This window comes from Rhinolophus sinicus, chromosome 14 (assembly GCF_057876585.1).
Source record: "Rhinolophus sinicus isolate RSI-liver-muscle chromosome 14, RSI-T2T, whole genome shotgun sequence".
Taxonomy (NCBI): Eukaryota; Metazoa; Chordata; class Mammalia; order Chiroptera; family Rhinolophidae; genus Rhinolophus; species Rhinolophus sinicus.
In genome coordinates this window covers 54,986,282-55,112,869 of record NC_142514.1, presented here as the reverse complement: position 1 = coordinate 55,112,869, position 126,588 = coordinate 54,986,282, and the positions used below count along the sequence as shown (strand labels likewise).

Here is a 126,588-nt window from a genome sequence, read left to right as displayed (position 1 = left end):
AGTTATCTAGTAGCTTGTGACTTCCATTCCAGAAATAATTGGATTTGAACAGGCAAACTATGTTTTCTTGCATGTGCATACTTTTGGATGCATTGGAGTCAAGAGTGTCATTATTCTTGTGAACTTTACATGGGCTGGGTGAAAAATAAGTAGCAAAAAATAAAATGGCAAAAGAGAGAAAGAAAACTACAAGATTTTATTCAGTTTAAGGTATAGAAAGCAAACCCTAGGGCAGTATATGTCTGAATTTGATCCTAACATTCTCTCCTTTTATTTGTCCTTGGCTTTCACACAGATTATAATTGAGGTATTTGCTGCTAAGAGAAACCAAACTGTGCAGGAAATTAAACTTTTCATCCTACAAAATTTGCAGACGTTTGGATCCGTATCACAGGAACACTATCAAAATATTAGCAATCTATGCAATGGATTATAACTTCCATAGGTTTTCTTGTGCACTTTGGCAAAACTTCATTATTTCCATGGCTGTTGAACTGAGACTGTTGCCAGTCACTAAAAAAGGCAGGTCTAATATTATGTAAATTGCCGATGAGTAGCTCTATTCCTCAGCAAGTTTACCAGAGCTGCTATTTGATGTTTTGTACACAGTGGAATTAATGTTATTCCAGGAGGTAATGATAATGAACTAAAATTCACATCCACAAGGGAGACTGGACAGCAGGGCCGTCTTGCACTTTGGTCTTTATCTGTAATCAGATGTTTTATCACCACAAATCCTGTCTGTCAACTTCCCTCAAATAAGCTGGATTTATTCGTACAAGTTGTTACTCCTTGTTCCGGTAATGAACTCCACTTCTGTTGGTTGCTCAAAGAACCACAGAAAGCAGAGCAGAGGACCTGTCATTAGAGAGCAGACTACATAGGCGGTGGGAATTGGATATGGCTTTTAACTCCACACCATTGATGGTAATTTTTGGTTGCTTGCCTGATTTGCCTGGAGCAACTAAAAACATCACCTTAGGCCAATTCAGGCTAATTGGCAGCCTATGCAATGGTGCCAAATTTGAGAAATGATCGACAACTGGATATATATACTCAGAAGTGTGACCTTCCGGTTCATAGTCATTAGCACTCAGTCACTCAGGGCTGGCCTGCCCCAAAGACATTAGTGGAGGCTAGCCATCTGATAAGACCAAAGAGCGCTGGGTAGGAGCAGCAGCTCGTTCTCACCCAGGTGTGCACGATTCTTGTCGATGCATCACTGACAGCATGGGCAAAGCTGGATGGCTTAGGGCCCATTTATGACCTTGTCTGACACCCATTTGTGGGCAGGGGCGGTTCAGGCGAGACGCCATCTGGCCTAACTTGGCCAGCCCTTTCATCATGTGCTGCCTCTCCATGATGATGGATTTCTCTGAATAGCTGAGTTTGTCGAGCATTAGCTAAGTAAGTGAAAAACGATGTATAAGCCCTGATGTTGCTCATCACATTTCTTCTCAATCTAGAAAATCGTGAAGACTGTCTATAATTTTAGGGAACACACATGATTATAAAATCGCTTATTATAATATCTGTGTATTATACCCATCATCTTTACAATCTGACCATATCTCAAACTCTGTTCTTTCTACAGTTATTCTTCTAAAACATTTTTGTGTGTGTGCTTCTAGTGCTCTGTTGTTTAATCAAACTTATATCAAAGCTAAAATCCCTATGACCGTGCAGTTGGAGCTTCCATAGCAGGCTGATGTCAGCTGTGCTATGAACTAAAAGGTTGTACCTTAGTTGGTGAAAAACAATATTGTACAGGAAATAAGACTTTTCCCCGTCTGGGAAAAATATCCAAGGAATTAAAGGATTCACGAGAGTCTCCTGATGATCACCCCCAGTTTCTATCTTTGCTGAACTTCCTAAAATCTCTGCTACTACTTCCAAAGGATGTCCTTCTCTTCAGACTTGATGTCATGCCGGTGGCCTGCGGGGTCTCTGCTCCCGCTCCCCATACAAGAACGCAGGATATGGTGAGGCCAAAAAGGAACACCCATGGAGCCATAGGTAGGGGAGTCATACCACTACGGTCTCACTGGAGGCTGGGTTCACTGGACATGCGACCTGCTGTCCGTTTTCTCTGCAACCCACCGACAACTCTCCTCCACTGTCCTCGGCTCTCTTCCGTAGCCGCACCAGTTATACCAGCGACCAATCAGCACAACCGACCACAGCCGACGGCCAATCAGCCACAGCCGACGGCCATCCACTACCTGAGCCAGCACCCTTCCACGTGAGGCCGAGAGCCTGTAAACTACTCTCTGGGGCTCTGTCCCCACACTTAACCTGGAGAAGTTTCATTTACCCTTTGGGGAAAATCTATTCTCTACCTACAGGGGCTGGAATTGCCAGAGTATCCAGTGGCCTTCCCAAGTTTGTTATTCAGATGCAACAGGAACACCCAGGAGCTCCAGTAGGACGTTGTAGGGCGGCCTCCAGCCTTTCAGATCCTACAGAGCAATCTCATGTGGAGGGAGTCACGCTAATGAAGCCTTGTTTGGATCTTCCCACCAGTGTAGTTGTCCATACTTTTCTTGATCTTCAGTTGCCCAGTAGATATCTGCTGGCCCACATGGACACACACGCATGCATGAACTTCTCACCCACTTTTCTTGGAAGGACAAGCCTTCCTTTGCAGAAACAGGAGAGTTCTAATCTGCAGTCATAAACTAGAAACCGGCAGGCAAAATTCTAACCACAGATAATTTTTGTGTGCCCTGCATACTCTTCTAAAAATTAGGAAATTTCACCTAACACACTTGTTTTTCTTAGCATCTTTGGAAAAATAAGATGTGACAATTCTAGAAGGCAGCAAACAGCTGAGCCCAGGAGCTCAGCTCTGTAGGCAGGCCATGTGATCTCGTCTGCCACAGGCATGTCACTCACTCCGTAGTGTCTCATTTTTTTCTTCCTCTGGGATTTTAACTCCTGGTTTAAGACCATAAGAAGGCAGAAAAAAAAAAAAATCCAGATCAGACATCTCTGTCACAGTGGAGTTGGCAGAACTCATTCTTATTTACAGCATTGTTAAGTTCTTTATTTTCACCCTTTTCAAATTGTGATTCTTGGTCTGTCAGGAATAAAAAAATAAAACATGTTCTTTCCTAAACCATATATTCTCTAGTGGCTGACTTGACAGAAATTTTCAAATTGCCACATATAAGGATTGGGTCAAGCACCTAATGTATAGCTTCAACCTTCTTCCAGCAGGGAGGTGACGGGATATCCTTACTCCAGGGCTGGTCTAGGTTCAGAGGGGATTTGTTACAGTCTCTATACTTATGACACCCTATAATCACAGTGTTCAAGTTTCCTAGAAGAAGCCTTATAATCCTTTTAGTTCAATATAACTCAGTATGAGGATCTCCTCTAGAACACTGGACATTTCTTCAGATAAAGAACTCCAGCATCAAACATTGCCCATTGTGGGGACAGAGCCAGGAGTGCAGTTTCCAGGCTCTCGGCCTCATGTGGAAAGGTGCTGGCTCGGGTAGTAGATGGCCATCAACTGTGATTGGATGGCCATCAGCTGTAACCAGTTAGCCATTAGCCACTAATATAACTGCCATGGCTACGTTAGCAGCCGATGGTGGCTGAGTAGCAAGCGCGGATTGCAGTTAGCAGATCAGATTGCAGCTAACAAATGGGGTTGGTTGGTTGGCAGCGAAGCAGATGGCAGGTTGCAGATCGTGTGGATCCTATTTCCTGTGTCTCCAACCCAGCCGCCAGTGAGACTATAGTGGTATGACTCCCCTATCTATTGCTCTGTGAGTGTTCCTTTTTGGCCTTACCATGTCCTGCGTTCTTATGCGGGGAGTGGGAGCTGAGACCCCGCGTGACATGCTGCATGACATCTATTCCGTTTTTGGACATGTCCTCTATAACATGGATGTAAAGTGTGCCCTTTCTCATCGAGTTGTTGCAATAGGATTTCTAATTGAGAAATTAGAAATTTCTCAATTAGAAATTTGGTTCTGGAAAGTTCTTTTACTGAGCCCCAAATCATTTTATAACTTCTTCTCCTAATGATCTCCCATGAAACTTCTCAGTCTCCTCTCTTCTGCATAAAATCCTTTCAAATATTTGATGACACTGATGCTTTCTATAGTCTTATCAAAGTTAGTTTAGACATCACCAGTTATTTCAATGGTTTCTTCTATGAAATGATTTCCAGAGTGTTCACCATTTTAATAGACTTACACCTAATATTGCATCATTGCAAAGAGGAAGATGCTGGTGGTGAGGATTTCATTGGAGAGAGCTGAAAATGTATTCCTTTCTCTCTGTTTCCACATCTGCCTGTCACGGATGAGAGGAAACACTTTCCCCCTTACCTTAAACTAAATGAAGAGGCCTTCAGAACTCAACTCTGAGAACTTGGGTCTTGCCTCTGAATTTGGAGAATGCAGTGACTGATACGTACCTGAGCTATAACTTTATCATGTGGTCACATTGCTCCAGATGTGATCGAATCAATGCACTTAATCTGATCACAGAAGAACTTGTACATCTAAGAATGTAAACGAGTATCACACTGATGTTTTTAGTTGCCGTGTCACAAACTGGCCTTATATTGAGTTTCTAAGCAAACTTCCAGGTCTTTTTCATGTGATTCAGTCAGTTATCTTGATATTTTATACAGGCAAATGATTTCTTTTTGAGGCTAAATCAGAATCAACTTGCTACAGAGGCAGCATCCCTAAATATGGGTTTAGAATGCTTTGATTTGTGTCTCACTTTGTCACCTTAGTTGGACAACCTAGTAATCTCTCTGAGCCTCAATTTTCTCATCTGTACCGTGAGAATAACACCTCTCCCCACCCCAAAATGCAAGAATTTATTGAGATAATGTGTGTGGGTGGTTAGCACATTGGAAGCACTAGTTCCATAAATACTCTGCCTTCTTGATGATACCCTCAATTTGTGGTTTTGCTCGACCCCAGCTACCCTGCAGGGGACAGTATAACACAGGAGCTGAGAGCCATTGTTGAGGTGGTATCACCACCTACAAGCATGTGACTTTGGACAAATCTCAATTCCCTGCTTCTTAGCACCTTTCTCTATAAAAAGGGGGAAATACTAATATTTAAGTATAAGATGAGACATGACATTTAAAACATTTAGCACAGAGCCTGACATACTACATGTATCCAGTAATTTATTTTTATTTGTATTGTCATCATTGCTGCTCTGACTATAGTAGAGTTTCATCTTTGCTTTGATGACAAGGCCTATAACTTTTCTCCAGAAATCTGGACAAAAGGTCTCTTTGAAACACCCTTAACCTCTGCTTATTTTGGGGACGACTAAAACACCTTTGCTTTGGTCAGTCTGAATTTCCAGCAACGGGAGGTAGAGGGTGGAATAGGCAAAGAATGTCATTTTGACTCTTTCATTCATTTTGACCCACATTTCCTACAAAATCCTCTTGCCAATTCCTGTGAGATATAGCCTCCCCAAAATTCTAGGTGTCCTGTTCATGTCCCCCAGTGTGACAAGTCTACTTTGATTCTATCACTTTCATTTCTTCTATCAGCTCCTCCTTTTATCGAATTGACTAAAGAGCAGTTGCTTCCCTCATGGGTTCCTGTGAATTCATTCCCTCCCTGCTGGTCCCCCTACTGAGACATTTTTTGCCATCCTCCCTGGTGTCATCTATGTTGTGCTGCTTCCCAATACCTCTCTGGACTCTAGGGGACAACCTGGGTTATTAGTGTAGGGACTAAGTTGCAAAGAGATGAGAAAAAGAAAATTTAGGCTTGTCGGCCAAAATTTGAGATTTGGGATATAATAATGTTTAACAACATTTTTGTAACCCGAAGTTCCTTATACACTTAAAAAAATCATCATAAATATAATGTTTTTAAAAAACACTGTGTTTTTATTCAGGAATGATAAATAATGTCTTCCTATGAGACAGCCAAATGTACCACAATGCAACAACCCATTATAAAGTAAAAAAGAAAACTTATTTTATTTATTGTGAGCCATCTTGCCCTCTGCAAACATACTATTTCTCCTAGAGTTGTGGAAATCCTGAGAATGCTTTGCAAACCTCTATTATTACCTTAATAACCCTTAAGGAATTGGCAACCCCAGATTAGGAGTTGCTGGGTATAGTTGAAGATGATGACTTAAAACTCTAAATAATTTATTCTGTTTTTATTTGTCCTTTTAATGTTATGATGTTTATCTTAATTACTCATATGTTGTAACTAAGTTCTCACTTGTTCAGAGATGAATTCGCTGCTTTTCGAGGAGGAGGCGTGGTAGAAAAAGCAAGAACTCTAAAATCAGAAAGATGTGGTTCTTCTACTCATAAGCTGCTTGACCTTCATTAAGCTAGTAAACCTCTTTGAGGTTTGATTTCATCATCTATAGAAAGGTCAATAGCACCTCCCTTCTGAGGTTGGTGAGAGGATGGGAGATGACGTATGTAAAGGGGAGACCGTGACTGGCACAATGTAGGTAGTTAATAAAGTGTAGATGAGCAAGTTACCATTTTCTGAATGCTTACTATATACCAGGCCATCTTCATCTTCTGATGAGAAAACTTGAGGGTTGGAGACTGTTGGTAGCTTTCCCAAGTCGCATAGCTACTATCTGGCTGTATTAGTCATTACAGGCCAGCTTTGCTGTGATAACCAGTAACCCCCGTATCTCAGTGGCTTTAAACAGCAAAGGTTTGCTTCTTGTTTGTGTTCACGTCCATCACGGGTTTGTGGGGGGCTCTGGTCCATGCTGTCCTCACTTGGGAGGACAGATTGAGGAGAGCGTCACCATCTGGAATGTTGCCGATTGCTGGGGCCAGGGAAAAAAAGATGGAGAATCCTGCATTAGCTTTTAAAAGATTCTACCCAGACTTGACTTGCATCATTTTCCACTTGTATTTCATTGGCCAGAACAAGTCCCATGGCCTAACTTCAAGGCAATGGAAGCATACAAGCCTCTCCTATAACCCAAAGTATAGATGAACCCGATACTGGTGAATAGTAACACCTCCCACAGTAATAGAATTCCCTTTCAAACCCAGGTCTCTGGTTTACATATGGGCAAAAGAGGGGAACCAGAACGTCTCACCCCTTATTAGACCAGTGCTTTATAACATAGCCTCATTGGTATACCTGAAGAAAATTCTCACAATTTAAGTATCACATATGTGTAACTATTCAAATCAAAGTGCAAAGTCATGATGCCAAGCAAAATGAAGGGGATTTGTGGGTTTCCTACTTTTTATGGATAATTGAAACTAAGTCCCTTCCATTTAAGATTTTTGCCTCTTTCTTCCTCACTAATTTGCCTTTTAAGTCAATAAAGCTGTATTTTTCCCCTTGACTTCTTTCCGCCGATTACTAAACACTTCTCCATACCATGGCACACTCCAGGGTGAACAGCTTTCCTTTTTTCCCCTTTGGCTTACAGCTAAGGAAATAGCCTTAGTTGCTGTGTGTGACTATGAACACACTAGAAGGACGAGGCCAGGAAATGTTGTGCTTCTATTTCTAATGCTGTGGAATGTTGGCTCATCTCCTGCGTCCCCACCTGACTGACCCTTTACCTCGTGGATAAAAGTTCACTAGGGTGACAGCCCCACACTGGTGCAGACAAGAAACGCTGTAGTCATGATTCCTCCTCAACCGAAATGTGGAATCTGATGTGACCTTTATAAGATGGTTTAAAACTGTCCATATCTCAAGGAAACACCGCATTTTCTTTTCCAAATACACTTGTAGAGGGCAGGAACTCCTGGTTTTGCTGTTTTAATCTGCCTAGTACCTACTGATTTATTTTCACTGCTCTGGGTTTTCCTATAGTTGATCAGCAGATAATCTCTCCAACTCCCACTCCACCCAAAATGGTATTTTCCTTTTGGTATGTTCTTTGCTGCTTGGTCCACTCCCATTTCTTTTATTGTAATAGGAAAGTCTCATTAATTCTGAATCTCTGATGACTCCAACAATGACAAAACTTTTCTTTTTAACCTTTGTGCTCTTAGGGAGAAAGTGTTGGCAGAGAAATTATTAGTGAAAGCATACTCATGTTCTTTTAGGGGTGCTTATTTACATGAAACTAATAGGTTAATTATAAAAATCTTTAACCAACATCCATTTATCAAGGACCTTATCCGATACCACTTCTTTAATCTAGTTGGAGTGACCACATGAATTTGTGAATAATAAAGCTATATTTTTATTTAAAAATAGATACTACAGTTCAGATGGTTTGTTTTATGAATTTGACTCTCACTACCTCCTATATAAACAATCCTAGTCTTCTGCTCAGCCGTGTATCTACTGCAACCTGACATTAAAAAATGCAGTGCTTTTTGTCTGTACGATCGAATCCAAGGGCTCACAGTTTCCCCTTGTCCTTCCAGCTGTAGTGAGGGAGCACAGTAATCCAATCAGCAGTTCAGATGCCAGAACTCTTGAAGATCAGGGCTGTTCTGCTTCCATGGAAGAGCCAGTGCCAATGTCATTTAAACCAAATGAAGCTGTAAAACTTTTTAGAGGTGGTTGCTCTTCAGGGCTAAAGGGTGTGGAATATTCTATTTACTCTGTCAGAAAACAGATGTGTGGCAATCAGTGAAATTTCTGCTCTTTGGTTTCTTTTCACCAGCCACATTATTGAGTCACTGCACATGGGGAAATTTGGGAGGAGAACAGTTGGTACAACCGAGAACAACTTTCCCTGAGATCCGTGACCTTACAGTTATTATGCTCTCCATGTGTGGTCATGCTTCCTTAGCTCTCGGAGGTGGGGAGGAAGAGAGTGAAATATTTAAAAGTATGGGTTCTGAAATCGCGGAGAATGGGACTTGAATCTCAGCTGTGCCATTTAGCAGCTGGTGTTTAACTTAGCTGAGCCTCAGCTGCTTCATCGATGGTATTTACTGACAGAGGTCACTAGAACACCCACCTTACAGTTGTGAGGATTCAGTGAGTGAAGCACTTTGCATGGTGCCTGGTACATAGTAAAGTCAATGAATAGTGTTTGACATCAGGCCAAATGGAGCCTATGTGGGGTTTTGAATACTCCAATATTTCTCATGGTGTACAGTAGGGTCAGCCACTTGTAGCTACTTAGGAAACATTGCATCAAGTAAACAAACCTAGTCTCCCATTATCTCAGGTCATTGTGATGGCTCTGCTCGGTTCCTCTCCCAAATTCAATACCTGTGGTTTAGAAAGCATTTTTGCCTAATGGTGGACAATCATAGACAGGGTGAGCTTGTTAAAATTTAACAAATTTACTCATATGTGGGGGGGGGGCCAGAGCCAGAGAAATAATTGTTTATGGTTCTTATGTCACCTTCTTCACATTCTCTCCTCCCACCAGAGTGTTCAGGTAAATGTGGATTACATTCCTTGTATCATTTATTCAATAAACACTTATTAAATACTTCCTAAATTCATGATGATTGGATTGGCACTGAAGGAGAAAGCAGAAACTTAGCCTGTGGTTGGAGGAGCTAAGACTGGCATGCAAACATCACAGTAGACGAATATGCAGCATATATACAGACAATGCACATTAGAAGAGGAGGTGACCTCACAGCAGTGGTGCGGCACACCTGAGTTCTGTTTAGATTCCATTTCCTCATGAAGCTATCATCTTCCACCTCTTCTCCTTGTTCTCTTTCCTTTTTCTGTTCCAAACCACAGTCTTCATTAATGTTTGGGCTATAGAAACCAGGGTCTATAGACACCAGCTGAGTCTACTGTCAGCTTGAGAGGCTTAAATGCGGGTGGCTTGGCTGGAGGAAGACATGCTTCTCCCCACCAAGCCCTACTTAACTGGCCAACATCTACACATCTTTTAAGGCTCATCTTAAGCACTGTCTCTTCTGTGAGTCCTTGCCTGACTTCCCTGGATGAACTTTTTAGGATAGGGATGGGGAGTGTAATATAATTATTTGAAAACATAAAAACGCGAATATCCTTTACTGTCTTTGCAGAATTCTTAGTGGTTATGCCTCCCTGACAGCCTCTATGCTTCTCTCTTCTCATTCTCTTCTCCTCCATCGTGGCCAGTCTTTTCCCTCTCCTGGTGTAGAACCTCTGGAAGAGGATGGTGAGGGATAATCAGGGTATCCAGGCTAGAGGAAATAATAATGTCATTAGTGAGAAGTGACGTTCAGCATCACAAAAGATGGCTGGAAATGGTGGGGATGGGAGTAGGATAGGAACGTTGGTCAGAAGGCACCTCTCTGTTGTGCCTTATGCGTACTTCCATCACAGCACTTAGCACTTGGCATTCTCTGTCTGCATGTCTATATAGACTTCGAGCTGGAGGGCAGGTAGGAGTTCTGTTCATTTTTGAGACCTCAAGTGTAGTAAATACCATTGATTTCCCATGGCCACTAACTAAGTTCATTGACTACTGCATTCCAACTTCTCTGTCTGCAGATTCTATCCAACTCAGAAATAGGGATAGAAGGATCTGGAGACACCTTGCCTGTCCTGATTATTCAGAACTCTAAATTAGGGATGTAGCCTTGGAGTTTGTCCTTCTACCCACTGTACATGCCCTCTCAGTCTGTCTTACACTTTTCTCACTGGAGGTAAGCTAAATAGGGAGGCTTATTGGGGAAGTCTGCAAAACAGTCCAAGTTTGAAGTTAAATCCTTGTACATTTGCTCTTCTCACTTCAGCTTCTCAATGCTACATTTCTGAGCAACCCAAACTAATGGTGGAGGATGTAAGGTATTAGGAAGCTCTCTTGTGAACTTAACCATCTGCACAATGGGTGTTCTTTTGAAATGTTTACATTACCTACTTCCTACTGGGGTTTGATGTGGTATTGATAAAAGAAGGTAGCTTTGTGGTGCATCAAATCATCATGCATCTCTGTTATATCTGAGAAGAAACTCTTAATGACTTGAACTTTATCTGTAGAAGAAAGATAAACCCTGGGAAAATTTGTTCCTCTTATCTATTTAGTCATTCCTTCACTTGTTTATTGAGCATTTACTCTGGGAAAGGCACTGTGATAGGTGCTAGGGATAAAAAGGTGAAAGATGTGGTATCTGTTCTCAGGGTAAATTATCTCTCTGATTGCGTCACCATCTAGGCCAGGGGTCAGCAAACTTCTTCTATAAAGGGCCAAACAGCAAATATTTTAGATTTTGTGGGCCATAAGGTCACTGTTGCCTCTACTCAATTCCTTCTTTGTGGCACCAAAGCAGCCATAGATAATTCATAAACAAATTGGTGTGGCTGTGTTCTAATAAAACTTTATTTATGGATATTGAAATATGAATTTCATGTACTTTTCATGTATCATATACTATTATTATTCTTTTGATTTTTTTTCTTAACCATTGACAAATGTAGCAACCATTCTTAGCATGTGTACTGTATAAAAATAGGCAGGGACTGGGTTTGGCCCTTGAGCCGTAGATTTCCCATCCCTGACCTAGGAGATGGTCACTGGTAGGTTAGATATGTGATTCCTAAGTCTAGCTCCTATTCAATCAAAGTGGAGAGCCAGTCAGCATCGTAGGAATAATCCTTGTCTTTTCTTCACTCCTACTTCTATCAATCTCCTGGCCCCCAAACAGCAACTCCGTAGGTCTTTTTACAAAACAGAAATCTTTTATAAATTTATGATACTACTGAGGACATCTGGGGACTTGTTTTCCTGGGAGAAAATGAAAATGACTCCAGCAACTATGTGGTCTCTGAAACAGTTTAATATAGAATTTTTTTTTTCCCTTTCCCTATCTTCATACTAGAAATTAACATAAAAATTCCTTCTGGCTAAATTCCCAATACGTTTTCACAGTGAGCATTTTCTGAAGTGAAAATTAGTAGTTTCCTTGCAGTTTTCATCAGGGATGTGAAATTGTGCAGCTCACAGGGGTGGAGCACTCAAACCCCATTTATGAATTAATGCATGCTGTTGAGGGTACCTCACTGTCTGTTGAGTGCCAGGGATTCATTTCTACAGAATCCTGAGCATCTAAATTGTGTGTTTTAATTTCCATTCTCATTCTACCTGTGAGAGAATACTGTTTTCTATTTGCACAAATGAATTAATATATAACAACTAGTACCTATATACGATTACATTATTTACACCATCCTTAGGGGTTGGCATCACTTGAGCAAATTATGTCTCTCCCTTGTTACTCCTCCCTCCTTCCCAATTTTTATGCAGGTGGTATCTAGTTACAATGAGCATTCAGGACACCCTCAAATGGGAACCAGAGTCGATGAAGGTAAGAATATATGGTGAAGAGCTGACTCACCATATGGCTGCACAATGATTAAGTATCTATAGGACTTCCTTGCTTAAGCATAAGATGCCACTTTCATATCTCACATCTTCCTTCTTTGACAATCTCTGCCTCTATCTCTAGCCATCTGGTCTGCAAAGCAGTCTTAAGTCCTCAGTCTCAGAAACTAAGCTATTGAGCTATAACTCATTATGTACCCCAACACCCCACCACACACACACACACACACACACACACACACACACACACACACGGAGATGGCTCTGGTCTTTTAGGTCAGAAATTTCTGATAGTACAGAAAATCTGACTTCTGCACCAATTCACAAGAGTTATGGGAAAAGGAATTTGTAATTGTTAAAAACATTAATGGACTTTAGAATCAGACACACTTGGATGCTTGGATGTGAATCCTGGTTTTTCCACGTAGGAGCTATTGCAGACTTCAGGCAAAGTAATTAACTCCTCTGTGTCTTTGTTTGGATAGCTATGACATGGAGGAAAAGCTACTTCACAGAGTAGAGATGAAGATTAAATGAGATAATGAACAGTGAAGGTGAGTAAGGACTCAATAAAAATGCTACCATTTTGAAGACATTAAAATAAAATGGTTTTTCTTTCACCTTTTCCCCAAACATTTATTGAACTGCTGCTTGGTTCTGAGAATACAAAAAAATTAAACAGAGAAGCTCATGTTCTAGTAGAAAAGGCAGCTGTAGACCAATGAGTGAAGTACAGGAGGGGTACTTCGTGTAAAACCGAGGTATATCAAGGCACCCAGGTCCCAGAAGTGGGAGTCATCAATACACCTGGGGATGTCAAACAAGGTAGTGTTTACACAAGTGTTGAAGGATGAATAGAAGTGTGTGAGGTAGTCAGGGGTTGGGGGGGTCAGTGTATTCCCCTTAGAGGGAGAGTGCAAGATTTGGTTCTGCTAGAGTGTAGGGTAGCAGAAATAGAGAAAGTGGTCACAGGTGAGGATGATGAAAGATGCTGGGAACAGATAATGAAGGGTTTGAATGTCATGCAAAGGAGATGACGCTAACATGCTCAGTGGGCCTTTGTGATGTGTGGGAAAGCAGAATGCTATTATGAGGTGACACCCTTCCCCCTTGTAAGTGTGGCCAAGCTAGAATAGAGACACATGTGTCCAACTTGTCACTTATACATGAGGAACCTGAGGCCAGAGATCAAGTCACCCAGCAAAAAACCTGACAAAGCAAGAACAGGACTAAGAGTAGGTCATCTGAATCCAGTGCTTTAAACTTCCTCCACACTGAGGCCCTCATTTATTTGTAAATCCAGGCTTCTTCATCGAAGCCTTGCATTCTATGTGCTGGATTCAAATGCAAGTACGATTCCAGCAGCTTTTCTGAGTCACTGCGTCTTTCCTACCTTCTGAACATCAGAGCTGTCAGACCCGCCTGCTGGGAGTGGGGCCATCAGCTTAGGAAGGAGCAAGAATGGGGATTTTCCAAGGAGGAAATGAATGGATTGCAATGACTTGCTGATGCAGAAACAAAATAAAAACCCAAAGCAGACTGAGAAAGACTCCTTTCTTTCCCTTGAACTTGCAATCTAGGGTCTGATTTATAATTGGAAACGAACGCATCACACTGCAGCTGCTCCCTGCTCTTATTCCCTTACCGTTAACCATCACCCAGTCCTTCCTTTCCCAGGGCCTAATAGAAAGCACACCAGCCTAAACGTGTGTGTGTGTGTGTGTGTGTGTGTGTGTGTGTGTGTGTGTGTGTGTCTTCAGATTACAAGTTTTGGGGAACCTGCACCCCGGAGCAACAGAGCAGCAGCCTGGGTTTCCTCCCACATCGGGGCCCAGAAGGGCTGAAAGCTGAGCTTCGCTTCGAGCTTCCCCAGGCTCGGTTCCAGTAGCGCCTAGGCTTTCCGGGAACCTCCACATTTGCCTTCTCTCCTCCCTTAGCAACCGGGAGGCTTTGGATACCGCCAGCAGGTGGGGGCCGGGAGGGTGCGGGTGGCCTGGGCGCAGGGGCGACCGCAGCCCAACCCAGGTACCCCGCGCACCTGCAACCGCAGTGCGGAGCCTCTCGCGAGCGAGACTTTGGCGGCGTCAGTGCGCCCGGGGCCCCACGCACCCACGCACCGCACCTGCCGCGGGGTCCAAAAAGGATCCTGCAAAAATGAGCCATTCTCACCCTGCTGGGTAAGTGACAACTGGAGCTTTTCCACGACGCGGCAGGTGGCGGCTTTAGCCCGCGGCCCTTCCACCTCCCTCTTACAGCGGAGGGAAGGGGAGAGAGGGGGCTCAAGAGGGGGATGGGGCGAGGAGTAAAATAATACAGAATCTGGGTTGCAGCGAGGATGACAGAAATCCTAGGCTTCGTATGTCCTCTTTCTCCTTCCTCGCTTCTTTCACTGAGGTTCACCCCTTTTGAAATGTTCACTCTGTGAGGATTAAAAAAATGGATGTGAGAAACGCATACATTAAGTAGGGGCGTTAGCTGTGGTGTGGAACATACCTGTTTAAATGCATAAGTAGAGGTCATCAAAATAGGCATTCTTTTGGCGATTCCGGGCTGAGATAAATTCTCACCGTGGCGTCTTGCATACAAACGCGGTGTGAGTTGACTTAAAGTTGAGAGAGTTATTTCTGGATTTTTATCTGCCCAATTTCAAAAGGAACATAAGGGGCCTTTAGTAGTATTTTGACCAGGGGAAGTGGTATGACACAGGAAAGGAGGGAGAGACAGAAGTTGTGTGCCTCTATGTTTACAGATGCTCTTTGGGCAGGGTGACGCCTCAGAAGACATTAATTTGGCAATTATTCAATCTATTCTAGAAAGTTAATATAGTCATTATTGGCTGTTGTGAAAAAAATAAGTAAATAAATGGTCTTGGTCCTTTTATTGGAAGGGTGAATATCCAGTTTCCTTCTGAATTAAACAATGTAATGCATACTAGATAGTTTTTTTATTATGATACATCTAGTAAGTACATAACATTCTAGTTGATCTTACAATTAATTAGAAAATATTTTCCTTTGTAATTGAATTTATTGCACATTTTCAAGAGCAGCAAATTAACAGAGGACAACATAGTTAAGATCATTTAGAAATTGTGATGTCTGAAATGCCCCATTAGTCGTTGTGTTTAGAATTGATAGTCAAACTTAAAGATTTTATTTTAATGAATTCTCTGAGTGTCATGACATAAACATTGTTTGAAAAAACTAAAGGCATATAAGGTGCCATGTTGGAAGTCAGTTTCAGAACTTTTTGGAAAGTGATGTAGCTGTGACTAAACAAGCTTCCTATTTTATCTCAATTTGAATTTAGTTTAGGTACTTGAATGCTTTGCTGCTGAACTCCTGTGCAGTTTTAATTATCCATGGGTCATGTGGGCTGTAAATGGCACCATTTTTCGGCAGCTGCTATTAGCAGTATGTCCACATTCAGGAAAATGAATGTGTCAGTCATGGTTGTCTTCCTGTGTTTTTCAAGTTTTGGACTAAGTTAAAATCTGATTAGACCATTTAATCATCTATTTTAAAATGTGGAAAAACCTGTAGCTGCTTGCTAAATTGTGCATGATTAAGATTTCAGAAACGGAAGTGAAATTTTTCTGAAATTCCATTAGTTCCAAGCACATGAAAAAAAATGGATAATTTGTCATCTAGTGAAAGAGTGTGTTTCATGGTCCTCTTCAAGAAAGACATTAAGATGGCAACCATAATTTTGCACTGAAATTGGAAGCTCCTGGTGAGGAAGTACCATGTCTCATTAATCTTTGTGCCCCTTTTACCTAGGACAAGTGTCCTGCATAAAGTAAATCTCAACAAATATTTGTTAACTGAATGGTGTCACCTGAAGGTGTATCTGGTCTACAGCGCATGTGTTCACATATGGAAACCATATTAGAGCTAAACACTTACCAAGTGCTTACCCTGTGCCAGGCTCTAGTTTAATGTTTCACATGAATATCTCATTTAATCTTCTCACCCACTCCATGAGGCAGGTTCTAGCAACCCTGATTTTCACAGATGAGGAAACTGAAGACTGAGAAGTTTCTAAAGATCTCACAGGAACGAGCAATCAGGGCTGGGATGCAAAGCCAGGCAGTCCAGCTTCAGAGCCTATCGGCTTGACCGTTATTACCCTACACTACCTCTCATGGTCACCAGCTGAGATTTATGGGAGCCCGAAATATATAGAAATTCTCATCTAGATCCGGCCAATCTCTGACAGGTGATAGCTGCACATAACTATCTAGTATTTTAATATATGATTAGAAATGTTGTAATAGTGTGTATATGTATATATATATATATTTGTTTTTAGTTCATCAAAAATAAATGAAAATAATAAACATAACTGTAAATGCCTTGAAATTCACCCAAGAACAAAATTATTCAAATTGCTAAAGTTTTCCCCCAATATAAGTAATGATTATTTTTCTTGCCTATGCTACCATTTGGAAATAAAAGTTTCAGTAGCAAATAAAAGGTTTCATTAAAGCTGAGAAAGCTTTTCCATCATTACTGAAGCAGTTTGTACTTATTACTTTTGAAGGATAAAGTGGTGATAAAGTGCAGCTGTACAATAAAACAGAAATTTTAAATCCCTAAAATTCCAACAATCCATAAGTGATACCCTCTTGCTTTCTCTTGAGGCTCCCTTTTGAATTCACTGCTTGCTTAATTACAGCATGAAACACTTGACATAAAAATTGCAAAGGGCCTGTGCTGACTTTGTTCAGATAGAGTTTGGAGTAAATAAAAATAGTCTTAAAAACTTCTGGCACAGATTAAAATAGAGACTTTGAATCTGAGCTGCATTGTAATTTGGGGGAAGTCAAGTATAAAATGCCATTTCTTGCATTGCCATCTCTAATGAAATTGTTTTAGAGTGGAGAATTTCAATTGGTAGTCCCTCTACTTTGCTAAATCTCATCCTGTGTTGCTATTTGTTTTTGCGTGTGTATGTTTGTGGGTTGCGCACTAGTCTTAGAGATGGAATAGGGATTTTATACCCCTCAGCTATTCATGACAATAAAATGAAACGGCTCTCATGGCTCCTTCAAAGAAGCATCTCTGAATTCTTGGCGCTAAGTAGCGATAGTCACACTCGTCTGTAAATTTGCTTTGAGGAACTGGAAACATCATATGAGTGTGTTTGGGAAGATTGTTCCAAGGTTTAGGAGCAATTTTTTGTGGTTGTTTAGACTTATTAATTTACACTTTTTAAATGCAAAGAGGTGTTTCTGTAGTGACAGACTATACTGAGGTGTGGTATCGAAAGAATTAACACATTCTTAGTATACCCTGATAACTCAGTCCTTCTTCATCAAAGGCAGAATAAAAACTGCTGTAAATAAAATTGTCAGTTTTCAGGTAGTGGATGTGTATATTTAAAAGTGACAAAAATTACAAATCCACCATGTTATTTCCAATGGGAGTGTTCACTGCTCTTCGTCTCTGCCTTCTTCACTAGTGAACAGTGTAGTGTTTTGAGTGGCTGTAGTGGCATTCTTGTCTGGTGCTCACCACTCACTCCCACCATCAAAATGTGTCACACAGAATTTCAGACCTGAAGTTATTAAATATTTGAATTCAAGTTGGGTAGTGCTCATTCAACTTCCTGTTAAGTATTAACAACAACTATCTCAAGGAGTAAATAGTTTCTGGTTAAACAAAGTGAATTGAATGAGCTCATTTGTCTTGACTTTCTCTCTGACCGTTTTGTTAGAGAGTCTGCTCTCTTTTTTTTTCAAATGCTATGTCTTCTCTTATCCCTTCGCTTAACAAACCTGTTCACCTAAGTAGATGGAAATGGAAAGGGATTTGTTATACAGTGTCACTCAATTCTTTGAATTCTTTCAGTGTTATATGACAAAAATCACATAGTGATCGATCACCAAAAAATATTTTCAATGATCTTTCAGATGACAACTCAGTTAGGTCCTCCTTCGGTTGCATTGGATGCAAAGGATTGTTAACAAAGGATATAGAAAGCAAAGGACTGCAATCATACTTGTTGCCCGTCACAAAAGCCATTTGTTGTGTCAACATCTATACAATACTTCAAATTGTCCCTTTGTTTCTCAGGTGTTTTCCAAAGTTCAATGCACCCAAATAAGACACCAAATGGTGAGATGTGTGCCTTTCTATTGTAAAAATAGAAAGACGATTATAAAAGGGAACGGGGGAGGGATCAGCATGACTGGAAGTGCGTTTTCAGGTAGATCAGTTTTAGTAGAGTACAGAGGATCTAAAAATTGATTCCCTTAAAACAATTCTTGCCTGGGTTCCCCTAGGAAATTCTCTGTGTATCCCCAGGGGTGTATCCCAGTTTGTAAACTTCTGATTTAGAGAACAGGGTGCTGTCAGATGCAGTCTACTATAGCATTCTACTTCCTTACTCCCAGTCTTTTCTGAAGAAAGAATCTCTAACTGGGAGGAGAAGTGGAAACTTCCTGAATAACCACATAAAGTTTTTTTCAGGGAGATGGAACAATAAAACTTCTTTGTCTCAATTTTCAAGTCTAAAATCAGCCTCAAATAATCTGGGGTATTTATGTATTTTTGAGACTTTAAGTTTCCAGAGATAATATTTTCAATGAAAACTTCAGATTATGAAAGATAATATTGAAATACTCTTTTAAACTTTAGTTACTAATTTTGGTACAGACCAAGAGAAGTTGAATGCAGATTGGATTGTTGGATCTTTCCCTCCAATGGCTTACTCACTTCCCCATGCAAATGTTATAGTTGGAAATAGTGTATACTTTGGAATGAGTCCATACCGTGTTTCCCCAAAAATAAGACCTAGCCAGACAATCAGCTCTAATGCATCTTTTGGAGCAAAAATTAATATAAGACCCAGTATTATATATTATATTATATTATATTATATTATATTATATTATATTATAGGCCCAGTCTTATATTATAGTAAAGTAAGACCGGGTCTTATATTAATTTTTGCTCCAAAAGATGCATTAGAGCTGATTGTCCAGCTAGACCTGATTTTCAAGGAAACATGGTAATGTCCATCAATTTAATTTAAACTGTCAAATTAAGTCAGGGTAAAACTTGTAAAACGGAAAGGAAAAATCTAGGATTCAACATTTATGTTTGTTTGCAACTATCTTTGTCACCTTTCCCTACACTTGAAATCCCAAATGATATAGTATGAGTATGATTTATATTTGAAAAAGGAAAAAAGATAAGGGAAGATGACAGTAACTGAATCATATTCGGAGTAAAACTCTTGGCACTACAAATAAAAATAATGAATGGACATACATTTATGCCTTCAATGAAACTATTTAAGGTAAATGTGTTTATATAGTTACCTCATTAACTTATTTTTTTGTTTGTTTGCTTAAATGATCAACTACGGGTCTTGATTGCAATGAATAAGACTTGTGCTGACTAAAAATGTCAACCCAAATGTCAGCTAGGATGCCGTTATGCCGCTGGTTTCCAGCTGAGCAGAAGCCACTTGGTTCTTTCACTGGCCAGAAGCTCTAAATCGTTCTTATTGCAAGAGTCCCAGTTAGGAAACACGTCCTTCACTGACAACAACATTGCTGCATATTGTCCTATCAGAAAATATATTTGGGTTAAAGTAATTCACCTGATAGTTGCCTTCCTGGATTAATGTTTTTCTGGAGAAAAGGCAAACAGATGTGACAAGTTCAGTAGAGGCAGTTTGAAAAATCATGCTTTACTGAGATTTTCATTGGATTAGGATTAAAAGTTTTTTGAGAATTGTTTGTCAAATCTTTGCTTTTGTAGTGAAACATAAGAACATACAAGAAACATGCGAGAAAGATACTTTAAAAGGGAAGAACATTTCGAAGTGTAGATGTATGAATCTGGATTCTTTAACAATTTCTTGTTTTTTTTACAGGTCTCCTCTCACTCTTACTCTTCTTGTTTTCCTGTCTCTTTTGTATGGTTAACTCTTTGGTGGTCTGTGGGCAGATGATTGCGGGGTGCAATTTTTCCTTTTTCCCTGTGCTCTGGGGACTCTTGTGGGAGAGCTTCATTATCCTCTACTCATCCATCCTCACTGCCTACATGAATGTGTTGGGATCCTGAAGGTATCTGTTCCCCTTTTGGATGGGTGGCCAATGGTCCTTTTCTGTTTGCCAGATCAGATAATTTAGAATCAAAGCGTGGCTGCTTGGGTTTCTTTGTACCCAGGAAACGTGCTCTTCGTTTCTTCTGTCTAAATACATGATCACCTTTCTGGTTATACCTGTGCTATGGGCTGAATTGTGTACCTCCCCCCTGGCTGCCCCAAATTTATATGTTGAAGCCCTAACTCCCAGTGCCTCAGAAGTGACTGTATTTGGAGGTTTTTAAAGAGTTAATTAAGATTAAACTATGTCAATAGGGTGGGCCCTAATCTAATATGACTGGTGTCCTTAAAAGAAGAGGTTATTAGGACACAGACACGTACACACAGGAAGAGACCATTATGAAGATACAGGAAGAAGATGGCCATCTGTAAGCCAAAGAGAGATGCAACAGTTCTTCCCCTTATGGCCCTCAGAAGAAACCAGTCCTGCTGACACCTTGATTTTGAACTTCTAGCCTCCAGAACTGTGAGACAATACATTTCTGTTGATTAAGTGACCTGGTCTATAATACTTTGTTAGGGCAGCCCTAGCACACTAATACAACCTGTTTGCAACTGCTGATGCTCTTTATTACTTGGTCCTGCAAAAGGGGAGGATGGTCTTTATGAGAAATGCAGAGTCATTGAAAATAAATGATTTAAGAATATGAGGGTCATGGGGAGTGGAGATTCGAAGTCAAAAGTTCAAAAGGGAGATAAAAATCAAAGCAAACAGAAAATATGATTGAAGGACTAATGAGGAGAAGTAATTAAGGTAATGAGTCAGTGATCTCTTCTGGTAAGTATTGAACTTCTCTTTTGTTAAGTCCAATTAGTAATCAAAAGACTCCTCACCTCTCAGTGCCCTGATACTAGTTGGGAGAGAAAATTGAACACTTTAAGTTGGTGATCCATTTTTCTGTGACTGTTATTATTTTCTTATAATAGTGATAAACACTTATAAATTAAAATTCTTAGGGCAAAATATTGAAGCAAGGGAAGAAACAGCAGGGAACTAAACAGACAATATAAATTGCACATAGTAGTTTGAAACAACATTAAAAAGTAAGGATTTTAAATTGAATTGAATCATATTGTTTTATAGTAGCAGTTAATTTGGCATTCTTTATATGCCATGAATTGTAATACTTTATATTTGTGAATATTATGTGGCTCTCCTATTAAGAAGTTGTTTGTCTTCATAGCTTGCTCCAAGATATTTACAATAATATTGTTTCTATTGTTTAGATTCAAATAAAAATAATCTGCTACAAATAAGAATAATAGACTTAGAAGGGATCTCAAATCTCTGGGTACTAGAGATACAAGTAGTTTTTGATTTTCCTCCTTGTACTTATCTGTACTTTGAAAATTTCCTACTGTCAGCTGAAAAGTACAGGGAGGAAAATAAAATTGCTTGAAATCCTACCATCCATAAATAATTGTAGTTAGTATTTTTGTCATTTTCTTTCTTCTCCGTTTTCCTTTGGATCATTCCTATTTTTCAAGCTATACTGATGAGGCAATACTGTTTGAAAAGCTGTTTCTAAGACTGCACTGTTTTCAAAGTTACATCACAAGGTACAACGTAGGCACTTCCTGCTGGCATTCCAATCGTCTTCATATTTCCCTTATAAACTGCAGACGCTTTGAGGGTGGAGACCACACTGCTCTACTTATTTTGCTCCTCCATGTATCATCTCCAGGACAATGACCCGAACTTAGCTCAATAATTGCTGACGTATGTCTTCTATCTTGGTGATCATTTATGATTAAGTCCCAAGAGTCTGTTCACTCATTCATTCAATTAATATTTATTGAGAGCCTACAATGTGCTAGTCATTAAGCTACCATATTAAACATTTACTCAGTTTCAGAAATTCAGTTGAGTTCTTGAAAAAAACCTGAATAGTGAATTTTTAGAAAAGATTTCCAGAGTCACTGGACTTCATTGAGTTTTGCTGTCTTTGAGCAGCAGGGTGATCGTGTACATTAGGAATCCATTCAGTTGCAAGTGGCAGAAAACCAAACAAATAGTGGCTTAAATCATAATGGTATTATTTACTTCGCAAGTGGGTGATTCTATTTTTCTGTCATAATTATGTCATTTTTCATCATAATTCATAGGGATTTACATAAGATTATCACTGTTAAATCCCTCCTTTCCTACAGATTCTTTTTTCCTCTCAAACTTGAGACTTAGAGCTTTGACCCAGCTGGAATCTTCCAGAACAGGAAGTGGGCTTACGGAGTGAGTGAGGCTGACCTCCGTCTGCGGTCTGTGAAGAGGGATATTGAGGTTCTAGTCTTTGGGGAGGAGATTGGAACGGAAGAAAACAAGGCAAGTTTGAAGTTTCAGAGCTAAATGCAAGAGCATAAGGCAGGAATCAGATCCCAAAGTCCTGTGACAGGACAAGGGAACTTAAGCAAGAAAACTGGGAGACAGGGCCCAAGGAAATTTAGACAGGGTAGTGGAACGTGTGCATAGAAAGAACATTTCAAAGGGATCACAACAAGGCTTTGAAGTGTCTGAAGGATTGGAACTGTCTGAGAATTCGAGAATTCTCTCTCTCTTTTTTGTTCTTCTAAATGAAAAGGAATGAAATTCCAAAAGGAAAATCAATGTTCCATAAAAAAATGATGAGAGAAACATGGTGGAGTGGAAAGACGAATATTTTTGGAGTTAGAAAGACATAATCTCAGGTGTGCCTATGTGAACTTAGGAAAGTTGATTTCACTGTGCCTCACGTTTCCCTTTCAAAAAATGGGGCCAATAAATACCTTCCTTGCAGGAATATTGGCATATATTAGAAATTCGTTGAATGGCAGCTGTTGTGTATTTATTTTGATATTTGTGCAAAGGATATATTACTTAAGTCTTGTTTTTAGTTTCCTAGTTTTACTTTTCCAGCTTTATTGAGATATGATGGACAAATAACACTGTGTAAGTTTAAAGTGTACAATGTGACAATTTTTTATATGTATATATTATGAAATGGTTACTATGGTAAGATTAGTTAACATATTCTTAAGTCTTTAAAATTTAATTCTTAAAGTACATTAGCCCAAAATAAGCAGAGATATCCCAAACTAATAGGAAGGCAAGATGAGGAAATGTGTTTCCAGACCATAAATCACTTTCTTGTTCAATTAAACTAATTTATTTTAAATGGTAACCTGTTCTTAAATTCATGTATTTTTATAAAGACAATTAGCACTGACCCACCTATGCACAATCCAAAAATGAGGTTGTCCCTTTTAAGAAACCATGATCTGGTTAACTGAGAATTCTAATAAAAATGAAATTATAATATAACCCAGAGCCTTGGTACTTCTCCAACATACTTATTCTTATCTGATCTGAGAATTCAGGACAAGCTCAGGAAGCTGCATCATTATTTTGACACTGACAAATGGTAGAAGTATTGGTGAAAATATTATGGGTACTTTTTTTTTTTTTTATTGATCATTTAAAATTTAGTAAACCTCTTTAACCTTTGACCAGAGGTGCTTACTATTTTAAATCTCACTAGTGCACATAAGAATTACTTTTTAGGGGAACGAGAAGATTTTTAAAGAGGTTGATTTGTTACCCTTCCTCACCCAACATACATAGTAATTTTATTGGTGTGGATTTTTTGGTGGCTAGGTTTTTAAAATTTATTTATTTATTTTTAAAGTTTAAGTGGGCTTTGTATCTGTAAGAGACTGTATTCTGAGATCAAGTATAAATAGAGTGATCAGATTTCTAAGCCAAGACAACCCACTAAAGCCTATTTGACATACAATGTGTAACTGACTGAATTGACAACTTAATGATATTATCAAACCAAACTCCCTTTTGTTGTACTAATTCTATGGTAAATAATGAACAAGTTTCAACTCGAGTACCAGGAATTTGTGACCTCTCTCTCTCTCTCAGACATTTCGTATATGACGTTCCCACTTCTTAGCACGGTCTGGACAGTCCCTCTGCCCCTGTTACCACCCATTCACATTTTACTTCCTCCTTCAACACTTGACTTGTCATTCATGACCCAGTTCAGATTTCATTTCTTCTGGAATACCCATCCTGTGTGGGCATAGACCACTTATTTGTGAAATGGGATAAAAACCTGACACATTGGATGTTTTGAAGGTTAAATGAGATCATGCATGCCAGGTCCAATAAACAGTAGCTGTTATGATTGTAGCACATCAGACTCTCTTGCCATTATTTCCTCAGTTGGATTGTAGGTAGTTTGAGGGCAGGGGCTGTATTTATATAGCTCTGTAACCTTACAACAGCAGAGGGCCTGTGTCATGCGGGGTGTCAGGTGGGGTCTCAGCTCCCGCTCCCCACATAAGAACGCAGGATATGGTGAGGCCAAAAAGGAACACCCGCGGAGCCATAGATAGGGGAGTCATACCCCTATATTCTCGCTGGCGGTATCTGCTTCTCTGCAATCCGCTCTTGCTAGCTCAGCCACCATCTTCTTGCTAGCCCCCATTTGCTGCTAGCATAGCCACGGCAGTTATATTAGTGGCCAATGGCTCACCGGTTACAGCTGATGACCAACTAGCCACAGCTGATGGCCATCCAATCACAGTTGATGACCATTTACTATCTGAGCCAGCACCTTTCCATGTGAGGCCGAGAGCCTGGAAACTGCACTCCTGGCTCTGTCCCCACAGCCTGTTACCTAGTAAGCACTCCATATTTGTTGCATAAAACAATTGCATTAATCTCCTTCATGTCTGGCAGCAGGGCATACATGGATTACCCTCCTCTCAGTGTTATCCTTTGGCCTTTGAAACACAGTGGGTTTCCTCTATGCGCCCCATGGGGGCTCTGGAAGTGTGTGTGTGTGTGTGTGTGTGTGTGTGTGTGTAGTGAGGGTGGAAACAGGAGCTTCCTGTGGCAGGAAGACAATCTGGCAGGAGGATCAGGTAATGACAGGGACCATGCGCTCTCCTATTCCTGGACCTGTGCATAAGATAGTCCCTCTTCCTAGAACAATCCTGATGTAAGTTCCCTCATCTTCCCTCACATGATCTGGCACTTATTAGGTTTCCTTCTACTGGGGCAGACTTCATTTCTGATTGTTTGAATTCCCCCCCCCCCCCCCAAGTCTCCTTGATATACTTCCTCTTTATTCCCAAAGCATGATGTGTTTACCCCTTTCAGAGCACAGGCAAATACATACATGGTTCATTTAAGAAAAAAAACATTGCTAAACACTATAGCAACCAATGGTCCCACATACTACGAACGTTACTTGCATTACCTTATTTAATCCTTGACAGAAGCTCAATGGGTAAGGCATTGTTACTCCCTTCCCACCCCACACCTTATAGATGAGGAAACTAGGGATAATACTGATTAAACAACTTGTTGAAACTCATGAAGTGGCAATAGAAGACTTAAACTAAATCTTTCTGATTCCAGAGGGTGGAGGAAGGTGGACAACCTACTGGTAACATGGTCTCAAAAATGGTTGTAAACAGCATGACTTTTATAAAAGAATCCACTTTCGTGAAACTAACTTAAACTTTGGTGGACATAAGTGACAGACATTTGACTGAAATTCTTTAATATACCTTTATTTTTCTCCCTCATACGATACATTTATTCAATGATACATTTTGAAAATGTGTCCTACACAGCACCATTTTTTGCCAGGTGCACAATTGCTGGTAGGACCTACCCATTAGATGTTTGTTGATTGTTCATTTATAGGTCAGCTCCATTGCCTAGAGTTGTCTACCGCAGTTCTCACTAACCCAGGGGAAGGGTTGAATATTAAGTGTGAAGATAAAACTAGCTTTGTAATGATCCTTCCTTTGTTAGCATCTTTCACTTATCTGACCCCCTGCATGTCTTCCGTTCTCCAGGTTGAGCTCTATGTGAGCACTGACTGTACCTGATAGGATATAGTTCATTTAGTGGTTAAAGCAGAATAGTACCTCGTTTGAATCCTGGATCTCTCTTTAACTAGTTGTGAGCTGAGCCTCAGTTTACTTTTCTATGAAGAGAGAGGATAATAGTACTTTGCAGTGTTGTTTGAGAATTAAAATATATAGTGCATGTTATATAGAGTGTTTACTGTGTGCCCTACAAAAAATTTAATAAATACTAGTGATGAAAATTATTGACTTCTAGAACTTTCCCTCCTGTCATCTATCCTCCCAACAGCCTCACTTCCCTCCTTAATTTGTATGCTATTTTTCTATTAATGCATATTCTTAAGTAGCCATAATTTTTTTTTTCTGTTCAAAGATGTAAGATTCTTAATTCTCCAGAGGTTCTTGGAGGTTCAAACCACGTATTATAGGAAACTGGGCCTACTGACTCCCCATATACTGCTTTCCTATTGACTCATCTGTGAACATTGTGACACTATCTTGCCAGCACTGTTGGAGACTAGTTTTGTTTTTACCAGTCATTTCAGACTATCATATTAAGGCTATAAATAAAATAATATTATGGTTCTAATCTGGCTGCATCGTTAGAATGAGCTGAGAGAAATTGTAAATCAATATTTAGCATAATTGCTGAGATCTGTCAGGTTTGGATGCAAATAAAAAAGAATGAAGAATGTAATATAAAATCAGTAATATGGTATCAGTTCAATCACTTTCTATAAAATGTCAGGCAGCAGAGCCTCATGGTCTAATTTTAGTTGACAAAGAATTTTCTGATAGAGGTTTGGTAAATAATTGACCCTTAAGTTAGTTACTCTTCTGTATTGGTTTCCTCAAGAGTTTTTTTGTTTTTGTTTTTCTGCGTCCATGGGAACTTTTTCTTTTAATGTAACTTTGTAGCACACTGCAAAGGCATTTATGTGACAAAAACAAAACAATAAAACTAACATTGTGAGCGTGATTATCCACACTGAGTATTTTGCATTAAAAAAAAGCCAAAATATTTAAAGCATTGTTTTGAACCTCTTTTGTTATAGACTGTTTTCAGTTATTATACCAAAGCAGAAGAAAGGTTATGATCCTTACACATGGATTTTTGTTAAAAGAATATGTGCCAAGGAATTGAACCAATATGCTTTGTTTCCATTAACTGATTTATTCATTCATTCAACAAAGTTTGACTGAGTATTGTCTGTGGGCATGGCTCCATACTATACCTTGTGGGAAGGAAACAGGGAGGAATCTTACATGAATCTAAAGCAGGGGTGTCCAAGCTTTTTTCAACGTTTTTTACCAAGGGTCATTTGCGGTAAAATACACATACAGCCGGGCCACTCATTCGAGGTGAAGTACGTATTGCCTCACCTGGTTTATTTAAGTAAACTAAATATATTTTTGGAATTTGCTGCGGGCCAATTAACAATGGATTGCGGACCGCAGTTGGCCCGCAGGCTGCAGTTGTGACACCCCTGATCTAAAGGGAATGATTAAACATGGATGAAAGAAATTCTAGTGGAAGGTAGTGAGACAAGGATCCCAAGAAATGAATAGGTACAATTCTATGGGAATTCCTGTGACATTGTTTTCGAGGCCTTTGACCTGAGATTACTGATAAACCATGCCTACTTTGAGAACCTCAGTTTGCTGAATATAAAATGAGGGAGTTGGCTAGACCTTATGTGGTCATTTCTACATATGAATTTCTGCAATCCAGTGATGTAGCAGCTCCAATTAAATACATTTCCAGACCAGTAAACGTAGATCATCCACCTCAGGAAGGAGTCACAGTATTTTATGTTGTGGTGATAATTGTAAAGGGAAGAAGGTTTAGTTCCTCAGGGACATGCATCTTGTCAGGGGTAGAATTAGAATTTGACCTCAAGCCTTCTGGCTTCAAATCCTATCCTTTTTTATTATTGTCTTTAATTTCATCAACTTTTCTTTGGGCAGGATGTGTTTGATATAGGTTTATTTGTCTTTAATTACAGGGAAATCATTGCACCTCTTAAGAGTTAAGGTGTCTGGTCACATATTTCTTGAATTTTCTTTCTCATCAATAATAGACAAGCAGTTTTAGTGATGGCAAGCTAAATAGTTTAATTTTTCTTTATTTTTCTGTTATTGGAGCTGCTTTCAGATATTTTATTTGGGGGAAGTTGTTTCAATTTAGATTTAATTAACTTCTTTGCTAAGAATCTTGCTGAGATTCAAAATTTTAGTCTTCGTTGGGTGGCTTGAATGGGATGTGTTTATTCATAGAGTTGGAATTCAGTGGATTCTTGCAAATCTTTTCTGATGGGCAGTGAGAGTGGCAATTAGGTCAGGAGATGAACTCCATTCATTATGAACTGTACCATAAAGGCAGTCAAGCCACAATATTATGTGATTTGTTTAACTCGCCTTCCCAGTACAAGTACTTGATAGGTGAGTGGCAGGAACATTTTACCTGGCTGTGTCGTTGCTGGAAGCTGCCTTCGCAGTGGAGGCTTGATGCAAGTCCTCGGTGAACACTATCCAACCCTCTGCCAATTGCAGATTTAGGGACCTCTGAAATGCAAAGCACCTTTTGATTCGGCTTTTCATCTTTAGTAATAAAACTGTGCTCATTCATATAAGTCTCACTAGATTCTGTTAAGCATAAAAGGGTGTGATCGGTTTTTCCAGATTGGTAGGTGAGCTGAACCTTTCCATTTGTGGCAATGTAAAGTGATATCTTGCATAAAATTTCTTGATTGAAATGCCACTGAAAAATGTCAATGTATTTGCCAGAGTCCTTATGTTATTTTTGGTAAGGATAGGAAGTTGTTGAACACGTATATGAGCCCCTCTGATCAAATATTGTATAATTCCTGGATTAAAAGTATTTAAAGCATACTTCTGTATGTTGACTATTATAACGAATCGTCTTATTTATCCTCTGTGACATATCTTGACACTTATTTTTAAATTAATCAGTGGTGTGCTCGTAAACTAGCTTTTCAGAAAGAAAGGACAGCCCTGATTTGTAGTGTTTGCCAATTTCCAAAGTGTAAATACTGCCATGATGGCCAATTTCAAGCTAACAAGAGTTTATAAAATGCCTGAAAATTTTAACAATTATCTCATGAGAGCCAGTATGAACCAGCTCCCACATACCACTGTTAGTGCTTTTTAGAGTGCACTTTTGTATGCTTTCTAATTGTTTTATGCATAAAATCCTTCTCTCTAACCTCATTTTGAGGATCTTACAGGTAGTGACCCTGCCATATTCTTGAACATGGCTTCATTTTTTTCTTCCCCAGACACATCTGTATACATGCAGTAGTAACCATGCATGGTAACCTATTTCATCAATACTAAGATAATTTTTTTTTTTTTACATTTTCACATTACTAAAATCATTTGCAGCTTGCAATCAATGCCATGGCATAGTGTAATTGGCATAATTTTCTTCTTAGTGTTTCCTATAATCCTTATTCAAATTTAATGAAATATGTTCAGTGCTGAATCAATGATGTTTGACATGAATACAGTGACATCCTATGGGCTAATCTGTCTTTTCACAGATTAGATTCACCTAAAGTAAGTTACCTCTATACTGTTACCCTTAGGAGAAAAAAAATGTAAATTGTTTGAAACACTCCCAGTGTAACCACTTGTTCATTTGTCTTAGGGTTCACATTTGGCACATCAAAATTAGATCTGCGAGGTAGGCTCCAGCTTGTTTTGTATTTTCTGGTGTGGTATCAAGAACTGTCTTCCTCCATCTGGAAAGTGTCCTTGCGGAAAGTGGCGGTGACTGGCATGATTGATTGGTGGACAATATATATTACAGCCCAATAATCCTTACATTCAGCATCCAGTGTTTCTGTTCCTTGTCATCTGGCCTATAAGAAAAACCTTGTGGTAGGCAGAATAATGACCCCTCAGAAAAGGGCCAGGTCTTAAACCTCAGAACATGTGAATATGTTACTTTATGTACAAGGGGTGAGGGTTAAGAAGGCAGACGAGCATTAATGTTGCCAATCAGCTGACTTTAAAATAAGATTGTCCTGGATTAACCCGGGTGAGCCCAATGTACGTAAGTAATCACGATGGTCCCAAAATAAGGAAAAGGAAGGCAAAAGAGACAAAAACAGAGAGATGGCATCATGGGAAATACTTGATTGGTCATTGCCGGTTTTGACAATGGAAGGGGGGCAGGAGCCACAGAATATAGGTAGCCCTTAGAATGTGGAAAAGGAAAGAAAAAGGTTCTTCCTGAGAACCTCTGGAAGTAATGCAGCCTGTTGACACCTTCATTTTAGTTCAGCGAGACCCATTTAGAATTCTGTCCTCCAGAACTATAAGATAATAAATTTGTGTTGTTTTCAACTACTAGTGTGTGATACTTTGGTATAGCAGAAATAGGAAACTAATACAACCATCATTAATTCAGGTGGGCTAAGTCAGTCTGAACTAAATAAAGTGATTGTATCAAAGTTATCCTTTATATTCTCTCTGAACAAGTTTGCTAAGGAGATTTGTAGTGTAGGGCAGATTGCAGAAATATATATATTTCAGAGAGTAAGAAGATTTAAAGATTTCAGCACATTATTTTTATGCCAATGACACAGCTAACTATAAATGGGAGTTATGTATTTGTTAATTTTTGTCCACAAAAATCTTCATTTAACATTTTAGTATCTCTATACTAGGTGGAATCACATTTCTCTGTGCATAGTTCATCATTCATATTTTTCTATCATTATACTTAGCATCCCATTCCTTATCTTAGCAAGTTCTGTGAGTGGTGGTGGATTTTGGTTTGGTATATGTTATCAGGAACAAGTTTTAGGTCATAGGATATTTGGCAAGTGACTTAATAAACTAAGGCTTGTTTTCCTCATCTAAAAAAATGGGGACAACTGTGTCTTCTGTTATAGCCTGCGTGTTTGTGTCCCCTGATATTCATATGTTGAAACCACAATCCCCAATGTGATAGTGTTTGGAGATGGGGCTTTGGGGAAGCAGGTTATGAGGGTGGAGCCTTCACGATGGGATTAGTGCCCTTATACAAAGAGACACAAGAGAGCTTGCCTCTCTGCTGTCGGCCTTGTGAGCACACAACAAGAAGATGGCTCTCTGTAATCCAGGAGGAGGGCCCTCACCACCAACCTGGCCATGCTGGCACCCTGCTCTTGCACTTCCGGCATGCAGAATTGTGAGATATAAATGTTTGTTGTTTAAACCACCCAGTCCATATTGTTACAGTGCCTGGTTAGACTACGACAGAGATTGTTATCAAGAAGTGGGATGTTGCTATAGCAAACACCTTCAAATGTGGAAGTAGCTTTGGAACTGGTAATGGATAGAGGCTGGAAAAGTTTTGAGGTGTAACCACTTTGTTTATTGAGATATAATTGACATATAACATTCTGTAACTTTAAGGTATACAATGTGATGATTTGATTCACATATATAATTGTGAAATTATTACCACAATAATTTTAGGTAACACATCCATCACTTTACATAGTTACCATTTTGGGGGGCTGTGGTGAGATTGAGATTTATTCTCTTAGCAACTTTCAGGTATATAACACTATATTGTTAACTATAGTCACCATGCTGTACTAGAACTTCATCTTGTAACTGGAAATTTGTACCCTTTGACCACTGTGTCTTCATTTCCTCCACTCCCAACCCCTCACCCTTCTATTCTACTTCTATGAGTTCAGCTTTTTAAGATTCCACATATGTCAGATCATGCAGTATTTTCTTTCTCTACCTGACTTATTTCACTTAGCATAATGTCCTCCAGGTTCATTCATTTTGTCATAAATGGCAGGATTTCCTTCTTTTTTATGTCTGAATAATAGTCCACTATACACATATACCATATTTTCTTTATTCATTGATCCATTGATGGACACTTAGGTTGTTTTCATGTCTTGGCTATTGTGATAATGCTGCAATGAACACAGGGTGTTGAAATTGTGATTTTATTTCCTTTGGATATATATTCAGAAGTGGGATTGCTGGATCATATGGGAGTTCTATTATTATTATAATTTTATTTATTTATTTATTTATTGGAAAAACCTCCATAGTGTTTTCCATAGTGGTTGTACCAATTTATATTTCCACCAACAGTATACAAAGGTTCCCTTTTCTCCACATCCATGCAGTATATATCTCATCTTCTTTTATAATAGCCATTCTAACAGGTGTGAGGTGATATCTCTTTGTGGGTTTGATTTGCATTTCTCTAGTAAGCCGTGATATTGAGTACCTTTTCATGTACCTGATGTCCATTTGTATCTCTTCTTTGAGAAAATGTCTATTCAGGACCTCTGTGCATTTTTTAAATTGGATTAATTTTTTGCTATTGAGTTGTGTGAGTTTCTTATGTATTTTGTATATGAACTCCTTATCAAGTATATGGTTTTCTTTTTTTTTAATTAAAGTTTATTGGGGTGACAATTGTTAGTAAAGTTACATAGATTTCAGGTGTACAATTCTGTATTACATCATCTATAAATCACATTGTGTGTTCACCACCCAGAGTCAGTTCTCCTTCCATCACCATATATTTGATCCCCCTTACCCTCATCTCCCACCCCCCACCCCCCTTACCCTCTTCCTTCCATAGCGGCTGCACCAGTCTGCATTCCCACTAACAGTGTATGAGGGTTCCTTTTTCTCCACAGCCTCTCCAACACTTGTTACTATTTGTCTTGTTGATGATAGCCTTTCTAACTGGGCTGAGGTGATATCTCATTGTGGTTTTTATTTGCATTTCTCTGATGACTAGTGATGTTAAGCATTTTTTCATGTCTATTTGCCGTTTGTATGTCCTCTTTGGAGAAATGTCTCTTCAGTTCCTCTGCCCACTTTTCAATTTGGTTGTTTATTTTTGTTGTTGAGTTGCATGAGTTCCTTGTATATTTTGGATATTAGCCCCTTATTGGAGGCACTGTTTGCAAAAATCTTCTCCCATTCAGTTGGTTGCCTCTTTATTTTGTCAATGGTTTCTTTTGCTGTAAAGATGCTTTTAAGTTTGATATAGTCCCATTCATTTGTTTTAGCTTTTACTTCCCTTGCCTTTGGAGTCAAATTCATAAAACGCTCTTTGAACTCAAGGTCCGTGTTTAGTACCTATGTTTTCTTCTATGCAGTTTATTGTTTCAGGTCTTATGCTTAAGTCTTTGATCCATTTTGAATTAATTTTGGTACATGGTGACGGATAGCAGTCCTGTTTCATTCTTTTGCACGTGGCTTTCCAATTCTCCCAGCATCATTTATTGAAGAGGCTGTCTTTTCTCCATTGTATGTTTTTTGCTTCTTTGTCAAAAATTATCTGTGCATATTTATGTGGTTTTATATCTGGGTTCTCAAGTCTATTCCACTGGTATATGTGTCTGTTTTTCTGCCAATACCATGCTGTTTTGATTATTGTTGCCCTGTAGTAGAAGCTAAAGGCAGGGAGTGTGATATCTCCAGCATTGTTCTTTTTTCTTAAGATTGCTTTGGCTATTCAGGGTCTTTTGTGGTTCCAAACAAATCTGATGATTTTTTGTTCTATTTCTTTAAAATATGCCATTGGGATTTTGATGGGGATTGCATTAAATCTGTATATTGCTTTGGGTAATATGGCCATTTTCACTATGTTGATTCTTCTAATCCATGAGCATGGAATGTCTTTCCATTTCGTTGTGTCTTCTTCAATTTCTTTTAAAAATGTCTTGTAGTTTTCAGCATATAGGTCTTTCACATCCTTGGTTAAGTTTATTCCTGGGTATTTTATTCTTTTTGCTGCAATTGGAAAAGGAACTGTTTTTTTTGTTTTTCTGAGATTTCATTGTTAGTATATAGGAATGCAATGGACTTTTGTACGTTGATTTTGTAGCCAGCAACTTTACTGTATTCGTTGATTGATTCTAATAGCTTTTTGGTGGAGTCTTTAGTGTTTTCTATATATAGCATCATGTCATCTGCAAAGAGTGATAATTTAACTTCTTCATTCCCAATTTGGATGCCTTTTATTTCTTTCTCTTGCCTGATTGCTCTGGCGAGGACTTCCAACATTATGCTGAAAAGCAGAGGTGATAGGGAACAGCCCTGTAATATTCCTGAATGTAGAGCAAAGGGCTTCAGTTTTTCACTTAATTATGAGATTAGTTGAGGGTTTATCATATATGGCCTTTATTATGTTAAGGTATTTTCCTTCTATACCTATTTTATTAAATATTTTAATCATAAATGGATGTTATATTTTGTCAAATGCTTTTTCTGCATCAATTGATATAATCATATGATTTTTGTCCTTTATTTTATTTATGTGATGTATCACATTGATGGATTTGCGTATGTTGAACCATCCTTGTGCCCCTGGGATGAACCCCACTTGGTCGTGATGAATAATCTTTTTAATGCATTGTTGCATTCGATTTCCTAGAATTTTGTTTAGGATTTTTTCATCTGTATTCATCAGAGATATTGGTTTATAGTTCTCTTTTTTTGTGTTGTCCTTACCAGGTTTTAATATCAGGGTAATGTTGGCCTCATAAAATGAGTTAGAGAGTACTGTCTCTTCTTCAATTTTTTGGAAGAGTTTGAGCAGGATTGGTATTAGATCTTCTTTGAAGATTTGGTAGAATTCACTAGTGAAGCCATCTGGTCCTGGACTTTTACTTCTCGGAAGGTTTTGGATGACTGATTCAATTTTGTTACTGGTGATCGGTCTGTTTAGATTTTCCAGTTCTTCATGGTTCAGCCTTGGAAGGCTATATGTTTCTAAGAACTTGTCCATTTCTTCTAGGTGATTGAATTTGGTGGCATATAGTCCTTATAGTATTCTTGGATGATCCTTTGTATTTCTGTGGCATCCGTGATAACTTCCCCTTTTTCATTTCTGATTTTGTTTATTAGTGTCTTCTGTCTTTTTATCTTAGTGAGTCTAGCCAAGGGTTTGTCAGTTTTGTTAAATCTTTTCAAAGAACCAGCTCTTTGTCACATTAATTTTTTCTATTGTCTTTTTGTTCTCTATTTCATTAGTTCTGCTCTGATTTTTATTATTTCCTTTCTTCTGTTGACCTTGGGTTTCATTTGTTCTTCTTTTTCTAGTTCTTTAAGGTGTAAAGTGAGGTTATTTATTTGGGATTTTTCTTGTTTCTTGAGATTGGCCTGTAATGATATAAATTTCCCCTTAAAACTGCTTTCGCTGCATCCCCAAAATTTTGGTAGGATGTATTTTTATTGTCATTTGTTTCTACGTATCTTTTGATCTCTCTAATTTCTTCTTTGACCCAGTTGTTCTTTAAAAGTATGTTGTTTAATCTCCATGTATTTGTTTTTTCCTGCTTTATTTTTGCAGTTGATCTCCAATTTCAAAGCCTTGTGATCAGAGAATATGCTTGGTATGATTTCAATCTTCTTAAATTTGCTGAGGTTAGTTTTATGTCCCAATGTATGGTCTATCCTTGAGAATGTTCCATGTACACTAGCAAAAAATATATAGTCTGATGTTTTAGGGTGAAGTGCTCTATAAATGTCAATTATGTCCATTTCAGCTAATGTGTCATTTAGGGCTGCTATTTCATTATTTATTTTCTGTGTGGATGATCTATCCATAGCTGTAAATGATATATTTATGTCCCCTAGAATAATTGTGTTTTGGTCAATTTCTCCCTTTAATTCTGTTAGTAGTTGCTTGGTATATTTCGGTGCTCCCTGATTGGGGGCATAAATATTGATGACTATTATTTCTTCTTGTTGTATAGTCCACTTTACCATTATGAAATGTCCATCTTTGTCTCTTGTTATCTTTTTCACCCTGAAGTCTGTTTCATCTGATATCAGTATAGCTACACCTGAATTTCTGTGGATACCATTAGCTTGGAGTGTCAATTTCCACCCTTTCACTTTGAGTCTATGCTTGTCCTTGTAGCTGAGATGCGTCTCTTGGAGACAGCATATGGTTGGGTTTAGTTTTTTTGATCCAATCTGTTACTCTGTGCCTTTTTATTGTTGAGTTCAGTGCATTTACATTTAGGGTGATTATTGATATGTGAGTATTTCCTATCATTCTATCTTAATTTTCTGGTAAGACTGTGTCTCCATTGCTTCTTTGCCTTTTTGTTGTCTACTATTTCTGTGTGGTGGTATTCTATGATGTTTCCCTCTGTTTCCTCTTTTATTATTGTATATATTTCAGTTCTGGGTTTTTTTTTTTTGAATGGTTACCCTTAAGTTTATATAAAAGGAAGTTTGATATTTAGAGTATTCCATTTTCTTCAGCATGCCTACTTTCTCCATTCCCATATTCTGTTTCAGGCCTTACTCTCCCCCTTTTTATGTTTTGGTTGCCACAAATTGTCCCTGTGAATGGTTGAATAGCCTCCTTTAGTATTTCCTGTAGTGCAGGTTGTGTATACTAGAAAATTCCCTCAGCTTCTGTATGTCTGGAAAGGTCTTTATTCCTCCTTCATATCTAAAGGATATCTTTGCTGGGTATATTATTCTTGGCTCATACTTTCTCTCTTTCAATAGTTTGAATATTTGGTTCCTCTCCCTCCTGGCTTGTAGAGTTTCTGCTGAGAAATCTGATGATAATCTAATGGGATTTCCTTTATAGGTTACCATCTTCTTTTCCCTGGCTGCCTTGAGGATTTTTTCTTTGTCATTGATTTTTGACAGCTTCAATACAATGTGCTTTGCAGAAGGCCTGTTGGGGTTGAGGTAATTAGGTGTTCTAGTTGCTTCTTGGATTCGAGGATCCAGTTCTTTCCACAAATTTGGGAAGTTCTCATCAACTATTTGTTTGAATATACTCTCTGTTCCATTCTCTCTTTCTTCTCCTTCTGGTATGCCCATTATTCTTATATTGCTCTTTCTGATGGAGTCAGAAAGTTCTTGTAGAGTTCTTTCATTTCTTTTAAGTCTCAAGTCTCTTTCTTCTTCTATCTGTATCATTTCCAGGTTTCTATCTTTGATGTCACTGATTCTTTCCTCCATCTGGTCAACTCTACTACCTAAGCTGACTATTTCATTCTTAATTTCTCCTACTGAGTTCTTAATCTCCAGAAATTCTATTTGGTTCTTTTTTACAATTTCAATCTCTTTGGTAAAATGTTCATGTTGTTCTTTGATTGTGTTTCTGAGTTCATTAAACTGCCTTTCTGTGTTTTCTTTCATCTGAACTGCAATCTTGAATTCTTGTCATTTAAGTCACATATTTCCATATCTTTAAGTTCATTTTCTGGAGACTTTTTACTTTCTTTCTGAGCTGTCTTGTGCCTTGGTTATTCATGGCCATTAGTGATTTATTATTTCTCTGCCTAGACATCTACAGGAGTGGGTTCTGCAACAGGTTGATAGGAAGAGGTCTTTCTTTTGTTTTCCAGTACGTGTTTGTAGAATGTTTTATTTTCTCTCCGACTGCAGCGTTTTTTTTTTATCTCTCACACTGTAGTGTTATGTTTTCTCTGCACTATTCCAGCTTCTCACACAATGGGGGGATTCCCTGGAAGGCGGGCTTCTCCTCTGTTAACAGTTCACCTGGGTCATAGGGCACCAAGTCCCTGTGGGGATGCAGAGAGCTTTTGAAGTTCCAGAGCTCTTCCTGCACCAGATTCAGAGCCCGTGTGTTTCAGTATTTCTGTTTACTCCTACAAGGATCCGCCCAGATAGGTGGGGACAGGTCCGGGGTGAGTTGTGAATGGTGGCCCAGAGTTTTGGCAGCAACCATCACCACAGCCAGTCCTGCTTCCACAGCTCCCTTCCCTTTGCCAGAACTACTTGGGCTGCAAATCTGTGTCTGCGGACCACAGTCTCAGAATTGCAAATATTCTGTTCTTTTGATCTGACACTGTTACTTTTCCGCTTTAGCATTGGGCAGGTGGCAGTGGGGCGAGCTCTGGGAGGGCAGGTAGGGGGCGGCTAGTCTCAGTGCCTAAGGCTTCCATTTTCTGCAGCAGTGAAGCCTTAAACCACCATTTTCAGCCTATTTCCCTCAGTCTTTGCTCCAAGGTCTCTGCTGTGAGCGTTGGATTCAGCCGTGTTGTATGCTGTCCTCTCAGCCCTGTGGGCCATAAGCGGAGCCCTAGCAGTCAGAACTCTTCCCTCTCCCGCAGCTGAGGTTGATCCAGGATGCAGCATGCTCGGAGTACTGAGCTAGGTCAACGTCTTGCGTCCGCATGGCCCCGTGTCCACGCTTCTCCCTTTCCTCCTCCCCTGCTCATGCAATTTGCCCACCTTCAGGTGAATTCAGTAGTGAGACTCTTTGTCTTGCCTGTCTGCTGTGCAGGGAGTCCTTTGTGGAGTTACAGTTTTTCAATTTGTTGTAAATTCCAGGGGAGATTTCCAGAGGCTCACCTCATGCCACCATTTTGATGATATTTCCCTAAATATATGGTTTTCAAAGGGACTTTTAAAGGTGATTCTAGTGATGGCTCAGGAAGAAAATGAAGCTGGAGAGAAAGCTTCCTTCTTCTTCTTAGAGAATACATAAATAAGTATGTGCAGAATGTTGGTAGAAATATGGATGGTAAAAGTCATTCTGATGAGGTCTCAAATGGAAATGGGGAACATGTAATTGAAAAATGGAGGATGGGAAATCCTTGTTGTAACTTGGGAAAGAATGTAGTGTTCTGTGGAAGATAGAACAGTTGAGACAGAGGGAGGTTAAGTCACTCGTTTCCAGTTACAGATCCAGGAATAGTGGAACCAGGACTTAACTGGAGCTGGAGTCTTCACCACAATATTCCTCGCCTTCTGCAGGGATAGATAGCGTGGGGATAGGCAGTGCTGAGAGGAAGTTGGGGTTCAAGACTGTTGCAGGCTAGAAGGATTCCTCTATTAGTGTGATCCATGATACCTCACCGTAGTCAGGTTTTGCTAGGACTGACTTACATTAATAAATAATTTTGTTTTGGAGCTTTTCCATTTTAGGAAGATAGAAGATTCGTAATATCGTGCTTCCCCGAAAATAAGACCTAGGCAGACCATCAGCTCTAATGTGTGTCTTGGAGCAAAAACTAATATAAGACCCGGTATTATATTATATTGTGTTATATTAATTATATTATATTATATTATATTATATTATATTATATTATATTATATTATATTATATTATATTATATTATTCCCGATCAGTAATATAAGACCAGGTCTTATATTAATTTTTGCTCCAGAAGATGCATTAGAGCTGATGGTCCGGCCAGGTCTTATTTTCGGGGAAACACGGTACTTAGATATTGCTCACATTCCAGGGACCTAAAGAAAATGAATGAGACTATGTATGTGGAAGTGCTTTGTAATGTGCAGCATGGGCTAGGGATAGCATACTCCTTTCCCAGCTTAGGGCACAGTGTCTGACATTGGGACACTCAGACACACAATAAGTATTTGTGAATGTATTGGCCTATGTCACGGGAAGAAATCAAGTACATGCCCAGTCACTCTCGGTATGTACATGTGTACCTCCCCACTAGGGGTAGTTCTCTAGTTCAGTGTCTGTGCCATCTCTGTGGTGTCCCAGTGCCCTACAGAATGCCCTAAAAACAGTCAGTAGTCAACACATGTTTGCAATTAGTAGTACTATAAACATTTAGTTGGGGTTTTTATGGGCTAGACTCGCTCTCTATGGGCAGATGAGGGATTGAGAGGAATCACTGACTTTATTACTTCAGAGTCCCATTTTTATATTTGGCATTTTGGGAGGCAGGGGTGTGAGGGTTAATGTTGAGATGCTGGGAAGGCAGCACTACCAGTGACTCAGCAGCCACTCTAATCCTCAGGCACCACTGAAATAAAGGGTGTGTATTGGGTGGGGGTAACAGGAATCATCCTAGAGGCAGGCTTGCTTTGTTTCCTGGGGGACTGTTTTCCCCGGTGCATTAAGCCATTAAGGTGGGTCATTCTCCACCCAGCGAAAAGAGGGTGAGTAAATAGTCTTGCCCATCACATGAAAAAGATGAGTTAGAATGGTCTGGCCAGTTAATTGTGGGACTTGATATAAATAGCATCGCCTCTGAGTGATATGGTCACAATGGCTTATGGGCGCTGTGACCAATGAATTTGTTGCTCCTATGGACGGGAGCAGGAGAAGATCACAGGAATGAGGCAGCATGACCAGGAAGTCCAGCTTTGACAACAGATGCAGAGTGACTTACAAAAGGAATGGAGTGCCCAAGGTGCATCACAATCACCAAGCCCTGGGCGAGGTGACCTCCTCTGGCCCAGGGTTATGCCGAGTGCAAGAAAGAAAAGAAAAGAGTAGAGGGTGGGAGGAAGTAAAAACAGTGGCAGTGAATGGCGAGGACAAAGGCAGAAACATCAGAAAAGCTCTACAAGTCTAAGTTTGTAGCTGGGTCAGGAAAGCTCTTGTAACTGAGTGTAACTGAGTGAATGCAAAGGGTGGCTACAAGCCCCGTGATGAGGAGCAAAGTGGACAGGATCTGACAGATCATGGTTGTGGCTGAGACACAGAAGTACAACCATCTCCTGTGAAGGAGGCTCGATGGTCAGAACAAGCATGACATTTGTATGGATATGGTGGCAGTGTTTGCACTGACTGTTAGTCTGTTTGGGCTGTTACAACAGAATACTATACACTAGGTGGCATAAACGTCAGAAATTTATTTCTTGCAGTTCTGGTAAGTTCAAGATTGAGGTGTCTTGCACACAGATTTAGTGTCTGGTAAGGGTCTACTTCCTGGTTGATAGGCGACCATTTTCTTGTGTCTTCACATGGTGGAAGGAACAAGGGAGCTCTCTGGGGTCTCTTTTATGAGGGCACTAATATTCACGAGAGCACCACTCCCATGACCTAATCATCTCCCAAAGTTTGCATCTCCTAATACCATCACATTGGGGGTTAGGACTTCAACAGGAATTTGGGGCGGGGGGAGGCAAATATTCAGTGTGTAGCAACTGTTTCACTAAATCTGTATATAATTTTCTCTAGTACAATTTCTTGTTATCAAACAATTCATTAATCTAAAATTTCAGTTAAAAATAATTTAGACATTGTCTTATAAAGAAATAATGGCACCTGGGTAGATCCAGCTGGTTATTTTTTCTCAAGTTGTGTGATGATAGTTGTGAAAGGAGTTGTGTTACAAATGGCATCCCAACTAGAGATCCTAGTTGTTCCAAAATAGGGAAAGGTGAGAAAACTGACGTGTGCAAAAGTTTCAACTAACTGGTGCATTAAGTTAATTCGACCTTTAAGTAAGAGTGAAGGGATGTCATGCCCACATTCATTTAGTAGGAGCTTGAGAGAACAGGATTAAAATGAAGTGGGTGCCAAAGCTGGCAAAGCACTTTTACTGGGACCTAAATATTTAAAAAGTTACAAAGTCTGGCTTGAAAGAAGGGCAACTTTTATCAGTCAATAGGGAAATTGTGGTCCATGTTATACCAACTTTTTGACTTCAGTTAATCAAGGTTTTAACATTCACAGCTATTCCAAAACCATTGACTGAGAAGAAAAAAAAAAAGAAACAGAAAAAAAGAACAACAACCCTTGAGCCTGAAAAACAGACAAAAGACTATATAAGACTATATATGATGTCAGACTAATGATATATCTTAAGAATCTGTGAACTGTGGAATCATGATTGTTAGAACCGAGAGACACCTGCTCACCTTTCTGAAATGAGTTGCTGAAAAGATATTCTGAGATTCAGAAAGGGTAAGGGATACAGTGTTGACCTTTTGGAGACAGGAAACCTTTGATGAACTATAGGACACCTAGACAGTTCATTTAAAAGATGGTTTCAAAGCATTATCGGGGCTGGTTTTGTATGTGCATTACTGAAGCCCTTGGGTTGTCTTTTTACATAAACCCAGTGAAATAATGGTTTCCGCACTTGTTCATATGTCTGCAACCCTCATGTGGCACCTTAGCTTCTGGGCTTTGTAACTGCTTTTCAGTCTCTTTTGTGGACAAAATTAAAATTCCTTACCTTTTGACAGCATGGAACTTTCCTGAGATGGGCATTAAAGAGGAACAGAAATAGGAAAAGGTCACAACACCATCACTGGTAATTAAAGCAGTACAAACAACTAAATAAAATTGTTTCTAATGACATCTACTTGATTCTCTATGAGTCCCTGTTCTAGTCTTGAAATAAGGATCAACTGCCTATCAAATGTACAGATTGTAAATCTTTGTTGCACATTAATAGGGTATGCATATTTTTCATTAATCCTTTATTACAAGTCATGCACTTTTAGAAGTATGTGGGGACTTAGGTGAAAGGTATCTATTTTTTTTAAAGACAGCTTATGTTAGGGCTGTGTTTAGGCTTGTATGCTCTCTTTCTCTGCCTTTCTTTCTGTGTGTGTGTGTGTGTGTGTGTGTGTGTGTGTGTACATATATACACACACTCATGTTTATATATATATGAATGAACATACATGCATAATGTATACATACATGTGTATGTATGTATATGGTTGTATGTGTTTTGTAAGGTAATAATATTTAATAAAGTATAGGTTATAATTGAAAAAACTAGCTTCAAACTTTAATGTAGTCTTAGATTGACCATCTACCAAGGTATAGCATGTAATCAAGGAACTAGTTTGTCCTCTTTTAACTCTTAAAATGAAAGAACCTGAAAATCAAAAGTAATCAATGATTTTTCTTTTTGTTCTGGATGTGGAATTAACAAAATTGTCTGGGTTTATATGAGGAAGTTAAGATGTCTAAACTGCTGGGCTTAAACTTAGAAATTTATATTGGTAAGAATGAGTCCCAAACAAAATGATGCCTTCATTTACAGAACACATTATTATTTACGTACACAATAAAAACGTTCAATAGGGATACCAAAGATAATGCGCCATCCTGGCTCTCAAAGTTGGCAGAGGAGACTAAGAAATAAACAATAACATGTGTGCTGTGTACTATAACTCAAGGTTATAAGGCAGTGGAGTGGGAGGTAACACAGCACACCCAGTGTGTATCAGGGAATGTTTCCTGGGAGAAGAGATGCTTGTGCATCACAGGTGTTAGCCACTTGCTAACAGGTAAAGGAAAGGCCTTTGCAGTGGAGGGACTGTGCATGTGTCCAGAAGACATGAGAGAATATGTTGAGGAAGTGCAGGTAAATTTGTGTTACTAGAATTTAGGGTGTAACAGGAGGCCAAAGAATCCTCTGAAGGAGCCCCAACTTTTCCATCAGGCTTCCTCCGTGAAGACATTACTGAGAACTGGAGTTGGTACTCCTTCTCTGTGTCTCCATGACTTTTTGCATATTTCTATTGTTGGATTTTTTGCACCCAATTTAATTGTTCATCTCTGATGTTCATACTTGTCTTCAGGATAAACAACATCAAGACTCTCTCCCAGTTCTTGTAAAACCTACAAGTAATGTGTTCTTCTAGGTGTTCAAAAGTATCTGATTATTAAACACATACATGAAAGATTGGCGGGCTTGATGAGTGAAATCATGAACATTTTGGGGATGAGAAAGTCAAGAATTGCCTTGGTTATCAAGCAACTCTTCATAAAGCCTAATGGTTTCATTTTTCTCTTTTAGATTACTTGCAGCATATAACAGTCTTACCGATAAACACCTGGCTGGATATTTTAACAATACAAGGATAAGGCGGCATCTCTTAAGATCAGGGCTGGTAAGATTTGGTTTACTTTCTACCTGCCTTCTTGTTAATTTTATTAAGTCCAAATAATTCCCTCCCTTTTCTGCTTTTCTCTTTGAGCTAATCAATGACATTCCCCACACCCCACCCCCCATTTTAGAAAAAATTACTTCCTTTCCAAAGCTTTGATGTATATTTTTTGAGGCTGTGTTTCAAAAGACAGGAAGAGAGGTCACAATGACTGCTGAGACAACTTATAAATTATTGAGGAAAAACCCTGAGTTTCCAACAGCATGTTTCACTTGTTTGTCTATTCATTCATTCAGCACATTTATTGAACACGTTGTATGAGCCAAGAACTGTGAAGGATTAAGGATAGAGTAGATTTTACTGTCTTTAGGAAAAAAAAAAAATTGTTTTTAATCATCACAGAATATGGTGTGGAAGACATAAACAGTGCAAAATTTCTCTGAATTTTGTAAAAAAGGTTTCATTTCCTGAGATGGCTTATTGATACACTAGTGTCGTTCGCTAGCTCCAAAACTTCATTTCCACAAAATTTCCATTCTTCTAAATGCATTCAATGTGAAAACCTTTTAAAAATACTATAGCTTTCCATTGAAAGAAATGGGTGTGATTATCGAAAGTATGACTAATGGTTTAAGCTGTTTACCTTCTTAAAATACAGTGGTCTTCCTTAACTATTGTTGCCATGGTGCTGAAAGGATATTCAGTGTGTTTCTAATTGTTGTTTATGTGCTTGGCACTCTGGCTGGATAGATCTCAGAGAACTTGCTTTTTGTCTCCTGGGGCTTTGTTATTAGACAGACCTGGCTGAAACTTGGCTCTGCCATTTACAAGACGTAGACTCTTGAGCAAATCGCTTACTTAACTCTCTCAGCTCCAACTTGGTCAATAGTAAAATGAAGATAATGATACCCTGCCCTCAGGATTTTTGTGGCAATTAGAGATGTCTAAAAAATGGTTGTTGTAATTATTATGGTTACTATTAACATTACTTCTTTGGATAACAATCTGTGAGGTTCATGTATAAATGGGAAGGACTTTGTATTTACTTATCAACATCATTAAGCAGCACTTAATGGAACATTGGTTATGTGCATGGTGCTCAAATAAGGAAGTTACAGCTTTTTCTCTATAGCAGTCATTCAAATATAGTTCCTGAATCAACAATGTTTTCATCGTTACCTGGGAACATGTAAGAAAATGCAAATTTTAGAGCCCCACCCCAGACCTATTGAGTCAGAAGTTGTGGGGTGAGGCCAATCAATCTGTTTTTCAACTTGACTTCCAGGTGATTCTGAGGCAAGCTCAAATTTAAGAACTTTTGCCCTGTAGGAGCTTCCAGTCTAGGTAGGGAGGTCAGACAACTCCGAGGAGAGATAACAATGACGCATGTGAACTGCAGAGCGAGAGTCAGTGCAGGATGGTCTCAACACTTTTTTACCTCCATTTGGACACACATGACATGATGTCTCATGGACAACACATTTCAAAGACTGAACTGAGTAGTAATTCCAAGCACATTTTCTATAACCACACCCCTTTCTTCCATTGGAAAATGTATCCATAAAAAAAGATTCTCAATAGCCAGTCACTTGTGGCACAACTTAGTTGACCTCAATGGTCCAATATAGTGTAATAACAATGTTAAAACACTACAGTTATCAAAATTAAGAAATATGTGGGCTCAGATTAGACCTGAAAAGAAGGGCAGTGTTAATTAAGTAGAAAGGAAGAGGAGGAACAATCCAGGAAGGATAATACCCTCTGTACAGAAGATAGAGAACAATATAAAAAATATGCCCATAGGAAGGATTAAAAGAAAAGAAAAACAAATGGAGTTGACCCTTGAACAATACACGTTTGGATTGTGAGGGCCCATTTATACCTGGATTTTTGTTGGTAAATACCTATACTGTTTTCGATCCACAGTTGGGAGTTTTGGACACTGTGCCATATTATGTAGGGGACTTGAGCATCCATGGATTTTGGTATCAGCGGGGGTCCTGGAACCAATTCCCTGCAGATACCAAGAGACAACTAAGTTTTTAGGGAGTAAAGAGTTATCTGCAGATTTTAGAGTGCACAGGGGTGGGTACGCCTAACCCCCATGTTGCTCAAGGGTCAACTGTAAATGAAAACCAGAAACTACCACTTCTGGGACTTGCAATGATGCCAGTTGAAACCAATGTGGAATACTTTATATCTGCAGTACTGTGTAATCTGAAAAAATCTGAATCACAACCAATTATATTACATTCTGGGCTGGAGAATGGAAGAAGAAAAAGCAGAATGAAAATCACATAATGAAGCCCATTATTTTAAAAACAAACTGATGAGAGCCTCTATAGCTTACATGTTTTGCCCTTCAAAGTATTTCCTGTGAGATCATCAGTCCTGTGATCACTGCTTCTATTCATTGTTTCAAGGTAGCACCCCACCCCTTCTTATCGAATATGTGCAAAAAAGAAATGAAAAGAACATCTGGGTTCCACCAACAGAAAATTGCTACTCTATTAAAAACCTTGTTTTAAACATCAAGTGTACTACCTGTGTGTGTTTTCACAGTGATGGGTATATAAGACTGACTTCCTCTTTTTTTGCCTTAAAAAATATTTATTAAAAGTGAAAGTTTATCAAACACAGTAGCATACTTCTTTAGGCTTAGGAGATACTGACATTCTCTCTGTCTGTTTGCCTGTCTCTGTCTCTACCTCTCCCTTTTTGGTAACTAACCATACCTTTTCTGTTTTGTATTTCTATGTATGTTTTGTTTCCTCATGACAGATCACAAGAAGTGGAAGAGTACTTTCTGAAAAAGAATACAAACTAAATATCATGAAGAGGGATCACCAAAAATATATCCGGGAGTGCTTAGCCCAGGCTATTTTCCATAAGGTTCTTGATATGGAGGTACAAGTATTTACTATTTTCTTAGAACTGATATTTTCTAATATGATAATTAATGATACCTCCATACTTAGAAGCAAGGGGATTCTTCCTGTATCTCATTAAAAATGAATGGAACAAAGTGACCTAAGAAGCGCTCTGTATTTCTCTAGGTAATAAGGAGCCAACAGACTATAAAATAAGCTTTTCTCCATTTCAGTTAGAGAAAAATATGGACATCATTATATATTTTGTGATATTTAATTTAACAAATGTAGATTTTTAATCCATAACGGCTACTTTAAAGCATACCAGCCCTCACCATCTGTACCTCAATTTACAATTTGCTAAAAAAAAAAAAAAAAGTGACATCTGTTTAAATATCAGTAATTCCACTGCCATGAATTATTTCAGATTTGTTATTCTTTTAAGGCTCTGAAGCTCAGCCATATGCTAAATTTCAAGGAATAGGCATTGAAACATCTGCTGTCCCTCCTACTTTAGGCCACATTGGTCAGCATAGATTTACAATCCAAGCATCAGCAACTTTTTTTTTTTTTAAATCTGACATGGCATTTTTAGTAGGATATCTAGCAAACTTGATAAATTATTTTAGCCTTGCTCCATGAAATTTGTAGTTTCAAGCATCAACACCATTTTAATCTCTGTGAAAAAGCATGTCACTTCTTGGCGTGAACATACAGCAATAAATCAGAAAACTTGGCTCATAAAACCATTGACCTGTGGGTGCAGTAAACATTTATGGACAACTGTAGAATCATCAACTGTAAACCAATACTAAGTTTAGTGCCACTGAAAGTATTTATTATGCTACCATCATATCGAACAAGTGTTGTGTTCACTTAAGATATATATGATATGTTAACTTAGGAAATTATTTTGTGCTTATGTTGTGTGCATGAATTACATAGAATCATTGTTTTTGGCCTCTAAATTCATTTACTTATAAAAATATTAGTTGTAATTCTACAATTAATGTGAAAAAATAGTACAGTGTAAAATTAATCTTTACCTAGCTCAAAAGTACTCAGTCAGCACAAGTTCTATAATATATAAGCCTTGATCCTTAATGTTGGGTTTTGCAAATCTTCACATAACTGACACATTATAACTGTTAAATTATATTACTACTTAAGCATCTTCCTGTATTTATTAAAGTTTGGAATAAACATTTTAGATAAATGGCAATATGTAATATATGTAATTATAATATGTAAATTAATTAATTAACAAATTGACTATTTCTCTCTAAACTGTCACATTGGTCTCACATTTAGGTTCTGCTGATGCTGTTTACTAATGCTGTTGTATTAATATTCATGAATTAATTCCTGCAACAAACATTAATTGCAGGCTTACTATGTACAACTATGAGGCTGTGTGATGTAGCTGTGAGATATAATTTAAAAAAATACTGTCAAAAGTGATCAAATGCTAGAGGAGAGGAACAAACAGCTCAGAAAAGAAGGGCTTGATGACTTGCCTTTGTGAGAGTCAGAGGAAGCTGCACGGAAATCCTGCTATGGGACCTGGACCTTGAAGACCGAATGAGACATCATATGAGTAGGGCATTCCAGAGAGTGAAGTTACAGTGGTGTTAAAGGACCTTGTGGGTGGAAAGGAAAGCTCACTGAGGCCAGACTGCACAGTGGGTTGGTTGAAAGAGTGGCAGGAAGTGACAGTCTTAATACGTTGAGACCCAGTTTCTGGAGGGCTTTCAATTCCAAACTAGGTTTGGAGTATAGGTGATGAGGCAATGAAACATTTCTTTCAGCAGAGAAGTGAAACAAATGAGCAGAACTGTTTTAGAAAGATGATGTTGCTAAAAATGTGGAAGATGGATTAATGAGCTGGAAAACATTGGAGGTAGGAGGTCAATTAGGAAGCTGGTGCCAGAGGGTGTCCGGTAACAGCAGTGGTAGAAATGCTGGGGAGATGCAGCTGTCCTCAGAGATATGCAAGAGGGAGAAAGAGTGAAACTGACGGAGTGAGGAGGGATGAAGGAAAAATTGCCCAGAGCGACACCGAGGTTTCTAGCTTGGTGGGTGGTGTGTGCGTTGCAGGAGACCAAGAACATCAATATGGGCTGGAAAAGAACCTTCAAGTGGTGGAAACTGTCTGATAGAGTGGTTCTCACAAGCTTCCAAGGATTAAATGAGTGCAGGGATAGATAGAAATCAGTCTTGACCCAGAGGACAAAGACATTGGTGGTCTTGGTGAAAGTAGATTGAGCCATGGCGATGAGGGTTGGTGGGAGTCGGTGACTGCAGTGGGTTGGAAGTAAAGGGAAGATGGAAAACGGTTGATAGTAAAACTAATAAAGTTTAGTGATCAGTGGGTGAGAGAACAGGAAAGGAGGAGAGAAGAAAGGGAAAAGTGAAAAAGAGGATCGGTGATACTTACGTAGGGAATGACAGTCTGCGGGATCTCAGGGCAGCAGGAGGGGAACAAGAACAGTTTAAAAACACTTTTTAAAATACTCTCAAATATGACTGAAGGACTTCAACTCGAGTTATAAACACCTTATGTTTCCATGAGGTTTAGTTTTCAATGATATGACTAATATATTGCAGAAAATTTGGAAAACACAGCAAAGTAGAAAAAGGGGAATAATCACATATAATGCCTCTTCTCAGAGATAACTATTTACATACTCACATTTCTTTTTACTCTCTATTTTGATACATTAATTAAAGCCTGCTATGTTTTGAGAGGAACATGGTTTTATGAAAAAATAAGCAAACAAAAATATGTGGAAGTTAGTGTAAGAAAGACCAAAGCTCAACCACTGACTAACTGTGCGGCAAGTTCACGATCCTCTGCCTCAGCTTCTTCATTTGTAAATGAGACTGCGTAGCCATTACTATTGTTGAAGACGAGATGATGCACGTGAAGTACTTTCCCAGCATGGGAACAGCCACACAATATGAACTTGATCAATTAAGTTGTATTTCTGTGCAATTCTGTATCCTCCTTTTTCCTGCATTACATGCATTTTCCATTTGTCTTAAAAAAACAAAATCTTTATGGACCTTATTTTAATGGTTATATTCTATTCCATTACATGGATGTGCCAAAAACGTAACTCTTCTCTTTAAGATTTATATTGCTTCTGAATGTTTGTTTTTATGAGGACAACAACAAAAGAACTTTCAGCCAGGATCTTTGTGCATAACACATTTTTTTTTTTAATTCAGATTTCCTCTTAGGTTTAGAAGGGAAATTTATTGGTTGAAGGGTAGGGACACTTTTAACTGTCTAATATATGTTAGCAATTGGATTTTCAAAGAGTAGTACCAATTTATATTCCCACTTGCACCTTTAAGCAGGTGATTCTTCTCCATTTCAATGACAAGAGGGGTAATTGAGAATACAGTTAGTTGGTGGCATTATTTTCTTCTTAAAAACTTGTTGCCATAATTGATATGGTTCTCTTCTCCATTCTTTCCTGTTATCGTAGCGTTACCATCAGCTTGAAATAAGAAAGAAACTGGAGACCTTAGCTAGGAAAGAGCGAATTCAGAGACTTAAGGTAAGGAGCTACCTAACTCTCTTTTACTTCATAATATTATTTTATGATTTTGAATGCCAATGGTGCTATTATTGAAGTTGCTTGGGGTACTTTACTTTGGGATACTCATATCTGAAGTCAGATGTTGGTTTCACCAAGCCTAAATCTTGTTCACTGTTATTTTAGAAGATCATGACAAAATAGGAGCTGCCTATGCAAAATAAGTTTTATAAGCACAAATCTTTTTTTTAATTTTTTTTTATTGTTCACAAAAAGTATTTCATTATTGAAAAACAAAGGAAACCATGAAGTCATATTTGAGGAGGCTTGCAAAGTGCTCCTAACCTAGCCTGCGGTTTGATTCACCTCATAGCTCGCACAAATCTTTAAAGAAAAACCTTGAAAACATTATTTTTAAGCTTGAAATTTTGCTTTTGTGTTTTCTTTATTGATATGTGATAAAGGCTGAAGGATTTTTGCTTTTTGCCTTAAGGAGGTAAAAAAAAAGTGATGGTGATATTCCCAATGTGATGGAAAACAGGGCAAAATAAAAATTATCCAATGACACATTTTCATGCACATGTGACCCTTGAAAATACTATATGGGAGGAAAGATGGACCTTAGGAAACATAAGCATACGATTTAGATACTTTGTACAAGGCATTTAAAAATTCCCTGTTTGTTTTTTATTTTTGCATTTAATACCCTTCTTTGAAGTGCACTTATAAAATACATAAATTTGAATCAAGGGATGAGAGATTCAATTACACGTGTTTGAAAGGTTTCAGTTTAGGTTGGCAGTTTTACTCTATTTCTTGAGACATTTAAACTCATACATTCTTCATTTTCAGTGTCTTATTACAAATGTGGGGCCTAAGACCCATTTCACAAACTGATGAATATTTGTAAAGCTTCTGTAGAATGGCTTGCCGTATATGACAGTCATTTTTCTCTCTTACTTGATAGACTCAAATCTGTCTGTTTTGTCATGGTCAAAATATAATCTTGTTACAAAAGTGTTGTTAAATAACAGAAGATAGGTCAGTTTTTCAAGATCAGAAGAGTTTAGTGTATAGAGATTTGTGGTTAATTCAACTCTGCCAATATTGTGCTATATCAAGGACTGAGTTACAGATTCTATAATTTACTGTTGAAATGTTGATGGAGAAAAATGGTCACTGGAAATAACGAGTGACTAGCACGGCCTGAAGCAGTGCGCTATCCACTGTCGCTCAGATTGCCAGACCCACTAACAGATATATGGGCATGTTACAGCATTGGAAGATTTGGGATAGATACTGCAGTTTCTCCTTGTATGATTTTGTTTGTAACAATTTTCACTTGAGAGCTGTACTTGGTGAAAGAGCAATGTTTTGGCCTTTTTAATGCAAGCCTTTTGCCTAGGGCATTATTTAATTAATTTTTAAGGGAAAAAGTAATACTGTCTGGTAGTCTCTTGATCAGAGTAGTGGGGAGTGTTGTGCCTCTTGTAGTGATTTCCTGAAAGCATATTAACAAATATTGTTGCTAAAACGGAGGATACACTGCATCTGTAGCTACTTCTTTGAGTCCAACTCTTTCTTTGAATAAAGCAGACTCAGTTTCCTGCCTTTCACGACCACACCTGATACCCTCGTACATCAATGGAAACCTTTTCTGATTATCGAGATAGGCCTCGGAAGGAACACTCTCTTTTGCAAGTAATGAGAAAGAAATTCTACAGTCATGAAGTATCTCTTACCTAGTACTAACCTAACCTAGATTACTAATTATGCATCAATTTGTGAAATCACGTTCTTATTCTAGGGAGAGCCCACAAGATGGTCTATGGAAAATAACATGCCAGTCCTGTCTCCCCACCCCCCGGCGGGCCCAAAGACTAACCGCGGCCATAGCGTTCTGGTTGATGAAGGACCTACCCGTCCAATAACACGGGTGAGTCAAATTAGACACTGTGATGCACGTCCTAACTAATTAATCTATAATTTCTTGTTACTTTCAGAAAGAATGCTATGGGTACATGTCTGTATAATCCTGGGAATCCTACTGAATGAAAACACAGTCTTGTACCTATTCAACTGTCTCTACTGAATGCCCCACCTGTATTCAATACAACCCCTGTCAGATCCATTTGCTTGTTACTACTGAATTGGTTTTGTTGAAGTACAGAGTGCTTGTTATTACATGCCCAAATACCTTCTCTTGCTATATGTCACCTATAGAAAAGCTCAGACTCTTTTACCTGACGTTTAAGACCCTAAGCCATATTATCTCAGTTTAGCTATCCCCACAATTATCCTTTAGCAGCCTAGCAAAATTGAACTACTGCTTGTTCCACACATGTTACATATTTTCTGACCTCTGGATTTTGTTCTTCCTGTTCCCTCTACTCTTACCTTATTTGTCAAGCTTATTTATGCTTTACAGTACCAAGTTGAATGGTACTGTATAGCATGTTGGGCCAGATACTTATATTTGTACTTCTTTTATCAAAAATATGTACACATCATGTAAGATAAAAATAAGTAAATGTACAGAAATTACATATTTAAAAAAATTGCACACCGACCTTTCATTCCAGTGTGACTCATTTATAACCTAAAGGTGGTATTTGCTTGAAGGAAGATACAGTAGCTTGAAACAATGTAGATACAAGAGAAGACCCGCAAAATATTTGCTGGAGGTTGATGGTTTAAGATTTAAATGAATTGCTTAATTACATCTTTATTCTTGCTTTGTGTAGCCTAACATATTTCCTTGTTAGCATGAACATTTTTTTGGATTGCACAATATTTATAGAGAAATTACAGTGCTTTCACAGATTGTTAAAGTAGGTTCATCACATATACTGTTAATATTTGACATTTTTCAAAAGGTAAATATGTTTTGACATTTCCTGGTGAACAGCTCCAGATATGAAAAGCAACCGTCTTCCCTTTGTCGCGAACGTATTTCCAGGCTTCATTTAAATGTATATGTACACAAATAGTTCTTTTATTAGGTGGCAAATTCACTAGACTCTCAAAAGCTTAACCTGGGTGAAACAAAAGAAACAATCAATTGCTATTTTCTATCTTCCCACCTGTTTCAGAGAGGAAAAAACCCTTGAAAGGCTTTCTTTTCAATTTTCCAGTTGAACACCCTCAATAAGTAGTTTATGATACATCCAGGAAATCTTAATGTGGCAGGAATGAGAAAGTAATTTAAAAATTACAGGATACACTGACACCAGCACGTTAGAAGCCTTTCTGTCTGGGAAGCCACAATTCTTTCCTTGGTCACCCCCTGTGGTGCTTCTGCACAGTAAAGGATACCTATTGTCATCTTGGAATTGTAGCTTCCATTCTACACAAATTCAAGTCCTCCTTTTTGTTTTCCCAACCTGGATACATATCCTTTAAATTTGACTTTCGACCTCCAAGTGCCACTGAAATTTAGATAATCTTTTGGAATACTGCCATCTGTTTTTCCCTCTCCACCTTCTTCCGTGAATAAGGAAAGCATCCAGGGAATAGCTATTGCATTTGGTCACTAATTGGACCTAAACTTTCAAAATAACATATAGGCTTTTAGCTGCATTGTTTCCGTTAAAACTCTGCACAGGCTTGGAGAAGTCACCCCAGAGATCTTCTACTAAGAATTAGAAATGCTCAGCTAAGCTGAATAATCACCAAGTAGTGAATTTTAATTCACATTCTGGTACAATTTTGAAAATGTTAAGCTACAGTGCCATATTTATTCCAAGAAAATATATTATGAACAATTTAACATATAGCAAATTTAAGGTGGCTTCTGATGTGAACTACAACAGTTTGTAGCTCACAGCTGTTAGTTGAATGGTGCAGATTTGTTTTTAGAGATAAATGTAATCAGTTAAACATTTGACTGCCACATTCATCTAACTGAATGATATCTGTATGCAAATGTGGGGAAGTAAAATTTAAAGCACCACCGCCAATAGATCTTGTTCTAGTTTATAGTAATCTGCTTTTTTTGAATTCCTGCATTAGATTTTCAGTGTTTTTGTGTTCAGTTGGATTATTTGACAGCAAAGAGTCTTAAGGCATATTTGTTTTACAGAGTTCAAAGGAATTCTTTTGGGCGGTCTGATTCCCTTGTTCAGAAACCTCTAGTTTGATTTCTCTTTGTGGGTTAAGACCTTTCACTTTTGGGTCCCTATAGGTTTATGTCCTTTTTCTTTAAATTCTGTTCCAGTCTATCCACTTGGTTTCCTAAATTGGCGGCCATGCTATAGATTTGTGTGCAGAGACCCCAAATAACAATGACTTAAACATAAGGATGCCCTTTCCACACCAACACACATACATGAGTCTCAGCTCCTGTGCCATCTCTACTCCATAAAGTCATCCAAAGCTCAGACTCCTTTTGTGTCATTGATTTGCCAAACTTTATGTGCTTCCTTCATCCACATAAGCCAAGATAGTGTGTCACCATGTGGATATTTCAGTCGGAGGGACGGGGGTGAAGGGAAAGTGAGGGCACACTTCTCTCTAAGGGTGTGATCAGCAAGTTTCATGTATCACTTCTGCTCACATCTTACTGGCCAAAACTGAGGTATACATCTATACAGAGTTGCTGGGAAATATAGTCTTTATTTGTGATAGCTGTGTTCCCTGATAAAAATTCTATTACTGGTGAAGAAAGGAAAACAGATATTGGGGAATCTTATCTTTGCCTCCCTTCCCATGTCTGGCTCACAACTGGCTCTCTGCTTATTTGGATGTTCAGATTTCCCATTCCTCTTCTCTGCTCCTCCAGTTCCTTTTCTTGCTTGTCCATTTGGGCAAAATAGAACCGCTTCTGTGAAACTTTAATTTTTACTAGTTTCATTGGCTTCTTCAAAATAACGTTTAATTCTAAGTTCTGTTAGTTCTCAGGTATTTTGTTGTTATTATATTTTGGTATTTTGTTGTTAATACTGGTAGCATTTGTGTGGTTCATTTGGCACTATTTGTCTTGTCACCATTAGAAGTTGAAAATTACATTTTAATCTCTTCATAGTGCCCATAGTTGGAATACAATAAATATGGACAATAAAATCAGAGATTTAGCAATATATGACGTTGTCGGGATGGCATGAAGACCAATTTTTGGTGCTAGAAGCTGCTGTATTATTTTTCATGTATGTACAGAGCACTTTTCCAGAGTTGAATATATTGTTCACAATTCTTTACAGACAATATATTAAGCCTTATTCATGAGTCATTTATATACTATCCTTCTCACACCCTGTTATCCAGATATGCATGTGTTTTCTACTGTTTTATTGTAATAAAACAGTTGGGCCAAAAGCCTTGTTTTTTCCCACTTTTCAAACATTGCTGATCTTTATACTAAACTCATAATGTTCTGTCAGTTCCCCAAAAGGCACTTTTAATTCTCCATACTGGCACTTTTGGTATTCTCTGCAGTATATTCTTGATTAGAAAGTGCATCAGTCAGGGTCTCAGCAATAAACAGATGGCTCAAACAAATAGGGTAATTAGGAAGGATTTAATAAGAAACTATTTACAAAGATGCAGGCAGAGTGAAGGAAAACCAACTAGGGATGTTTAACATGCTGGGATTAGCCCAATGGGTAGAAACACCACCTCGGCCTAAGGGGGAGAGGGAGGGATTGCATACGAGAACCAATGGGCAGTACTTGGAAGCTAGGAGAGGACGTCCTGACAGGAGCTGTGGGCTTTGGCAGAGGGGCACAGCTGGCGCGTCACAATCTTTGTGAGAAGCGTCCAGGAGAAATAAGCCTCAAATCTCATTCCTTCCTGTCTTTTGATCTCGGGCCAGTGCCTTTCATTGGCCAAATCTAACTGGAATCCTCAAGTTAGTTGGTGTGGTCCATAAGGAAATGACCCCCAGAGGCCAGAGTGGGGCAAAGAAGGCAGAGAAGAGGGGCAAATGGGAAATAGCCAGCCTGCAAAACATCTCCATTTTTACACGGAGTTTTCCAAAGTTGCCAGTTACTATTTTCCAGTTTTGTTTTCCTAATATTTCAAGGAAGAGGTTGACTAAATAGTAATTCATTCCAGTTAAGCATCCACATTTCCTTTTTTTTTTTTTGAATCATATTGCTTGTACTTCAGCACTAATCTTAAGACTTAAAGGACTCACAGTAGAATTTATGTTGAAAACATTCAAACAGAAATGAGTCCATTCCAATAATATCCATTTAGATCTCTAAAATAGGAACATTATTCAACTTAACATTTAATTGAGCAAAGCCATTCCATGCGCAGCATAAATTAGGTATTGTCAGTGAGTTTACAGTGTAAATGAAACTCAGGAACCTTACAGAGAACAACTCTTTTGTCTAGGATACTCTATAATTGTGGCATTTTGTTATGTAGAGGACTTCCACACCATATGTTTTAAAAAATACTTTGGGTCATAAGGGTATGTATAATGGAAAGACATAATTAAAGTTTAATCTGTTCGGTAAAAAGGCACCATTAATTACTCTAGTCAATTTGTTGGGTTATTAATTGGTTCTGGAAACGTGTCAAGATACTAATTTAAATGGAATTTTTTTCCCTTAATTGTCTAGACAGCCCCTCGACCATACACTGCCCCAGGAAATATGCAGCCTCCAATTCGGTTACAGCCTCTTCCCAGTAATCCTGCAGTAGGAACTGTTCCAAAGATAACTCCGGGGTCCAGATCAAAAACCTCATTGCTGGAAAATGAAGCTCCATTTCCCATTGGGGTAAATGTTATTTCTCCAAGAAATACCTTTTTATTGTTGATTCGAATATGAGATGATCACAGTTATTCAGATGTTACATTTAACTAATCTGCTTAGTGAAATTTATGGCGTGTACTTATTAAGCACTTACAGTGCACTTCTGTTTATCTTACTCTAGTGAGAAGGCCTATCATTTCTGGGTTAGTGAGCATAGGGAGTAAGGAATAGATGTGTATTAATATAAAGTGATCGTTCATTAATTTGAAGGGTTGTATGAAAAACAAAGAGGAACTTTTTATAGCCAGATGTGACTTCTATCAGAGAAGACATAGTGTTGACTGCTTCCAAATTTTAAATGCATGAAACCTAGAAAATGAAACTTTCCAAGAATAGGTTTGCATTTGCATGCTGGCTTACTTTACCATCAGTGTATGAAATTGCTTCAAGTTTGACTCTGGAGAATGTTGGATATAGAATGAAAAGAATGTCCATCTTTAAAAAATGATGAATTAATCACACACAGGAGCTTGCCTCTGCTTCCTTTTCAAGGTTATGACTCAGGTAATTTTCGCTTATTGTAATAGAGGACAGGAAGAAGGTATAGTAAAACATAGGAGTTACTTAAACAGAAAGGAATAATTAGGATATTCATTAATTTGGCAGGGTGTTGTTTGTATTTCTGACACCAAGGAGAAACATTTGCCAGCTTAAGAAAAAAAACTGTAATAAGTACAATAGTCATTATGTTCAAATGGGTGAATTTAGTTCCATCATTTTTTAGGAAACATGAGATATATGAAATTAAGATATTTTTGTCTGAAAGTGATGGATAACCTTGACACTAAGAAATTAATTCAAATAAATGATTGCGTTTCACAGTAAAAGTATGAATATAATTATAAATGATAACTAATATTTTAATCATTTAAATGCTTTTCAGCTTATATAGCACTTTTCACAAACCTTATTATAGGTAATTTAATAGTTTCTCAGAAAGCAGGAGAAATTAAACCAAAATGGTGACATATTTTCTGAGGAAGACTGAGTAGAGCTAGGCAGGAACTTACTGAGTCATAAGTCAATTAGGTTGACATCTGGTCTCCACTTTGAAGGCCTAGCCGTTTCCCGTTTAAGTGGTGTCCAGGAATGGTCAGGTCCTGAGAGATTGTATCAGGTTAACTAAAATAACTCAAAACAAACTAATTGTTTTGTGTCTAGTAAACCAAAAATGGGGGTAAAATCATAATCAGGGACCATTAATGTACAAGATATCAAATAATCAAAGCTATCAAAGCTTGTAGAAGTGGTGTATCTTCTTCCGATGGGCAGACCTACATGGGAAGCCATATCACAATGAGAAGGTTGCCTGGTGAGCATGGAATCAGAATGAAGGGATATGGTGGAATGGAATGTCAATGGCATCAGGCTAAGATGGCTTGATGCACCTATCTCATTTTAGGGATGGGATTGCCAAAGGTACCAGACAACTCAAAGGTCTTTGGCTAAAAGCTTCTGTATGCTCCAGGAATAACTTGGCCATTAGGACTAGAAATATTCAAAGTCCAATGGATGAAATTTCCTCTCCCCTATATAGTACTTGGATGGGCATTTTCCGTGTTTGCCAAGGTGATTATATTCTTTTCTAAGCTCCTATAATTATTATTTTACTATATTACTTCAATAGACATATTTTCCTATTAGATATATGAATACTATCAATCAGGTAATCAAGTTCTGCTGACTAGGAAGGGTTTATTTATTTATTTTTTCTTTCAAGTGATTTTCCAAATCTGATCTGAGCCACTGTGTGGATTTATTTACTAAACATACACAGGGCCTTTGATTTTCCTGTTTTCAAGTTTTGGAGTGTGCGTGATTGAGCGATAAGCACTTAATGGTAGCTTACATGGCTGACAAGATTGAGAATGATCCCATATTAATTTAAACTAGCTAAACTTACACTGTTCGTTCAGTAAATATTTATTGGGCACTTACTATGGACTAGATACTGCTCTAGGCATTGGTGCTATATTAATTATCAAGGCAGACAAAAGTCTCTAACTTATTAGAGGTTATACTATAATGTACATAGAGAAAATATAGTGCCAGAAAAGACATATAATTTTTTTGATAGCATTAATGATAAAAATGATTTAATATAAAACCAGACAAGAAATTCCTAAAGAATAGTAGTCTGCATGATTGCTGAATATGTAGTGAGTACCTGCTAAATTTGTATTTCTTTCTTAAAGATTAAAGGATATAGTATGTATGTGGTAACTGTTTGAAGGAACAACAGACAAGCAGGTTGAACTTTCTAAGTATCAGGAGTGAGAGTCTTTGATTTAGTCAAAAGCAATTTGGTCAAAAACGGGCTACTTGAAATGCTACTGAGTAAAAATAATGACTTGAATGAAAATGATTATCCATAAACTGAGAGTTTCTCATACACCATTGATAAAAACAGAAATCGGTACAACTATTTGTGAAAGCAATATGGGAATATCTGTCAACATTTTAAATGAACATGGTCAAACATCTTAACATATAGGAATTTTTCCTAGGAGTACACACATATGTGGAAAGAGATAAATGAAAAAATATTTAGTATTATAATGGTGAACAACTGGAAGACACCTAAGAATTTAATAGGATATTGTTTAAAAATGTTATAATATATTAAAGAGTGTTTTAAAAAATAAGGTAGAATTATTTGTACTGGCATGGAAAGATATCCAAGATACTTTGGGCTAAAAAAGTGAAGGAACAGCTTGTTAATTTTTTAAAAAAATTATTAAATCATTTCCAAATAAGGTATGCAACTGACTGATAACTACTTAGAAATTAAAAAAAAAAAAATCCCCAAACCCAACAATTTCTCGATTCATTCATTTTATTGTTCTTATTATTTTCACTTCTTTTAATTTATTATTTGTCATTATAGTAATAATTCACACCATAGCAGAAAAATGGAAAATGTAGGAAAAGAAAAATAAGAACATAAATAACACCTGCAATTTCAACCATTTTAACAATTCTAAACTCTTTGGTGACTATTTAAATTCCTTTCTGTTCACATAAATATCTTCAATCAAAATATGGACTATACCTGCCTTTATTTGACCTGCTTTTACTTATTTATAATAAGAAATGTTTGGAGAATTACTTCCCTTTCTTAAAAATAATTTTTCACTATTTAAGCATCTCAAAATAAAGAATAAATTGGCTGAAAATGAATTAAAAAAACATACCAAATAAATTGATATAAAGTGGATAAAAATGATTAAAGATGCCTTAAAGTTTGGAAAACTACCTCAGATACACAAAAATTATCAATTTGTGAAAATTCCAAGACTCAAATATACCTGAAAAATGTAATTATTGATTTTAACTTTGGTGCTTTTTAATCATTAAAGTAATACATGTTGATTAAGCTTTCAAATAATATAAAGATATATAAAATGCAAAATGATATCTCCCCGATAATCTAAATCCCCATGGCAACCTCATGTTCAAAGTCTTCCAGCATCCCTGATTTTATCAAAATCCATTATGTAAATTACTTAAAATAAATGTATGATTATACAACATGGATCTTTTTATGTCAGGTTGAATAGATTCACACTATTCTTTGTGAAGCCTGGTGAGAATCTATTATAAGAACAAAGCAAAATATAATTAAACATTCTCCTATTGGTGGACTTGATAGGTTCAACTAAATTTGTTGTACATATGTGTCTCTCTGTGTGTGTATGTATATGTCCTTATACATTTACATCAGTGTACTTGTGTAGTTATCTTGGGAGGATTTATTCCTACACGTTGAATTCCTAGGAGAAAATAAGCTGAATAAAGTCTTTAGGTCAGTGTCTGTTTGGTACCTTGGTATTATATTATCAAGGAATATTATAACACTTGGATGGGCAAAATTAATATGAAAAAAAATGCTAACACCCCATTGTTAAGTGGACTATCCAACCCTGCTTCAAAGTAAACACTTCAAACTTCTTGATTCTAAATTTTTAATTATAGTGGTTCCCCAAAGATTTAATGGATTTTTGAGGAAAAATCCCAGAAGTACTATAAAAAATGCCATCACTGTATATTTTGTTTAAAACATGGTTAAATAAGGTTAGAAATTAATGAAATTTTAATTTGCAATGGATACTACAAAATGCCATTTTTCAACAGATTGGAATATTTTGAGTTTGCCCACTGATAACCAGTTATGTTTGCATGTAATGTTAATCATACAGTATTGTCTTTAATTTTGGGTTACTTTGAGTAACCACTTCTGTTTCACTGGTTCTTATGTCAATGAAATGTGATTACAGGGCAAGAAGGCAGTGATGAAGTTCAGGAACTCCAAGGACAATTCACAGGGAATGAATCGATACCAACTTCTTAACAGTTACATGCCTATTCCTCCTTCACCTCCTCCTCGCAATGGAAAAATCACATGGGAAAACAGACCTGAAACATGGAGAAGGAGAAGATTTCGTCCAACCACTGCTCCAAATGGCTTAGAACCTCTCTTTACCAGGGTGATTATGGAGTCAAATTTTCTTTTATTAATTTATCACAGAATACATTGCATTATTAAATTTCTAGATATGCAGTTAAAGAATCTAGGGAAATAAAAAGCAAAATGCCTTGCATAAAGAAATATAATAATTTTATAAATGTAATTATAAGCTTGAATGAATCTGAAATCAAATATTTGAGTAGTTACGTTCAATAACTAATTTATCAAAATTGATAAAAAAACAGAATCCAGAGAATCTTGTGGTCAGATTTAGTTTGTACTATACCCGTTTTCAAATTATTTATTTCCTTTAATTTGCCCATTTAATCACATGGCAGAAGTATTTTGACATTTAATTTATGAAAATTCAGGGACTTTATTTAACAAAAATCATAATATAGCATATAAAGTGTCCTATTAAAGATTACTTTTAATGATTTTTGGCAAATTGCTATATAATATTTAGAAAAAAATTTCAATATTCTTCAAAAATATTGTCATTTGTTGTACTTATTTCCTCAAAATACTGATAAATAGTTCTAAAGCCAGTCAAACTTTATACAGATACAGACTAATATGAAGGTGAAGGATCTCTTAATTTTTATTGCGTAAACATAAAACAAGTGGTAATTATATATAACATTTGTGATTATTAGCAGGTAGCTGGGTCAACATTTCACTGATTGAGAATCAGGGAGTGAAGTATCAGCATGCACATAGACTGCTTCCTGCTCTTCAAAACCAATCTCACTCTTTTGTTTTTCTTATTACTTTTGTGGTAAATTTGGTACACAAGATTATATGTCTATTTCAGAAGTACAACATTATAATTTGATATTTGTATATACTACATAGTGTTCACCATTATAAGTCTAGTTACCATCCATCACCATACTATCGCTCTCCTTCACCCATTTCACCCTCCTCCCAATGCCCACCAATCTATTTTCTATATCTATGAGTTTGTGTGTTGTTTTGTTTGTTTTGTTTTTTTAGATTCCTCATATAAATGAAATTATATGGTATTTGTCTTTCTCTGTGTTACTTATTTCACTTAGCATAATATCCTCTAGTTCCATCCATGTTGCTACAAATGGCAAGTTGACTTCCTTTTTAGCATTCCATTGTATGGATGTATCACATCTTTTTTATCTATTTGTCCATCTATTGGCACTTAGGTTGTTACCATATCTCAGCTATTGTAAATAATGCTGCAGTGAACATAGGGGTGCATATTTCTGTTCGAATTAGTGTTTTTGTATCCTTCAGATATATACCCAGAAGTAACATAGCTGGGTCATATGGTAGTTCTATTCTTAATTTTTTGAGGAATATTCATACAGTTTTCCATAGTGGCTGCACCAGTTTACATTCCACAGCCTCTCCAACACTTGTTATTTCTTGTCTTTTTGATAATAGCCATCCTAACAGGTGTGAAGTGATGTCTCATGGTGGTTTTGATTTGCATTTCCTGATAATTAGTGATGTTGAACATATTTTCTTGTGCATGTTGGCCATCTGTATGTCCTCTTTGGAAAAATATCTGTTTAGATCCTCTGCCCATTTTTTAAATTGGGTTGTTTGTTTTTATGGTGTTGTGTTGTTTGAGTTATTTATATATTTTAGACATTAACCACTTATCAGATATATGATTTGCAAGTATCTTCTCCCATTCAATAGGTTGTCTTTTTGTTTTGTTGATGGTTTCCTTTGCTATACAGAAACTGTTTAGTTTGATGTAATCCTTTTGTTTATTTTTGCTTTTGTTTCTCTTGCCTTTGGAGTCCTAGTCAAAAAAACATAGGTACTGTGTTTCCCCAAAAATAAGACCTAGCTGGACAATCAGCTCTAATGCGTCTTTTGGAGCAAAAATTAATATAAGACCCGGTCTTATTTTGTAATAAGACTGGCTCTTATATAATATAATATATAATATAATGTAAAATGTAATATAATATAATGCCCACTATTATATTATCTTATCTATTCTATTCTATTCTATTCTATTCTATTCTATTCTATTCTATTCTATTCTATTCTATTCTATTCTAAAGTTTAAATGTCTCATAAACCATAAGAATACACATATTACATATATAATATAATATAAGACCAAGTCTTATATTAATTTTTGCTCCAAAAGACGCATTAGAGCTGATTGTCCAACTAGGTTTTATTTTTGGGGAAACAAGGTAAGACAAAGAACTTGTCAAGGAGCTTACCGCCGATGTCTTTTTTGCTAGGAATTTTATGGTTTCAGGTCTTAGATTCAAGTCTTTAATCCATTTTGAGTTAATTTTTGTATATGGTGTAAGATAGTGGTTTAGTTTCATTTTTTTGCATGTGGCTGTCCAGTTTTCCTAGCACCATTTATTGAATAAATTGTCCTTTCCCTATTGTATGTTCTTAGCTCCTTTGTCATAAATTAGTTGTCCATATACGCACAGGTTTATTTCTGGGATCTATATTCTGTTCCTCCGATGTGTCTCTGTTTTTATGTCAGTAACATACTGTTTTGATTTCTACTGCTTTGTAGTATAGTTTGAAACCAGAAAGCATGGTATCTTCAGCTTTGTTCTTTCTCAAAATTGCTTTGGCTATTTGGAGTCTTTTGTGGTTTCACACAGATTTTAGAATTATTTGTCCTAGTTCTGTGAAAAATTTCATTAAAACCAACCTCACTCTTAAGTGCTTTCTTTATCTCTTGTCTGCATCTCACTTCCAGCATCTATCCTTACCAATAAACTTGGGACTATGCTTGCTCAGATTTCCTCCTTTCCTTTCTATTTTCACCTATTCTCTTATTTTCTTCCTTTGTTGTGGTCCCTGTTAGAGCATTGTATCCTCTGCCCTGTGTTCTCGATCTTATCCTTTTCCACCACCTATGGCACCTAACATAGTCTGTCATTCTCCTCTCTAATTTGTATTTTCATTCTGTTTCTAATATTCATCTCTGTCTCTCAACATACCCAGGCCTTATATACCAAGTCCTTTCCTCACGTTTTGTAACCTTTGACTTCTGTTTTTTTCTACTGCCAAGCTCTCGAAGAGAGTAGTTTACTGTAGTTTAATCTAATAAACAATCCAGGCAACTCAGCTTATAACAACAAAGGTTTATTTCTTGTTCTCACTGTTATCTGTTGTTGGCCAGCTGCAATTCTGGGACTCATACTAGAGGAGTAGTCCCTGTCTGGGGTATGTTGGCCTCGTGGACAGTGGAACCGTGGAATACTTTTAAGATTCCACTCAGAAGTGACACATAACACTTGCACTTGAACTCCATTACCAAGCCTGCCACCAGTGGAGTGGGAAGCATAATCCTCTCACAGAGAGGGGCCGTGAATGTTTGGAGCAATAATAGAATCTACCCCGTCTACTAACTGACTTTTGAACCCTTTGCCTGCTGCCATCAGTCTCCACCAGGATAACAAACATGCTGTCTTGAAGGATGTGCCTCCACACCCTTTTTTACACCCCCACCCCAGCAAATACTCATCATCCTCATCAGTGACTTCCTCATCATCCTCACTGGTGGCAGCATTTGATTTTCTGATGTTAAAATATATTCCTGAGATAAACTCTACCTGGTCATACTTTTAAAATAAAAAGCTTCAATGTCTCATAAACCGTAAGAACACACATATATAAAATCTACATGTGCACATGTGCAAGTTAAACAGTAATAATCAAGTAACACCCACGTTCACATTACAACTTCTTAACAAAGTAGAACACTTGTCATGAGTCCCCTGTTCCTGCCCCATCATATCCCCTATGGCTCCCTTGAGCAACTACCCGTACTGATATCTGTTAACTGAGTCCCTGCTTTTCTTTGGAGTTCAATCACGTAGATGCATAAAACTTCAGAAATAAGCTCAAACCTAGCATTTTAATGAAAGGATAATATTTTCAGGAGAAAATAAGCTGAATAGGGTCTTTGGGTCACAGTCTGGGCTTGGTTTTTTGATGGTTTTAAGAGCACCTTCTAAGGAAGTGAGAGAGACCCAGTCACGAATGTGTCCTAGGAAAATGGGGTTCCCCAGAGTCAGGGCATCTAGTGAGGTCCTAGTGTGGGCCAGCCATTGGACATCCAACAAGAATAGGGTCAGGTGAATGAGCTTGTGTAGATGGGCACAGAGGAGAGAGCAGGAACTTCTCCATCCTGTGTTCTTGACAAGGGAAGCCACAGATAAGCAGTTGAGGTAGCTACCCCTGGGTATTCGGCACTGCATCCTGGCTTTGGCAGATCTTAGCACGTCTGTCTCTTGAGTCACAATCTGACTTGGTCTTAAAAACAGCAACGATTTTTGTTCTCTCTCTTTGGAATCCCTATTTTGGGAATGTTGGAGCTACTAGCCTAATGCTCTAATATTCTTAGTTTTTCTCTCCTATTTTCTGCTACTTTGTCTTTTTATTCTACTTGCTGGGAGTTATCTTCAATTTTATCTTCCACACATACTGCTGATTTTTTTTTCTTCTGCTGCCTTATTTTAATTCTAAGAACTCCCTTTGTGTTCACTGAATGTTACTCTTAAAAAGCATCTTATTCTTGTTCTGTATAGTTTTGATTCTTTGGTATTTGTAGAGACTTGCTTTGTGGGCTAATATATGTTCAGTTTTTGTAAAGAATGGATTCTCTAAATGTTGAGATTAGCATTCTATAAATGCCCAATAAATAAGAGATGTAAATTATGTTATTCATACTTTTACATTCTTGGCATTTTTTGAATCTGTGTGATTTCTTAGTTTCTGAGTTCTAATGATAATTTATTCTCTGTAATTGTAGATTTGTCAATTTCTCCTTGTTTTATAAATGTCAAGTTCTGTTTTGTAAATGTTGAGAATACCTTGTTATATGCTCTCAGATTTAGGATTACGCAGTTTTACTGGTGAACTGATTCTTTATCAGTAAAAAAAAAAAAATCCTATTTGTTAGTTTTATTTTTGGCTTTAAACTCTATTTTGGCCAATAGTTCTTTTTCTTTTCGTTAGATTACTATTTTATTTCTTATTTTCTTTAGATTAGTATTTAATATATATTCCTTTAACTTTCAGCCTTTGATGTTTTTACATTTAAGATTTAGGCTTTAAATGTGTATTTATGCAGCATATGGGTGCTCTGTATTTATTTCAAGCTGAGAATCTCTTTCTTTAATAAGAGAGTTTAGTCCAATTACATTTATTTTGGTTAGTAGTATATTTAGACTTACTTCTACCATCTTAGTTTGTATTTTCTACTTACCACAATTTTAATTTGATAGCAGTATTTTAGGCTTTTATTGACTTTTCCTTGAAAGTTCCCTATTTTTCCTTCCATAACATTATTTTCATGCTTCTTTGCTATCTCCTTTTATCTCTTATCTTCTTCCTTCGTGTCTCTTCTTGATCTCTACCTCTAAATAAGGTCATCACCATAGGCTTAGACTTTGACACTTGTTTTTTTTGTTGTTGCTGTTGTTTTTGTTCAAGATGTAGTCATCTTCCCACACGGCTTTGGTAGCTTTCCAGATGTCCCTTGGGTTTGTCATCAGCTCCTGGGTCCTGGGGTATAAAATAAAATTGGCAGAGTGGAGTGAGTCATGTAATTTTCTTTAAAAAAAATTTTTTATTAGTTTCAGTTGTACAAAGCAACATAATAGTTAGACATTTAAACTCCTCATAAAGTGATAACCCACCTTCCCAAGCTATAACCCCTCTGACATCTTATATAGCTGTTACAATACCATCAACTATTTTTCCTATGTTGTACTCCACATCCCATGACTACATATAACCTATTTATTTAGTTATAGCTGACATTCAATATTATTCTACTTCAGCTCTTCAGGTGTATAGCGCATTGGTCAGGCATCTACACAATCTATGATGTGATCCCCCAGATAAGTCCAGTGCCTATCTGGAACCTTACATGATCTTTACAACATTGTTGATTTTATTCCCCATACTGTATTAACTACCAATTTTTACTTCTTAATGCCTTCACCTTCTTCACCCTGCCCCCAACCCCATTCCCATCTATCACCCTGATAGATTTAGTACCTATCTGTCACCACACCTAGTTTTTACAAAATTATTGACTATATTCCTTATGCTGTATCCTACACCCTCAAGACTACTGTATAATAACCAGTTTGTACTTCTTAATCCCTTCCTCTTTCCCCCATCCTTAACCTCCCTCCCATCTTAAAGAAGTCCCTCTAAGAATTATCTTAATACTGGTTTGGTGGTCAGCTTTTTCTTATCTGGGAAGCTCCTTATCTGTCCTTCAATTCTAAGTGACAATCTTCCTGGGTAGAGCAATCTTGGTTGTACGTCATTGCTTTTCATCACTTGGAATATTTCCTGCCATTCCTTTATTGCCTGCAAAGTTTCTGTTGAGAAATCAGCTGACAGTCTTATGGGGGCACCCTTGTAGGTAAGTGACTGCTTTTCTTTTGCTGCTGCTAAGGTTATCTCTTTATATATAACCTTTGGCATTTTAATTATGATATGTCTTGGTGTTGGCCTCTTTGAGTTTTTCTTGTTTGGGACTCTCTGTGCTTCTTGGGCTTGTATGTCCATTTCCTTCACCAGGCTAGGGAAGCTTTCGGCCATTATTTCTTCAAATAGGTTTTCAATTCCTTGCTCTCTCTCTTCTCCTTCTGGTACCCCTATAATGTGAATGTTGGTATGCTTGATATTGTCCCAGATGCCCCTTAAACTCCTCAATTTTTTGGATTCTTTTTTCTTTTTGCTGTTCTGGTTGGGTGTTTTCTGCTACCTTATCTTCTACATCACTGGTTGGATCCTCTGCTTCATCTAATCTACTGTTTATCTCCTGTAATATATTCTTTGTTTCCATTATTGTATCCTTTATTTCTGACTGGTTCTTTTTTATGGTTTCCATCTCCATTTTTATGCCTCCTATCTCTCTGTTGAAGTTCTCCCTGAGATCACTGAGCATTTTTACAACCAGTGTTTGGAATTCTGCATCTGATAGATTGCTTATCTCTGTTTTGCTTAGTTCTTTTTCTGGAGCTTTATTCTGTTCTTTTATTTGAGACATATTTCTTTATCTCTCCTATTTGGCTCCCTCCCTGTGTTTGTTTTTATGTATTAGGTAGGGCTGCTATGTCTTCTGATCTTAGTAGAGTGACCTTATGTAGTAGGTGTGCTGTGGGGTTCACTGGCGCAGTCTTTCTGATCACCAGAGCCATGCACTCCTGGTGTGTCCCTTGTGTGGGTTGTGTGTGTGCTCCTCTTGTAGTTGAGCCTTGGTTGATAATTGCACATCAATGTGAGGAACTGAACCTTGGGCTCACTGATTGTGAGGACTGGCCTTGACTACAGTGGAAGAGTTGTTGTGCAGGGTTGATCCTACAGAGCAGGATCTGCCCCAGCAGAACTCTGATGCCTGCCTAAGCTGCCCCTTGGGTTTGTCATACTTGGAGGTGGCTGGTGATGCTCCAGCTCATTTTGAAGTTGATCACTGGGGGCGCCAGCTCTAGGACCACTTTGGAAGAGATCTGCTATAGGTCTACTTCAGCCACAGCCTGTGCTCCACCTGGGGCCACCCAGCAGAAGCCAGAAAGAAATCTGCAGATGGCTGCTACCCATGCAGTGCTTGGAAGCTCCTTTGAGAGGCCAAGCCATGGACCATGGCTGGTTGCCACTATTGCTGCCTTAGGGCTACTTAGCCAGAGGTATAGGACATGCTCAAGCCAGATGCTGCTAGTCTGGGTCCTGCAAACTTTTGAGAGACCGTAGGAAAGTGCAGCTGAGCCCAAGGCAGGGGGTCTACATGAGAAAGACACTGAAAATGGCCTGGGTGTGCCTGAAAGTTGGGCAGGGCCAGGTCTCAAATCACCAGGGTGTGGCGAACGAACAGCAGAGATTCAGAAATGGCTGCCACCTGTGTTCATGTGCTGGAAGGGGGAGGGCTCAATAAAGAAACAATGGCCTCTGCTAGCTCCATCCAGGATAAAGCCACCTCTCCAGCCCCCATCCTAAGCCAGATAACTCCATTCCCCACCATTTGTCCCTGCCGCCTTTCCAGCTGCTGCCCCGGTGCTGGAGCTCAGAGCAAGTGATTCCATTGGTGGGTAAGTCCACATGCGCAGTCCCTTTAATGGAGTGCCTGGGAGTGCAGCCGCACTCAGTCTCACTCAATCACAATCTCTGCTGTTTTTCAGAACCAAAAATTATGGGGACTTCTCTCCCTGGCACTGGAACCCTGGGCTGCGGTAGAGCTGGTATCTCTCACTCCTTTAGGGCATGGGGGGACACCCACAGCCGATATAGCCCTCCCAATCTTTGATGGTCACACATAGGTGTGGGACCAGCCCACTCCTCGTCTCTGACCTTCCTACCAGTCTAGAGGTAGCTTCTTCTGCATGTCCTTAGTTGAAAGGCTTCAGTTCAGCTTGATTTTAGGCGATTCTTGATAATGATTGTTTTGTAGATTAGTTGTAATTTTGATATGATTGTGAGAGAATATAAATGCCACATTTACCTACCGGGCCATCTTGGTTGTTTTCTCATGTACTTTTAGTACTTGGATTTATTTTATTCTGACCTGGAAATGATTCATTTAAGGAGAGGTCACTCTCATGACTAATTCACACGTTACATTCCCTCTTTTATTTTATGAGTACCACTCCAAAGCATCCTTTAAATGCTCTTAAAAGGAAAGAAAGAGGAAGAGGCAAAAACGTATGGCTTGCTGGTGGTCCACCACCTGCTCCTCTATGAATGTGTAGAACGTGGTCCTTGGCTTCTGTGGTCTGTGTCTCAGGATGATTCTTGGAGCCAAATGACAAGGCGCAGTATATCTCACAGCCCAACACGTTGCTTCTGTGCCCTGTTTTTCATTTCATTTTGTTCTAGGACCCGCAGAGCTTTATACTGCTTTTATAGACTCTATGCGACTAGTTAGATTTTTCTCTGAGGTTTACCTCACCCATCTGCAGGTTTTTGTGTGCTCACTCAAGATTGCTGGTCACCTACTCTCTACAGCAGCCTACTGAAAATGTGGATGGCCCCATAAAAGGTAGTTATAAATGTGAAAATGCAGGCTTTCAAATAAAGACCTACTTAAACATTATGCATATCAATTTAAAAAAAAGGTCAGGTTTGTTATAATTTTTTATGTGATTTGTGAAAAAGAGGGTAAAGAGGTTCTTCAGGTATGGAGTAATCTGAGGCTTTCTCCGTATCTGACTGAGACTGTTTATCCACCTCCTGGACTCCAAATGAGCACTGTGTAATTACAGATGCCTGATTGGGAGGTCCTACTGCCCCTCAAATTTGACATGGTTGCAATTTAGACCAACTTCTCCATTCAATTGCTTTATTTCTCATAAAGCATGACCTTTTCTCCAGTAATTTGGACTCACAAGCTAGGATTCCTTCTTCTTTCTCCATCACATATCAAATTAATTGCTATGTCCTCTAGATCAGAGATGTCCAATAGAAATGTAATGCGGCCACATATGCAATTTTAAGTTTCTAATAACTACATTTAAAAAGGTAAAAGAAACATTTCAAATTCATTTTAATAATATATTTTATTTAATCAAGTACATCCATAATGTTATCATTTCGACATGTAATCAATAAAAAAGATTTTAATGAGGTGTTGTACATTTTTTATACCAAGTCTTTATATTCAGTAAGTATTTTATATTTACAGTACTTCTTATATGAGCCACTTTTCAAGTGCCCAGCAGTCAAATGTGGCAAATGGTTATTGTCTTAGCACAGCTCTAGCACCTGAACAATAGCTCACGTGTCTGATAATTCTTTTCCATTCTCACTGCTATATCTGCAGTTCAAAGGCTTGCTACCTAACTTTTAACCAAGCTATTACAGTCATCTATATACTTATGTTTTGCCTCTAAATCAACAAATAGCTCAAGTTAGCTTTTATTGATGATGGCAAACACTATGCTATGTGCCCAGGCTACTAAGTAAGGTGCATAAGACCAAATCCTTGTTCTCAGAAAGATTGCAGTTTAGCAAAATTGAGAAATGTCTTTCCTTATCTGTAAAGTGGACATAATATTAGGACTTATCTTTTAGGTTATGTTTTATGTTTGTTTCCTATTGTTGTCTTAAAATTAATTAGATGAGACCGTTCTTTCATTGCTCCAAGATAAATTTACTCTCTCAGGAAGGTTCCATAGTTTAATGATGTACTTTTTGATAAAAATAAATGTTAAAATAAAGCATCATTTGTTAATTTATAAAAAACAAAGATTGAGAAATGTCTACAATTAACCATGATACATTGTGGTGAGTACTATCATAGTGGTATAAAAGAAGAAAAGCACAATGGGAACACAGGTGAAGGAAATATCAGTTCTGAATGAGGAGATTGGAGAGTGCTTCAGAAAGAAGGTGGCATTTAGAATGGGGGGGGCTTTGAAACATGAGTGGGAAGTTTGCAAAAAGAATCAGGGAGCAGAGGGTGAAAAGGCAGGAAGGGGGAAAAGAGTCAGCTGAGTCCATTTCATTATTAGTAGATTCTGCATAATGATGTTCAATTAAACTTTGTAGAATTAGGTTTCAACCTGCGCCTCCCTGCTTAAAACTTCCACTAGTTCCTCTTTCTTCATGAAAGCAGGTATATTCTTCTGCCTGGCTGTTTTAAAATGTAAATTTTGTTGTTATTCAGGCATATTGAGAGCAGGAGATGATTGCCATTGAAGAGACAGTTTCTCATAGCTCCCAAGAGGAGGGGGTGTCTCACGTATGTTAGTCAGAGTTCCATCCAGAACAATGTTTGACCATAGATTTGGGCACCACGGCCCAGCTAAGTTGATAGATAAAATTAACCATGACACCATGTCACATAGGACAATACAGGAAAGCACCAGGGTAGGTCAGGAGGCTGAGGTTGTGGTGTCTGAGAAAATGAACAGGAGAGGCAGGTAAGCAGAAGGCTTAGGGTTGGATAGTATGAATAATTTTGGCAGGCTCTGGGGCGTAAGGGCCATCCTGAGTTGTCTGGAATCTGATCCAGTGGTGCTTAGGGTGGGGGAATATTGGCTCAAGAGTTCAAGAGCCAGATAGCAGAGGGCGAGGGTGGATGTGGGCTCTGGACTGGTTTGTTCATGAAAAGTGCTCTCCCAGGCAATTCATTTACCATCTCTAGGAACTGGTTAGTCCTGGAAAGGGTAGTCTCCCCCAGGGTCAGTTAGCCACACATTTCAAAAGAAAGACTAAAAGAGACGCTTAGTACACTGGCACTCAAGAGCTTTCAGGTCGGGACTTCCTTCCAGCTCTCTCTGCTCCTACCCGAGCCAAACGGCGCTCCTCCCTGCACCCTCCTGGGTTGCTCCGCCGCTTCCCCACCTCTGAGCTACGTTCTTCATGACTTTCTGCGAGGATTCACCCACTTGCAAATCATCTATATATTTTTTCTCATTTAATTGCGTGCTATCCTGTTTTTGCCTTTTATTAACTTTTAGTAAAATAGGTAAATTTATATTGCATGATGACAGCAATGATTATACCCTTTATTTAATGAAACTTTATTAAGTGCTGGGAGTTTTGTTCAGTGTTTTACATACATTTTCTCATTTAAAACATACAATAAACCCAAGAAAGAGATAAAATAATTTCTTCAAATTCAAAATAAGGAAACTGAGGCAAGAAGAGTTAAATAACCTGCCCAAGGTCACATAACGAGTTAGTGGCTAACTAAATATACACCCCAGTAGACTGAAACTTACAGCCAGCATTTGTAATCCTCGAATCCAAATTATATGGAATTTATTTATAAGCCTTTTTCTCTCAAATTTTTGATGATATTGTCATTGGTCAGATGTTTCTTCAACACAGACATCAATTAGCCCTCTAACTGATATTTCTGTTAAGAAGGCAAATGTCCTTTTTCTATGAATTGCCAGTGAGTGCCTGAGATATAAGAAGGATGTGTCATGATACTCACCCTTCCCAGCCCCCTTCAAAGGGTGTGTGCTCTGCAGTGTATTTCTGTACTTTGTAATAGAATTCCATCGCTTCCTTTCTTCAAAAGGACTTTGTTCCTTTTCTTCTGTCCCTTACTATATCCTACTTAGTATAAATACTCACGTATATTTATTATTCTTCTCCTAGATTATGAAACTTGTTGAGGGCAGGCATTTGATTTTATTTACATTTAATCAAGTGTTTATTAGTACTATATTCATAAAGTTATTTCTTCATTGTCTGTGTGAAAAATTAAACTCTTACTTATACTTTTTAGCTGAGGTAAATATCATAGAAATGAATTATGCCTTTCTGATATAGATCCCTATTCTCCAGCAACAAATAAAGCCTAGCAGTTAGTAGCTTTGCTAGAGAAATTGCACATTTCTTCTGTTTGACTTAATTTTTAAAATATTTTTGTCAGTTTCATTCTAGTCAGTGCATTAGCTTAGTCTTTTTTAGTCTAGGTTTTTCTCACCAGTAGACTCAGATTTGAGAATGAAAAAGGAAAACATCAGCATGATTTTAATATATAGTAATTCAACATACCTCATAGTAGGCTTGATTTATTTCAGACAAACACTTTCCTTTAAACAACGTTTTGCTTAAAATGAGCACTGCAGTTTGCTAACTACGTAACTAAAAAGGACTTTAAAAAGAGTTTGAAAATTCAATTCAGCAGTCAAAATATCTTAGCAGATGACATTGTGGAACAAAATCCTGGGAGAAAGGAAGAAGAACTATTGATGCTTCTGGGTGTCTGCAGCAGTTGGAGTTTAAGGGCAGACCTCTTTTCTACGAGGGTCAGATTTTGGGGGCATCTCACCAAAAGCCAGTTCCAGCTGGATAATTTCTAGCTCTTAACAGAGTTACTGAATTCATCCTGTTGAGGGAGATGAGGCAGCAAAGACTCATGTGTCAACTCAGCTTCCTCAAAAATCTAGAGCTCTGATACCTTCAGAGGATTGAGCTGTTTGGGGGCAGGGCAGACATAAGCACGTCATATGAGTTAGACAGTAGTAAGTAAAATGAGCAAGAGGAAAGTGAAAAGAGGAAGCATAATAACAGCAAAGGAGGGAGGAGGAGAGAACGAGTTAAAACCAGTGAGAAAGAAGAGAAAGAGAAGAGCCAAAGTGTGTAATAAGGATGCTTTTGGTTTCCTTTACAATCAGCTGCTTCCCGAATCTTTAGGATCTGAATACTCTTTCTCGGGCTCCTGTCAGAATTTTTGTTTCCTAAGGTCGTCAGAGTCAACATGGGAACCGTCTGCCACTCCTTATGGTTAGGCTTTTTATTAATCTTCATCAAGGCTTAATCATCAAAGGTGGTGTTTTGATTAACAGGACACTGTGAGTCAATTTTCATGTTCTGGTTCCAACTGAGTTGTTATAAATATGGAAAGCTTCTGCTATAGGGTGAGGTCCATCTTCCATTGCTTTTGTCTCAGTAAAGGACAGAATCTGGAATCATTAATTGTTGCATGTGTGTGTCCAGTCTGATCAATGTTTATCAGGCCCTTGCTAGGTGTCAGCACTGGCAAGATGTTGTTGGGGGCATAAAGATCTGTAAGACACTGTCCTTACCTACTGAGAGAGAAGAACATGAGGAAATCGTTTCAATGCCATGTGACTCATCCAGTTATGGAAGTCTGGAGATTAAAAACAGGTTGATAGTGTTTGTGCCACTGCCACTCCAGCTCTGTTGCTGGACCTTCAAATGTAACACAAAAAACCACAATAACTGAGAGACAGTAGGAGTTAGAGATGGAAGACAGATTGTGTTGTCTGAAGGATGTTGGACCTCATCCCATGGATATTGGGAAGCATTGGAGGACTTTAAGCAGGAAAGTCACATGATCTACTTAGTGATAGTAGATCATTCTGATATCCAAGAGGAGGGAGATTTTGAGGGACGTCAGGCTAGAAGTGGGGAAACTAATTTAGTAGGGTAACCATTCATCTCAGCTTTCCTGGGACAGTTCAAGTTTATGCTTTTTTTCCCTAGCGTACTTATTAGTAACCCCTCTTTCACTATGTGTCCCAGTTTAGTTAATAAACTCGGTGGTTACCCTACTAACTAGAAGTTTATTGCAGTGGTCAAGGTAAGATTTTATGATGTCCAGAGTTCATCAGGGCTTGGCTAAGTGAATGGACAGGAATTGCTGCCCAAAACAATCAACAAGTACAGGCACTTTGACACCCAAGTAAATCTCTTAAATCCAACTGTCACACAGGCCTGGGCAGGGATAAAAGAGATCCTAGTGAAAATTTACTATATCAACTGAATGCTAAGTATCAAAAGTATATAATGGCTAACTGGTTAAACCACTCAATGGGCTCGCTCTTTGTCAGCTCAGATTGTGCTTGTCTGAGAAATCTGAAAAGAAATGAAAAGGAAAGTCATAAGCAATTGGTGAAGGAAGTCATAAAGATAACCCTTAGTTGTTCAGGGCCATGAGGCCTTGCTCCTGTTTTTGAAATGGAGCTGAATTTTCATAGACAGTTTTGACTCTTGCTAGAGGATAGCAGAAAGGGCCGTGAAAGCTTGTTAAAAGTTTCATCCGTCTGAGGTCATTATACCCTGGAAGATGGTAAGTATAGAGGCAATTTAGTCAACTGAAAGAAACAATTGTTCATTTCCTAGTGCACGTATTTAATCATCGGCTGTCACTTGGGCCTCCTGTTAGAACCCAGAAAAGGTTATTTGGTAGCAATAATCGGGGAATATTTCAAAAAGGAATGAAGCAACCAGACCCGGAGAAAAGAAATGTTATTCTCAGGAATACACTTTAACAGAAGAAAGAAGAATAAGAGTAAATGAAAGTGTGAAGAGCTGTCATTTCCTTTATTTTTAAGTGTTCCTCTTTCCAATTTCTCATTTTGTATGGATGAGGCAGGCCTTTCCTTCACTCTAATTCCACCATTACCTTGAATTTATGTAGTGCTTTTCTACCACAAGCTAACAGGGCTGCTTCTGAATCCATGCCACTTTAGAAAGTACTGCTTAATAAAAGGGGGATGCTCTTATTTCAACCGTCATATCATTAAATGTTCTAGTGGGAGCTTGGAGCTGGATTTGCCTTAGGCTGGTGATTTTCCATTGGGCTGCACACATGGGTGTCACAGTTCCACAGCTCCCCAGGCAAGAGGAAACATGGGATGATTTTGCAAGTAGGAGCCAGGCCTGCCATCATTGTTTTCAACTGTGACTCAGCGAGATATTTCTAATCAGCAAAGAATTATCCAGTTTGCTGATTTACCTTCATGGACCCTGATGTCCCTGAAATACTTATGTTTGGGAGCTCTGTTTGTCCACAGGCAAGACAATGTGCTTAGATTTTACATCTCAAACTTTCTCCTCTACTTACACTTTTCAGACTGTCATTTGTAGAATTTCATTTATCAGATTTACTTCCTCTGGTTTTTGCCTCAGAGAGATAGAAATGAATGAGAAAAAAAAAAAATCCTCTGAGGTGGAAGGGATGGGTTTGGAGATGGAAATATTTTAGTAGTACCTTCAGAAATTTTTCTTGCAGTTTTGTTTTTCTTTAAAAAAAAAAAAAAAAAATCATGCTTCCCGGGCATCTGTAATTCAATGAAATCAAACTCAAATAATTGTCTTGGATTCACTTAGAGTTGGTTTCTTCACATTTTTCATTTAGCTAAAATTGATTTTTAGAAAATTGAAGTAGATTAAAAGTAATGCTTGGCCTCTGTATAATTCTAAAAGCTGACAGTAATATTCTTAACCAGGCCCTTTAAAAGTCTCTCAACGAGCCATTCCTATTTCTCTGCCTCCTCCTCTTCCTTTTTCTGCTTGTCTTTCCTTGTTTTCCTCTTACGTGTTGGGGAAACACTATGGTTATTTACTAATATGAAAATAGAATATAAACTAGGAGCTAAGGCATAGGACATTTCTTTTAATCTCTGGCATTTAAGTTTATTGTTTATTTTAGAAATAATTTAAGTTGGTCAATGACAGAAAACAGTTTATGAGGTGATTTGTTTGTTGTTGTTGGATATATAGTTTGATATTTAAAAAATATAAATAATATTGGTTTTTCACTGAACTGAATGCCTCCTGTGAAACTGGATAATCCTAGGCACATAACAGACATTGTCCCTAATCTTCAGAGTGACCGTAGAAGGAACCAAATGTGTGCATCTTCCCTTCACACAGAATAATCTCAGGGAAGGATATATTGTCAGTGCTCAAGTGTAAAGATGAAGCGCTCAATTACAAAAACAATTGCTAAATCACAATCCATGTTAATTCAAATTAGAACAAAATGATGTCACCAATTTTACTTAATTAATTTGATTTGAATTTTTATTTGAGAACCAGCTAAAAGAACTAAGAACAATTTCCCCTTAACATCCTTGATGTTATGGTTGTATATACAACATACATACGCACATGCGCGCACACACACACCCACACACAAACACAAAATAAAAATGACGAATTTTTTCCAAATTCCAAGCAATTACATTAAAAACACGAAGTCAAAATGTATGTATTATAATTGTTATAGGGATTTATTTTGTAATGGGCTTCACTTTTTGTGCACTGTAAAGATTGACATTTTATAAAGGTTTTGTTGCTAGAGACATAAAAATAGCTTTTTTTCTAATTTAGGTTACAGTGTCAATCACACTCTGATTAGAAAGTAATCAGTTAATAATCCCCCTTTTTTGTTTATTCCAGGATTCAAGAAAGATTCATAAAACACCACTGCATAGTAATGCAGCTATTACAATGATCTATTTGGGGAAAAATGTGCACCTATCTTATATGCACCCAGACTTCCGGGATGAGATAAAAGTTTATCAGCAGCACTGTGGTGGGGAAAACCTTTGTGTCTACAAAGGCAAACTACTTGAAAAAGGTACACATAAAATGTGAATTCTTTTTAATTGCTTGAAGTTGATGGTATCAATAAGCTATTGTTGATATAATATCAAAATGACTTCAATCACTCTATGAAATTATGCATATCCAGGGACTTATAAACCAGCTGCCTCAAAATAAATCTAGATTTACTGCTCCATGATTGAAACTGAAGCAGCAATTACTTTTGCAGATTGTGGAAGAAAGATTCTGGAGTGATTTAACCCAGTAACAGATTAATTTTGCGATAGAGACATCTGATCATTAAAATGTCACACAAATAAACTGTCCCCCAAATTACAAGTTTATTATTTGGCTTGCCATAGTGAATTATATCATTCATTATTCTAAGAACAATACCAGATTGGCAATTTGTTCTTTAGAAGTATGTTGAGATAAAACCACAAATTCAATAAATTTCAGGGTGAATCACACCCAAATAACGTAGTGCAGAATTTGGCTACATATGATTAGTACATTTCCACTTTCATTTGATCATAAATCCATGTTTTGTAGTGTTGAGGAGGAAGAAATTTTCCTCTACATGTCTCAGCTCTAGCTGGTCTAAGAATTAAATTGACATGAGACAGATAAGTAGAAAATAACCAAACTGAAGTATGTACATATTAGGCTGGTGCAAAAGTAATTGTGGTTTAAAAAGGTTAAAAACATTGCAGGGCCGGCCCGGTGGCTCAGGCGGTTAGAGTTCCATGCTCCTAACTCCGAAGGCTGCCGGTTTGATTCCCACATGGGCCAGTGGGCTCTCAACCAGAAGGCTGCCAGTTCAATTCGAGTCCCTCAAGGGATGGTGGGCAGCGCCCCCTGCAACTAAGATTGAACACAACACCTTGAGCTGAGCTGCCGCTGAGCTCCCAGATGGCTCAGTTGGTTGGAGTGCAGGCTCTCAACCACAAGGTTGCCAGTTCAATTCCTCGAGTCCCGCAAGGGATGGTGGGCTGTGCCCCCTGCAACTAGCAACAGCAACTGGACCTGGAGCTGAGCTGCGCCCTCCACAACTAAGAGTGAAACTGAAAGGACAACAACTTGAAGCTGAACGGCACCCTCCACAACTAAGATTGAAAGGACAACAAATTGACTTGGAAAAAAGGCCTGGAAGTACACACTGTTCCCCAATAAAGTCCTGTACCCCTTCCCCAATTAAAATAAAAAAAAAATCTTAAAAAAAAATTAAAAAATTGCAAAAACTGCAATTACTTTTGCACCAACCTAATACATACAGGGATTCCATAAGAATATGGGGCACAGAGACAAATTAGGCAGTTGAGACTTACATGTCTTTCTGAACTAAGGAGAAGGGGTAGGAGTCTGGGACTTCAAAGGGTAAGGAGGTAATTCCCATAGAGATGGAAAAGCAAATGTTTAGTAAACAAATAGAAGTTTTCTGGGCCATGTAGAAAGAATGGGACACAGAATGAACTTGGATCGTTAGGCCCTGGGGAGTCTCCCCAACCACATCTAGTTCATATTATACTGTAGTGATCTATGGTGACAGTTCCCTTCCTGGAACAGGCCTTCTATCTAAATTCTGTTAGGCAGTAAGGCGGAAGGAAGGGTCAAAGGTTTTTTTTCGGAGTCTTTTGTTTCTTGAAAATAACCAGCTTAAAATAATCAATATCCCAAAGAGACATGTTTTGGGGTGGCAAACTCTGCTCCCCTTCATTAGCATAAGATCATTTTGATACTCTATATATGGTTTCACATATTGTACTGAAGTGGTTTTTGTCAATATTTAGTTCTGTGGAACAGCAATTATAAGGAAAAGTTGTTACAGGATTATATTTGTGATTTCCTTGCTTGAGAAACTCTCTTTAGAAAGTAATAGTGTTTTTACTAATGAAAAGAAATATTTATATTTGGGTTATCTTGATATAGACTTAGGGGTTAAGAGACGAGTTGGGGGCAGACATGGAGTTGTTACTTTTAACTTTTCTGTTTTCTGTCATCAAGGAAAAATGGTGATATTAATTTTAAAAAACCAAGTACTTAAAGAGAAACTATACATATTTAGGGATTAGGTATCAAAACTTTCTAACATAAGAAAGGGTCAACACTTGACTTTATAAAATATGTCAAATTTATAAAAAATAATTCTCATTAATGCTAGAAACTATTTCCCCCCATTTTATATACTTGGCTGAAATGTAATTTATTTTGTCTCATTTTATCATAGCATTTCAGAATTCCTTCCTTCCGGTTTGTAGATGACGAAAATGAGAGCAAGGCTTCCCAAGGTCACACCTGCAGCTCTGGGAAGGGTCAAGAGCAGATCCCAGCCCCCTGACTAGGTGTAGGACCTTTGCTCAGAACTATCCAGCCCCAGATAGCTATTCTTAGTAGCAAAGGTTTTACTACATTTTCATAATATGAGTGGTGTGAAACTGCTAATGAGAGTGGCATAGATACATGCACTTATGTTTTAAAAATATAACTTTTAACTATTCATTTAGAAGAATTGCTGAAATTAGCTATAGTCTAAAATTTGAATTAACATAAAACTCTTTCTGGGTCTTAGTTCACGCTTTGTTCAACAAAATGCATAGGTAATGCCTATTTGACTGCTGGAAATCACGGTACATACAAATGAAACATGAACAAAATTTCACTGACTGATTTGTTGGGAAGCGATATACACTCTGTGATGAGTGTAAAACCAAAGGTTATCAGAGAATGTTACCTGGTTAAGTGTTATTTTGCATACATACTGATCCTGGGTCTTGCCTTTTGTTATGACATAGGAAAGTCTTGAATAATAGGATGGAATAGGGACTTAAATAATTGAATTCTGTCCACACAATAATTTTGTCTCAGCTTGTCCTTGATTGCCAGGAAAGTAATTATTCAAAATTGAAAAGTTCGGTGGCTCAGAGTTGACTTGTGGTTCAGCAATCTTAGCAATTTAACTGAACTGAAAAGAATCTGCCCTTTTTACAAATCAAAGCTGTGCAAGATTCAGTGAAATGTGAATAGTTTTTTAGAAGATTTCTATTTAAAAAAAGGCGTTTAACGTTATGCTTGGAGCAGTAAACTCATTAAAAATGTGGCATTCATTAACTTGTCTTGCTCTCGCATGAAAAATAACAATAAAATTAATTATTTAGTAATGTGGGAAGTGCATCTTTTATTCTCATAGTAATTCATGGTGTCTTGTGGTTTGATTTTAGACATCAAGCCACATATTGTTTAATATGTACACCTATGAAGTTACTGAGTATTTCTCCTATTTGTAAGGAATACAGTTCTTCCCAGGCATTTTGATTTACCATGTTCATCATTTCAAGCAAGGCAATTTTTGGCTTCCTGGGTTCATGTGGATACAAAGAATAAAATGACTTTTTTTCTGGTGCTCTCGTAATCCCTTCCTTTTCAACCCCAATTCCTTGTATTTCCATCACCTGATCCTGTTGTACCTATTTGTGCATTCTGCATTACTCCCCTCCTCCCACCCCCCCATGCTTTATTCTTGTCTTTTTGTGTGCTATTTCCTTTGTCTGCAAGAGGACAACACATTCTAATTCAAAATAGCATTTTAAATTCAAATCTTACCCATCTTTTAAGATTCAGATTAAGGCTGTGAAGCTTTCTAAGCTGATTTTTATTCTGTGTTCTCTCCCTCTTGATGACTATAGCTCTTATTCTATACTTAAAACCCAAAGCATTTCATTGTATTGCCACTTATATTAACTATTTTTTATTTCTCTTTTACTTGTTACCATATATTGATTTTTTTTAAAGTTTTTACAAATACCTTTAATTGAGGTGTATCTTACATTTTATAACATTCATCCATTGTACATGTACAATTCACTGATTTTTAGGAATTTTATAGAATTTTGAAACCATTATTATAAACCAGTTTTAGAACATCTCCATCACTTCTAAAATTTCCCTTGTGCCAATTGGCAGTTAATCCTCACTCTCATAGCCAGCCTCAGGCAACCACTGACCTGCTTTCAGTCTCTGCAGATTTGCCTTTCCTGGACATTTCATATAGAAAAAATCATATAATAGGTAGCATTTTGTGTCTTGCTTCTTTCACTTAGCATAATGTTTTTGAGAGTCATCCATTTGTAGCATTTGTCAATAGTTGCTCTTATATCATTGATTATACATTTTTTATTACATGAATATACCATGTTTTATTTATTATCCATCCCCAGCTGATGGACATTTGTATTGTTTCCACTTTTAGGACTATTATACATCATGCTATTATGAAAATACAAATACAAGTTTTTGGGTAGACATCCGTTTTCATTTCTCTTGAGTAGGTTCCTAGGAAATGGCTTCTTTTTACTGAGTAGAGGTCATACTTTCCTGTTTCCTTACATGTCTTGATTTTTTGTTGAAACTGAACATCTTAGATTATGTATTAGAGCAACTGTAGATTCTGGATTCTGACTTTTCCCTCTTGACGGTTATTATTCTTGATGTTTTTGTTGTTGTTTGTTTGTTTAGTCACTTATTTGGAACAAGTCTGTGCAATTATCTCCTCTCTCCTTGGTATACAGCCAGTGATGTCTCTGCTCAGATTTTTTTAAAATTCTATTTTCATATTTTAGGCTAGTCTTTTAGAGTCATGTCTGTGTTTTCATAGTTAGTGATGATCCAGTGATTTGTCAGAGGTTATGTTCAAAAACTTTGAGCCAGTAAAAACCTCCACTTTCTGACAGTGGATCTGTTTGTGGGTGTATTAATTTCCTTGTGCTAGCATGAAAAATGTCCCCCAAGTTGGTGGCTTAAAACAATAGAAATTTATCCTCTCACAGTTCTGGAGACGAGAAGTCTAAAATCAAGGTGTAGCAGGTGCATGCTCCCTCTAAGAACTCTACGAGAGAATCTTTCCTTGCCTCTTCCAATTTTTGGTGAATCCCAGCAATCCTTGGCATTCCTTGGTTTGTAGCTCCATCATTCCAATCTCTACTTCTGTCTTTATATGTCATTCTTCCTATCTGTCTCTGTGTGTGTGCTCTCCTCTTTTGATAAGGAAATCAGTCATTGGATTTAGGACAAAACAAATCTAGGATGGTCTCATCTTGATCCTTTTACTAATTATATCTGCAAAGACCCTATTTCCAAAGAGGGTCACATTCTGAGGTTCTGGGTAGTCATGAATTTTTAGAGGGCAATGTTCAGCCCCTTCTAGTAGGTTCAGGAGTGCATTCAAGGTTCAGGCAGTTTTCAAGTTTTCTCCAACTTTGATTTTCCACCAGGCTCTCTTGTGTTTCCTTTGTTCATGGGTACAAGCTGCTAGTTGGCCAGGGATGTGTGAATAGGTTGGACTTACTCCAAACCACGCTACTTCCAGTTAGCTGAGGATATATAGAGAGCTAACTGAATGTGTGGGTGAGGGAAAATGTCCCCTTTTCATCTTTTGATTCTTGGGCTGGTTGAATAATTAAAATGAAGTATGCCAGATTAACGGGAGTAAATAAAGTCTAACATATAGGTACAAGGAATCTATACAAACTTGAGGTTCCAAAGACAGTTAGGCAAGGTGAAGTACATAGTTCATTCTGGACTAAAGAGGAGCTAGAAGTCTAGAACTTCAGAGGAAAGTGAGGCAATTCACAGAGAAATAAAAAGAGCTAATGTTCATAAGTTTGCTGGGCCATGTAGAAACAATGGGACAGAGAGAGAACTTTGATTAAATGGGTCTTGCTAGGCTCCTCCCTGTCTATCACACCTAGTTCATATTAAACTACAGTGACATATAATGATGGTTCCCTTTATTGAGCATGTCCTCTAAATTCCTTTAGGCAGTGAAGGGGAAGGTCAAAGTTTCTTCCTGAGTCTTTTGTTTCCTAAAATTAATCAGCTTAAAATAATACTTATGCCAAACAGACACATTTTGGTATGGCAAATTTTGCTCCCCTACAAATGGATTGGTGATTGCCTTACTGCCTGAATCTCCCTGTTAAATTTCTGGCTAGTATACTGGCCTGTTGCTTGCCCTAATTAGAACTACAGTTTCAGGATAGCAGACACTCTGGTCTTCCATGTTAGGTTGCCTCTGAGATTGCTACTTATTAGTGGTAATGCCACCGGCCAAGGTTTATTTATTTATTTATTTTTTGGGGTCCTCTGTTCCAACTCAAACCAGTGCCCACTGACAGTGAAGCTGCTGGTTATTTATGGCCTGCCCTACCATATTAGAACTAAAGGGATGAAATAGTGGCAGGTGAGAGGGATGAGAGCAGCCCCAGGCAAGAATGCCTCAGATTTCCACTGTTCTTACCAACAGTTCTGCAATTTTTCATGAATAACTGCTGCTCAGTTTATTTTAAGTCTTTCGTCCATTTTCAGAGACAAAATTTTAAGGGGAGAGGATTTTAGTGATCTCGCCCCAGAAGTCTGATATTTTCATTTTGTCTCTACTGTTAAATTATAACTTCTTGAAGGAGGAGACCACATTTGATGTTTCTTCAGTATTTCTGTTTCTCTATAGTGCCTAAAATAGTGCTTTCCATTGTCATTCAACAATGAATAACTAACTACATTTTATAAATATTACAGAATGCTTTTTAATAGTGTACACTACATAATCTTTAAGATTGCTGTGTGAAGTGGGTAGACTGGGTCACCCCCCTCCACCTCACTCCCTCATCCTGCCATCTCCATTTCACAGATGCATGTTCTGAAATGCAAATTTCTGATATGTCTTCTTTCCACTATTCCAAGCTGAAACCATCAAGTCAGGGTTGGGAAGTATTGCTAAAATTTTAAAAATAAAATTACAATATAATTAACATAGGAATAAAAGCAGAGGGTGTCAATTGTTTTTCAATAACTTTGAAAATAAATGAAAGAAATGGAATAATAGGTGGATGGACTCTTCAGTCACGTGAGTCCCAAAAGGAAGGGCAGTCACATCTAGCAGTTGATGTCCTGTGCCCATTCTCAGCATTTCCTTGGCTGTACTCCTTCTTGGACTGGGTACTTCAGTAGTTATGGGGTGTGATGCTGCAGTAGAATGGATCATATTACACGAGTGGCCCATTCCATTTTCTGTAATGAAAGCAGTCCAACTAGCTTTCGAGTCACCACTTAAGGAGTCCATATATCATAAAGACAAGTGGATTTTAAAAGCTAATGCAGTTTAATATCCCCAGACACTATATTTTCAATTTTCTCTTTCCTAGTTTAATTTTACATCACAAATATTAAGATATAAATTATGGAATTGCCTTTTTGGTAAGTCTATTTGTTAGTACAAGTTGCATCTGATTTACATTTCTTTTTAGAGGCATGCTATGGTATACACATAGTATTTCTAGATGATTGTGAAAGAAATAAGTTAAAATAACAAATCACTATTTATTTATTGAGGTCCTCTTATGCCCATTGTCCTGGGATCTAGGGAAACAAAGGTAAGACCAGTTTCAGCTGTCATGGATTTCCCAAACATGCAGGGCAGCAAACATGTAGATCAGGGTTCTCAAAGTGTGGTTCCTGGACTAACAGTGTAAGTGGAATCTGGCAACTTGATAGAAATGCAAATTCTTGGGCCCTACTGAATCAGAAACTCTGGAGTGAGGCCCAGCAATCTGTTTTATTAAGCTCTTCGATGATTCTGATGCACTCTGAAGTTTGAGAAACTGGTATAGACATAATGTAATATATTGTAGTGAGAGCAACAATAGGAAATGTGTACATAACAGAGTAATAGTACATATTAACTCTATTATCAGTAGGAGTGAGAGGGTCCAGGGAGGCTTCTTTTGTAGTAAGTGACATTATTAAGTGTCAAGAGAAGCAGGTTTCTGAGTCACTCTGTAGACTCAGATTTTTCAGGCTTAGGGTTTGGGACCTCTAGGGTGAGAAACTCTCAAAGAGCCTTATAAAGACTTGGAATGATTAAAACCTATTAATCGTATGCAGTGGTGTTTAATTTATTGGTACAGAAAGAAGAGGTCTCAAATTCAGAGAGAATAGAGAATGGGTTGGAGATGGAGTAAATCGATCTCGTCCATATATGAATTAGGATGTTTCAAGTCACAACTAAAAATACACGTTTATCTAAAAGTATTACTGAGCTTGTAGTAGCCTTTTGTCATATACTTTTGAAATAGATAACATAGCGAGATAAAGGCATAGAATCTAGGGAGATGTTTAAGTTCAATACTAACTCTCCTACTTACTGTATGATTTGGGGTAAACTACTGAACTTCTCAAAGCCTTAGTTTCTGCATCTAGAAACTAGCAATGATACTATTTCCACTCCATGTGGTTGTTGAGACATAACATAACCAAGATTCTCAGGCATAATGCCTGGCCATAATAAGTGCTCATATAACGTTAGGTATTATTATTATTATTTTTTTACAAATCAAAGGATTTTATAAAGCGGTGGAGTACTTTTTATAAATAAAAGTAATAGAATGTGTTTTTAATGATTATAATAATGTGCTTATATTAAAAAGGTGATCTAAACCACTTATCTAATAGAAAGTAAGTGATGTAGAACTTGTTAGTCTATAGTTAGTTGCTTTCACTAATGTATTTCCTTCTTAATTCCAGAGACCTTTCAGTTTATTTCCAAAAGGCACCATGGTTTCCCCTTCAGTCTCACCTTTTTCCTGAATGGGATGCAGGTGAACAGGTTAAGCTCCTGCTGTGAATATAAGCATCGAAAAGGTTCCAGACTTGGAGGCAAACGAGGCTACTTTGGGTTTGTGTGTGTGGAGAGATCATCCCCTTGCTACAAGTATGGAAACAAATGTCCTTTGGTAGAGGGCACGTTTTGCTGCCTTTTCTTCTTTGTGCTTTTACTGATGCATTTCTCTGCACAATTGCTTAAGATAGATATCTTTGTATCTAAAATGTCTAAAAGTTGTTTATTATAACTCTGTATGTAGTATTTGAAATTATAAGATCTAAATTAGACTTCCAAATGTATTGCATAATGGGGATAAAAGCCGGTGGCATTTCAAATTCTGTTTCTCTCTCTGCATCTCCTTTTCCTCGTCATGCTTTAAGTTCTTTCTGAAGTGAAATAACTTTTTCTTTTTCTTTTTTCTTTTTCTCATTCCTCTTAGTAACTGGTTTTGGACTGAGCCCCAAAGCCTGTGCAAGCATCTAGCTTATATGGTTGGATATTACAGGTTATGCATTTTTCAGTTGTGCCTGCGTATGGTGTGGCCCAACTATCATTCTCATGCCCCCAGTTTCAATCTCAGGAAAACAAAATGCACGATAGAAGGATAGTTTTGACTGTTGTTTATTAGCTTTCATATTGGACATTCTGTTTGAAATCGGGAGACTTGCTTGCATGTTTTCTTTCATTTTTTTTTTCTGAAAGTACTCATGAAGAATTGACTATATGCCAAGGAGTGAATCAACCAATGTACCTGCCCCCATGGAGCCTATTCTAATGGGGGAAGGGCAAATAACATCCCAATAAACCTATTAATATATGTCAGATGGTAATAAGCATGATATACACAAAGTAGGGTAAGAGAGATATAGGTAGTGAGGGGAGAGAAGATCAGAGGCTAAAGTTATTTTATATAGGATGGTTAGGAAGGGCCTCTCTGAAAAGATGTCTTTTGAACAGGAAACAGAAAAAAACAAATGTCTCCTCCTCCAGATAGTTTTTCAGTAAAGGAAAAGTGTATAGAAAGGGTATGAAGCAGGAGCATGCTCGGTGTGCCTAGGCTAGTGTGGCCAGAGCAAAAGTAAGGAATGGAACAGTGATAGAAAATGAGGTCAGAGAGACAGTGGGGCCAAGTCCTGTAGAGCCCTAAGGGTATTGCAAGGTGTTTGACTTATTCTGAGAGGGATGTGAAGCTTCTAAAGTAGGTTTTGGGCAATGACCTGTCATGACTTGACAGTAGCTCCTATGGGAAAAATAAACTAGGGAGGTAGAAGGAGAGGTAGAAATGACTTTAATCCAAAGAAGAAGGAATGGTAGAAAGATAAATAATTGGGTTCTAGATGTAGTTTGAAGGTAGAGTTTACAGGATTTATTGATGGATTGAATGTAGAATATGAAATAAAGAGTAGAGTCAAAGATGATTCAAAAGTTTTTGGCCTGAACAACTGGAAAAATGTCTAGTTAATGTGTACTAAGATGGAGAAGACTGGAAAAAAAAGAGGTTTGGGAGTGGAATGAAGGGATTTTGGTTTTAGACACATTAAGCTTGAGGCATCTATAGCTTTTGATAAGAGGTCCAAGCTTGAAATGTAAATGTGAGAATGGTTTGTAGACAGACGGAATTTAAAGTCTTAAGATTAGATGAGATTGCTAAGAATTGAATGAGACAGAGAAGATGCCTGAGTAATGAGCTCCAGGTCACTCCAGTTCAAAATGGGGGAGATAAAGAGGAACCAGCGAAAGGCCTAAGAAGGAAAGCCAGTGATGAGAAGGAGAACTTAGAGAGAGTGATATCCTGGAAGTGAACAAAATGTTTCAAGAAGGGAATGATGAACAGGGTTGAATATGTAGATCAGTGAAGTGAATGAAGAATGAGGGTTGAGCATGGTTTGGTAATGTGTCAGTTATTGGTGATCTTCGCATGAGTAACAGTGGAGTGGTAGAAATACACGCTTGATTGGGGTAGGTTTAAGACATAATTGGAAAAGAGCCAAAGCCAGGGAATATAGATCACTCTTGGCTATACAAGATGGAATTTGGGTGGCAGCCAGGAGGGAGGATGTAGGGGTCAAAGCGGGCTTTTTATTTTTCAAGATGGGAGATAATATAATATGATTATATGTTGATAGGAGTGATACTCTAGAGAAGAAAAGAAAAAAGATCAGGCATGACATAGAGGGGGAAATTGCTGCAGCAAAGTGCTTGAGTAAACTTGAGGAGATGGGATCCATGGCTCAAATGGAGATATTATTGGCCTTTGAGGAGGGGGAGACATTATAATAACAGGTAGAGAGATGACATATAGGGTAGAGAGAGAGGTAAATAGGTGGATGTGTTTCAACCAGCTGTAATTTCTCTGCTGATTGTTTCTATTTTTTCAGTCAAACAAGAATTTTAACTATATTTGACGTCAGAGGGGTAGTAGATTGTGGGGGGGTTATCACTTTGTGAAGGGTATAAATGTCTATTACATTGTTTTGTATAATTAAAACTAAAAAAAAAAAAGATTAAAAAAAGAATTTATCAGTGAGGTTAAGGCTAGGGGAGGAAGAATTTGGAGGGTTTAGGAAAGAGACAAGGTGTGAAAGAGTCATCTAACAAGTGGGAGAGTAAATAGCCGCAGGCAATGTAATAGGACTACCCAGGTGTACTTCAGACTCACCTGAAGTTGCTTTCCTGTTCCAACTCAAACATGCTTCCTTCGTATTTGTGGGCAAGTCATTTAACAAATGTCCATTTAACTATCAGGAAAGCTAATGAGCTTATATACAGTCATCCACCCACTTGCAAACACATCGCAATCTTTGGGAGTTGCTGTATAAATCCAAGCTGTAAATGTCTGGTCCTAAATACTTTCTGTGGAGGTTTACTAGTCAGTACCAAAATCTAACTGGTGACAAGTACTCTCCTATTAAATACTTACTAGCCTCTGCACAGCTTTTTATACAATTTCTTTTGGACCCTTCTAGCTTCTTTCTTTGAATTTTTCAAATGATATTAACAAAGTAGTTGTGATATTAAAGAGTACGTCCTATTACCCTCAGCCAAAAGACAGAGTTCTTGTAGAACGTTAGTTTTCTTTCATTTTATTTTAATTTTGTTTTTTAAACAATTTTAATTTTTTTTAACCTTTTGACTCCCTTCACCCATTTACAATTTTCTGTTGGCTTCATATTCATTTCTTCAAATGAAATCTCTGAATGTCCGAAGTAGAACAGTGTGGTGCCATTTGATGTCTCCCTGCTGCAGACCAGGTAGAAGTCGAGGCAGACTGGTTTAAATGGGGCAGGGATGGGGGGAGTGAGTGCTGGCGCCTGGCCTGTTCAGCCCCGTCCCACTTGACACTGCTCTGATTCTTTCAGAACTACCAATAAGGCAGAGCTCCAGTGAAAGTTGAGAACTACCCCTAAGGAGACTGGTATCACTTATAATATTGTATAAACTTTTTTTTTCTTTTTGGTCACATCCATAATAATACTTTCAGTCATTTTAAGGGCTGTTCATTAATGCCTCCAATTAGTTAAAAATTAAATTAATTTTAATTCATATAAAAATAGTGGTTTCTGGAACTTTTATTATGATAACATAAAATAGTAGGGAATTCTAGGTCTAAAAACAATTAGGAATTGCTTTCTTAAGGTGCTCAGAAAAAAAGAAATGCTCAGAAGACAAGAAATGCTCAGCAGTGGTCATTTCCAAAGTGAGGAGGTTGTGCAATTGTACTTATCCCTCAATTATGGGAACTGTTTGAAGAAACATGGTAGTTATTTTTAGTTACTAGAGTGAAACACAGGAAGAAGAATTGCCTAACCAAATAGGTAGAATGCAGACAGCTTTGAGCTTCAGTAATCAGAATCAACACCTCAAATTATACTCAGAAGTCAACTAGGTAGTCAGCGATGAGGAGAGCACAGATGTTACTCACTTTGTTTGTCCAATTCCCTTAAGCAGATGGGCAATAAAAAGTCTGTGCATGCAGTAGGGAGGCATCAAAGCATCTACACAGTCACAACATAAACTTAAAGTAACAGCATATCAGGGGTTCCAAATCAACGGATTTGGTGCTGCCATTGATAAGCGAAGAACAGCTTGAACAGAAGGCAATGTGGGTAATCATATTCTGTGAAGATTCATGATACCTTTATTCCAAGGAAAGCAATGTGCTAAGTACATCATCATTACAGTCAAAAAGTATTTATCATGCTTAATATGGGTGAGGTAAGTGTATTCCTATTATCTCGTTTTTTATAGCTTGATTGGAGTGCAGATGCTTTTAGCTTCATTTTATGGGGAGATAGTGAAAAGATTAGTAACAACTAAGTTCTCACATTTGCTTGTTGGGAGAATTAATTTCTATACTATTTTAGACTGGAGATGGCTGAAATTCAGCAAAATCTTTAGTTTAAGAAACTCATTGGGTTTGATTCACGTTGAGGCAGTTTTCAAATTTTACATATTATTTCTCTTCTTCCAGGACTAACAAGTCTTGACTGCATTGTGATCTGTTTTCACCTACCCTCTCTAATGGATTCAGTTCTCCAATAATGATAGTCATGTAATCTGTAGAGAAGGAGACATGTCTATTTCTAGAAGAGGAGGAGTGTGGAGACTAATAAGTACCACGCCCCTTTTCCAGCTTGTCTCCAGCTTGTGAAAACTCCAGATTTTGTTAGTTTCTGGTAGAGAGAGTGGGCACTTCCCCTGACAGTAAGCCCAGCAGTGTAATATTTGTCTGTGTAGCTAGTCATTTGAGAGGTCGATACCTGCAATCTAACAATATTTTTGTACTTCAGTGTGAGGTGATGGAGTCTAACAGTCCTGAGTTGGTATCCAGCCCCATCACTAACCTGCTGGGTGAACCTGGGCACTTTAAGGCACAAATTTTAGACGGTAGTTCTTAGTTGTTTTCTTATTTATTACTGAAGGTATAATTATTAAAAATTGTGTTTATAAGATTTTAGTATTAATAAAGAGAAGATATTTTATTTTTAATTAACTGTGTGCACTATACTAAAATATTTCTTATAAGAATAAGCGATGTCATTGAAAAAGCTATAAGACTCTGCTGTGCTGTATATAAAAGTTAATGAGCACCTTATGTTAATATTTTTCATAGGTGCATTATTGCAATGGGCCTTGACAAAAAACCAACTTCACCAAAACCTAGGAAACAAAAGAGTACTGAGAAAAGAGAAGAACTGGAGAAGGGTAAAGGGAAACTGAGAAAGGATAGAGCATACAAGGTACCAAGAAGGAATGAGATGGAGGACAACAGAGCCTCTGCTTCAGTCATTTTTTCAGCAGAAGAGGAAAACACAGAGGTCAACGAAGTGAGAACTGCTATAGAAGAAATGGAATGTAAAGGAAAACCAGGACAGTATGTCTGGGAAGATGACCAGGAAAATATATTTAAATATGGTAATGAATAACAGAGGATTCTTTTGTTGTTGCTATTGTTCTTTTGCTTAAGTCTTTAAAATGCGATTACCAAATTTGGAAAAATATCCATTAAGTGTTGTTATTTAGTTATGGTGTTTACGCAATTCTGTTACATGTGAGGAATCCCTGACCACCTTCCTCCAAGGTTTTAGATGAAGTCTTGTGTCACCTGTCTTAGAGGAGGGCAGGCCTAACTCCAGAGAGGTTGAAGGTGCTTGTACTTGAAATGGGTGAAGGGGAGTTCAGGTCTGTGTGAGCCAGAGGCTCTATTCACTTCTGCAGAGAAAGACCATTCTGAACAAATAGAATTTTGCTTATTTTTAAAAATATTTGAATGTACTTGCTTTGGTGAAATTGAGGCTTTGGGATCAGGTAGGCACAACCTATATGATTATATGATGGTAGAATATTCCGTATCTAGAAATGGCCTTGGGGGCCTGGAGCTTTATCTGTCTGCCTTTCTTGTTTCCTTATTCTCCCCTCCCCTCCTTTCCCCTCTCCTCTCCTCTCATCTTTCCACTCGTTCTCTGCCCTCCCCTCCTTCCTCTGCCTCTTCCTTCTCCTCATCTACCTGTCTCTCTCTCTCTCTCTCTCTCTCTCTCTCTCTCTCTCTCTCTCTCTCTCTCTCTGCCCCTCTCCCCCTCCCCCTCTACACACACACACACACACACACACACACAAATATAGTAGTAATAATAACAATAATAAAAGGGCCAGGCACTTTCCACACATTATTTAATTTTATTCTCACCATTTGATGTAATAGATATTATAACCACCTCCATTTTATGAGTTGGGAAACTGAGGCTCAGACATACAGAGAAAAGGTAGCAGAAGTAGGATTCAAACCGCAGGAGATGAAAAACTGTTTTCCCTCTAGCCATCTTAGGTTCATTGGCTGGGTCCTTGTAAATTAGACTGACAAAAGAGATTAACAAGAGGAAAAAAACACACCAGATATTAATGTATGCACCAAACACATACGGGGGCAACCAGAGCAGAAGAACTCAAAGAGGTGGGTAGAACTTGGGTTTATATGGCATCTTAACAAAAGAACAATTCAATTTTAGAAAAACAACAAGACGAAGGAAAAGAGCTTTGAGCTTCTAGGGCAGCAAATTGTGGGAAGGCAACTATATGGGGGCATAAATAGTAGATAAAAGCTAGTTTTATTGAGATTTGTTATGTTGATTCCTCTGGTGTCATAGCTGAGATGACAAGGTCTAGTGTTGTCTCCTGTAATTAATAAGTTCTGTCCTAGAGAGTGGAGGGGAGAGACCTTTACACATTTATGACCCACTTTTAGGCAAAGAAGGGAAGGGAGAGTTCTTTTCTTATATCTATTCCTTCTCAATTGCCTTCAGATCAAAATAATCCTATGCCAAAGTGTCATATGGCATAGCATGCTCTGCTGCCCGTTAACACTCAGGCTTGTCTAAGTTCAAAGCCCAGAATTTCAAATACTGTCCAGCTCCCTATTCTGTATAAACTCTCCTTGATGTTAGCTGGTTGTGGGTGATACGCATCCATAGAACCAGACATGGGAGCTGCCTGAGTATCCCTCTTACACCCAGGAGGCAAAGCCTGGATTAGAGGAGGCACAGCCAGGGCTGGGAGGACCCGTGGAAGGGCTGGCATCAGGAAAAGGATGCATCCTAGCTATCTTCTTCCATACCGCCTCGCGTTGCTGCCGAAGGCTTTCAGTAATCCAGGAGAAGAATCACAGAGCTGGTCTAGCACTGAATTTTATGTTTGTTTCTTACTGAAGTAAGGTGACTATCTGCAGAAAGATTTCACTCATAACACTGACCCAGGTACCTCTCTCTCTCAGTCATCTCTTCTGGTCTTTATTATTATCTTAGACTGAGAATGGAGAGATATCTATAGCAACAGCAGTCGCAGAGATTAACACACGGGATTTTTAGTTGGTTGGTTGCTTTTAACTTGCAAGACATGTAGGTTTATTAAAGCCATATTCAGTAGAGGCTTTTCATTTTCTTCATTTATTTGCTCTTAAAGCAACATGGCCAGGGCTATGAGTGGCATCCTTTATGCCTATAATACAGCTCTTCCAAAATCTTTCTTCTGTGTTGGCTAGTTAATGGACTTGAATTGCCCATTTCCCTTAAAAGGAAGAAAGGAAAAGAAACAGCAGCAGCAAGGCTCCATTTCTCTGCTGCACAGCCGCTGGTGGTAAGGACAGCAAGAAGCTTGAGTGGAGGTCAGAAGGGGGGGGGGGTTGCAGCTGGATTGATGTTGGCTTCATGTTGACTCGCTTCCTCATTAGTGAGGATAGTAAACAACAAGCTAATTAAATTCTCTGGAAGAAGGAAGATGAGAAGGGGGACAAAAGAAGAAATTATGAAAAGGAACCCGGAAAGCATACCACCAGTTCTTTCATAGTGAAAACACATGAGTAGATGCCACAAAGGAGGAGTGCTTTGAGCTATAATGCTAATAGAGTGCCCTGTGGTTAATAGAACACTAATACTTTGATGTGATAATAGTGATGGGTAAGAATAAAGCCAGGACAGCCTTAAAGTTGGTATTTGGGGGGGAAACATGGAAGCTCCTGCAAAATAGGATGTAGGGACTGTTCTTGTGATTCACTCCATTTTCCTTTGACTTTGTGCTCTGCTCCAATAATATAACTGTAATTGTGTCCTAATTGTGGACACTCGTACTTCTCTGGTTTTTAGCAGGTGCCTCTATTAACAAGTATAGAGCACAGACTGTGTGTGATTTCTCCTGTTCTATGACCAACTCCCTCCACCCCCAATCACAATCACTATTACTACCATTCCCTAATATTGATTAGGTACTCAAAGGCCATAGCACTGTACATTCAAGGGTTTATTGCTTTTAATACTCACCACAGCTTTGCGAGGAAGCACAGTTAGTGAGTGTATAAATTGGGGCTTGGGCACCTGATTGCCTGACTCCAAAACCCTTGTATTTCCCCACTATCCAATATTATTGATGGAATTCCAGCAATTCACTCATGTTCTGGTGGCCCCTTGTTTGTTCTGTGACCAGTAGCAAATATTTGTAAAGTGATATGTGTGTGTGTTTCTCTGTGTGCTTGTACTCTGTGGCTAACCTAAACTCCTCCTTTCACGAAGTCTTTCATGATCTCCAAATGACTTTCCGCCCTCTTTTGAATCCATCCCATTCATTTGATGAAATTTCATACAATTAATCAAGTCCTATATAAAAATCCATAGCAATTGAGCCCAGTAGCATTAAACTAACATTACTGAAGCCATGTATAAAAAGTATTATGAGTACAATATCACTTGTATACCTACCTGCAGCTTATTTTCTCAACAAAAACTGGAGATTCCAATAGTTGTGTTACTGTAATGTCTTTTATCTTGCAATTTGATCCTCTTCACATAAAGGCTTATTGATTGACAGCTAACTGGGCCAAGTGAAGAACTATCCTATTACTTGGCTTGAAATATTTGGTTCAAAATATTTATTTGTTTTTATTATGTTTCCTGTTGGTTTCCTGCAATATAAACCACATTCTTCATTTTCTTGCTTATTTTATAATTTTGTTTTACTGATAATTTGCATTTTTTGTTCTTCATATTAAATCTCTTTCATGAAAACATTCTTGTGATGACTTCTCTTTGTTTGCCTTTATTCGTTAAAATTTCTCATTTCACCTTTCCTCTTACATCTCCCTCATACATTCTCTGCATTAACAGAGCTTTCTTCATATGCACAGGGCATGCATTTTTAAATTAAGTTTCTTTCATTGGACAGGGTGGATAGCTCTCAAGTAATTACCCAAGAGGCCCCCACCACTGGAAAAGAAAGCAGAATATCTAATAACTAAAAACATACAAAATAGGGAAACATTTATTTTCCCTATAATTTTCATTTTAAACATGATTGTTTATTTGCTTAATTGGTTCTGCATGAAATCCTTTTGCTCTCAGTCCTTGGCATGTTGTCACTTAAAGATTGTTAGTTTTTGGTGGAAGAAAAAAGGGGAACAATTAAATATGAAAGGTGAAAAATTATAACCACAAGGGATAGCTGGAGCTTATCTGATGTGGCAATTTTCTTTTTCTGCTACAGATTTGTTGCACCTCTGTAGGGAATGAAGCAAATTAGTGGCTGTGACACAAATATTCTATTTTATAAGAATTTTTATCCTTGGAATATAATTATTTCATTCATCGTAGGGATGAATAATGCATATGATTGCAGTTCTGGCTTAGATATAGAATCCTTCATAATGCCTTTTCTTGATGTCCATTTGGTTCTCAAAGAATGTGCTTTTCACAGTGTTACTTCCCAGGGCCTTTAGACTTGATTAATTGAATTTTTCCACTTCACTATTCATTAACTTGATATCCAAATATTTTGAACATTCTTCATATGAATTATGACCTCACTGGATCTCCAAATTAACTTTCATTATTATACTCCTGTTCTCTTCATTTTTAATTTATTTCTAATTTATTGTTTTCTATCAAGTTCTCTTGTTCATTTTGGTTATTGTAGATGATGATGTCCATTTGTAAATGAACTGTTATTAGGTTTCAGGCTTGTCATTTGGAGCTTCATTTCTTTTGTGCTCTTGTATATGTAACTGATTGCAATCTTTGATCATTTGCTGTTAGCTTTCTGTGTTCACTAATTGTGTGAAAAAGAAGTGAAGAAAGGCCCTGAGGAGAGAGGATAATGGAGTCAAAGTTCTCATTAAAGTGAAATGGGTTAAGTATCAGTGATTCTATTTTCATTCTCATAGTGCAGTTTTTCTTTTCTCAGAATATGAAGAAGATTTTGAAGTAGATGAGGAGAAACAAGATGAGAAAGCTAATGAAGAAGGACAGGCTGATGATCAAATGAATGGAATGTTAAAGTCACCCTCAGATGATGAAAAATATAATTTAGATCCTGAAAAGGAGAGTGAAACCTTGTCACAGAAGGTACCAAATGCTGATGACAATGTGGAAGATGATGATGGATGTTCTGAGAGTGAATTGGAAGAGGATAAACAAGGCAAGTTGTTTAGCTTATCATATGAAATAGGCTGTTTAACAAGTGTGCATACTACTTTTCCTTATATTTTTTGAGATAATCTTCTTTTAAGGGAATGTTTAGAGCTTAGTTCCATAACCAGAGGCTGTTGATCAGTCAGTCTTCCATAGATATCCGAAGTATGGAGTCATTCTTTAATCCTTTCTCTTTCCTTAGTTTGCTAGGATTTTTCAACATGATGTCAGGTAAAACTTGTAGTGACATGTCTTCTGTTTACTTAGAAAACTATTGCTTTTTAAAATTTTATTCTAAAGTATTCACACACACACACACACACACACACACACACACACACAGTTTTGTCGCTTTGGAAAAATGTAAAGTAGCTTGTACTCAAAGGAAAAGTTGAAGATTCCTGCCTTAGGTTCATATCTTTTCTCAACTTACCTTGAACACAAGATGTTGGCATATTGGTTTTATAGGAGGATTCACTCTCTTGGCAAAGGTGTCCAGCTTACTATCTTCAAGGCTAAAATAACTCGAATGTTCACTGGGAAAATACAGATTTTTCAGGTAGAGAATGAAACTCTCATTAGCTGAGGCTTATCTTAAATTTTTAAGACCTTTTTAAAGACCTCAATTCAACAAAATAATGTCCAAAGAAGGATCCCATTTGCTTTAGACTAGAGAATGAGGCTACCTTATGATGACTTTTTGAATTGCTCTTCATTCTTACCTCTCAAATTTTTTTCTGTATAAAATCTAAAATATTTGAATTCAAGGTCTATATTAGGATAATGTAAAAGAAGAGTAAATAAAGTAATCCAGTAATTACAAGAGCAAATATTTATAGTTCCACTCTCTTCAAGAAAGAATTCCAGCAAACCTGTTCCATAATTTCATGCACACATATGCAAGGCAATAATATAAAGAACAGAAATTATTTAAGGTAAAAGAGTAGACAATTATTCTAGGAACCACAGATGGAATCATGACTAGGCTTGAACTAAAAATTTAATCCTAAGCTTCCTGACAGTCAAAATAAAGAAGGAAGCCCAATGTAAAAATTTAGAATGATGTTAACTGTCAGTAAACTTGAAAACAAGATTTGCTGTCAATTTTATTACAGTTGAAAGAACTACTCATGATTGATTAATAGTCAAGCATTGAAGTAGTTTTTGTAAAGCCTTAAACTAGTCTTTTCTATAATTTCTCTCAATACGTAGCATTTTATGTTTCTAGGTGCACCTAATATATAAGCTCTTTTCTCAATTCGAATGTGAATGTTAGAGTTAAGTTTATATTCCTATATGACAGAGAAAATTAAAGAATTCTATGGAAAAGTGATGTCACCTGAATCAATTTTAAAAGAAACCATACAAGTGACTTGAACCTGGAAAAGGATTTGCAAGTGTGTTTGCATTTAAATATAACTGGTTCAAAACACAAAGGCCTTGGTTTTTTAACTTCTTCAGTAATAGTGCAGAATTGCCAAATGTTGATTTCATAAAGATTCAGTACATTCTTTCATTATATGGTCATCTGGGGATTATTTTTGTGCTGTATAATCACCTTGCTTTCTTGGGATCAAATGGATGTTTTCTAAGGAAGAGTAACTTTTTAAGTTCAAACAGAGCATCTAGGCAGTACTTGGATCTTCCTTGGAGTGAAAGCTTTAAGCATTTAGACCTGTACTTATTGAATAACTGCCACTGATATGTAGGCTTTCACAATAAATACTGCTTACTTATAAATACTCGGAATCCTGTGTTTGGAAAGGAATTCCATAGGAATTGTTCGTTAAGCTTCCATTTTGTGCTAAGCACTGTGTTAAATATTTCACATGAATTATTTGGTTTACCTCAAATAACCTTGAAAAGCAGGTACTTTTTCTTTTTTTATTTCCATTTTATGAATAAATGAACTTGGAAATGGTGAGATTAAATACTTCACACAGCCAGGAAAGTGGTGGAGCCAAGACACAAACATTACCCAACTTTAGAGCCTGAATTTTGAAAAAAAACAACAACAGTATAATGTTTCTCCAAATCAGAAAATATCCATTTGTTTAAAATTAAATCAAAGCCCCCTAATAAAAGGATTATGCTTCCTTAAGAATATACATTTTGGAGACATTTATCATGAACTCTTCCTCTTATCCTGTTCTCTAGCCTCTGTTTTTTTGTTTTATTTTAAAACAAAGGGAATATAAATGGACATTTCTAATTTTACCCAAGTTTACTTTTCTCCTCCCTGGATGGACTTCGCATTCTTCTCCCAGGCCTTTTGCTCAGTTCCAGCTCACCCGCCTCCTCTTCCACTTTCCTACTTCAGCAGCTTTCACTGAGCTCTTTCTTTTGTGACACTCTGTCATTCAGTAGTTCATTTTTCACTTATTGTTTTGCGTGTCTTAATTTTTGCCCCTCAAGTTAATTAAACAAGTTAATAACATATGAATTAATTACACTATGAAAGCTAGGACTGTATGTTGTCTTTGTTGTTCCTCACAGAGGTGATTACCTAAAAGACATTTTGTAAATATTAAGCAATTACTCGATTGTTTTAATACTAAGAATACTAAGGTACTTTTGTTAGTGCCATGATATCTAGTTATATTTATGCTATGTGATTATTCTTGGAGCTTCATTGAAAAACATTTTATAGAGATCACTGCAGTATATAGATATAGAATATAGAATATTTTAAATAGGTATGTAATGAAAGCTGTTAGAACATATAAAATCTAGTCCATAAATGTTGGGAAATTTAAAAGCCAAAAATTAAATTGGCCAACAATTTAATTTTGTTGTTTCAATAATGATATTATTAAGCTATCCTTTTAGAGTGCCTTTGCATCCTTGGTATTTACATTAAAAGTTTGCCATTGTTCTGAAATAAAATACCGTTCTTTATTACTCTTTCTTTTCTCCACCTCCAGGGTCTTTTCTTTTTCCATCCTTTTATTTTGATAACCTGACCTTACGTTATTTAAAAATAAGCCTTTTAGCACATGGAACATCACAAGTAGAGACTTCATCCAGCAAACATGTAACACATAGTTTTAAGCAGTTACTTGATTGCTTTAATACTAAGATAACTATAATAGTAAAAATGATAATGGCATGGTGGAGTCCTTGGATCACTCTATTTAAAAGCCAGGCAGCATTTCATCTTTAAAAGTGTAAGCGGCATATTGTGACCACTGAATCCCTGACACCAGTACATCCCTTTTATTGACATGATTAAGAATCTTGCTGTTAGTATTTGGATGTGTTTCATTTGAACCTGTCCGCACCTGTTCCCAGAGGGCAAACAATTGCCCAGGCTGCCACTCTCATGACAAGTTGGCCCCATTTAAACTGCCAGCTAACAATTGCGTGGCCTGCCTTGATGAATTCACTGTGCTGAGCAGCTTGTGGGTGATAGAGTGCTAGAGACTGGGAGCTGACGAAGGGAAGATCCTGGTTTAGGAATGATGTGTGAGACTTCCCATCGCTTACAAAGAAGGACAGCTTACTTTTCTCTGCATTTGTGTTGGCAGCCCCAGGCGCTAATTCACTGGTTGAAAATATATTATGGTAGATGAATGTTATAAGGTTAAGGTGAAAGTGTCATGGCACTGAGAATATACTTTCATATTTTATGGGCAGTTTGGATGATAGTGCCTGTGACTAAGACGTACAGACTAAGTAGTTGCTTATGAGAAAAACGTGAGAGGGGCGGAGAGCTGGGGAGAGGGAATTTGTTCCCAGAATACAAAGAGAAGGACTTAAGAATTCATGCAAATATGTTTTTCTAGTAAGAAGCATAACACTTCACTTGTGCTGTTTTCCAGCCTATTAAAGAAGTAGGCCTTAGAGAATTTTGAAATCCCAGTGTCACACAAATATTCTATTCACTTGACTTCCTGACTGCAAGAATCTCACTCTTTATTTCTTGTCCTGACTACGGGCTTGAAGAGATGAAGGAAGTCTGCTCCTTCTGTGGTGAAATTATATGTGCTGTGAAACCACACTCTGTGAACTGCAGTGTAACTTGTCTGGTTCTTGGGCCAGAGAGGACTAGGGGAAGAAGGTAGAAGGTCTTATCAAGAGTCTGTACGTGTGATTTTTGCATGATTAGGCAAGCTTGAAATTTTCTTAATGGTAAGAATTCCTCAAGCTATATTCACTTTTCAATTGCTGAAGTAGGCTTTCGGGTGAATACTTAAATAAGGCAGCATCTTTTAGTTCACATAAAATACTTTTCCATGAGTTATTTCTCTATATAATTTTGAATCTACCTTGGACATAGCAAAGGTCCTGCCCAGGCATCCAATAAAATCTTGTGGAATGCACAGCTGATTGACTAGATTAGTGGATAAATGTAAGAAGACTTAGGTAGCACAATGTGACACATGATTTGATTCTATTCTCAGTATTTTAAGTATTCATCTTAAGTTTATAAAGTGCAATTAAATGTAAATATGGAGGAACTTTAGTTTTTCTTCCTGCTATATCTACATTTACCTGTAGATATTTATTCTTACAAATATGCTTGTCTCGTTGATGTATTCAGTAATGAATGTATATGCTTGTCTCACTGATGTATTCAGTAACGAATTATCAGTATGAGGACACATGCTGTCCCATAAGACAAATAACTAGCTACTGTTCATAGCTGGAATTTAATGATTTCTACTTTTAAGTTCATTACGCATACATTCATTCAACCATATTGAGTACAAAGCACTTGTCTAGTTTGGTGTTATTGTGCATGAAAATATTGACTGAACCACAGTATCTAATATAAAATATAAATAAATTTTTATGGACTTTAGTATAATCAAGACAGAAGTACTAATGCAAGTAATAATATAAATATAAATTGATGTGTCATGGTTAATTAGAAGAAACTAGGAGCAGTATTTATGCAGATTTTGCTGTGAACCCTGGGACTAAGGAATGGGAAAAAGACATAAGTCATATAGAGTTCAGAAGAGTATTGGGTCCACGGCTTGGGATGCATGGTATGTTACCGGGATGATCTAAATTTTTAACTGAATTTATGTATTTGAGTCTGTACACTTAAATTGAGGCGTATGTATGGGCTTTAAGCTAGTAAGCCAGAGTAGTTAAAGTCAGGACACCAATAGAAGAAATGGTGAAATTAAATTGTGATAAAAAACCCTGGTGCATGCTGGGGTGAGGAAATGATTGAAAACTAAGGTCCGGACTTATAATTTGTTCAAACAGGCAATATGGCTACTGCATACAATAAGAGTATAGCAGCAGCTTCTGAGAGATCTATCCTCAGTCACTGTTAAGAGAATGAACAAATACTTTAATAAAGAAGTTACTTTATTGTGCTCATGCAAAAAAAAGCGGTATCCATCTGGAGTGTGGAAACAGAGACGTGGCCCACCTTTTTCTCCATCGTATCTTCAATACCTTGATCCTTGCCTAACATATACGAAGTGCTCAATATGGATTTAATGATTGAATCTATGTAAGTGGGTAGGAAGGTGAAGGACAATTCTGAGCCTCAGTTATGAGGAGGGAGAACAGAGTTCATCCTGAATTTGCTGTGCAGGAGTGATGTTGACTATGGATGTGTGTGGTTGGTACCCTTAGTCAGGTGTATATCAAGTTGGAAAGGCAGGCACTATAAACAGTGGAGATTACTTGTGTGTGTGTGTGTGTGTGTGTGTGTTTGTGTGTGTAATTTTTGTGATTGCCCACACAGTATTAAGTTACAAATAACTAAATGACATATATTTTCATACAAATAACATCATAGTTAGCATTATAAACAAACCAAGGAAGGTTTGGACAACTGTCTTTTGCTTTGTATTCATAATGTGTGCCTCAGAGTGTTTTAAATGGATTCTATCTGGGTTCTAGAATAGTGGAAAAAAATAAGAATTACCACTAGAGATATAAAAGGGAAGACAGGCTATGAATTCCATGAGTTCTGATGTTTAGAGAGAAGTATTTTCTATTTGTCATCCTGGAGTAGTAACAGTGGGAATTTAGCTAAGAGATGCAATGGTGGGTCCGTGAGAGTGGATGCTCTCTGTTTGAAGGCCATTTGGCAGGTGGAGGGGTCTTAATTTTACTACAGTGGGTCATTACCAAAAAAATGTTTTATAAAACTTGCTACTTTATAGCTAATGGCTACTGAATATATTTAACTTCACTGGGCCTTATGTTCTAGAAGATCTAGAACAATCTAGAAAAATAAGATAAATACCTATTCCATGAGATCAAATTAGATGCTTATAAAGTGCTTACCTAATTGGTTGGTACACATAGGTACATAATCATGAGCAAGGTTTGTCTTGTTTTCCTTAATAAATGGTAACTATGATTACTATTCTTAATATAATGTACAAGTGAATTCACAAGAAAGAAATTTATTAGGATATACTTAGCATGTATGATTTCACAGAGAAAAAAATTGAAAGTCACAAAGAGATGATTATTTGATTTGATTAGGTTATATTTTTGTCATGTAAGTTTTACAACGGCTTATAGAGAGCAAGTAGAGTTATCCCCATTTTACAGCCAAGAACACAGAGGTTTAAAGAAGTTAAATAGCATAACCAAAGTCAAAGCTAATAAGTAGCCAAGTTAAACCTTGGAACACCTAGCTTTGTTTTACAGAAAAACACATTATTTTTTTCTCAATCTCATGTTGTGTAAAATAGTAGTGATGCAGAAGAAGGAACAGTTATCAGTGACGTGGAAAGAGAAGGCATTGGAGGATTTAGGGACAGACTGAATGTGGAGAGAGAGAAGTCAGAGATCCTGCTTAGGACATGGAACCATGGCACCAAACTTACTGGCTTTGCTCAAGGACCCAGGCAACAAGTGCAGATCATTTTGTTACCGTGAAGACCAAGAGCAGATTCTTTTAGCATCAGTACCTGGAGGGAACATTGGTGAGACAAATGGAATTGGGTGGGAAACAGAGTTTATTAGCAATATGCCTCTAAGATTACATTTTCCCTCCTAATGATAAAAAACTTTACATCTGTACCCTGAAAATTCCTTTATATATAAAAAAGATCCTTTATATAAAAAGTTGCTTTATTTTTAAGAGAATACATAACATTTGTGTTGAAAATCCCATTCCATGGCCTAAAGCATTTTGAATTTTTTTGTAGGCAAAGTCTTGCCCCACTGTCTGTATGGAACTGAGAATAGGAAATGAGAGTGAAACAAAATTGTATGATTAGTTCAGAGCGAAATTTGAAAACTGAAATGAATTTACTTGGGAGGTCGGGCACCCTCGCCACTTTGCAGCCAGTCATTCTGTAAAGGACTGACTCAAAATTGATCCAGAGTGTATTTTGGCGATTTGAAATAAAATAACACAATTAGTAGAAGCGACTAACGAAATATGGAGGAGTGCTTATTTTTTTTTTAATTATGTGAACAACTCTTAAAGCTACAAGTGAGAATCATCATGACAATATTAAGACGGAGGATAAGAATATTTCTGGAAGTCCAGAACAAGTGTAACATCATGTCCTAGCTAATTGTGCAATTAATGAAAGCCATTGATCAAACCTCTGGCAAACAGTTGTTTTTCACAAAAAGACAAAGAATCAAATAAAAGTGAGGTACATAAGAGAGGGGGAGATCATAGTTCCTAAAATTTCTGAACTAGTACAAATAAGACAGAGAACAGCGGTCCTTGATCTGCTGTGTTCCCTACAGAGACAGCAGATCCAGATTTCATAAAATGGAAATAAAGAGCAGCTGAAGTATGTAATTCCTTGGAGGAACAGTGGTCATCTGGTGCCTGTCAAGGTAGTTGGGAGATAAGAATAAGTGGAATTGTACTTAAGGGATTCTGTTGCTTAAGGGCTTTTCAGAGTTTGTTCCTTACTGCTGTGGAGCAGCAGCAAAAAGATTCTCTTGAATCTTTGTGGAAACTCTGATACATACTTGAGACTATACTTAAAATGATAAGCCCTGTCATGGTGAGCCGTTGGGGCTGGAGGGACCAAGGGAAGAGGATAAGAGTAAAGGCAGATATTTCTTCCCTTAAACACTGCATCAGCTATAACAGCCATCTGTATAGCTGCCAAGCAGAAATAAAAGAAACAGAAAAAAGTGTAAGGAGCACACAGAGAAGAGCACGTAAGAAAGCTAAGCAGCATGTAAGTGTAGGATATTTCATTTGAAAATACATTCTATTAAAAAAATTATAAACGCAGATATATTGGTTAAAAAAAAGCAAAAACAAGTTTGTTTTTCCTGCTCCATAGCAGTGTATGCTGTGACTTTTAGGTTGTGCATCTCTCTTATTGAGATTCAGTGTGTATGTTATTTTCTTGAAGATTTTTACAAGTTTTTTGAGGTAGTAAGTACGAACCATTTTTGGCTATGGTAAGTCTCTAGACTGCATATCTGTAGTATCACAGAAGCTTACTGTCTGTATCCCCTAGAATGTCTTTCACAGATTCTGAGTGTCCACCGCAGCTTCTGTGCCTGACTGCACTCTTCAGAAAAGAGCAGGGAACTACTGCAGTTGTTTCACCCTCAGGCACAAAGAGCCTGCAAGTGCTAAGGAAGTTATGTCCCCCTAGGATGGCCTACAGCCATTTCTGATTGGAGCAGAGTATGAAAGCCCAACCTCTTCCTCAAGGGAGGAAGAAATTTTAATATAATTTAGACTTCAGAGGTCCCCATGGGATGACTGAGGTTGAGATGTTTCTTGAAATAGCTCTCTTAATTGTCTCCTTCCCTTCCCTGCCCTGCTCTCCCACACCTGTAAGAATTTCTCCTGGAGCATATCCTTAATATATCACTTGCATGTGAATCTCATTGCAGCATCTGCTTCTGAGGAACCCAAAATAAGACAGCATCTTCTACGTGCACATGCACACGAGCATGGTCTTAAAATATTTATTAAGTGTTCAGGTATTATGCAAATGCTAGATCTTCTTATGGTACCTAGCAACCAGGGTCACTAACATGGTGGGTGTTACACAAGATAAAAATTTTAATTTTATGCACAGAGAACACTGTGGCTATCCAAGACAATAATAAAATAAGTGTTCTTGCTGAACAAGTAAAAGATTATTCAATTTCTTCTATAACAAAATACTAGATACAAGTTTTTCCTATAGAATGGCTTTCAAAAACTAAATAAATTACAGTTGGTTTTAGCTAAATGTGATTTCCTGTTGAAAACTTCTATAAACTCACAGATTATGTAGTTGTTGTTGTTTTTTTTTTTTTTTTTTTTATCATGACAACTATGTAGAATATATGGTAAAAGTGCCTCCGTTCCTGCTGCTGCTTCCAGTTCCTGGCAGATGCCTGCAGGGGGGCCCACAGGTGAGGACCAAAATAAGACTAAGCACAGCCACCTGAGCGCAATCTTGGATCTGACAGAAAAAAAAAAAAAAAAAAAAGAATATATGGGAAAAGAATCAAATGTTTTAATGTATTAAACTATATTGCACAATTTTAGTATGATTAATTAACGTAATTCCTACAACTAAACCAATTACTTTATAGAAAAACAGTGATTTCATCTTTTTATTTCATTTGTAGATATAAAAAATGCTTCATCATCCTCATCCAGAAGTCACCCATATTCTAGCTGTAGTGACGATGAATCTGCACTGGGGGACAGAGAAACACTTGCTGAAAGCAGTCCCAGTGAAAGTGCCAGAAGTTCATCTTCTCAGGATTTGAGTGAAAGTGATGAGCCAGGAAAACCCCACCTTCCAACTAAGGATTGCCTAAAAATTGAAATTGAAGACCAAGAAATAATAAAAGCAGATGTGGAGACCAAGCCTCTGCCCATAGAGGAAAGCTTGGAGAATGTTCTTCAAGAAGAAACAGAAAAAGGAACCCAAGTGATTGTAAAGGACTCATCTGAGAAGTTCAGGGAACAGATTTCCAAGGAAGAAAAGGAAAATTCTAAGAGTAAGCTTTGGGAAGAAAGCACTGCTAAGGTGAAAGACAAAAAGGCAGGTCCCCGTAGGGTGGAGAAAGGTGGTAAGTATGACCATTGAGTTGTCCTGCCATTGTCTCCATGCATGGAAGCTGATTTGGTCATTGCACTCTGCCAAAGCTTGGGAAACACTATTGTGATAATGCCAGAGGGATTCAATTTTCTTCCTGTTTCTCTCTTTGTCACATAATCATACATGTATTTTCAGCTTGCTGTTTTTCTTCTATTGCATTTTAAAAATTACTTGATAATTCTTATACAACCTGTTTCCTATATTCTGTAAATTCCCTTCTATGGTAATCCTATCTCAAGAATCAAATAAAACACAATACATGTCTTGAAGGCAAGGGTATGTTGTGGCTTTTTAGAGGTTACTTAATACCAGCGATGCTATTTGTTCTTATGTATATATGCACTTACATATGTATATAGCTAACATTGATAGGTGACTACTATGTGCTACTTCTAAACACATACATTAACTCATCTAGTCCTCACAATAGCTCAATATCCCTATGAGTTGGTTCTATTATCATTATCCTCGTTTTACAGATGACAAAATTGTGGCTTGGAGAGGTTAAGTAAATTGGTAAGGATTTTACAGCTAATAAGCAGTCTTAGGATTTGAATTCAGGCTGAGTGGTTCCAGTTTCTAAAAGTGTCCTATTTTATCTGTGCAATATGAATCTAGATTTAGATTAAAAATATGAAAATTTAAGACACAACTCTAAACTTTACTTTGAGTTTTCTGAAGCTGAGAAACTCCCTGGTCCAGGGGGTTCATGGGTGTGTAGGACAGTCCTATGTGACATGGGAAGAGGGAGGAGAGTCCCAGGATAATCTGGTCCCAGTACTTTAGTGACATGAAAGATTTGATCATTTCCCCTACTTTAGGAGGACAGTTAAAGGACCAAGTTGTGTCCTGTGAACAGTCGGATTGTGCCTGCCAGATATTTGGCTCTCATACAGCACCCTGTGCCCCGTAACTCGTATCTCCATCCTTTTCCTGCTGTCTCTCATCTGTCTCCCCTGCCAACATAGTGGGCATTCGTTTTCCTTAATTCCAAGATAAAAATTTGTTTTCACATTTAACTATTACTAAAATCCATCTGTGTTTTAAAAGTTATGAATACTTTTTGTGTCCATAATATTTCTTTTAGATCCTTAAAAGCTGTTATTAAACCACTGGGCCTACATCTAGGAATTGAGGATAATGAATAATTATCTTTCAATTCAACCATTATTATTAACTTTCTGCTATGCACAGGGCAGTACGGTCAATAAGACATGTGTAAGAGAGGGTTCCTCCCATAAAATATTAGAAGGAAGGATTGGCACACCAATAGCTGAACAAAGGTTAGTTAGTCATGTGCAACTGGAAAAGGTACAGATGCTATGGCGTTTCAAAGAAAGAGAAGTTCCTTTTAGTTAAGGACACCTTGAAAGTTTTCTCGAAGGATTTGTTTGAGGAAGGCTTTAAAAGGTAGATAAGATTTTAAAGGTGGAATGGAGGAGGATAAAAGCATTCCAGATAGTGTGATGTAGCAAGGGCTATAAGCTTTGAATAAGTTGAAAAATAACTTTAGTACTAACAGCTTGACAAACTTTAGCACACAAGCCAAATCTGGCCTACCACCTTTTCTTTTTGTATTGCCTATGAGCTAAGGAGATATATATATATATATATATCTCCTTAGCTCATAGGCATATAAACATATATATATATATATATATATATATATATATATATATATATATATAAACATATATATATATATATATATAAACATATATATATATATATATATATGGGGTTTTTTTAAATGGTTGGGAAAAAAATCAAAAGAAGAATAATATGTGGTATATATGAAAATTTCATTAAATTCAAATTTCTGTGTTAGAAAATAAAGTTTTATTGGAAAAGAGCCACGTTCATTCATTTACATATTAAGAGTTACATATAAAATCATCTTTTATGCATTATTTACACATTATGGCAGAGTTAAATAGTTGGAACAGAGACCCTATGGACCCTAAGAATTCATTCTCTGGCCCTTTACAGAAAAAAGTTTGCCAAACCCTGCCCTAAGATTATCATGCAAAGATCCCCAACATTTTCAGAAGGATTTTGATATATATGAGTTAAGATTCTTGTTAAAATATATTTAGCACCCTTTTATAAAATTATTCAAAATCTTTGATCTTAGATTTCATTGTTCATTTCTTGTACATATAGTGTATAATCTAGAAAATTTGTACAATTTGGCAAGCTGCTGTTTAAAAAAGGTAGAGATGTTAAAGTTCAGTAGTAACATTGATATTATTATTTCTTTTATTTCCACTTCCGTAAACTAGATTGTTTACCTGGATTTATTTAAGTAGACATCTTCTCTGTAAAGTAACATGCACATATGTAGACTGTAATTTGGTGGTGGATAGAGTAGCAGAAACACTGGACTAGCATTCTGTCACTTGGAAGAGAGTTTGTTTATTTTTTTCCCTGAATTTGTGAATTGAAAAGTAAGTACATTAATTTTTTTTCTCAAATATTATGTGTTTTTCACTTGATAACATTTGTAATTTTAAAACATTTTATTAAGATCGGGTTAAGACTAGATGGTAAGGTTTATGATTTTTTATCTTAAGCTCTGATATATGTACTAAGTCTCTTTATCAGTGTTTATTTTTCATCAATAGCTTATGAAATAACATCTAGAAAGTGGAGAAAAGTAGTTTTAGGAAAATACCCATAAATTTATCACACATGAAAAATCACTTTCAACATTTGGTCAGGTGTTTTATGCCCAAACTTAGGTTTTACAAAGTTATGTTACCATATTTTTATAAAATGTATTCTGGTTTTTATTCTTAACTTTATACCACAAGCATTTTAATCTTATTATGTAATCTTTATGAATATGTTTTATGTTTGTTTATTATTACATTCTGTGTGTTTTTCTCATAATTTAACCATTTCCCTATTGTTGGATATTTATTCCTATTTTCACTATTATTGGTAATACTCTACTATCTTACTACTTCAGGTAACTTCAAATTTATAATTATTTTCTTAGTCTAAGTTGCAAGAATTGTGATTTCTGGACCTAAGTTTATAGAGATATTGAGATGTTTGCTAAGATTCTTTTTCTTACAAAAGATTGGTTGAAAAGTTTAATACAAAACAGATGAGAATAATATGAAAGCTAGTCTTCCTTGCCTAGCCCCTATGCTTTCCCAGGAGACAGAGAGATAATGGTAGATTACAATTTGTTGTGCATGATTCCAGAAAATTTTCTTTATATATATATATATATGTATTAATATATTACATAGTCTCATAGTATTTTTATATACAGTTGAAAACATGATACGTTTTGTTTTATAGCTTGCATTTTTCACATAACACTATATCTTGAACATTATTTCATATCAGTGCACATAATTTGTTTTTGTTCTTATTTACTGTACATGGTATTCCACTGTATTGCCTTAGTATTTTATAACTTTTCAAATTTTCTTTAAAATGTTTTGCTTTCTGTGTAGGAACTGACAGATTTGTTCTATGGCCTACTTTCCATGAAAGAACAAAATTTCTGAGTTACAAAGGCCCAGAGGCAGAGATTATAAAGTACAGTGGAAAACAAAACATTACTAGGTAAGACAAAACAGACCATGTAAAATATTCAGATGATGTAGAAGAATTAATGCTATCAAAATCTAAGAATGAGTAGATTACATAACAGTTGGGGGCTGATGTTTTTAAAATACTTGAGGAAATGAAGCAATACATTTGTAAATATTTGAATTAACAGAAAAAGAAGTCATAAATATTCTCAAAGACCTTTATGTAAATAAACATTTCTAAGAAAATTTCAGGTGAAATCAAACAGGTCTTGATTGTATTGTTTGTTATATGAGGCCAGACAATTAAGTTCGTGAACTCATCCTAGAAAAAGTGCTTCATACCTCATTGCTGAATATCACCACGGTCACCTTCAAACTACTCCCCTTGGGAAGCTATGCACCATGCCAGTGCCTAATCCATCCTTCAAAGCAATTTTGGAACTCTTTCTGGAAAGGCCATCAGAGCTCTCGTCGTATTACCCTTGATGTCCAGAATGTCATCAAAATGCCTTCCTTTCAATATTTCCTTTATCTTCAGTTAAAGAAAGAAGTCATTGGGGGCCAGGTCGGGTGAGTAGGGAGGGTGTTCCAATACAGTTATTTGTTTACTGGCTAAAAACTCCCTCACAGACAGTGCCGTGTGAGCTGGTGCATTGTCGTGATGCAAGGGCCATGAATTGTTGATGAAAAGTTCAGGTCATCTAATTTTTGCATGTAGCCTTTTCAGCACTTTCAAATAGTAAACTTGGTTAAGTGTTTGTCCAGTTGGTACAAATTCATAATGAATAATCCCTCTGTTTCAAAAAAGGCTAGCAACATTGTGGCAACAAGTTTGCAAACTTAATAGTCAGACCTTGTATTGATATGATGTCGAGCAAAGAGATTATGGCTAGTTCTTCTTTCTTAATTGAGTCTCCAGTTAAATGGCTCAGGGAGAGAAGGATGGAACCAAAGTTATATGCTTGAAATGAAGGTCATTTAAGTGATTACATTGCAAAACACAGCTTATATAAATTAGACCAGAAGCTTGGTGAAGATAGAAATGTGTATATTTTACTTAGATCCTTGATTAAACCCTTAGGTTGAAATAAAATAAGGGCTGAGATAATACATAAAATATTATTTCTTATACTTGTATGGTGTTGAATTAATCATTTTTTCAATGAGACAGAATAAATCTTTGATTATGTTAAGACTAGGTCTACAAGTATAAGCAAAAAAATAGTACATACAGTTAATGATGTTTTGTAGTATCTAAATTAGTATAACTTAATCTGAATTGTTTTCATTTAAGAACAGTGGATAAATAGTAAATTGTTTTCATAGCAGTGGATAAATTAGTAAAATACTATATTCAATGACTTTGTATCTTTCAGGTTGATAACGTAAAGTGGTATTTTCCTTCTAACTATTTTATAATATGTCTCACTTAATTAGGCTTTGTCTAGTCCACCAACAAATCAGGTGAACTGATATAAAAGATGAGTTGAATTCAGTGAAGTGGATAATGAAAAAAATTATAATTGCTAGTTACAATGAGGTAGAGTCCTTGGGAGTTAATTTATTATTATAGCACATAGTGTTATTTTAATGTGTTTATTTTTCTGTTATTTTTAGTTTAAGCTGTTTCAATGCTTTGTGATACAATCTTTGCTATATGTTGTATTGGTGGAACAATTCAGGTGCATTAATATGTGAAATTAATATAATTTATACATTATGAACACAAATAAAGTATTAAGAATAAGAGTATTGTGATGTAAAATGTAATGTAATATGTATATAGAAGTAGGCACTTTTGCTTTTATATGTGAAATAGAAGTCATGTGCTTGGCCAGGTAATATAAACCTAAATGTTATCAGTCAAATGCAATTTTATCATCATGCAAGCAGGATAGAATGGTCCTGATGAAAGAAGAAGAAAACCTGTGTTATGATTTGCAGTCTAAATATAATTTCTGAATGAATTGTGAAAGCATGTAGTTGTTCATTCCGATAGATTTCTTCTGTCAATAAATATTTGTTGGGCATCTGCTTTACGCCCTCCTCCTCTTGGTGTGAACATAAAGAAGTCCCTGACTGTACTGAAGGTTGTATTCTAGGGGGCGATATGCATTAAAAGTGAAAGTAAACATGTAATGAGGTATCTGCACTAAGTGCTAGAGGCAAAATGAATCAGGGTAAGGGGACAAAGTGAGGGTTTGAGGAAGCGGTGGTGGTAGTTTAGGGATGGCCTCTCTGGTCAGGGGACATTGGAGCAGAGACTTGAATCAAGTGCAGGAGGGAACCAGTCTGTCATCTGAAGAAAGAGTACAGGAAGTAGAGAGAACAACAACTGCAAAGACTAAATTTGGGGCATAGTTGCTGAGTGAAGGATGAGGAAAGGAGGCCAGTGTGTGAAGAGCAGAATGGACAAGCCAGAGAGTGGTCCAAGACAAGGCCAGAGGGAGACGCTTGTGTGTAGTGGGGAGGATTTTATTCTGACATAGGAAGCCACCGGATAAATTTGAGCATAGAAATGACATGATTGGAACGTTTTGAAAGATTATTCTAGCTTCTGTGTGGAGGATAGACTTTAGCTCTCTGCAACTGTTGTCTTTGAACAGCTGTGGTCTTGAGTTTATAATTAATCCTGTGTGTTTGTGGGCCATGTTTCAATGCCAAAGGTAACACAGGAACATCTTTACTGGGCAGGTGGATGATGTTAGTCATGAATTTTGTCATAGTGAGTTGTTGGGAGGATAATTGATTGGCTACACGAAGAATGATCAAAGCACAGGGATAGTTTTCAAGGTGACTACGAACTTGGAATAAACTGGGATATATTTTTACTCTGTTTTTATGGCCTTCTTACATTCTTAAAATTCAGGTGAAAAGTTCTTGGCAAAACTTTCTTCTGATATTGAAGTGCTAAGGAATCTTAGCATGCTTTAAGATGGAATCTGTTTTGTTTCAGAACAAGTGGAGGAGAGGAATGAATTTAGAAAGCTTGCCTAACTAATATTGAAAACTATATCCTTGCCACCACTTGTCAATGATTAAATTATCAAATATAGAAGGAATTGGTGGAAATTGTGACACTATTGGCAGTGATACAGGGACATAAGGCCTTTTATCATTATAGGTGAAATCGTTAATTAACTCCTTTTCTGAAGAACACATAGCAAAAGCTTCTAAACGTATCATGCTCTTTGACTCAGCAATTCCAATTCCAGGAGTTTATCCTAAGGGGATAGTTCAAAATAAGTACAACAATGGTTGTAAGTGGTATTTAAAATAGCTTCCTAATCACAAACAAATGGAAATAACAATATCCAACACTAGGCAATTGGTTAACCAAATTTAGTAAAACCTTATTAGAACATTCTTTGCAGTAATTGGAGAATCTTTTTTATTTAATGATATGTAGAAATATTCACAATATATTGCTAAATGAATAAAATGGGATACAAAATGCTACCTATAGTAAGAGTAGAGTAAAAAAAAATACTTAGAAATCCACCAAATGCTAACTAGTAGTTTTCTGAGTGGTGAAGTTAGGATAATTTTTGTTTTCTTTGTACTTTTTTATCTTTTCAAGCTTTAGGTAATGAATATGTACCGTTTTCATATTTAGGGAAAGTACAGTGTACATTATTTTAAAATGTGTGTTTTCATGATAAAAATACTAACATTGTAATACAAAAATATTTTGGTACTTTAAAAACATCTGAAAATATTCTATATCATTTGAGTGGAAAAAGTGCTTTTCTGAGAATTTCTCTGTATGAGTCCCTTCTATTTTGCTACAAAAGCTGTGGGAACTGACAATTACCTTTGCTTTTAATGGTCATCTTTATGGAAAGGTAAAGGAGAGGAACCTTGAGGGATGAAGGGCTGTATAGACGGAATAAAGTGATGTGTCACATTGCCGGCTTGGGGGTCTCAGCATGCACAACCCTCCTTTACTATAGGTGGGAGACAGTTAAGGTTAGACACTGGCCAAGTTCTTGCTTTTAAGTGTCAGTTTCAGAAGGACATCTGAGAAGAAATGACCAAGTGAGGCCTTTTCTGGTCTCATACCTAATAAGTCCTTGATGCTCAGGCCAGGGTCTCATTTTTGCTGAATCTGAAGCAGGCAACACCTGACTGTACAGGCTTTCATCTACTTCCAAAGCATTACCCTCCAGGGGCAGCCAGCAGACGTGGGCAAGTGATGATTACGGGCCTGACACAGAGGGACTGCATGCTTCACTGTCAATTCTGAGTGAGTTGTAATTTTCAGATTATGCTAGCACTGTTTGGCTTCTTAGAATATTCTTTTGGTTCCAGAGCTGCTAATTGTTTATTTTAATTATTGTTTATTATTATTGTAAACCATATTTCTTTAAAAAACTTTATTGAGGTATAAATGACATATTAATTTCAGGTGTATGATGTAATGATTCCATATTTATAATAAGCCATATTTCTTTATAGCCTATGGACTACTTGGAAAAAATCCTAGATGTCTTGTTGGCTCTAATAAAACAAAGCTTCAAGTAATTGCGACGAAATCTGACTTCCACCCATCCTCCAGTCCTACCATCCTTGGGATTTGTATCACCTCGTCAGCCAACCAGATTTAATACACGAAGACCTCAAACACTGCTTATTTAAACTCTCTAGTTATATAGTGTTAACCTTATTATAGTGAGTAAGATGATATTTAACTTATATGGTACAAAAGAAAGGTTGACTTGATAACAAACCCAACTGTTACCCAATTTTCATAAGTTGATATCATCTCTAAATTATAGTAAAAAAATCCTTTTTTATGTGGCGTATTGTATGAATGAGGAAAATTGATGTTCAAAACATTTTTAAAGAGAATGCATTTAAACTATATGATGCACTCTTCTCATTTCCACTTTTGTTCTCTTAAGATTAATATAGTTAAGTCATTCCATTTATTCCCCAAAAGCCACATAAGGCAGATATTTCAGTATGTGTTTCCAAACACAGAGGGATCAATAAGTAACTAACTACTTCTTAGCAATTCATCTTAAACTGAGCAAGAGACCACATTCTAGTTCTGTTTTTCTCGAAGTAGCTCAACTCAACACAAATATCTGAGACGAAAGAAAGCAAGAGAGTAAGAAAGAAGGGAGGAAGTGAGAGAGGGAATGAAGGAAGAAAGAGAGGGACGGGAAGGAGGAAGACAAGGAGGGGGAGAGAAAGAGGGAGATAGATATAAAGGGAGGAAGGGAGAGAGGAAGGAAAAGGTATTTTGGAGGTATCCTGTGCTTATCTAGGAGGGCATATCTATATTTGGTGTTATTTGAGTGAGCTTTTGTTAACCAGAAGGTAGCATAATGGTAGATGTCAGGGAATTAGGGACATGGGTTATCAGATGACAGGCATGGGATGTCGTCAGAGACATGTCAGAAACTAAAGACAAACTTACTTGATATTGCAGTGTTGCCTAGAATCATACCAGATTGGGTGATGATACTTAAAACAGCCATGCTCATCATCATTATAATAGCTATTATTTATTAAGTGCTTAGACACTTGCTAATAAGTGAAAAATAAGCATGTTCTATGTGTATTACTTCATTTAATCCTCCCAATAATGATTGATACCTCTTTTTGACTAAGGCTTAGGCTTAGGCCAAAGAACCTGCACCAGGTGAGATAGTTAGTATGGAGTATGGAACTTAAACTTTGGTCTGTGTTTTCCCGAAGTTATATGCTAGCAACCAGCTGCTGATCACATGAATTTCTACAACAGCTTTTAGTGTCAGATTTATAGGAATCATGCAGTTGCTTTTTTGCTCTTTCTATATAGAATGAGTTTCAGGGTCAAATCACTAAAATCTACTAATGGATGAAATGCTCATAGTACACTTAGCTCTGGTAGTTTTAGCAATTTAAAAGAGCAGTGGTGATTGGTGTTATAAAAGCTGTAACACACGTTTCTAGAAAGGAAAAGGCAACCAAACTCTTTTTTCAACCATTTCATTGCATGTGCATTTGGCAACTCTGTCACTGCTTCTGGCTGTTGTCATTTTTTTCAATGCAAGTACTTCTTTGCATGGATTTCTTTACATCATGGTCTTCTATTGTGTTTTCTTTATGAAATCATAGCTTAGAAGCTATTTAATCTTAATAGTTTTTAAAAACAAGGTCATATTTTAACATGAATGCTTTTAAATTAACTCCATTTACTGAAATGATATGAAATAGCTCAGCAATGTTCCCATGACCTGTTTTTATACCTTTTGGTGTTTTATATGATCTCCAATCAGTTGGACAGATAAGAGCTGAAGCTGTGGAACCTGGCTGCCACTGCCCCTGTGACACTGAGTCTGGTGTTAGCAGCACAGATGAGGCGGAGAAGCACTCGAGGAAGCCAGAGATTGACACAGGTACAGGTAAGGGCACATCATTCCCCCGGAAAGACCTTCAGAAATCCTCTGCCAAAGATTGCCCCACTTCCATATTTCATCTTCCTAGCCCTGTTTCCTCCTTCTTCCACTTTTGTTTTCTTTTCAACTAATGAATATGATGGCAGGAGGTGGTTGAGAGGCCTGAAGGGGAGCTTTAAAGCTAATATTAGATATGAATATTATTATTCTTTTTTGAATACATTGGTGCCTAGAATGAAAAAAAATGACTTTAGATTATAAAAGAAATATTGGTAGGGATTTTCAGATCTTATTTCATAGCTTGCCTCCCAGCTAGACCAGGTAGGAGGACTGAAGACGTGGAGAGCCAAGGCCATTTCACAATGATTTATTTGAACTTCCTATTTTTTAAAATTAGAGAAGAATTTATTGCTGTCAGGATATGACCTGGCTGTTGGTGATGAGCTTTCCAGCTGCAAAAGTGCCCATTAGAGTAACCCAACAGACCATGATTCATCCAATGTCCTTGAAATCAGGTGTCCCCATATTTAGTGGGTGCCTTGTAAAAATGTCTTGATTTGATTATATGTATGTGTGTGGGATGGTGGAGGAGACTATTTATTTTATTCCTCATATGGTCACATCACCCCCATTTCCAATTTTTAATGATAGTCATCAAGCACTGTGAGGTATTTGAGGTTTTACCCTATTTTCAAGCAAACAAATTAGCCAGCCACTGTTTCATAGAGGCTAGTAGAAGACATAAGACTACTGGCTCAGAGATAAAGAACTTTGTTACTCACAAAAAAAATTGCAGTAACCAGAATATTTGCACTTATTCTGGTTCCTGAGCTCCAGTTTCCTCTAGGCAATGTACAGAGGGCCAGGTGACATTTGAACACACAATGGGCTGAGTTGTAGGAGGAGGGCCCTGAGCTTAGAGAACCCAAATCTTTTATAGTGGACATTCAACCAGAGGAGTTTTAGTGTACCTCCCCAAACATTCTCCAATGCAGGCACAGTAGTTGTTAGACCAAATCCAATTCAAGCAACAACATATAATATATAGTAAGCAGTGGGAAGGGGGTGTGAAAGGAAGATTTGTTGGGGCTTTCTGTGTGCTAGGCACTGTGCAAAGCATTTTACGGTTTACTGTCACAAGGATTCTGAGTCAGGCATTGCTATTCCTATTTTATGGGTAAGAGAATGAAGCCACTCAGTGTTATTTCCCAAGTTCATACAATTAGTAAGTGGTAGAGCTGACATTCTCACACAGATCTGTCTGACTCCCAAGTATACACTCATTCCACTAAGTCAAATTACCCCTATTTGTGAATATTATTTGCTTTCTTATATTTATCCCCCCCCAATCCTGTGAGGTTACCATAAAAGCACATGTAATATTTTTGTACAGATATTTCTTAGAAGGACTTCAGTTACTCTTTCTAACCTTTGCTTCAGGAATATCATGTCTGACTCCCCGATATTGTGTGTCCATAAAATAGCTCATCTGGCTGCCATTAGCACTTTCTCTCCTAGAATTTAAGCATAGTATATTATTACATGGTGGCTAGGCAGTTTTATTCCTTTATTTTCCTGAATGTTCTTTAAATAATCCATAATTTTAGAGGCCAGTTTAGCAAAAGAGCGGACTTTATTTAAATGTTTTTCATAACTGACTTTTTAATATACTTTCATGCAGGAATTTGAATAGCAATGGATATACTATGAAAGAGACTCAACAGACATTGCTGTTTCTCATTATTTTAATTTAATTTTGTTTTAAATCCAGTAATAATCTGTAATGAAATAAAATGAACCATATTCTTTCAGGGGTATTGGCTACATGTTCTCTGAGAGAACATTTGGTTCTACATCTCCCCCTTGGAGTTTCCTGGTACAATTTAATATAACTAATATGATATGCGGAGGATCACCTATTCAAGTCAACACCAGACCTGACATTTCTATGTTATTCTTTCAAAAGAAGAAATCAAACCTTACCTTCCAAATACATTTTTAAGGAAAATGTAATGTCAGCTATTATTGCCTTACTTCAGTATGGTTTCTTCTAATAGCTGGCAAGAAACAAAGGGACTGCAACAAAGGGCAGTCATGTTTTATGTTAGGAGAGGAAATGGAATGATAAGACAGTCCTAGATGGGGTAATAGGGAAGAAGTGAGTGTCAGGGCTTTGGTTTTCTGGTCGGTTGTTGGTGATGGAACAGGAAGTGAAATGGCTAGTCAAAAAGGCAAGCAAGTACAAAAAAACGGAGGAAGACACATTTGCCTACTTCATATGTTTACATAATTTGGAGGTTGATACCTTGGTATGATAATTTATTTTATAACATCTAGTCCAGGGTCTTCTGTAAATGAAAAAGATTAGATTTATAGAAATGATTAAGATGACGATTTTAGAAGCTTCTATCTTCCTAAGTAATTTTCTGCAGTGGAAAAATATAAATGATTTGAGTATTTGGCATGACATGCCTTTATTTGTTTTGCATAGATCATTTCAACCGAACTACATGAATTTTGAACTTAAATCCATTGAAGGATGATAGCTAGTATGCCCAGATTTGCCAGGGAATTGTGGATGAGAACTTATGAAATGCTTCAGGAAGGTTATGTATGTTGAAAATTGTCCCAGACTACAAAGTCTGGTCTGGCTTTGTGATCCTTTTACCAAAGGCAAATCAGTTTCTGAATGTAGATGGGAGGCATTCTGACCTATAATACAAATTGGTGTCTTTAATAAAAAGTCTTACCTTGAGCTACAAAGTTATTTGATGACTAAATCTAGATGTAGTCACTTTAAAATGTGGTAGTAATATATGGGATAATGATGAGCTCGCACTATATTATGATTGTGTTGTTAAATGCCCACCTGAATACCGCAAACAGGCTGAGAACAGGCATGTTATGGTGCTTTAGGGAACAATGATTTCTAAGAAGATGAAATAAATAATCACTATTTTTCTTATTACACAATTTTTCTGCAAGTCCTAATATTTCAAATAAAAATAGGAGTGGTTTGTGTATGTGTGTGTGTGTGTGTGTGTGTGTGTGTGCAGTATGAGAGAAAAGATTTATTTGATTATCCTAAGACATGAAGTTTTTGTTTGTTTTCAACATTTGTGATGTTCAGTTTTCCCTTAATATCAATGTGTCTGTTAAATTTGATAGCATTTCTTTTCATTGTGAAAAGCCATCCTGGTGCACGTTCTAGTCAATGGTATCATAGAATGGAGGAAATGTTTTATATATACTATCAATAACCACTTGATATTATACATAAACATTTTATATTATATATGAATATATATCATATCTCCTCCCTGTGCACTTTGATTAAACTAACCTTGTTTTCTAACCTTATTTTACAGTACCAAATAGGAATTTAATGATGGAAGAAAGGGAAATCCTCAACTCAAACAAGGAACCCAAGCCAGTTGCATCAGAAATGTATATACTGGAGAAGGAAGAAGAAATGGCAGAAGATGAAATCCCCCAACACAGGGGTGTTGACACAACAGAAGAAAAAGGGGATGTAACACTGTGGGGAAAAGTAGGGGTTAATGAGCTTCCCTTTGGGGAGGGGAAGCCAACAGCAGGGCAGCCAGTGTTAGTAGAACAATTTACAGAGGGAAGAGAGATCCCTCAGCACATAGCGAGTGGGGCAGAGGCAGAGGATAAAGAAGGGTTAAACTCCATGGGAAAAGAAGCAGCAAGAGCCTCTGAATGTCTTAAGGAAGATGAGGCTCTTGAAGAGCAAGGCCTGATGCAGACAGTGCTGGAGACAGAGAAGGCAGCTTCTGAAGAGGAACAAGTTTCGGAGAAAGCAATCCTTGCAAACAAGGCCCCAGCTCAGAACTCAGAGTGTGTTCAGGAGGTAGCAGCTCTGAGCAAGGCCATGATGCCAAAGGGAGAGGCAGAGGGAAGGGAAGTGGTGAATGAGGCAGAGTCTGAAAAGCCAGATGTGGAGGAGAGTGAAGAGGAAGTACTTACAGATCCAGAGGACATGGGACCTGAGGAAGACTCTGCATCCTGGGGAAAGGGTGGTTCAGAAGAGGCAATACATGGGGGAGAGGAACCAGCTCATGAGAGGAAAGCAGTTATGGGAACAGAAACACCGTTAAGCTCCTTAACTTCTGAGAAGGCTGTGGCAATCCAGGTGGGAGTTTCGAAGGACAGCCTGGAAGAACTTTGCCAGGAAGATGTGGAAAGGAAGGAGGTTGCAACTGAGGTAGAATCTAATAAGGAAAATGATAGGAAAGAAATATTACCTGAGGAATTCTATGCAGCAAAAGAGAGGATGAAAGCTGAGAGGCCAGAAACACCTCTAGGGGAAACTGAATGTGAGAGAGAAGTGGTGACAAGGGCAAATGCACTTCAGGATGAAGACATTTTAAAAGAAGAGCAAAAGTTTAAAAGGGAAGAGAGGGAAACCGTGAAGGAAGTAAGACCTGAGGAAGGCCCCCAAACTGAAATGAAATGTGATATTGAGAAGGAAGCACCCACGGAGGCATCTGAATTGATTGAAGCCCTGTGGCCACAAGAAGAAGATATACTGAGAGAGAGAGAGGTGACTGTGTTTGAAACAGCACCTGGATTTGAAAAGTCACTGGAAAACATAATAGCTCTGAGGAAAGACGAAGGAGGGGAAAGACTGAGAGAAACTGGAGATACAGAGCATGAAGGCAGAGCAGAGATGCTTCACAGAGAGGACGAGAACGTGGCTCCCTCAGAGCCAGACGAGGGGCCAGACCCTGAGGGAGAGGGTGTGATAGGACCTCCTGAAAGTGACCCCGTGAGACAGGCTCAGGCAGCTGAGGCTACGATCACAGACACAGGCGAGGCCCAGGAGTGTGCAGCCCACGAACAAGATGGCCTTGCAGGACTGGAAAGGAGAGGTAAAGAAGGGTCTTCACAAGGGCAGCAAGGAGTAGGGGCCATGGCAATGACCCAAGAAGATGTTCCTAAGGGAGGTTCCATGATGGCAGAAAAGTTGAGTGAAGTGATGGATGAGGACCCAGAAGGGGAGACTGATAAAGAGTGCATCCTGGGGACAGTCGTGATGAAGAGCAGGGACACAGAGGGGGATGGGAGCTTGCAAGGAGTAGTTGTGACTGAGGAAGATCTGCACCAAGATGGAGGAACAGCAGAAATGGCTGAGGAGAAAAAAGAGGTGTTGGCAGATTTGAAGACAGCTGTGGAGAACACAGCTGCAAATACAGCCTCCAACTTCTCAGATGTTGCTGAAGAGGAAACTTGGCACACAATGGATGAGTTACTCGGAAAAGCAGCAGCTGCAGAGAGGGTGGCAGTAGAGGAAACTGCGCTGAGCAGGGAGGATGTGCCAGCAGTAGAGGGGGTGCCAGTGACTGGAGCATCAGAGACTGGGGTAGGGGACCGAGGGGAACCTTCAGACCTGGAAGGGAAGGCCCCACAGCTCGGGCAGGCTCCAAAGGGAGAGGAAGCTGGCACCACTCAGCAGGGGGCAGAGCCAATGGGAGAGGAGACAGGGCTGCGTAGCTCTGTTGGGGGACAGGAGTCGGGCCAGGCTGAAGAATTCAGACTAGGATTATCCCAAGAGCGAGAATCTGAGCCAAGTAGAGAGAGTCTACAGGATGAAGCAACACTCCCTGTAAAACCCGACTGCACTGGAACCCAAGAGAAACAAGAGCATACAGTGCAAAGAGAAAGTGAGAATGTAGGTCTTTCCACGAACCACATGAAGGCCTAAGAGACTTCATAGCAGACGGTGAGTTTAAGCCTGATCTGTTTGTGGGATAAAGCAGATAACCCCTTTGGGCCAGCTCATCCCTTTATGGGTCCTGGTATCCACATACACACATGGGCTTCAGTTCTCTGCTGCTTAGTGCCCAGCCATCAGGATTGAGCTTAGTGAAGTGGGGGTGGGGGCCAGAGCACACATGGGGACCCACATCTATTCCCTTTGCAGCTCTAAGTCACATCCGCTGTCTTTGCAAGCACAGCTCTTTGATGTAGTGAGATCCATATCTCTCTTAGAGGGCCCCAAAGATGAAATGCAGAGGAGAATGTACCACAGGGACATACCACACAAGGAAAGAAGCAAACGGTATTCCAGAATTCACTACCCTTTTAGTGTTTAAAGGAATGGCTATGATTATTTGCCTTTAAATGAGCTCTATGCCTTCATTTCTTCAGTTTTGTGAAGTGTCATATGTATGTATGCATACATACATATAGCCATAAATATACATAAAATACATATATGTACATATGTAAAATATTGAAGATGGTAACAAAAGACCAAAATTATTTTTAGCATTTCCTTGTAGTCTTGCTATTACCTTGATGCCCTCAGATCCTTAGTGCCTAGTTTCTACTATCCTGAGTGATTATATTCATTGTTTACTATCCTTTTTATTATTTTTCAGGTATTTTAAAAAATGTGTTCTGGAAGACTTAAAGAGTGGAGAAATATTCAGCCAAGCATCTCACCAGGACTTTAGGTTTTATCTTTTTTTAAGAAAATCACTGTGCTTGTCCGAGCTGGTTTCCAGTCTGTCAGTGCTGGTTAGTAGCACAGCGAGCACCTTGACAATAGCTGGCACATCTGCCAGACCCTACTTACGGCAGTGGTTCCTAATGGGACTGTGAGGCTGTCACGCATTCAACATAGCTAGCGTGCCTATATTCAAATCAAATTGATGGTTTTCAAATGTTCGACTTTCCCCAAAGATCACTTGAACGGCCCAGTTCCAATGTCTGGGGATTGTTTAAATTTCTTCTTATTTATAATCAAACATTAGACCCAGTTTCATACATGAGAGTTTTATTTAAAATCGGTGGCTTGGGGCTTTAATGACTTGGTGTGTGAAAATGAGCTCGAAAGTTCGTTCCGTGTACACTCAGTACTAAAGATTGCTCCTGACCTGTAAAATGATCCCATGGCATGTACATTCACTTAGAAATAGTCATTTTTTCTATTTAAGCCAGAAGAATAATTTAAAGTGGAAATCTTATTTCAAAGTGCCCTTGTTGTGTGTGTATGTTTCTGTAGTTTTGCTTTCTGAGGTAGACTGGTAAATGCCGGTGGCATTTCAGCCCTGGGTGCCTTATTTGTGGGCCACTTGAATTTTAATCATAGTAATAAATAATTTAGCTGAGTGAAATGAGTAACAATAATTATAGCAGGTAAACATTGCACATCAGCACAGAAACCAACATTCTAGACGCTTCGGTTGATGTCATTCAATGGAAAAGAAACTTGGATTAAATTAGTCTGCTGCTCAGCTTCCCAAGTTCTGTTATTTCAAACCTGTGAACTAGCCTTGGAGTGCATTGTAAATCACCAGTCACAATCGCTTTCTACATTACTCCCTGATATTACCAGAAATAGTTGTGTGTCAGTGTGCCTACTGGGGATTCTGATTTCCTCGAAGACATCTTTGTTCATATACCAGTACTCCAAAGGGCACATTGGTTTGGCTATCTTTTCTCCATGTGCAGAGGCAAAAGAAAATTGCCTAAAATTAGTGTTTCTCCATTTGGACTGCACATTTAGACTTTCATGGGACATTTTCAGGAATGCATGAGTGATCCAACCACTGGTCCTACCCCAAATATTCAGATTTAATTAGTTTTAGATGGGTGTAGGCATCAAGTTTATTATTATTATTATTATTTAGTTGATTCTACTATGTAGCCAAAATGGAGAACTGCTGCCCTAAATCATCCTATAATCCATGCTGGCTGCCCTACCATGGTTCTCAAAATGTGATCCTTTGATCAGGATATAGCATCACTTGAAACTGTCCCAAATACCAATTCTTGCCCTCATTTTATACTTATTAAATTGGAAAGCCTGTGGGTGGGGACTAGCAATTGTTGTTTTAGCAAGCCCTCTGGGTAATTCTGATGTACTCTGAAGTTTTCAAATTGCTGTCATGACTATTGATTATATTGCGGATTAGTCTCAGTTGGAAAATGGATTACAAAAGTATTGTGAACCTCTCTCTCTCTCTCTCTCTCTCTCTCTCTCTCTCTCTCTCTCTCTCTCTCTCTTTCTATCTCTAGGAAAGCGTACTTACTATGAAAGTGATGAATTCAACTTTAAACTCATTTTCATTATGACTATAATGGTGTGTATGAAGTCCCTCTCGAGGATGAGTGTCACTCACAGCACATCGTAGATCTCCTTTGTTTTATGAGTGGATTCCATTTATATTATATCCAATTTCATTTATTACTGAGCTGCATTACGGTGCAGTTTTACAGTATTTGTTCCTTGATCTCAACCTCAATGCTACAGAGCACTTTGAATACATTGAACCTTATGGGAAAGATTGTAAACTTGTTAATTCCATTGAAGAAGGAGTTTTGTACAATGTGTTAAATGGAAATTGCATTGGATTATTTTTATATTTAACACATTCCATGGAAACATTCTGTAACATGATTCTACAATCTGCATGTAGGTTTAACTTTGAAATTCAGTGTTGTGATATTTTGACTATAGGAATTCTTTCTCTGCAAATACTATGTTGATAAAATTATTTGTATGTTTAAGTGAACTGATTTTGCCTAGTTTAATTATTAAAAGCATAAATAAACCATATGTTTACATATAAGACATGTGAATGGTTCTTTATAAGACTATATTTTGAAAATCTTCTTTGTTCTTTCCTTACAAAATTTAAACTCCATAAAGCATAGCAGACAGAATGTTTCATTGGGCTGTATTTTTGAGTATGGTGTTTATATTGACTGTATTGATACATATCTTTCACATAGATGGGATAATACAGAGGAAAATTATTATCACCATTTTATAGATAAGTAAATAGAAGCTTAATAAAGTTAAATGAATTGTCTAAAATCATGGTCAATCTCAAGTCTTCGTACTCCAAACTCTATTTTCATCACATAGACTGCCTTCTAGGGAGAGGTATATAGATACTAAGATACTATGTAAACCTCTACATATTTTTGTATATTTGTAGAGGGAAGGAAACAACAAAGAAAATAAAGAGGAATGAGTTTGAGAGTGATTTTAGAGAACTCTAGGAAAGATGGGCTCTGGTGTAGTCACCACAGAGTCTGTAGCCCATCCCATGGGAAACTCTGGAGCTTGGATAGTAGAAAGAGGTGAGTGGGTCAGGTCTCTGAGTTCTCACAATAGACCAGTCACTGATTTTTGGCTGCCTCCCCAGGAGGAAGCATAACCTTTTAACTAGGTAGTGCCCTTC

General features: G+C 37.6%; 1 protein-coding gene and 1 non-coding gene across 5 annotated transcripts; both read left to right on the top strand.

The window, feature by feature from the left end:
- The first annotated feature begins 13,956 nt into the window (after window positions 1-13,956).
- Window positions 13,957-126,231, top strand: ERICH3 (glutamate rich 3). Of its 4 annotated transcripts, none has more exons than XM_088791204.1 (15): window positions 13,957-14,426; window positions 43,770-43,863; window positions 46,642-46,767; window positions 50,225-50,296; window positions 52,083-52,211; window positions 56,842-57,000; window positions 61,314-61,523; window positions 78,164-78,344; window positions 86,885-87,071; window positions 92,077-92,378; window positions 97,185-97,418; window positions 106,949-107,398; window positions 117,248-117,373; window positions 120,736-123,113; window positions 125,417-126,231. In XM_088791204.1, exons 1-14 carry the CDS (start codon window positions 14,404-14,406, stop codon window positions 123,093-123,095), a joined length of 4,653 nt encoding a protein of 1,550 aa, XP_088647330.1. In that variant the 5' UTR covers window positions 13,957-14,403; the 3' UTR covers window positions 123,096-123,113; window positions 125,417-126,231. The 4 variants fall into 4 exon arrangements, with proteins under 4 accessions (XP_088647330.1, XP_019599333.3, XP_074191053.2 ...); XM_019743774.3 differs by lacking the exon at window positions 125,417-126,231 and adding an exon at window positions 123,775-125,415; XM_074334952.2 differs by lacking the exons at window positions 56,842-57,000; window positions 125,417-126,231 and adding an exon at window positions 123,775-125,415.
- On the top strand, window positions 106,545-106,785 carry LOC141572602 (small nucleolar RNA U89). Its single transcript, XR_012497923.1, has one exon. It is a non-coding gene; the product is annotated as a small nucleolar RNA U89 (small nucleolar RNA).
- Window positions 126,232-126,588: the final 357 nt, after the last annotated feature.

Coding starts and splice junctions, on each gene's coding strand:
- ERICH3 (XM_088791204.1), top strand. CDS start 14,404: ATGAGCCATTCTCACCCTGCTGG. Junction 14,427..43,769: donor AGCCATTCTCACCCTGCTGG/GTAAGTGACAAC, acceptor TTTCTCTTTTAG/ATTACTTGCAGCATATAACA. Junction 117,374..120,735: donor AGAGATTGACACAGGTACAG/GTAAGGGCACAT, acceptor CTTATTTTACAG/TACCAAATAGGAATTTAATG.